Source organism: Galleria mellonella, unplaced genomic scaffold (genome assembly GCF_026898425.1).
Source record: "Galleria mellonella isolate WM207_F2 unplaced genomic scaffold, CSIRO_AGI_GalMel_v1 utg171, whole genome shotgun sequence".
NCBI classification, from domain to species: domain Eukaryota; kingdom Metazoa; phylum Arthropoda; class Insecta; order Lepidoptera; family Pyralidae; genus Galleria; species Galleria mellonella.
The window spans coordinates 6,937,138-7,081,316 of NW_026442014.1; the positions used below are offsets into that span (position 1 = coordinate 6,937,138).

Consider the following 144,179-nt stretch of genomic DNA (forward strand, 5'->3'; position numbering starts at 1 on the left):
AAAATTTCTTATATTATATTATTAAATTTATTGATTTTATTTTATTGTATTTTTTTTAAATATATTCCATATAATTGTATTATTGGCGTATTAAATAAGTAAATAATATTTAAATATATTGAATAAAATATCTATATCTACCTACTATTCAAATTTTGGTCGTCATAATATTCGTGAGAATGAAAAACATGTTCGTTTCACAAATTATAACGCACTTACTAATTGACTGTGAAGCTCATTTGTTCACTATGACGAAATAAAACTGATGAATTGAGTAGTACAAGTCTTATGTGTGTTTATATCTTAATTCAAGTCAGGGTTACCGAATTTAAATTTTATCCAAACGACAAATACTCTTTCTCCAAGTCGGTACGATTTCTAGGACTTACCTTATCACAAAGTTCTATTGTTTTTCATTACGTTTGCCATATGCCACAAAATAAACGACGGAAAAATATTAATTCTGTTCCTATTTTAAGCTTATATAACCCTCTCTTTCTCTTATGTTGTCTGTTTTGACACTTCTATATACTTTACAAATATCAAAACTGACCAAAAAAAAAATACTTACATTTCTCCAAAACCATTTTAATTAAGAATTATTCCAATAATTTATTTTTTCCAAAATTACGCGTTCAATAAAATTTTAGGAGCCAAAATTGTGAAAAAATAACCCAATCTGGCAATGCTGACAAATTCCGGACAAAAGAATTACATATTTAACAGTGATTAAGTTAAAATAAACCTCTTAAGTATAGGAAACTAAAATTTGGTAATAAAACACATATCATACATTCTCTTATATTAATTGTCACTTACAAATAAATAACTCTTAAAACTTTATTATATTCTCTTAAAACTTTTGTTATATACTCTTAAAATGTTACTGTTAGTTCCAAAGCCTAACCGCCTCCCAAGCTTGCCACCAAAGTGCAACCGCAATTAGTTTTTGATGATGTTTTAGGAAGAACACTGCTGGCTATCTCTAGACCACTAATTTCCCTATGTCGTCTTTTCGACATCCACGGAAAAGGAAGTGGGCAGTCGGCCTTTTTAAAATATGCATATTATGTGCTCTCAGATATGTCTTTGCGCATAGCTGAAAGGTCCTCTCGCGTTTTGAGGTGGGCACCAGACAATTGAGGGACAGGCACAGCCCACTTCTCTCCTATAATAAAATAAAAAAAAACCGAAAATAGGTCAATCGAAATGTTATCCAAATTATATACAACTTTAATATAATGCTAATAATATTATAAAATAGAATTGAATATGTATATACATAAATTTTGTAACTTATAAATTGAACAACTGTTTCGCATTTCATTTACATCTAATATAATGTGAAATCAGGAAAGGTAGTTCTGTCACATTTCTTATTACCGAAATTACAGTCAGCCGTTAAGTGTATAGTACCATTTAAAGAAGTAAGTAGCCTCTTTCATAGGTTCGTAGTTTTTTTTACGCAATCTTAATTATTTTTCTTAGAAAGGGAAAAATATTTTACGTATCGTTTAATAATTTTCAAGCGTGTAAGTTTTATTACACTGTTTATATTTCAGACCTAATAATAAAATATTTTCTTTATATCAACATAAGACTATAATTTTGTATTACAATAAATTAGTATTTACAATTTTAATATTAATAAGATAGCGCCACCTTACGAAGGGCTATGGAATCACATGATTTTAATAGAATTAGAGCACTTAACAAAATACAATGTTAACGTTGTTATGATTGTGAGTAGTAACATTAATAGTTGTGTAAATTGACACTAGAGGGAGTCTACAGATATTTTAGGATAATTAGCAATTATCTTAGTTTTTAAAGTTAATTGATAAGTAATATATTATTTATTATAAAAATAATAACAATAAGGTTCTGAATTTATAAGGAATTGAGGTTACGAAAATAAAAAAAATCACGTATTTGTTATTATTTTTATTTAAATTATATTAAGTTTTATTTAAATTACTTTATTTCTGGTAGCTCTACAATATAACATTTAAAGGAGTAAATGTTTAAAGCATACTTACCTAAAAGATATGTAATTAAAACAAAACACAAATTCTTTTTCTTTTAGAAAAAAGAACACGGATATATCCGTGTTTTGTTTTTAGTTATAATTCAAGTTAGAAAAATTGTATTATATTCGGACACAACACATTTATGTAACTCTAACCAACTAATTACTTTCACTTCAAAATGTTAAAATAACCAAAACTTATTTTGTTCATACTTCCATCTTGTTATATTTTTATCGAGCTTATATTTTGGACGTGAACAATCCTGTTTGTTTGTTTCGCTTATACTCGTACATTTGTTTTTTTGTTTGTTCTATTTTATATTAGTAATGTTTACAATTTTTAAACTAGGTATAAACATAAATGATTAATTGTCGTTTAAAAAACTTCACAATAATAATATTAGTTAGATTGAGGAATCTAACACAAATTGAAACTTTCCTGTAGTTGTTTTTCAGAGGAGAATTAAACAAATTGTGTCATTGTAAAAACATGGTGAACGTTGCGTGCAGATACTCTCAATATTGTGACACAATTGGTCTGATTTGGGATAATCAGTAGGTAAAAGAAAATACTTCTAGCTCAGAAGCGAAGACATGACAGCGTTACATCAGTCTACTCCCGATTATGGCCGGTGTAAATATCGATATAATTCAGGTAAATTATCATATTTTATATTAAGTTTCTTTAAAAATATGTTTTATTAATATAACATTATAAATGTGAAAGTGAGCGTGCCTGTTTGTTTATGGACTGTTATTTACTTACATTGTTACAACTTGTCTGGGGATGATGGCCTGGCTAGCACAGGTTTTCCTAATTTAGTCATCACAGTTCAGAATACATTCACTGAGTATTTTTAAGTAACTAAATTATATAAATTGTATAGCGCCTTAATAGCTTAACCAATAATTATAAAATTTCGTATACATTTTCTAAATGGGATGAAGAAAAATATAAGCTAATTTTTATATATATTTTGTATATTAAGTTCCTCTGGATTGAATATTCCAAATCTAATATATAGTATAATTATTCGATATCCGGTCAATATACTTATAGATATTCTAACTATAGGTGTACGATATATATTGCCCATCCCTACTTATAGGTCCTAAATAACTTTATTGAAGATGTATTTTATCTTTCTAAATATCATTATAAAAGTTATATATCTTCCTTCGCGTGATCTAGACAAGAACTGTCTTCAAGTACTAATGTTTTCAAAGTGCACCGACTTATTATTTCGTAAGAGTGTACATGAGAATTTCGATATGGCGAGTTTGGTAATGTAGTGTTTTAACACTCCGCCATACTTTCTGATGGTTGTGGATTCGATTGTGCCTAATTTTATATAAAATGAAAGCAAATGAAATCTATTTATCCAAGAATGCAATTTATTTACCCAAAAAGAGGTGGATTATGTTTTTCATATCTAAGTGGTGTTTATGTCTGTAGCCCAACGTATCTATACAATTTAAGATATATATGTATTTTTTATATAATGGAGTGTTACATCCCTGGTGTTGCAGGCGTCCATAGAATATATTAACCGTCACACACACACACACACTTCCTATGGCACTGTGGTTTTTTTAATGAATGATAATAGAATAGTAACCCCGTCTGCGCTACCGGGATATGCTGGAGAGGCACCGAGTGATGATAGATAAGAATAAAAAGGCAGGTCAGTTAGCACATTGTGATGAATAGTGAAATTCAGCGGGATGGTTTCCAGAAGGTCGACCAGACAGGATATATTGCGAACATATGGAATATGGACCTTATTGTGTATTCAGTGATATTTACTATTTTCTATCAGGTGGAAAGTTAGCTTGTTTACTTAACTAAGTTGTCTATAAAATAAAAATATCCTTCCGCGCCTATTTCATTCTCTGATCATCTGTAATGCTGTTTTTTGTCAATGTGTAAATTATCTGCTGAATATTTTCTAAAAAGGTGTCGTTGATTCCTTCTAGGTGAGCAATGACATTGTGTGAAAGGAAGCAAAAAAGGAACTGTATTTTTTATTCTTTTGGTTCATCGTTCATTTTTTAATATTATTCGTTTATATTTCCTATATAGTTTAAGTCTGTTTCGATTACATTTTACAATAGCTAAGTCAGTAACATGATAATGAGGTTTATAAAATCTCAATAATAAAGCATTTCCCAGCAGCCTCTATTAAATTGTCTGTTACATAAATTTTGTTTAATCAAATATATTAGTATCATTCGCTAGTTTCCTTGAAATGACTCGTAATTTTCTTTGCAAGTTGATATTATTCATTAAAGCCATTCGCTTTATTGAAGTTCATAAAAATATTATCATATTCCATTTATTCACAGAAAATTAAATTTTGTCAGTGTGGGTTTAAAATCTTTATAGCTTGATGACGCAATGTATAATACGTTAACTGACTTTGAAAAAGGAAGTTTTTAATTCGATTTTTCTTTTTTTTTATTTATACGTATTTATTGTATTTTATTTATAAGTATTATCTATGACCATGACTTGTAACTGGGATAAAAGTGGATTATGGTTTTTTTATCTGTGCCAAATTTCATGAAGATTAGTTAAGCCGTTAAATCGTCAAGAGACAACAGACAAACAATTTTATTTTTAAGTTTATAATATCAATAAGGATTACGCCAGTTTTCTCCAAGTTTGATGATTCTTATAATCGTATTAGGTTATAAATTAGAGAAATTTGTAAGATATATACATTTTAGTTTACTCATAAGGAACTAATGTGAGTAGCACAAGCAGGCACATATTATATTACATCCAGTTCATAAAAGAGTCTATCATAATGAGTCCAGAAGTTTGTATAAGTAAGTTTGCAACATTTTGATATTATAAGTATTGCTGCTTTGTAAGTATTAACAAAAAACAGATTCTAATTCTAAGAAACTGAAACTGCATAAATTTCGTTGTACAATAAATGTTCATAATAATGTTGTTAATTTTATGAACCCATCATTTGAGAGTCCTTGTTGTACGACATAATATCGTTTCATAGTCCTTTATTACTTGGGCATAGTTAGGGTCTATTCTGTTGGTTAAAGTCTGTTCTATCTAAAATGTCTATCCTTAAACGTTACATTTTTGGCAAAACGTTAGTAGTTGTTATTAAGCGAAATGTTGTCAGAGGCATTTATACGACTATTGTCTTTATGGTGTGTGTAATCAGCTTACCCCTTTTTTAGATAAGGTAGCCAAATAGCTAAAACGAAATTTTAAAATTAACAAATATTTTTTCATTTTATTATACTGTTACCGTGTGGTACTGGCATAGAGCGGTCCACCTCTTACTTTCCCATAGATGTCGTAAGAGGTAACTAAGAAAACTTAATGGTCTTTTAAAACATCACCAAGAGCCTAACTGCGGGTGTCAACCAGTCTGTCTGGCGTGGCAACTACTGGCAAAGTTGCCTTTGTGGAGGAAGTCTATGATCAGTAGTGGACAGTTAACTCTTAAAAGCCTGATTTTTTAAATCAAATTCAAAAATACATAAGTGTACATTTTAATGTGTTTACTGATGGGGAAAAATAGAAAAAAAAATCATAACGATATTTTTATATATTTATTAAAAAAAAAAAAACATTTGGTAACATGTAAACAGCCAAATATTAAAATAAAATCGATTGTAGGCGCCCAATGCGATTTATAACCCCGATGTCAAATTTGAAACTTCAGATATTTAAGAGTTAATGGCTGACATAATGATACGATGACTATACTATTTGGTGAAATAATACTGTATAATTAATATTTATTACAGGACGATAATGTATAGCGAACGAAAATGAATAAAAAAAGAGGAATTATTTTACTTTCTCATTGATGTTCTCACTAAGGTAATATTACATATATTTATGTTTGAATAATGTATAGCAATTTTGATACTAGCAATATTACTGCAGCATTCTAAAGTCTGGTATGTTTTAAATTCTACAGGCAAACAAGCGGAGACACTCGATAATCTGTCATCTTTGGACAAAAAAAGACTGCCGCGTTACCCCTAATGGTGTTGCTATTCCGGAAGATTAAGGTGAGACTTATATAAAAGATTACATTGGTTCTTATATTACTAATCAGAAGAAGAAAATATAATATATATTGCTGCTTTACAACAGAGTTATAGTTACAGAATTAAGTGAGTTTCAATTAATTAAGTTTTAAGTTTTTCAGGCATAAATCTCTTTATTTTATAGTTCTACTACTGAACATGGGTCTCCTTTTTTTATACAACTTAGAATGGCAAACAAGCTGACGGCTCACCTGATGGAAAGTGGTAACCGTCGCCTATAGACATGAGCAGTACCATGGACATAACAAAGTATACTGTTTCGCCCATGATACCCCCCATGCGTTGCCAATCCTGAGGACTCAGGTGTTATTCCTCTGTACCCAGTAAATTCACGCCTCCTCTAATAAGAGGAGGAGATAGTCTATAATAATTACGCTGGCCGTGCAGTTTAATATGGGGTACTTGAAGTTTTCTTTTCTGTTTCACGTGTTTCTTTTTTATTGGTGTAAGTATATAATATAAGTAAAAGTATAGTGATGTAGGGATGAAACATATATTGGCTTTTACTTTACTGACCACATGAATAGAAGACTTATTAAAGTCTTCTGTTCGTGTAGTCAGCTTAGATTATATACATACATATAGTGACACCATATAAATAATCCATCAAAAACAGGTCTACTTTTTTATACATGTGCGAATAAATAGGGTTACTATAATGTGTATGTATAAATGACTGATATACAAGTCGTCATAGTCATAGAATACTGACGGATTACATATAAAGATCCGTCAGTATTCTACGACTATGACGAAATATAGATGTAGAATATGTATTCATTTTAAAACCATTAAAAATGGCTACCATTTTAATTCATACACATTAATGTGTAAGCAATACGTATATGTATATTTTTATTATATCAGCAAAAATATTTTCCAAATGAAATTTAAGAAATCAAACTGATCTGGGAAATTTTTAATCCAATTACTTGCAACACTAAATGAAAATGGCGCTTTTTGTATTGGTTTAAAAATAATATGTGTCAGATTGAGTCACTCAAATGTCAATTTAACGTTGTTGACATGTTTTTTACATTCGAAACTTTAATCACCAATCAAAGAAAATATCGTGATACGTAGTGTTTCTGTGATAATTTCGTTTAAACATGGATGAACCTTTTTTTTAAATTCTATTAATAAAGACTATACAATATTTTAAAATTATCGTCCCCTCTCATTGGATTTGTCCTACATTGTGTTTGTTTGACAGATTTCTATTTTCCTACAGGTTATCGATATTAAGTTTACTACTTTAAACTTTTAATTATATTAAACATGCCTATTACTAATATAATAAAATTATAACTTGACGATGACGATATTTGTACTTACGTATAAGAAATTTAAGAAAAATTGATGTGAGGGGGTTTTAATAAGAGCAATAGAAGTCAAATTGGTCATGTGATCCCGGCATAGAATAGGTCACCCATTTCTGTACCGTGGGCGTCGTAAGAAGCGACTAAGAGAATGTAATGGTCGAGGGATAGGCAGCAAGGTCTCTATTAAAACATCACAAAAGCTTTACTTCGATTGCTAACTCACCTGACAAGTATGGCAACGACTGGCAACCCCCCCCCCCCCCCAAGGGAAAGCCTATGTTCAGCAGTAAATAGTTAACGGTTGTATTACGATCATCATCAATAGAAGCCAAAACAATGAATTTTTTCGAAACTTTGTCTTTTTGTCTATCTGTCTGTGTATTTGTTCTGGCATAATGCAAATCTACTCCACTAAATTAGATGTAGTTTTCAAAGTTGTATTCCTGAAGACGTGACTTAAAAACCGGTGTACGCTTTATCTTAATACGCCATCTAGAAGTCTCATTGATATTTCTACTTCTTCAAAACCACGCATACAATGTACCAGATAAAAAAGTATTATTTATTAAAACTGGAATAAGTAATTACGATGGCAAACCAAAACTGCTTTTAAAAATATTATTACGGCATACTATACAAAAGTTTTAGCAATTCAGTTCCAATTTAACTTTGTGATAGTATCGTGCAATCCATTCTTGTTCGAGAACGCGACGATTCGTAAAATGCTAGGAACGATTGCTTTTTGTTCTCATAATTAGGTAATTTTATATCATTACTTAGTTATAAGAACGAAAAGAAATTATTTATAACTAGAATCTCAGATCTTAATATGAATAAAAGGGGTAAATAATCTCTCTTCACAATGGGTCCTTTATGGGGCAGGTAGAGAGATATAAAGAGAGTTTCAAGTATCAAGGACTTCCATTTTTACTAATGTTTCATAGTTTATAAAATGTATTTATACCTTCAAGAATGTAACAAAGAAATTTATACTAATTTAAATTATATGTAAATTTAAGTTTTATGAGAACACTGGTAAGAAATTTGATTATGTAATTACCTATAAACTGATTATAAGTGGTAATTATAAGTTTCAATTATTTAACCAACAGGGCATTATTACCTATCAGCATGATAAACGTGGTGGGATAATATTTTTAACTTTATACATATGAGGTCTGAAGAATGTTTGCGACATCACAGCTCCATAAGAAATGAACTAATTTTAATGCTACCTTTTATTTGAAGGTTGGTTGAATTGAATTGGTTTTTAGCTGTATTTAATAGAAATAAGATTGCTCTTAGCTGCTAGATTGAAGACATCTGAATAAATAATAGGGCGGTCGTATCGTTGCCGAAAACCGTTATCAATAGTCAAAATATTTTTTCTTTATAGAACACTTTATAAGTACAACTATTTTAGATAAGTAAATTAGATATTAATACACAGACATAAACACATAAATTTTTATCATATTATTCTAGTTCAGCAAGCAATTTGCAGCAAGCTGAGAAGAACCGGCAAAAAATTCGACTGTTGCTGGTTTTTACTTTGCGCTCATTAATTATAATTTTTTTTAGTAATTTATGATAAAAACTGACCCTCATTTATGATTAAGCATAAAATCGTAAATAGTATTTTGTAAAAAATGTCTCGTTACAGGAACCCATCCAGAGGCAGTCCCTTTGTTTAGGAGGTAGCTTATTCGTCACAAAAACTATTCATTAGCGGGGCGCATGCCAAAAGGGGAAACTGGGGTGAACTAATCAAACAAAAAGGGCAAAAATACAATCTCAGTTATGTTTTTAGATTAATTTAATGTTATTTGTTATCTTATTAATATTACAAATTAATGTCACAAAATAATTTGAAACTGAAGATGTTTGAATATAACGGATTTTATTGGAATTTAGTCCATAGATAGACCTTATATATAATACATATACAAGGTCATAACACATAACGTATATGTATAATCTAAGTATATATGATACTTTCTACTGTACATTTTTGTGCTTTTCTATTATTTTCACATCTCATTAGTAGATTTTTTTTATTAAAACACGAGTGAGATTGTTACTTTTGTAGGGAGTAATATATTTTCTTACAAATATTCTTACGGGATTAGATTTATATGAACAAAACTGGGTTTAAGAGCAAAAGGTACTAGCTCTTGTGTTGTGTGTAAATTATTATTCGGCGTAGATGTTGAAATATTTATTGTAATCGTTACTTTAGTGTTTGCTAATCAAGAGCTATAAGAAAAATATTATATGAGCATCTTTATAAATTTTAGTAATTTTTTGTCCTGTAAAGGATTCGAAACTACAAGCTGTTTTGCAAATAAAATACTTTTTTATATATGTGGGTAAAATACTTTTTTATTATTTATGCTTGATTTTTTATTATTTAATTTTCGTCTAAATCAACGAAAAAGTGTTTTTTTTATTACTGTCCCAAATCAATGAATAGTAACAGGTTAGATTAGTAATTTTTATAGTGTCAATGCGTTTTTACCACAATGTGTGTGCCACAGGTACTATTCTATAAATTATAATATAATAAATGCGAAAGTTTGTAACGATGGGTGGTTGGCCGAATTGATAGATGTATGTTTGTTACTCTTTCATGTAAAAGCTACTGAACAGATGAATGAAATTTATTACTAGGTTAGGTTACATCCTAAATTAGCACATAGGATATTTTATATACGAAAAAAATCGTAGGATTAGTAATATCACGGAAAGTTCGTATAAAAAATCGTAGGATAGCGCAGGACCCCTTCCTTATGTCCCTAACAATGCTTAATACTGGCTTGTCACGCCATATACCTCTTGTGGAGCCCGCTTGTTGAAGAGCAGCGCGTGTAATCAAGTTTCTCTCGAAACTCGGCAAGAATGGCCGTGAAATTTTTGCCGATCTCAGAACAGTTTATGGGGATGATGCTGTGAAGGAACCAATGTCCACAAGTGGCTAAAAAGATTCAGAGAGGGCCGAGAAAGCGTTCAAGATGACCCACGTTCAGGACGTCCTTCCACTTCACATTCCGACGAAAACGTGGAAAGAATTCGAACTTGTGTTAATGGGGACCGTCGTTTAACGGTCAGACAGGTGGCTGAAGAGCTTAATTTGGGCAAAACCGTGGTCCACGAAATTCTAAGAAACGAACTTCAAATGAAAAAAATTTGCGCCAAGATCGTTCCGTGAGTTTTTGAGTAAAAATTCCATTATATATTCGCCGGATTTGGCCCCGTGTGACTTCTTCTTGTTCCCAAAAACCAAATTGGTACTTCGGGGGCGGCATTTGGGGGACATAAATGAGATTACGACGGGGCAGCTGAGAAATACAACCAGAGGACTTTCAAGGAGCCTTCTCACAGTGGAAACGGCGTTGGCACAAGTGCATTATGTCACAGGGGGAGTACTTTGAAGGGGATAAAATTGATTTACCTGAATAATTGTAAAATAAAATTTTTAAAAAACTTTTTATACGTACTTTCCGGACAAACCTCGTATGTATTGTGCCCTGTAATGTAATGTAACTATGAAAAATAACTATCTTTTTTTTTTTTTTTACAACACAGGGGGCAAACGAGCATGCGGCTCACCTGATGGTAAGTGACTACCGCCGCCCATGATCACCCACAACACCAGCGGCATTGCAGGTGTGCTGCCGGCCTTTTAAATCTAAAATGTAACTATCATATACTGCCTTTCAAAATAAAACACGGTTATGCAAGTACGTAAAAAAAAATGCCGGTACAATGCTATATGTAAGTCTGTCTCCTTATTAACAGAAATACGATGGGGGGAAAGGGACTGTTAACAATGGAGTTTACCAGTCCCATTGCTAGCAATATACCCTATCAGGTCGACCTCCACGTGGTTCCCCCTGGAAACCGTCATGAATAATTCTTGTTGAATTCATAACGAAGGGCTAACTGACCTGCTTCATCCTCACATATCATCTTTCACTGGTGCCCCGCCAGTGTATACCGGTAGCGCAGGTGTGGGGTAACCATTTCATTATCACTCATTAAAAAGAAACAGAGACAATTGGGACAGATTTTGGGAGAGAGTTCTGGTTAAAGTGCTATTTCACGTTACGATTCATATTTCTTACAGAAAATTGTTCAATTCCATAAATATTATCGCTTGATTTCTGATTGTTACATCTTATAATATTTGGTATAACGAAGTGACGACGCCAGCGTTCCAGGAAACCAATGAAGAGACTTATAACAAAACAGGGTTACTTGCTTTACTTCAAATAATGATTTCAAAGAAATATATCAATTATCACTAAGTACTTTAAAAATTACAAATGTTATGCTTTAATATAAATATACCTCTATTATAAAATATGTTTATCAACGAAATCTATTTCTTAAAACTAGTGTTAGTATGCATTAATATGGTATTTTTTAACTATAAAAGTTACAAAATACCCTTTTAATTACTTAATTTTCAAAAACTAAAAAAATAATTAAATTTTTTGAAAAAAAGAAACAACAACTTGTGTCCGTACTAATGGTACTATACAGTTTTTTTTATAGGTAAAAATGGAATGGCAACCCCGCCTGCGCTTACGGTATACGCAGGCGGGGCACCAGTGAAGGGTGATTGATGAGAATGAAAACAGGTCAGTTAGCCCATCATGATGAATTCATCAAGAATTACCATGATAGTTTCCAGAGAGAACCGCGTAGAGGTCGACCTGGTTAGGTATATTGCTAGCAATAGGATTCTTAGTCTCCATTACTAACAATCCTTTCCCCCCACTATACAGTATTAGGTACGAAAATATAGTGCGTTGTATTTTGAGACCTTGTTAATGAATTATAATTTAGTATTAGTATTCATTAATAGGGTGTCAAAAGGAAGGATTTTAAGGAATGAATTTCGTTTTTTTAACATTCTATATATATAGTACCTAGTGTAGTGTAAATCAAACATATTGCGAATAACATAGTTCGAGTTCTATTAATATGATCAATAAATTAAGAAAATCTTTACTATTACTAGTAACCCATTCTCTATTATATAATAATGAATGGGTTGCTGGTCTCTCCCTATTTACAGATATTTTGTAAATTTTTTGATACTTGTTAAAAATTTAAATGTTTCAAAAAAGGTAAAATCAATTAAAATTAAAGTGGTCCCATTCAAATATGATGTAGATATTTTAGCAATATAATTTTTAAAAAAATAGCTGTACATTTATATCTACACTTACATGTGTTATGAATTAATGCATCATTATATCAGTCGTAAATTGTTCACTGTTGTACACAGATCTCCCTCTATATGGAGGTTTTGGCAATAGTTGCCAAGCTTGGCAGATGGATTGACAATCATAGTTAGGTTTTGGGGATATTTTAAGAGGAACGATGCTGCTCATCTTTCGACCATTAAGTCCCCTTAGTCACATCCATGGGAATGGAAGGGGTGGCCTATGCCGGGACTACAGTGCAATGAATAAATGCATACATCCATCTTATTTTTAGATTAATAAATTTATGTTTCGACTCCTTTATATTTCAATTAAATTGGACTATACTATAACGTCCTTTTTAAAACATCACTAAAAACCTAATTGCGATTGTCAACCTGTATGCCAAGCGTGACAACTATTGACTAAACCCCCCTGGGAGAGGCCTATGTTCAGCAGTGGACAGTTAGGGGCTAATATGATGATAATACTATAGTGTATATTCGTATTTACAGGCGATGGTTGTAAAATTCAATCAAGTGGGCTGGCAATTCATTTGCCCTTCTAAGTATTATAGAAGGCTATAAAAATGTGAGAATTATTCATCGGTTTCGACCAGGGTCTAATAATAAAGCACGATGGTAGTGGCAGGAACTGAACTTTATTAAAAGTAGATTCACCTAGTTAGACTCGTCGAGTTAGTCGATAACCAAATTCACGAAGTTGAAATTTTCTATTAGTATTTATTCCATATAATTTTACTAATGAGTCATGAAATATTTTACTCAAAGGATTAAAATATTTCGTGTTGTGCTTTTCGTGTATTTTTGATTTTCGAAAACGATCTTTAATCAATTTCGTACAAATACTACAAGTTAATAAGTCAAGGTTACTAAACTGATAACTTTTATTATATTTTAAATTTTATTACCTATATACAAGCTGTTACCTGTGACTTCATTCACGTGATTGGGATTTGTTCTCTAAGCGGGATAAAAGTAATCAATAAGCTTCTCTATCCCATATAGTACGTATACATATATCAAATTTCATGATAATTGGTTAAGCCGTTGACAAGTAACATACAAACTCACTTTTTCATTTAGAATATTAGGTTATTTTTTTTATTTTATCGATAACCATTTTATATTAGATTACAAAAATATTCATAATTCAATTGTTAATTTTTTTATTGACCAATATTATGTTCACAAGATATTCAAATTCAAAGAACTCTGTACAACTTATATGATCTCGACTCTTGAACTTATTACTTTATAATGTAGACAATAACAATATAAATACGGTCTTTCATTGTATAGCATATATGGTACTTTTACGTTTATAGTATTAAAAAGTCTGATGATTTTGTGATTAGTTGATTAGAGTTTTATAATAAATAGATAAAACTAATTTAGATTAAATTGACATTTTAATAAAAAAAAAAAAACAAAACAAATGAATTTACGAATGTATGTGACTTGAAAATATTATATTCCAATAATTATTTGTGTGATTGGAAAAACTCGAAGCAGATGGAATTAATTATTAATATTATTATTCTTTAATTGAAATTAGTTATATAGTTGGATATGACAGTGAATTTACAGGGTACAGAGCAATAACACCTGAGTCCTCAGGAATGGTAATGCATGGGGGGGGGGGGTATCATGGGCTAAACAGTATATTCTGTTATGTCCATAGTACTGTGCTTATGTCTATAGGCGACGGTTATCACTTTCCATCAGGTGAGCCATCAGCTTGTTTGCCATTCTATGTCGCATAAGAAAAAATGTCATTCGTTTCGTGTAGCTGCGACTAAAGACTTCAGTCAAAACTATAATAACCTACTCCTTCTTATTTCATAAATGTCGATGCAATTAGATTGTATAATATTTTCATATGACATGTTTCTTATTACTTAAATATCTAACATAAGAAAAATGCGTAACTCAATTTTAATTTAAAAAAAGCCCATCTTTACGCGAATAATTCAATTACATCGGTTGCACCTACGTTTTCAGTGAAAACATCTTTTGACAGCGCGGCTTCGGAGCTTATGTGAAAATTTATAGAAAATTGCATGGTGTACGCGTTGCGCCCATAGGGTGCGCGGGAAGCGTCGGGGGGTGTATATTTAGCAATTGTTCAACCGGGCAGCAGTCAGTTGATGCTTGGCTCGCGTTTAGAGTGTGTGTCTCGTCTTCCTCTCTCCCACTCGTTACGCGCTCGATCCAAATAATTAACATAAATTGAAACTAATTAATTTAGGGACATTTGTGTATTGTGTGCTTAGAACTGGATTCTCACGTGTATGTGTTACTCTGTGGACTTTAAAAAAATAAGTGGTCATTGACATTAATTACTAAATGACATTTGCACCTCGAACGGACTATTATTAAAAATTCACGCTCTTCTATGTGGATATAAGGTATGTGTTTGCATAATTACTGTTTCTGTCAACCCTTCTAGCAACTAAGTTATTACCAGCCGTATAAATGTACGTAGATTTAATATATGGTTTGATATTGGGTTCCTATCATAATAATAGATCATAAAATGAAGCGGTCAATTCTGTTATTTCGTATAGCGTACATTATTTCTGACAATAATATACATAAATGATTTTAAATATCAAGTTTACTTGAATTATAGACATACTTTGTTAAAAGACCCGTTATATTTTGTTTGTCTTATCACTTCATTGGTAACCACAAATTATTTACTTACGACATTTGAGTAGACTTCCTGGTGTAATGCATTTATATACAATCGTTTATTAACAAATCATGACAATAAATTAGATGGGATGTGACAATGATACCAGATATGTTGTCAAACCAAAGTATACGTTTATATTTACATTGAGATAAAATTTAACGAAGTATTGTAAGTTATTGTGAATCGGAGAAATGTCTACCGCGAGAGACGATGATTTATTTGACAAGTTTCGATATATGTTTTGTGTTTTATCTATTAAATGAGTCGTTCGTAATAATGATAGTGACTTGTTATGTTGTTGGTTAACGTGTTAAATATGTCATAATAGGTATTTCATTACCGAAACCCATGGGTAAAGGGCGACGAACTTGTTTTAAAATATCATACATTGAATCTAAGTATAATGATACTTTATTGTTTTATTGATCGTATATATTTTATTTATATCCATTAATTGCTAAATTTATGTAATATACATACATGTAATGAATTAGGTAGGTAACGCGCGAAACCTACATATGTGTATAATGACAGAATAGGTTATAGATAGATAGACGATTATTAATTTATATCGCCTCTTTTGTTTTTAATTTTATTTTCAATATATTTGATATAAATTCAAAATATAAAGTATAATACTAATAAAACATAAAAAATATCTTAAAATTATATTAACAAATTATAATTTTCACAAATAAAACTTGGGGGTACACATATATTTATATGATCATTATATTATTAATTCTATGTATTTAATTATTTACATAGGATACGACGTTCTAATAATGTGTGATTTAATTGGGTTGTTAAGCGTGTTTTATTATAATTGAATATTTAAATATCGACCGCCCGCGGAATGCTGTTTTATTTATCTGTTTCATTATAATGATTGTATATAAAACAATTATTTGTAGGAATACCAGAGGTTATCGAAACGTTGTTGTTATAACATAACAATAACATTTCGAATTTATACATGCAGTACTTAAGAAAATTGTAATTTCTGAATAAGCACACTAAATGAGAAAATTAACCAGTGGATTTAGAAATAAACAATGTTGTTTTTATAGCTAAGTCCACGTCGAAATATAATTGTTGAAAACAACAGACGTATGAAGTTCAATAAAATGTTTATATCTGTTTTTATATCTGAACTAGCTTTTTATCATGCGTGGAGTAGGAAAATCAATGAAATAGATCATTTCTAGATGGCGTATCAAAATAAAACGTATATATATACATTTTAAGTTAGAACTTTGGGGACATAATTGTACAAGTCACATCCAATTTTCTACAGTGGTTCTTGGGTGATGTCGGAATAAATAGATACACAGATGAAATTTCTAAAAAAATATCGTTTTTAAAATTTTGTTTTATTTAACTTCTACTGGTCTTATTACGCCCGCTCATATTAATATTTCTTAAATACCTTCCATTTACAAACATCATCTAGTTACAATTGTATTATATTAGTAAAATAATTCCCGAACTGATGTCTGTTTATACATGAGAGGTTCAAATAGGTATTTTTTATATATTTTATAGCAAACCACGCGATCACATGATCAATATAATAATTGAGTTATTTAATATAACCTTTTATGTTAGAAATTATTTCCATGGTTCAAATTATGTAAATGTGAAAAAATATTTGAATTTTTAATTAATTTAATTTGAGCATTCATAGGCGCAATGCAGGTGATTTTATATTAAATTTCTTGAGGAAAGTTGTCCGGATTTATAAGTATTATCGCTAGTTTTTATTTTGCCCCGTCTTATAATCATTACAAAACCACTTCACACAGTTTCAGAAATAAATCTTGTCAAAGTTAATATAGGATCAACATTTTCAATTAGAAAAGAAAACCCATAAAAATAAATAAAATAAATAATAAATAATATATAAAATAAATAATAAATATGGCTTTTCCAACATCCATTTATTATCATTTATTCATTTATTTATTTTCTTTGAATTTATAAGTTAATTTAATAATGGCTGAAAATATAGATTTACTGATACAAATAATGCTTTTAATTTTTCCACTAACATTATATGTTCAATCGGCGAGTCCAGCGAAACACGATAGGAATTTCCACTTTACCGACGTTGCTCGACAGGAAAATATCTCAAATATTGTACCTACATGTTGCTGATGCCCAAAGAACGTGTATAGTGGATTTTTAACATCTCAGTTAGAAAGATTTTTACCAACTTTATAAAAAGAAGATGCAAAATATACGACACCCTCATTAACTTTTACCCGCGACTTTGCTAGCATAAACGTAATATGTTGACTGTCTCTAAATATTACGTTTATATCAAATTTCATAGCGATTGGTTAAGCCGTTAAGGCGCTATAAGGTAACAAATGAATAAACAAATTCACATTTTTAATATTAGTAAGGATTAGTTTATATACTTTATTGCAAACGCTAGTAATATATACAGACACATAACGGTACAGGAAAAAATTACACAAAAGGTGACCTTAAGTCACTAAAAGATTCTCCTCTTATAATGATAGTGAACTCTGTGTGTAGAGAAATATCTCTAACTAAATTATATTGATTGTGAAAATAAAGATTTTATATTACACCTTATATACCATTAGGCCAATTCCCTTAGAGACTCTCTTATCTTTATGAATATATATGTATATTTCATGCTTCATCCACTTTTATAAGTTATTACTTTTCCTATAGATTACAACGTTTGGTTAAATTTGTAATTTCACAATTCGATATATTCACAAGTTATTAAGAAAAAACCCAAACGAAAAATAAAAGCAATTTATCTTTATAATGCAGATAATATTAAAAGTTCGTTTATTTCCTCAATAATAATGAAATTAAACAATGACGCATACAGGCGGATTTCCGTTGCTGAGTTCCTGAGCCATATCCTGCAAGTTTAAATATACATAGAGATATAATTAGGTAATTTAGTACTCGTTACCTGAATATTAACTTTGTACTCATATAACTAAGGGGTTGGCGGAATGTACTTACTAATATCATTATACACTTTAGGAAAATAAAAAAAAATCATTTATTGTACCTTGGAATGATTGAATTTGACTATAAATATAGTGAATTGAAAAGGATATAAGATGGTGAAAAAGGACAACATTGGGATCTAAAGATATCTCGTTGGTGGTTTCTTCCTATAAGAGGAGGATATTATAGTTTACCATGTTTATTGGAAAACTGGATATAGAGTGTTCTTTTTCTTTTACTGATATGTTATCCTTTGTTAACTTAATCGCTCTAATAACATATGGAATTGAAAAGGAGTGATAACATAATATATATTATTTTTATTCATCACTATGTAGAGATAAAATAATACTTAAAAAAAAACTAGGTATTATGATATAATTACTTATTATTTATAGTTCTCAATTGTTACCAATGCGTGATAACTAGGTAGGTTTATAATAATAATAAATTCAAAAACATGAACGGGTAAATGAATGATACTGAACGTTAAAATACAGAAAAATAATGAAAATCCTATTGGTTTCTTATTAAACATCCCCACTCTACACATCAATGCTTTTGTAGACATTGGCCCTTACTTTGGCAACGTCTTGTTTCCCAAATTACTGTCGGCCTTTCACGGGAGTTTCTCGAGCAAAAAATCTTCAGATGTACACCAAGTACCTACCCCGTATTATGTTTGCTGCCGATGCGTGCTTAATTTAATATTTCCAAAGAATCTGAGATACGAAATTTAACAATTTTCTTATTTCATCATTATAACCTTGGCATTTGTCTCGATAAATTGTATTCACGATATTTCCTTTACTATTAAAAGTTATTGACTGTAAAAAAGCTCTTTTCAACTAGCTGCAAAATAGAAGATTTGATATTCAACTCTATTTTTTTTATGTACAATTAGGTATGCGACATCATCCCCAATTCTGAATAAATTTTGACAATTCTGTTTCAATCGAAATATTCCCGTTTCGATCCCATAAGTTGTATGTACTTTGTAGGAGGTTTTTTTAAGAAAGTTATATATTGCATTGTTATTAAGTTTCAACTTTCATCAGCTTGTTTGTCATTCTAAGTTACATAAAAAGTACGAAATAAACAAAGACGAAGGATAGCTTGAATTTTAAATGTATATATACAAAGCTAGATTATGTTATTAATTACTGATTGGGCATTTACATCGTATTAATGATAGGAACATTTATACGATTGAAATCACTCTTTAGATAAATAATAATGTAGAGGTTCCGTGTCGCCAATAGTATACAATAATTTAAGAACAAAACATTATAATATGTAATTTCATTTTGTTTCTTACAAAAAGAAAAAAAAACTTCGACCGACTTTCAGGTAAATAAAATATAAATGTTGCTAAACTTTAGGAAAACATTGCCTCGACAGTTGGTTCCTAGTTGTTGAAATTTTAATTGAAAAACTAGTTGTTGACTTGAGGTATAAACGGAAACTTGCACGACCTACTTACGAGTAGGTATATGCAAATAATTACAGTCATGTATCAAAATAGTTAATATTATACATAGAAAAGGTTCATGGAAATTCGCGTATAAGTTTTATTCTTAATACTACGATTCAAATATCGGACTGATTGTACAATATTCAATGATCATATCCTTTTTATGAAAATCAATATAGCAGTTACTATCACATATATAAATAAATATATAATTGTGGTAGGAACCCGTTAATTATATAGATAGATAGATACTCTTTATTGTTCCCTTCATAAGATTACAATAGCAAATTTATTACAAATACAAACAGTTACAAGTAAATATTATACTAAGAAAGCATCGGGCGGCCTTATCGCTAAGAGCGATCTCTTTCAGGCAACCTTTGGATGGAGAAGAATAATTATAATTATACTCGTATAGAAATATTAAATATAGAAAGTTTAAATAATCATCATTTAAGCCTTTAACTATTCACTGCTGGACATAGGCTTCCCCTATAAGGGGGGTTTTGCCAGTAGTTGCCATACTTAGCAGGAAGGTTGGCAACTGCAGTCGAGCTTTGGTGATGTTTTAAGAGCAGCGCTGCTGCCCGTCTCTCGATCATTAAATTCCCTTAGTCGCATCTTACGACAATCACGAAAAAGAAAGGGGTGGTCCATTCTATGCTGGGACCACATGGCAAAGAAAGTTTAATAATTTGTCAGTATTAAATTTTATAATTTTTGTATTTATCTTTTCTTTACTAACTATGAAGACGTTCTATTTTCAGTGCTTTTGTATTTTTAATTTACATAAGTAATCAATTAAATCTATAGAAAAAGAGATTACTGACTTACGCGTAACTGTATACGTTATTAACATATATGACTTTCGGCATTAACTTATGCGCAAGAGTCTTGGAGTATACTATTACCACCAATTAGTGAGCAAGTCGGTTGGCTTTGATGAGCGGCTGTCGTAAAAAGAAAATTGATCTGGACCGCCCGCTCGGTGCATCTCTGTCGCATCACTCGATCAGTTCATCGATATGTTGACGTGATAGGTAATATAGATGTAGGTTGATGATTAATATATTCATATCAGAAAGATATATAAATTTTTCATTAACGTAATTATAATAAAATGTTTGCTTGTTACATATTTATAATGAAATATATGAGAAAGATTCCGATAGATAGGTAGATAGAGATTTTGTGCCACAAAAACAGCGATTTCAATTGTGATAAAACACGCCTACAAATCGAGTAAGGTAAAGATGTATTTGAATTTATAATTCGGAGTCGTGTATAAAAGTGTTATGCTTCGCAAAGCACAACACCTTCAATTATTACAAAATAACAATAAGGATTATTAAAATAGGTTTTGAGTTTACATAATTAAAACAAATTTATATAATGAAGCTTCTACATTTTGTAAGTTATTTAATATTATGTTGTGCTCGTTATATGAAATATTTACTATTTTCTTCATTTATGTGCTATGACAAAGATATAAAGGTAGACAAATCAAATGATTTACAGTTTTATTACATAACAACTGCTGACTGTAGCTTTGTATGCATTGTGTTGATTCCCCTTCAGGTAAGTAGACATTTTCAAAAATTCTTTCTTAACCGATGTTTACGATAAAAAAAAAACCATGGAACAAGGGTTAATTGCATTCTTAATTTAGTAGTTTTGATTGTATATTAAAAATTAATCGGCTGAAATTATTTTAAAGTATTTATTTATTTATTTATTTTAAGGAACACCAACAGCATATTGCATTATAACAAATATTAAATACAATACAATATTAATGCACATGCCTTTTAAAGGTATTCACAGCATTTGCTTTAACATAATTATATAGTATATAAGTATAATAATTATATAATATTATATATAATAATTAGTATTTTCTAGTGAATTAAAATAAAGTATCCTATGTCTTAAACACTTTTGGAAACTTTCACATTCATATAAAATTAGTAGGGTAATAAAATTACATAACATTAACATAATCGATATTTGATAATATCATTAACATATAGATATGAAAATTATTAACATTAAGTAAGGTATTGAATCGAAGTATAAATAAACGCATCACACATTACAACCACATTAAACAATTCAAATAATATTCAGTAGGTATTTGAATTGTTTGCTAGTCGTTATTTTAATGTGTATACTAATAGCAACATAACGTCACACGTTTCACGCAAAGCGTTCCGTGTCACGCATCCATTGTACAACCGGCACGGAATGCATTTATTGTATGTCGTCAGTATTATATCATAAGAATTCAAATAGAATCGACACTCCTGTGAAGTAAATAACAATAATTGCGATGGCGCATTGACAGGTCGTCACTTATTAAGAGTTAAATCAGTCAGTCTTGCTAGCAAAAGACAAAGTGGCGTTTTTTTTTTATTAGTGATAATGAAATGGTAACCTCGTTTGCGCTAATTCTAATGAAAGATTATAGGTGAGGATGAACTCAAGTCAGTTGGTTCGTCGTGACTTATTCACCAGGAATTTACTGACGCAGCACTGTGTGATGCCCGAGTCATATTGTAAAATTATTTATTTGGAATAAATTTGTGACATTGTAGTATTGCCATATCTATAAAATGTAGAAGTGTCACTTCTACAAAGTTTATTTGTTAATCATAGTCCATAGACAAAATTCATGTCAAAGTAATTAAATCTCAACGATACGACATGGAAATTTAATAGTGTAATCACGCTACTAGACATAGACTATGTAATTAACTGAATTTAATGACAAAATTCAACTTAACAGCATGTTTGGGGTATCCAATTACCATATCATGGTAGAAACATGTTATTGGTTGACTAGGTTATCTTGGTAAAATCTAACATAATATATGTGTTTTTCTAATTTATCTACATAACTGAAGGGCATAAAATAGTATAAGGGCGATATTACAACATCACGTATAGTTAATATTAATGGATATATTGAGCCGAAATCATGGAAAAAAACAGTATTATGTAGTGTTCCTGAAACAAGAAACTTAATAATGCTTTTCTTATGAGGAGCCATTCTCAACATTGGCATGTTAAAGTCGTAAGAATAGTCTAATATTGAGGTTCCTGTAGGGCTTATATGGGTAAGTTATTTTTGTAAGTGGTTTATATATATATATATATATATATATATATATATATATATATATATATATATATATATATATATATATATATATATATATATATATATATATATATATATATATATATATATATATATAATCATATCATATTTTTCACAATCACTTTTTCTTACTTTACATTATATTTTTTATATTTCTTAGATACATATGACCCTATTATATTTGATAGTGTAATCAGCTTTTAAATAAATTCAAATGAGATTTTTATGGAACTATCATGGCAACAAAGTGAGTATTATCGAAACTACATTATACGTACTACAAAATAAAGTCTTATCAAGTGTAGTTTACACTCTATAGCGCTTTTAATAAGCGACTCATCTCACGTGGGCGTAATAGGGCAACATTTTTCTGATTTATCTCAAATTAATTCTGAAACGTGTTCTACAGAATGGTGCTTATAAAATTTGTATCCAGTCTAGACTATGTACAACAAATGTCATGAGGTACTCCTTGTATATGATGTGGATTAGATTTTATTATATGTAAAAATATTTATAATAAATTCTTTTTATACGGGACTTTATATGGGAGTAGGACGTATGTAAGTATTTAGTTGTTGGCGCCAATCCAAGCGAGTAGATTCTAATTGTTTTTGTTGGCTATCGGACAATACAGTAACTATGTTTTTTATACCGCGAAGGCGGTAAACAAGCATATTTTTATTATAAACTAGTAGTGTATATAAAATAATATTTTAATTTGACAAAAGTTTGTGTCTCCTTGTATTGCATGTACTATTAAATAGGATTTGTGTTTTAAATATTAATTTATCTTAAATTAATACATTTATGAGAATTTTTAAAGATAATTTGTAGTTCTAAATTATGTAAAGTTGATTTAAAATTTCGTGTAGAAATGTAACCACAATAGCTACAATCAAGTCAAAGGAACGAAGTACAAAAAGTTAAATAACTTTGAAGAAACATAGAATAGAAATAGAAATCTTTTATTTAATGAGTGTAAATATAAATAGTATAGGAGATTACAATAAAATGTTAGTTAATTTTATACTAACCTTTTGATTCTATTGAAGCCTTTATGTCATAATACTATTTTATTTATAACAAACATCTATCAACACGCGAACTCAATAAAAATACAAATGCAGTCACTGGACAAAAAATGTATTGAGACCGTTCGCCTAGAGGCTACAAGTGTGTTTGAAATAAACACCATTCATTTTTTTACATACACATAACCATCGCTTCCAATTATTACGATTAATTGGAGGTCTGTCAGTATACCTTTTTTGGTTCAGATTGTTATTGCTTATTACTACAAAGATTAATGAGCAGAGTCGGCTTCTGCACGCCTAATATTACCTATCCGACGATACTGCATAGACAAGTAACACGTACTCGTATAATGTGGCTAATCTTTTCAACAACTTTATTTTCAAACAATACATATTTTGTAAGTTTGTAATAATTTTTTACATAATTCAACTAATATAAATTAACAACGTATTGCTGCTTTGCTCGAATAAATTAGCGTAAAAAGTAGTTTTTTTTATGCAACTTAGAATGACAAACAAGCAGATGGTTTACCTGATGGAAAGTCATAGACATGAGCAGTGCCATGAGCATAACAGAGTATACCGTTTCGGCTATGATACCCTCCCCCCATTCGTTGCCATTGCTGAGGAATAAGGTATTATGCCTCTGTACCTTGTAAATTCACTGCCATATCCCACCCTTCGTACCGAAACACAGCCATGCGAACATAACTGTTTTACGGTAAAAACACGAAAGGGACAAAGGTACCCAAGTAAACGACTTTTGTACAAAGCCTTCCTCTGGTACACTATGTATCTAGAATATAATCCATTTGTATATTATATTTTGTTCAGATCAGATGAGTAACAGGTATTGAAACATTTATGTTGAGAAAAAGGTAAATATTATATTAGTTACCTTAAGAGTTTTCGTTTTTAATATACACAAACGACTATGTGTTTAGTCTATCGTATTGTTACTGTGCTAGTAGTTCGCGTAAATAGGTCGGGCCAATTTTGTAACAGGTCTCTTCTATTCTGGTTTAGATTTGACTGGTTAGGTAGTGACAAGATCTATTTCTATTTAAATCGTATATATGCATATTTTAAATTTATTAATAATGTTCTTCCCATGACACATACACTGACTTCATGTATTCACAATTACCTATATTTATTATACGAGTATCATTACATATTAGTACATTGTTATTTTCTTCACAATTCGAGATTTAATTCTGTATTTTTTGTTTATAAAAAATTCTTTAAATTTACTTTTATTTTTTAAATTTGCCAAGCGTGACAACTTCTCGCAAAACTCTCCTTATGTGGAAGGCTTATGTCTAGCAGTAGACAGTTAACGGCTAAATAATAATAAAAAAAATATACTTTAAGCAAATTAGATATGTAAAGTTCGGTGGCCTGATTTTCATAATATATGATTTTTCTAGCATAGAGGTCTGAGATACTTTATCATCATCATATCAGCCGTAAATTGTCTATTGCCGAACTTAGGCCTCCCCTATTAGGAGGGGGGGGGGGGTATTCCAGTAGTTGCCACGCTTGACAGGCAGGTTGGCCACTGCAGTTAGACTTTTATGATGTTTTAAAAGGGACGCTGCTGCTCGTCTCTTGACTATTAAGTTCTTTTAGTCGCCTCTTACGACACCCACGGGTAAGGAATTATTATTATTGTCTAATATTTATTACTGTTTGAGCATATTCTGAAATGTTAATTTTTTATTCTATCTAAAACTCATTAATGTTAGAGATAGAGAGTGATTGATTGATTAAAATTCATCTCGACAGTAAGTACAGATGATAATCGCCAAGCTTGTACTTTGTTCTACAGTTTATCAGTTGTACACGATTTCAAGGTGCTAGTATATATATATATATATATATATATATATATATATATATATATATATATATATATATATATATATATATATATATATATATATATATATATATATATATATATATATATATGATTTGATTATTTTAGATATTTTATAGATTTTCATTTTTCTCTATTGTTATAATTGTTGTTGGTCACAGATGATCTTTGCAAGATTGTCGAGCACTGCAGAAGAGAATATGCTAGCTATGTTTGCAACATTGTTCACGTAGAAAACTTAGATTCGTTTTCTTAAAAATGTATTTTCCTATGATAACGAATTCGGATAAAGTTTATGTTGAAGTAGGTACTAAATTATCATTATACTAAATTTTATTAAAGTTTGTTGATGAGTGACAGTACTTAACAAAACCATGACTTGTACAGACAATCGCGTGATTTTTACAAATAGGTTTTGTTATATTTTTAACATATGTATTAATAATCTAGTTTACATTTAAGTATGTCTTATAAAAACAGATACACAAATTAATAAAAAATACAGCTTTAAACGTCATATATTGTTAGTGCAACTTTTTATGCTGTTATTCTGTGGTTATTGCTGTCGAAACCTACGAATAAATAAACCGAAAACCGCCTGCGGCTTTGCCGCGCTCGTCTTGAGAAAATGTGGTACTTTCGTCAGCGAACGAATTTGTTGATCTTTATAACTTTGAATACTAATTCCGTTTAGACCGACCTGTGTAATTGAAACATGTTCGAAGTTTCTTCGGTAACAATCTGTTCATGTCGGAAATTTGTTTAACAAGTTTTTTGTGCTTTCCTGCATGAATGTAAACTTTTTTTACAATATTTTTTTTACAGATTTTTTCTTTCAGATTATTTTTAATGAATAATGTAACTTTTGTTTCAACTATGTACATAGATACACTTCTAATGAAAGTCATGTAGCAGTAATGTAGACATTTTTATTTATATATATATATATATATATAGTAGGTAACATATCTTCGTATAAATGTACATAAACAAATAATACCTAACCATCAAGTAGAAAAATAGGTAATTGGAATACTATGAATATTTCATTGTTGAAGTAAAGTAATTTTTAGAACAAACGTATTATAACGACAAAAGTAATAACTTGATGAAATGATTACCTGCTATTAATTTCAATGTACCAGAAAATCACTCACGAAAATTGTATTGGGATTCTCGTCAGTATTGACTTGGGAATTATTACGGTGTAAAGGCTTCACAATTTTATTCCATTATCGGCGACGCGGAGTGACCTAACGCAGTTCCCGTGTAATCCCGGCTCCGCGGGAAGGCGTTGAAAGTTCGCCAGCGAGTTCAGAACTTTCTTCTTACATTCATAAACATTTTACTTTTAGAATATCAAACTCTGCGGTTGATAACCTAATATTTTGCACTTCGAAGTTTTAAGACGACCGGCGGCAACACAGTGGAGTACCCAAACAAGTGGTTGCTCTGACTGTACATTCAATTCAATTGATGTATATTTTAATTAGTAACACCTGAATATAGGAGATTTGGTTATTGATACTTTTCGTTAGTAATTTGCTCCACAAAACTAAAGATTATAAGAAAATTTATATGAAAAAATTGGAAATATGGCGTAATATACACAGTAAAAAATAATAAATAATAATTTATATATATGTATATATATGAAATTAAAATTTTACTGTTTAATTTTAGGCTGATATAATAGATAGTACAGACTGAAGGCTTCAAAATAAAGCTATCATACTTAAACTTGAAATAAAATAAAGGAGATACATAAGAGCACTTAATATTCACAGATCGTTTCATTATTGACAAAGGTACGAGTATAACGTATTACGAGTGATTTATGTATTCTCAGCGCAAAATAATCAAAATGTAAAATCGTCTGTAAGTTTCTTGAGTCGAGGAAAAAATGATCACGTTTCTTGATTTAACGCTCTTATCATAATGCGGTAAGGTTCTTTCAAGTTTATGACAGACTCATTTTTACTAATCTTGTTAATATATCTGATCAGTCTCGTGAAGTGTTTGCTTTCACTGCTGGTTATAATTTTTCTATATATATTGAATAAAGAGATTTTTTTTTAACATTGTTATTAGATGAGAATTTGTCAACAATTAAAACTTAAAGAATTTATTTTAACTAATTCAGCCATGATAGAGAAACATCCTAATATTAAATATAAGCTATTAACATTTTGTAATTCTAGTACAATCGTGTTCAATAGTATCATTTTACTCATTTTATGATAGTACATTTAAAATTCAACGTTCAAGTTGATTATAGGTACTATTTTCGTTTACTTTAATGTCTGCTAAGAGCCACAATATAATTTAAATGTTGCGTTTTACAACCGTTGACATAAAACAATTTCTACTGTAAGCAAAGCGCTGGACTTTCCAATCGCTTTTGGGAATTCTTATAGAATATTTATTGATAAACATATTATATTACGAGGGCACAAAGGGTAGCAGCGCGAGCAGAAAAAACAAAAGCAGTTTCCCGAGTTATTTTGGATCAAAACTCAACTCACGTATATAGGAGTATATGAATATAACCGATATGAATAACTTATTCGCACACGGCTAAGCTCTAAAGCCAATGCTTTCTAGGTTATACGAACTAAATTTAAATTGTTTAAATGTTATTTCAATGTTATATATATATTCACAATAAGTCAATTTAAACGTAATTGGTAAATAAGTTTTTTTTTTGGCGAGAATAGAGATTCTCATAATTAAATAAATACATTGAGATTTAAAAATGGAATGCAAATTGAAAAATTGATATTTGATCTAATGATGTAGAATTACATCATACTCGTTCTGAGGATTCATTAAGATATATTATTTTGCAAACCTAATTTGGTTTTCATATTCTTGTTTTTAGTAGTTTCATTTACTAGGTAAATATTAATTTATAATGTAAGTATTTAAATTAGAAATTTTCTTCAATTTTATAAACAAATATTTGAAGTATATTTATTGATAAACTAATTAGAGGCTTCACTTGTTGTAATTAGGCGCATAAGAATGAAATATAAAAAGAAAAATTATAAACATTCAAAGAGAATTTAATACGATTGCCTGGATACCATCACATTTTGTAACTGTTGAAAGCTTGTCGTGTGAAGTTGTCCAAAATAATTACGAGTATATTGCCAATAATAATATTTATGTATTGATACGTCTCCATTATTTTTTTGTTATGTATTAGTACAATATAAAATTTCATTCTTTAGATAGTATCTATTCGCGTATTTGTATAAAATTATTATATTCTTCAATTTCACATAACGAGACTGTTCTGCAGAGAATACCCAAAAAGTTAGAAATAATAAATGTTATAAAACGCCGTAAATTGCTGTACCTAGTACATATAATATAGAATAGAAAATATAGTATTCTGCAAATTATAATATAGGGAAAGATCCAAAATTGCCGAAGATCGGGAACGTTGCCGAACTTCTTAGTTAAAAATCTAATTGGTTCGGAATGAACACCGGATTCCATTTACAGGATGGCAGTGAACAAGGTTAAGATCTCCATGATGATTGCCAACCTTTGGTAGGAGATGGCACCTGAAGAGTAGAATTCTTTAATTTACAAAATTAGATCATAAAGCTGATTAAAGAGTAATTGGTTTCAAAGAGCTATAGGAAATGTGGGTCAACGGTTGTAGATTGACATCGGATTGAATTCCAGGTCGATAATAAGCAATCAGTATTTCGTTACCGAGTGGAAATCTTTACCGATATTGTGTTTTTTACCGAACACAATTGAATAATCGGCAAATATCCCTTTATCGTCCCTGGAGGGCCGGTAACGACCGGCGATACATCAGGGTTAAGGGTGTGCGATCAATATTCAATATCCGGCCAGAATTCGCCTCTTCCGATCGCCGGATATTCCGGATATACCAACTACTTCCACGGATTTATGTGTTGTTGCGGTACAAATTTGTATAAATTAAACTGGCAATACACATTTAATTTGAATGTTGTCTACTGTGAGCGTTCATGTTCTATTCCCTACTCTACGTATCTATGGTTCATGCATATTTTCGTGACCGGAGGGGCTATTACAAATTTTTAAAAATCTGACAGGTTATAGACCTGTATATGTATGCAAGGCATAAAACTGATATGCTTTCTATTTATATTATTTTATGATGAACTGCTTGTGAAGTAAAGGGCTTAACGGTAATGTTTAATTTTTTAAATATACTAATTTATGCTTCCAGTAGTACTGTCCGGTTTTAAGATCTTGTAACAAGCCCTGTTAGTTTAAAAACAAAGAATTTATTACTTCTATCGACTCTTACGTTTTCTTACTTGTTTTCTTTACTTTTTTTATTTAGTATACTTTTTTGCAAAATTTAATAAAAACAGCGTTTATTGCCTTAAAATATTAAATATTAAAACGTGATAATAATGTCATTTGCAACCGATTTCAAAAATTTCATGGTTTTTAATTCGGTTGTATTTTTTAAGTTTATTACCTCATAATTCCGTCAATTTTAAATCGATGTGGGATACTTTTTTTATCTAAAAAGATATACTTACATATGGGTTCCATAGAAATTTTATCAAAATCGGTTCTGTAGTTTAGACTTAAGATCATAATAACTGGTTTCGTTACAGACAATAAAAAGACTTCAAGTCTTTTTATTTCTCAAATATTTTTTTAATACCATAGTTTAGGATTTCAGTTGGTTAATAAGTATATAATAGTTATCTTAGTATATATTATAAAAAGAATTCTAACTTCTTATGGAATATTATTATTAAATGAATTATCTGAAATAATTATATTATGTTTGTTTTTACAGGTAGTACACATGCTGCTGGCTTTGCGGTATACATTTTTAACACATTTTTTATAGTATATTTTATTATATATAGCATGATAAGCAAGCTAATGTCTTACCTTATGAAAAGAGGTAATCGCCAACTATAAACGTGAACAGAATCATGGATTTTTGAAGTACAAAATAGGTAACTAACTAACAAGGCGATAGCTCACCTGGTAAAAAGTAGTGATTATCCCCTAGATGTGAAAAGTGTTACAATATAAAATCTAATATTATAAAATGGAAATATTTTTTATATGTTTACATATTTATTTATTTTTTGTAATAAATAAACTCTTAAACTACTCAACTGATTTTGAAAAAATTTCACCTGTAGAAAGCTACATTATATATAACATAGGTATAATTTATTAAAAAAAATAGAAATTTTTAAATACTTCATGCATAGGTTTAAATCATATTCATATCATAAAATCCAATCTATTTTATATGAAAAATTTAAAACGTGATTAAATTTGATGAATTTGATAAAGCATGTTCAAAGTCTCTAAGCAGTCTTTTGAAAATACGATAATTAAAATTAGATCTAGGTTTACTATATACGAATTTTATTATTATTTATTTAAATAAGAGATATTAAATGAGAACAATTTTAGATACTCAATTATCTCTTTTATTTCTATTCGTCTTATAGCTTGGCAATCGCGTTACAGTGTATCTACCCTATTTTATCGACTTGGGACTATTACTCACAACCTACTTGCTGTCTTTCCCTCGATCTGATGGAATGGCAGATAAACTCCTACATGAAACTATTTGCATTATTTTGCAGTATTTCTAAACTTGCATAGTATATATTTTTTATTAATCCATGTTAATATCTGTGCTAATCCTACTAATATTATAAATGTGAAAGTTTGTAAAGTTCTTTGGATATTTATGTATGTGTATGTTTGTTATTCAAGGATTGTTAAACAGCTGAACGGATTTGAATAAATTTGGTATGTGGGTACGTTATATCCTAACATAACACATACGATATTTTATATACTTATGCAAGTGAGAAACATTACGAGAAGCAACTACTATTATAAATAATATAAAAGTGAATTTATTTATTTGCTTCATATTTTATTGTACACACTGATAATACATAAAAATGACAGAGATAAGTAAATCTACAAAGGCGAGCTTAACTCTAAAAGAGTTCTCTTCCAGCAAAGCTAAAGTGGAAAGGAGCATCTATGTAATTTTTATTTTTATTTCTTGTTTTGTTATTTGTTACCTCTTAGCGCTTTAATGACGCAGCTAATTACTATGAAATTTGGTATATATGCACTATAAGGGATGAAGAAAGATACAGGTTAATGCTATTATATATTGTCAACCGACATCCTAGTCACGTGGACAAAGTTGCGGTTAAAAGTTAATAATAAAATATATTATCTACATTTACAATTGGTTATTTTTTATTAAATAATACAAGTAATCATATGTAGATATAGATAAATAAGTAAACAAATCATTTACATGTACAATGGAGATGTATATTTGAATTTATTAATCAACGCGTTTATTACTAGGAATATTGGTAGCAGTTACGCCAGTCTAAGGTGGGTTTTTGCACCATTAAATATATATTTTAATGTAATAACGACCGGTTTAACTTATGTGTAATTAAATCGAATAATTTCATCGAAAAAGGTTGACCTGTTTCGGGACCCTTAATCGGTGAATTGGTCCCGAAACTAATCAATCTTTCTCGATTTAATTACATGTAAGTTAAATCGGTCATTATTTTATTAAAATATGTGTATTTACGAAACTTCTAACAAAATTATATATAAACATATAAACGCAAACACACACATGTGTGTGTATATATATATATATATATATATATATATATATATATATATATATATATATATATATATATATATATATATATATATATATATATATAATAAGTATATAAAATGTAAAAGTATGCCTCAAAGCTACATAGGATAAATCAAAATTAGGATTAATCTTAAATTTAACTTATTATCATAGAATAATATACAAGATATAATTTTTTATCGATATTAAAAGTATATCAATAGCTTGACGAATTGATTTGATCGTCTTATTAAATGATATTATTTATATTGCTTTTAATTAATTAATTAATTATTACATTTTGTAATAATACTACAACATATAATAAGAAACCCTTAATAAAATGTTACTATATACACTATATAGATATACAATGTTGACTAAACTTGCGACAAGTTCAACAATAGCGGACAATGGAAAATTGAGTCAATGTTTACATTAATTATAATATCCATTTAAAGTTTCTGCTACTTAATTCTACAGTACTTATTTGTAATAAACTTTGTATATAAGTAGTGATAAAATATATTTCTAGCAAAGAAAAAGCTGCTTCATACTTTGCCATCTATGTAGTCTAAAACCGGTTGAGTGCATTTATGAGATTTTAATAACTTGTAATAAAGGCAAGTAATTGTTAGGTCGTTATATCGTTAAAAGTCATCAGCCAAAGTATCGTGTAATAATAATAATTTATATCTTAAGCCAATAACGGATATATGAAAGTACATGCTCAACATGCCAATAGATTGATAATCCATTTCTGTTTTTGTAAATGCTGGCTTAGGCATAGTAAAATTTAGAAAATAATAAAAACGTGCAAATTTATTGTGATTTTATATTTTTTTTTAAAATGCCCAATTAATAAAAAACATTTACAATTATATTAATATATTATTTAAACTTATGCTTAAATCTATTAAAGCAAATCAATCTATTACCTAGTAGTTTTTGTTAAAGAGATTGCAATAGTAGGATTTTTATCTGTTTTAGTACATATAATATGTGTACATAAACAACTGAAATTTAGTTTTCTAAACAAAATAAAAATATTCTAACACTATATAAGTATAGTTTAATATTGTTTTTATTCAGTCACACACACACATATATATTCATAGATAGAGCACACCTATCTATGTTCATTTTGTAATAATATACTCCATAACTTTCGAACTGAATAGTTCCAATCACTTTAATCTTGTTTATGCAAATGTTTAACGCCCATTCGTAGTTAAGAGTCATTGTGCTGAGATTGGCTAATATTTAGATGGCTCCTTATATATTTACTATTAGTGTACTAGCAAGTACGATTGAGGTACATTAGCAAAATCAAAACATAAAATTAACTTTAGTAGCAGTTACTACAAACTCAGCATATTTTGATTATAATAGGAATTACTTTTATTACTTTATCTGTGAAAAATATGCCTGTGATTTGGGGAATTTAATTAAAATTCTAAGATATATTGTTAACATGATATATTTTTATTATATTGTATGCTTTGATATTTATTTTAAAATACTAATAAATAATATATATTTAAATATACTTAAACATGGACATGGTCGACTTGACAATATCGTCATCGTAGTTCTATATACATTCGCTTTTAAAAGCGAAGAATAAATGTACCAATTAATTATTTAGATTATCTATTTAGAGACGTAAGGCTACAGACCACATCCTTTAGCTTTTCCACATGCCTTATCATTGTTAATTTATGTAACATTGGACATAGAATTATATGGATGGCTTTATCTATCTGGATACACTCGACCGTAGAGTTCGATGTTCTCGCGATCGCATCTCGCTCGACCGCGCCGCAGGTGGACGCGATGCACCTGCCGTCTCGCCAACTTACCATAAAATGCGATTCCGACCAACCCCGGCTGAAACAATGCTCTCTCTCACTTATGCGTAGTGTGAGAAAAAGAGACAGATGTACAATCACGACCGGCATTAACTCAATATACAGCGGACGGAACGCGGTCGAATGGAATATCAGTTTTTACCGGCGCAAAAACTATCGGAATTTCGAGCCGTAATCACCCGCTCGGGACTTCTTACTTTTAAAACAATATCTTCTCTTTATATTTCATCGAGGCAGGTGTAATTTATGGGTTACTCTCATCCTTTTTCATTTGAGTTTGATTTTTGTTCAGCCCTGGTAGAGTTGATCGGGCGCGCTCAGTTTTGTTTTTCTTCTGTCTACCGTACGTCTCGGCGTTTTTCGCGGTGTTTGCTTAGAGTTTAAATTGAATTCTGCTGTCTCGCTCTGATGTTATTTCGTGCTTCGCTCACAGCTAATCTTACAAACGATAAATAAAAATCAATTATAAACAACAATAAAAAGTGCGAGATGGAAAACATGGCGCTGCTCCAGTCACAGCCATTGTCGTGAAGAATTAATACGTATTCAAACGGGTCGCAATATCTCAACATGGAATCAATAAAGAAGCGTGGCTGATTCTCTCATTCAAAGAATAACGGTGTACTATTTTTAATTTAGTTGTGTGAGAGTACTCTCAGGGTTTGGGTTATTTTTTATTTTTTAAAGATTGAAAACAGTTTATAAACCATTCAAAGTTTGAAAAATAAAACACCTAAGTGTGGGTCACATTGGTAAAAAATAATAATACAACATCTTTAACATCTATTTGTTTATTGTAATTATCTTCCAAAATGTTATTAAAATACACCTAGTTCTGTTTCTTAAATCTACGGACACGAATCATTAAATACATTTTTAGAAATATTATTCTTATAATATATACCTATTTCCTACTACATTATAAATGTGACAGTTTTTAAGGATAGATGGATGTTTGTTACTCTTTAACGCAAAAACTACTGAACAGATTTGAATGAAATTTAGAACTATCTAGGTTATTTCAAAACTTAAAACAGGATGTTATACATAAAGGTTCACGCGGGTGAAGCAGTGGGATAGAGCTAATAGTATCTATGTAAGGAAAAGGCACTGACAGTTTTGATAGTCTTAGTTGAAAGTTATTTATTTAGTCACACAAACAAAATAAGAGAATACTTACTATATGCTGTACTTTACTTCACGTACTTTCGAATTCACTGAGTTTTTAAAGGCGGAGTCACGCCCCGGCTCGGTGAACAATGCGTCTTAATTAAAATGTTCGTCGTAAGAATTTACCGGTGGGGATACTATATGGTTATTTAATTACATGCGGTATCATGGTACAGTCATTAACCCTAAATATATACATTGTGTATTTAAAATTAAGTTTTGTGTAAGTTGAAAGCTATACAGAAGAAACAAAAAAATCACAATATCCCTACTTGTAACTAGTTAATATATAGCAATATCTATATATTACTAATATCTATATATGCCCAATAATGGATATGATATACTAAATATTGTTATCTAGTATATAATATCGACATGAAGAACACTATTGAAATGAATGTACATACTTATTCGGCTGATATGGGTGATATCAAAATGCTACTTAAATCAATCCTACTTGTAACTTTTTTACGAGTAATTCTGATTTCTATATTACTACTATATTTATACACACAGCTTTAATTACTCCTCTCCATCCAAAGGTTGCCTGGAAGAGATCACTTTCAGCGATAAGGTCGCCCATTGTTTTCTCACTATGATGATTTCTCGTAATTGTTTGTATCTAGAATAAGTTTACTATTGTAATTATTTAGAGGTAAACACACACACACACACACACACACACACACACACACACACACACACACACACACACACACACACACACACACACACACACACACACACACACACACACACACACACACACACACAGAGAGAGAGAGAAAGAGTTTACCAGAGGGGGACTTTGTACAAAAGTCGTTTGCTTGGATACCTCTGTTCCATTCGTGTTTCAACTGTAAAACAATTGTGTTTGCATGGCTGTATTTCGGTTTGAAGGGTGGGATATGGCGTGAATTTACAGGGTACAGAGAAATAATACCCGAGTCCTCAGGAATGGCAACGCATAGGGGGGTATCATGGGCGAAACAGTATACTCTGTTATGTCGATAGTACTGCTCATGTCTATGGGCGATGGTTTCCACTTACCATCAGGTGGGCCGTCACCTTGTTGGCCATTTTAAGTTGTATAAAAAAAAAACAATAAAGAGCATTTATCTATCTATTTTTTTAAATTTAAAAAAGGTCTATTTTCATTAACGAATATTTTTTAATAATGTAAAAATTCTTATTGCGGTTCGAATTCATAGAAAAGTATACCGTTATTCTTTTGTTTAGTGTATACTAGTATAACGAATTTAATTTAATCCTTCTAATACAAACCTATAAATTAGTTAATAATCAGTAATATGAGAGATATATGACATACTTGTAAAACTGTTTATCATTTCTATACAAAAGTGTACTGTTGTTATTTTTGGCATATGAAACAAATGTTCCAAAGACAAACTTTCAGTACAATGACGCTATGCACCGAACGTGCGGTCAGCAGACTAGAAAAAAATAATTCTTCCATGTCACGAACAAACTAACGCGATAGCAGTATTTTGCTATCCAATAAACTGAATAGCTAATGATAAAGATTCAAATTAATTTGTTATCGCTTCGCACGTAACAGCGAAGCGAACTCACATAAATCAAGGAGGTTATTATCTAAAAGAACTAAATTGGGGACTAGTTCCAGTTGAAATTTTAATTAATGTTAGCGCACCAAACGATTATTTTATCAACTTTGTTGCATGATTTTTATATGGCATCTACAAATGTTTATCACAGGTCATTATTTCTACTTACTATAATAAATATATAGTTATCAATTTATAATGTTTTAATTCTCGTCAAATTGAGAACATACGTAAATGTAAGTAAATACAAAAATTTTTTTTTTAACTAAGTTAGTTATCTCTTTTTAATCTCGATAGATTAGAAAATATTAAACTGTTTATTGAAGGAAGGCGGTTATGTATTAGCATAGATATTTACAAGGTGAAAGCTCGAGATATTTATTGTATAATTATATGAGGTAATTATAGTGCTGAGATAAATACTAAAGCCGGTAGTTAGACTAGAATTTACAGCGGTGTATCACGCTAACAATAGGTCGGCCGTGTGTACTTCGCATAGCGTTTCGCCCACATAGCATCGCTTTCGTTTTACTCTTTTAACGTTCTTCTCAGTCTAGACGTAATATTTCGAATTCGAATAATTATAGTCACTGAATTCTTGAAGTATACTTTCAAACATTATTGTTTCATTACTTTAGCCTATTTCATGCTAAAAATTTAAAACAATATTGATATTTATCTAGAAACTGCGGTTTCTATGTGAAGTTGTAATGACATTGTTTTTGGATGTAATAAAATATATTTTAGTAACAATCTGCGTTTAGTAGAATGGTATGTTTTCAAATAAAAGGACCGATTCTATTCCAGCGAGTTTTCTAAACTCAAACCTAACTTTATGTTTCCGAACTTCCAACCCTAATCGTCGTGTAACTGGAACTCGTTTGTTCGGGAGAACAAATCAAATAAAAAGCTTTTACTTTGAAGGCAAATATGTGAGTTTATTAAAACAAAACATCGACCACACTCATTTCCAATTCTAGCCGGCGAGTGCGGCGCCGCCTCTTAGCATTCAACCGCCACCAGCGTGCGGTAGGTGTATTTAATCTGAATTATTCCAAGCTGACTGACAGAATGTCTAAGCACCACCCAAAAAACAATATGCACTGAAAGGAAAAAAAATTCTTTGTTTCCTGTAGAATATTAAAATGGCGGATGTCATTGGAGTCGTGCCGCGTCGCGAGCAAATCGCGAATATTAACTGCTTGAATCACTTCTGATTAAAAAGAACCTATTTGGACAGGATGAGTGATGCGAACGTGATTCTTAAGGGTAATGTTGTTTATTAAATATGAGCGGATATTGTAATTTCGTGATGGGAAGGGCCTTTTCTGTCTGCATACCAATTAGGCAGCGTTTAAAAAGACATAAAAGTAGTATTTACGTAGGTATTGTGAGAGTTTTATATTGGAAGACCTTTGATTTTGGAAATTTTAAATAATGTCGACATTTAGTTGCATTCATTAAAAGAACATCGAAATATAGTGGTGAGCATTTTCTGGGAGTGTAGTCTCAATAAATTTCGTTTGCCCACGTTTGCGTTAGCTGGAAGCGTAATTATCTCGAATTAAGCGAGTCATTATAGGAGAGACGGCTAACGAAGCCGCTCGTCCTGCGATACACTCTCATAACCTGAAGGTTCAGTTTCGCTTCCGAATACGGAGTTGACGTTCGTAATCATTAATGCGGTACTGTCGTTAACAGGAGACGATTTGGTGCCTCCGTTCAATTTCGTCCACTTTGGTAATGATCAACGTTGTGCGTTTGAGATTACGTAGGTACTAATTAAGTTTTGCGTGTACCACGAATGCCGGTTTCCTCGAATTCTATAGGTGCTTTACAACTTGTCGTGTTGCCAATTAAATATAATGTAATACTGGCGTGTATAGTAACGTCGACTTGTTTTGCACCTTGCAACTAATCCAGTCTTTGTCGCTTATCTAAATATAGACCAGTATAATCGAGATGATTGATCTCCAACGAGTATGCGGTATGTTCGGCTTTTCTGCGGTTAGCCGTTTTTGTTCACACCCGCGGTTAACTGCTGTTACGAGGTTAGATGTACTGATTTCTGTTGATATTGTTACTAATACTGTACGCTATTCTTTGTTTATTATATTGCTTCTACAATACGCCTATTCTTTTGTACCCTACTTGAAAATTCATCATATCGACTATTGTCATTTGAATAGATATAGATTATTTATTTTTCACAGTTTTACAATATAAACGTCAACACATTTATCTTTCTTAGCATTAACGCGTAAAATCGCGTTGTGCTTCTGTCGCCATAAATCATTACCATCAAGCTGTTCTCCGACCGGCGGAACGTCGGCTTTCATCGGACGCTTTCAATCTGGTCTCCTTTATTTCATTACAATAAGTAATTCACTCGCCCCCCATTCACTCACTTTTTGGTAAACATTCCCTGAAATTGGCAATAAATTCACGTCTAAAATATCGCCTCGGCGACAGGAACGTAACCTTTCGTAACAATAGAATAGACTGAGACGTCGTTTTATGAAGATGTTCACTTGGATGTTTTGTTAGGCGCAACAATAGTTTTATTTAGCTCTGAGCCCACTGCCCACACGCCTCGGTTAATGGGTAGGATTGTATGAAGATGTAAAAATGAATGGCCTACCTTATGAAGGGCCAATAATAAGTTCTCATGCGTCTGCGATCGAGCTTATTGTCCGGATTTTTTCGGTTGATCTTTAGAGCGTCGTATATAATAGGCTAGGTGTCAATCGCGGCCACGATGAGCCGGGTTGGCTGGGCTGGTCGGGCAGGTGTACGGAGCGGTCGGACTTACAAATAAAAACGCTTATAATATTATCCTGCAGCTGCCTGACCGTCAAGCGGCCATCGATTCGAGTCGAACGGCCCAACTCGTCCTTTTGTAATACTGAATTCCAAAAATATTACCCGACAGTCATTATTTTTAATTTGTATTCGGTTACGCTTCACATATACGAGTGGTCCGGCAATTAGAGGGCATTCTCTAAGGAACGATGAATTAGCTTTAGTTGGGTGCGTGACTTTTTTATAATATTTAAGATTTTTTATTCATTATTCATATTGTAATTATATAGATACTATGATAACATCTTATTTTTTAATACATACATTTCTAAAAACTGTATGTTTCGATTATTTATTGTGTTTTTGTTCATTCATTATTTTATTACAAAGTAACTTTCAATTGATAAACTTATTTCTAATTATAAATATTATTTTACGTTAATAGTTTTGAATAAATGCATTGTTAGTAATAATAAAAACGAATCCATTTAAAATGTGAATTGCCAATAAAAAAATAAAATCAACAACAAAATAATATTTAATTACAGTTTCCAATTGATATTATTTATTTTATGTTCAGATGGTATATTTTATTATTTATTCATTTTTATTGTTTGGTTTGTTATACAAGTTATTAATTATTATATATACAAATAATAAATTGAAACGATAAGAGGCAATGCTCCCGAAACCAATTCTATGATTAATTAATCGTCAGACACTTTAATAATTTTGTTCCAAGCGTACTGCTTGACGGAGCTTAGCAGCCCCGCTGTGTTTAATATGAAGCGATTTTCATATTGAAATACTAAGCTGAATATTAACATTAAGAAAAAGCCTAGTCTGCACGCGCTCGACGCACCCAGCACCATTAATCTCCTCTGAATAATACATAAGATTTTCGATTAGGGTTAAATAACGTTTAATACAGCTTATATACTGAAAAATATTGAGCGAGTTTGCTTTACGATCCGGTATAATCTCGAAGCGTGACTAACGTATGCTTATTTAATTAAATCTTAATAAAAATACCCTTCAAACACGTATTCTTTGTGTATTTAATTCTTATAACAAAAGGGTGAATTTCTAATGTTTAGATAAGTCAAGGGATACACTTCCTTCGTGTTTTATGATGTCTTGGTTATGCTAAGGGAAAACTTACAATACCGTCGATATCAGCGCATGCCAAAACCGACGAAATTACGTCAGCTAGTTAAACATGATTATATTGATTTTGAAGCATTAAGCTTGTGTTAATATGTTTAAGACAATATTAGATATTTGATGTTGCTCATAGGATATATGGGGAGTTATAACGGAAATTATCCGTTCATCGGAATGCGTCGACGCGCGTCGAGCCGGGCTTTGAGTATTTTCATTGTCCCAACTGCCTATATTATAGGCTTATCTGAATAATTATGCATTAGCCCTCTAAACAGGCACGTTAAATATTAATATATGAGCGGCGTCGTTCGCACAATCTCACCGTATCAATTAAACCCGCCCACGTATCTCGTAAACCTTCCAAAACTCTGGTCTCTATTCCCCGATCAATTTGCTTTATCTGTAGATGGCTCTTATCGTCGTATAAAATATTTACAGCACAATAAAGGCGTCCCCCGAAATAATAAAGCTAATAACTACGATAACGCGAGTTTGAAACGCCAACGCGATAAGTTGCATGACGCTTGAATAATTTTAGTAACGGAGATACACTAGCTGAAGAGCTTTATCGCACCTTTGTTATTAATAAAAAGACCATTAGAAAATATTGCTATGTCTTGAAACTATTTATTATCATTATCTATTTTTTTCTGTGTGTGGTGATGAAATAAAAATATAATGTTTCTTTATTCCATTTATTTTCAAGATGTTGTACTAGACGACCAAGGCAAATTATGCGAGTATAAATACACTAATGAAAGAAATGAAGACTCGAAATAAACCAAGTAGCTTGGTTAGTGCAGTTATAGTAGATTATATTCTCTTGAGGTTCAGTAGTGTGACATTAATAGGTTGTTGATGTAAGGTAATGGCAATAATTTTAATAGTTAACAGATATATGTAGTTAGATTTAGTCTATTTAACGTTTTGTCAACATTATGATATAAATCTGTGCTATGCATATATTCATATCATTAAAATCAAGTTATTGACACCAGAAATCTGGCATCATTATTGCACCGTTAAGTAATAATTTCTGTTAATAAATTTTGAATAATCAGGCTATATTATTCATAGTACAAAAGTCGGTTGCTTGGGTATCTCTGTCCCATTCGTGTTTCATCCGTAAAGCAGTTGTGTTTGCATGGTTGTGTTTCGGTTTGAAGGGTGGGATATGGCGTGAATGTACTGGGTACGGAGGAATAACAGTCCTCAGGAATGGTAACGCATGGGGGGTATCATGGGCGAAATATATATGATATAATAAAATTCTATTACTTTTATAGAACGTTTGGTGAAAGATGAGGTCCCAATTACATTACATAGATTATATATACCTAATTGACAAAGTGCTGACAATTGCTGTTCTATCAAACACAAACAATAACAATATCCAGCGAGTATTCTATTTCTAGTTTCTACCTCATTGATATTCTATGCGCGTCAGATCAAATGTTATAGAGTAAAACTTAGTGTGAGTAAAGTAAGTTATGATTGTAGTGCGCAATGGCTATATTTTCAACTGACTTCGAAAAGAAAGTTCTTAATTCGGTTGTATTTTTTTATGTTTTATTTTATTATCTGAAAGGAATAAGGATATACTTATATATTAGTGCCATAGAAATTTTATCAAAAACGATTCAATAGTTTAGTTTTTAAATCAAAATAACTGGTTTCGCTACAAATGAAGTAGGCTTTTTTCTGGAACACAATTTAATGGTTATGATACATAGGTAATTTTTGTAACAATTTTAATGTTATATCGATGAAAATAATGTTTATTCGTATATGAAATGTTTAAAGGTTCTTTTATTTAGGTCCGAGGTTTGAGTCTTGTATAAAATTGTCTTAGGTTTATCTGTTTTCGTTTGTATTCCAGATTTTCATTGTTAGATTTATATGAAATGTAATCAGACAACAAACATTTATTACTAAGACTAGGTGTATGTGTGTAGTACTTATTTTAAACAAAAAGAAACATATAAAATATCAATAATAAATACACCTTTGCTCTTGAATTTTCTATTAACTCGTTCGCTTACATTTATCCGCTACCTCCATTACTAGAACCCTACAATCGTCTTGTTGCAGTAGGCAGTGCTCGTCACGACTCGGTGGGCGGCGCAGCCCCATACGAAGCGAGGGTGGCCTACAATTCAATGTTGTTTGCCTAACGTTTCCTGTTTCGCAAAGTTCACTCCGACGATTCAAGTGTTGTTAATGCAAAATACACAGCTATGTGTATTTAAGGTCACTTTTCAATTGAATAATGTGGAGTATACCCAAATGCACTAAATTTGTTCTTTGTGTTGATTTCGTGAGTGGATAGGGTTGTACGACTATTGAAGTACGTATGAGTGGTTTATGTGGGAATGCACGAGTAAGTAATAATATTATTTTGTAATATCCTATACTGTATTTCCATAATGAAAAAAGAACATAGCATGATCATTTATAATACAAAAAGATTATAAATTATTTTTTTAATTATTAATTTAAGTTTTTTTATAAAACAAACCCCAGATTCAATGCCATTTATATTAATTATAATGGAATTAACATAAAAATCGGTTCACATTTATGTATATATAAAAAATAGTTATGTTATTGAATTATATTAAAAATTATCGATCCGATTTTTATAATAGGTATAAAATTTATTTTATCTTGCAGACAAAGACTCCAATTTGATTATGGCAACGTTACCTCCATCTTCATATCTACCTTTAACAAAAAATCCTTATAATTGTAATTCTTTATGGAGTAGTCAGAACCATTTATTGAGTGCTACCAATGTGGTGAACATACTCGTAAAGCTGAACATGCCCACATTTTATCGGTCGTATTGAAATCCAGAGTGACAGGCGGCGAGCCTATCCCTATCACTCTGAACATAACACTAGTATTTTATTAACAGCAAGTACATATAAACCCCCTTATTCATAAAAACTAAAACCTACTATAAACCTATTTTAGCATATATTGAACTGTTTTGTCACTTTCTTTCAAATTGGGAATGTAACATAAAAAATAGTTCAATAGCTAAAGCAGGTTTATGAGATCTTTGACGTTTTTATGAATTCTTGTTCAGTATTAATATTGCGTAAGTATATTAATCTAATAAGTATATATATATATATATATATATATATATATATATTATAATGCAATGTATATTTTTTAAATTTATTTGTGACCTATATTAAATTTAATAATGACCTGTATCTACGCCACGTAATTAGTTGAATATTAAAGTTGAACAAAAATGTTCCTAGTATTTTAATAATTACTGTTATTTATCTATTAAGTATCAACTATATGCCATTAAAAATCTACTATCATTCAAAAAGGTACATTTTTACGTCCATTAAAATGTTATTAATATTTATTTTACTTTTATTTGATATCTTTTAAAAAAATATTTTATGCTTATTAGGTATTCCGTTTATGATACCTGAAAACTATTTCAGTTTTATTTAAGGAAGTATTAATGTTTCAAATTGTCTGTAATACAATTACTTACATTACTTTCAGTACTACCTGTTCATCATTGCTAAAAGCTTTCATAAAATTGATTCCTCCTACGTAAAAAATATATTTACGATGTTTTGAGAAAATATCTTATTTCTATATATTTTTAAGTAATACAAAATAACGACATTTATAGAGCGGTTTTAAATGTCTTATAAAAATGTTATGACAACATATGAGCATTTCTAATACTTTCATCGTCATCATCATATCTGCCGTTAAATATTCAATGCTAAACTTAGAACTCCCCCATAAGGGGAATTATGCGAATAGTTGGCAAGCGGGTTGGTTATCCTTTGGTTTTAAGGTGGTACGCTGCTGCCCATTCTCGACCAATTCCTTAGTCGCCTCTTAAGACACCCACAGGAAAGGAGGGAGTGGCCCATTCTATGCTGGGACCGTGCGGCAAATTCTACTATACTATATTTCTTTGATATTATATATAACAAATACATTTTGCTCTACAAAATCTCTGTAACATATTCACAGATGAAAAAATCAAAAGGATTGAAAATCGTTTTTTTTTTTGGAAGTAGCTTAAATATTAGAAAGCATATCGTTAAATTGGCAATGTCTTTGCTGAAATGTATCTATTCTGGAATCGATAACAAGACCCAAGTTTAGTACCTATAGCGCAACAGACATTGTCTCACGGCTAGTGAAGGCATCATATAGAATGTATACTGCTGGACGATAATAAAAAACGTGAATGTTGCAACATGATATGAAATAAGAAACGTGTAACAAAATTCACCGGTGCTCCGTAAGGAATATTCTGTTCTTCTATCATTTCACTGCCGCCTCTCAGCGGGGAGTTGAACAGTGTTCGTTATCATAGCTGGTGTTGATTTGCGTTCAGAATTTCAACGTCAATGCTGTCAAGATGTTTTATATAAATTATATACATAGATGCTGTCCACACTTAAATTCTATCGCTAATTATAGGTTACGCTATAGTTGGAACGTTTTTTAACTTGTTAGAGCTTATTTTATTCTTGAAGCAATAATATTAACAGGAATGCATGTATTCTATGAAATACCTCAATTAACTCTTAGGTATATGGTGACACAATCATCAATTTAATCTCCTAGTGAAATTAAGTTAGAGTAATACGTACCTTAGTTGTATCATAGGTATCATAGAAATATAGAATATTTTAGGTGTTAATTAAGTCTATTGGCACTATTTACACCATTCTCTTAGGTATTTAGATTATTAATAAATAATTGCTATCATTTTTACTGTTTCCAGTGTCGTGAAAAATGATAGGTACAAATATTTCTCTTGAGCGAAATTGTGTATACAGAGCTGTCACCATTATGGTATAAAATATAATATAATAGATCAAACAAAAAAATATTTTATCAGACCGTGTCAAGTTTCATTACTTTATATTTGTGATTCGAAGAAATATAATATTAAAATTTTGTATTAAGAGAGCTACTTTTTTGGTCAACTGTACACTTCCAGCACATCAACCGAGGCACAATGGCGCCTTACAATTGCAAACCACACGCATTTATAAAACTGATCACACCGGATCTATCTAAAGAGGGTGTTATCTTATTTATGTCTTTGGAAATTGTATGTAAATATCTGGACACCTGCTGAATATATTTGTTGAGTGTTAGTCCACAAGGCGTGTTTGAGAATGTTCAATGGAGTGCACTTGACTATGTAAACCTATTAATATGGGCTACCCGCTATGATGCGCTTAGATGTTATGGAAATGAGTGCAAGCTGTCAAGTTATAGGGCCAACTTTGGATACACGTCCAACATAATCATAACCATACGCCCCATAAAGCCCGTTACACAAAAGAATTCCTTTGAAGGATAAAATAAATAAATTGGAGTTAGTTTCTTTTTTTATAAAGATGAATTATTTTGAAAATTGAACACTAATATGAGTGTAATGTAAATTTAGAAAATGAAAGAATATTGAGCCATTATAAGCAACATGCAACTTTTAAAAACGTTATAGAAAAAAAGATGAAAACTGAATATTTGAGTAAATTGCTAAGTAGGTATCATGTCTAAAGTACCTATAGAATAAAAGTAAAGAAAAAAATTATCTGAGTAAATGGCTAGGTGTCATCACTTAAGTATCTATCTAAAGAAAAATGAAAGAGATGATCTGGGATAGTGCCTATTAGAGAAAATTACATGATTCAGGTGCCCTTAGAAGGCTTTACTCTTTGCAGGAAATATTTATTTTACTTATTTATTTCTTTATATATATGCTTATTCATTACGCCTGTGACAAATATATTATTTCTTTATAATAATAATACATACGATTATAATAATAATGACAATTAGAAAATATATATGTATTTTAAAATAAATAGTATATAAATAATTGAATATCAAGTAATCTGTTCTTATTTTTTCTGTTTTCAGAACTTTGAAATGTATTATTAAACTATAGTCACTTTCACTACACTCTTGTTAATTCTGTGCTTTCGTCTACAATCGTATATTTTATTTAAAAGTAGAATTTAATTGCGATTCGATCATTTTAATATGAATGGTATACATACTTAATAAAGTAATAGTTGTAAACGACTCAAAAAAATATTGTAATAAAAAAATATATTACTGGCTAGCAGTATTCAACAGCTCTGCCCACATGAATCAATACATAAAGTATTCTATGCGCTAAGTTAGGACATAACCCACCCGTGTACTAAATTTCATCAAAATCCGTTTAGTGAAAGAAGCAATTAATATATTATATAACAGTTTTCTTTATTCACGCTACAAAGTATTTTTTATTGTACTCCAAATCATAGAAAAATATAATGAGACCGATTCTGTTAAGATAATTTTAAATTAATATCACAGCGAAATTTTTATTCTAAAGACAAATAATTTAAGTGAAAAATATTATAAATTAATTTATAATGGTCCAAATAGTAAAAGTGAATTGCGAAGCTATCGAAATAAAACATTAAGAGGCTAATTTAGAGAAATAGCTCTTTAGAATCGACTCCAATATAAATAAATATTAGTAAATTAAAACAATGAATATCTTTCACACGTCAATCGCGGAACTGATAATGTTCTTGCTTTACAGTAATGCATTGTACTGACTGCTGGTTGGTTGTATCTATACATTTCTTTTACGTAGAATATGAAAGGTGTAGTTACGATAGTTCATATTACATCGTAGGTATGTAAGTTATGTACTTCCGTACTAGAATGATTGCAATCATCAATGACAATGTAACATTCTCTAACGCCTCGCACTAGGCTGTAAATGTACTACAAATATAATTTATTGTTGCTACATTCAACTCTATAATATTTAATCTCATTAAAGAACAACGTTAACATATAGACCATGTAACTGTAATTATAATGACCAGTTTTCTGCTTTGCGCGTACAGTAACACGACCTTTTTGCTTATCAAGAAAAGATACATGATACGATCGTGTAAAACATATGGACGTAATGAAATAACAATCATTATCTTTGAGCAGCTCGCATTATGTATCATCGTCTACACTCATTACTACATTGACAAGCCTTTTTTTTATCATACTCTTCCATCTACGGAGACTGGACGATGCGATTATCGTAATACACGAAAAAAGTTTTTAACTTATCGTCGCTGTCAAAGTTACTAATCTTACATCTCACGGAATGTCCGTGTAGTGACGTTTCGAAATCGTCACCAGACGAATTATTAGCCGTTAATGTAGCGTCGTAACGTTTTAGTGGTTTACAACCGAGCCACTTAGGACCAAAGCTCAAATTACCTCGTCCTATAATGCCAGAGTTTTATCGTTTAGAAATCTCTTTATTATTTAACACAGTCTTAGAAGCTTGCGTGACTTTATTTAGATTTTATGTGGATATGTTCTTGAAATGGGGAAAATAGTATGGTTTTTCTGTATAACTAATTAATTAATAGTTTATTTTTGTTCTTAATAATGTAATTCGTCTCATAAATTGTCAATTATGTTGAAAACTGCAATTTATTTAATAATGTTGTAAATTAATTCTTAGGTATACTACACTAGGTATATTTCAATTTATATTTTACGAATCGATTCATCGATTAAAATACATATCTAATGTATCAAATTACTAATGTGCCGAATATCATTTCGAACCTTGATTTCAATCTCTACTATTAATACTCTCATTAGTATATAGTTCGTAACATAAAAAATAAGACAAAAAACGACGTAGGTCTTTTTGTTAGCCGCCAACATACATGTATCGATACAACAGTCGATGGATACCCATATAATTTGTTACTGATATCAGCGGGCCGACAAAATGACTCGGATTACCGTTACCAGATTCAGATGATGACCAGATAGAAATCTATTAATAACATTCGGCCAGTGCGGACGGACAGATCTATAAATGATGAGTTTCACTTCAGATAAGATCATATACGATATCTCGGATGATTGATGGAGCTTGCTTAATATTACTTAGGGATTCTATTACCGACCAACTAAGCTATTGTTTTGTGGCCCATTATAGTCGCATTAGCATAGTTTGTTACATACCTCTGGTGTAGAACTTTTGAAGTGGTTTCTTTGCGGATTCTTATTCGCGGGCGCATCATTTGAACCTAGGTCGATATGGATCGGCTCGTGTCAGTTTTTTTTTGTACCTGTTTAATAATAATAATAATAAATAAAAATTAGTTTATTCATCTCCACAAATTACAATGTATAATAATATTACATTTTACTTTATACAAAATAAAAGTATCATAATTTGTGGGAGATCTGGAGCCTAAACTAAGTCGTAACTTGTATCTTAGACACCAGGTCCCCCCCATATAAAGTATTGACAATTCAAAGTAAAAGGTAGTTGCATGGAGTAAAAATAAATATGATTTAATATTAGAACAAAGAGGTGCGAGCGCGCGCGCGCGCTCCTGTGTGTGTGTGTGTGTGTGTGTGTGTGTGTGTGTGTGTGTGTGTGTGTGTGTGTGTGTGTGTGTGTGTGTGTGTATGTGTGTGCAAGCGCGCGTGCGTGCGTGTGCGTGTGCGTGTGCGTGTACGTGCGCGTGTGTGCGCGCGCGCGCGCGTGTGTGTGTGTGTGTGTGTGTGCGTGTGTGTGTATGTGTTATATTAGGTATGTGTTGTATTCGAATTACAAATAAAAATATCATATATGTTATATTTTGTTTTATTATACCCTTCCTTTTCTATTGTTTTAATTAATTATGTACTTAAGCGTAGATAACGCTGTTATACACTATTATAATTTTATTACTTCTATTACTTTTTCCGTATCGTTATAGGTTTGTTTTAATAGCCAATTTGTTACAATATGTTTACATTCATTTTTACTATATTTAAAGATGTTTAATAATTTGTTTATCCTGTTATATACGATTCCACTGCGGAATTGGTAAAATCTCTGCGCAAATGAGGTCTTAACATTTACTGATTCACAGACTTGGAAGTGTCTTCTTGTGTTGCTGACGCTAATTATTTTTTCATATGATAGAGAGCAATGTTTGCGCAAGACTATTTGTAATATATACAGCTGTCGTACAGTAAGCCTCTCTGCGTCTTCATAAAGTTTTATAGTAGGAAAAAGACGAGGTTTATGCAGCATTACCTTTAATATTAATCTTTGAGCTCTTTCTAGTGTTATCAATTTAGTTTTTGCACAGCCACCCCATGTACTAATACAGTAGGTTAAGACAGATCTTGCTAATGCATCGTATACCAATTTTATAGTTTTCTCGTCTGCGACATTTCGAAGTTGTTTAAAGATATAGACAAGTTTACGCACCCTATGTGAAACAGAATCAATGTGCTTTTCAAATGTTAAATTTGCATCTATTATAACACCTAGATATTTTATGTGTTGTGTTGTGTTAATTTTGGGGCAATTGCAATCTGATATTGGAGGAAAGTTACATTTGTGTGCGCGAATAGAGTAATTATTATTGTACATTTTAGCGCATTTATACATTGAAAAAATAATATATTTAGTTTTATCTTCATTTAAAGTAAGAGAATTACTCATAAGCCAATGAGATACTTTATTAAATCCACTTTGTGCAAGTTCAAATAGTTCTTCCCATGAGTCTGCAAAAAATGTGAGAGTGGTATCATCTGCATATGACGCTATTCTACAATTTCTCAAATTAAGTTGACACAATTCATTTATATAGCAAAGGAATAACGTTGGGCCCATAATGCTACCCTGCGGCACACCAAATTCTATAGGAAAGTCACTACTCACAAAGTTTCCTATTTTAATGCACTGTGTTCTATTTCTAAGGTAGTCAGTTATTAGTTTAAGTGTCGTACCTCTAAAACCCAAATTGTTCAGTTTATTAATAACTTTTGTGACAGAGACCGTATCAAATGCCTTGGCAAGGTCAATAAATATTGTCAAACATTTCTTTTTAGTATCAATTTTATCAACAAGGTAATTTACATAATCTTTGATTGCATCATCTGTAGAAAGTCCTGGTCTAAAACCATATTGTGCTTTTGAGAGTAATTTATATTTTTCTAGAAATTTAACTAATCTTGAATTTACGATTCGCTCAAATACCTTAGATAATGTTGACAATATAGCAATCGGTCTATAGTTATTGACACAACCTCTGTCACCCGCTTTATATATAGGATGGACCACAGCTTTTTTTAAGGCATCCGGAAAAATTCCTGAATCGAAGCATCGATTTATTAGATCTGTATGTATCTGTTTGTCAAATTTTTTTTTTATCATGATGTGTGCATTTAAAAATTTTAATTATTCACTGATTAAAGTTGATGTTAGGTTAGAACTTTATTAATCTTCAACATCCATTACTTTAAGTAACATTGTCTGTATTTATTATCATCTATTAATATTACCTATTACTTTATCAGTACAGGCATACAATCCAGCTTCATAAACTTTTTACATTTTTCGATCCATGTACATTAGGTGAATATCTTTAGTTTTACTGGCAAAATACTTTCAACTATTTCGATTCTATCCTATAAATATACTATACATACAGGTTGAAACTAAGGATACTCCCTCGGTTCTAATGTTGTACATATAAAATAGTTATGTATTCATTTCTGTATTGTGATGTAAATATATATTTACATAGGATAGGCATTGTTAGTTGTTCATCGCCAGGTGTAAGTAATGAATGAACAATAGTAATTCTAATAATGCAACAGATACATTATGTATTGTCGAGTCATTGCGTCATGAGATACTGAGCATTATTGTTAAAATTTTTATATACTTACTCTTGGTTCCATTAGATAAAAGTGATTATAGTATTTTGTACTTTATTCCATTGGCTATAAGATGCAACAGTTTGAAATAATAAATAAAACTCTTCTTAAAAAAGGGTAAATTAAGGTTTCCTCAGGGTCGGCTATGCGCTCGTGAAACCTCTGGTGTTGTAGGCGTTCATAGGCTACAATAACTGTTTACCATCAGACAGGCTGTATGCTAGTTTGCCAGCTTCGTGGTATAAAAAAATAGTGACGGAAGTTATATATTGTATACATTCATTAGAATTATTAGGTAGTATTTTTTTACAAAGAATATATAACTTAAATGCTAAATATTTATTTTCATTTATTTACAATTTTTTTTTATTACAGGCTAAGGGCTCACCTAATGGAAACAATAACGAGTATTCACATAAAACAAAATTAAGATTAAATTTCCGAAATCGACCAGAAAGTCGGTACGGTACTGTATTCCTAACATCCGGCTTAATAACTATCATTTATTTAATAGCTGTTAATTAATTAAAGGTTCCTATTCCGAAAACGATGCCTTCGTCTAATGATCTAAATGACTTAAATGTCTTACATGCGTCTCGGCCTGTAACCCATTAATTGATACGAATAATTTACTTTATTATAAAAAAAATATTCTGTGGGTAGTGGGACCACACACTCGGTCGCACCGACATCTCTTGTTAGTGTAATGATATGCACATTTATTTCGAACCGAACGTACGGTCTCGCTTGAGACATATTTATGCTATGAATAATAAGGAAGATTACGTGTAAATAAAACTTTTACACCTTGCCCATAATTATTTTTAATTCCATTCAAAATAAAAGAGCTTTATTTTTGCGTACGAATCTTTGGTTAGATATATCTTTGCAGTTTGTGATCCGACTATGATTATTCTTTTTTATTGAAAAAAAAACTTAAATCATTTAAAAGCTTTGCATATTTCTTAGAAGTAACTATTAATTAAATACTATTTTTTTTACAAGGCATATAATACTTTTTATTTTTTTATACTAACTGCATTATCTCATTTATCTTGTACCTACTGCTATATTTTCAAACTACATATACGTATTTTTAAATTTCTTATTGTATAGAACCTGAGTTTATAACGTAAAGTACTAAGTTTATTTTATTGTTAAAATCTAAATAATTTATACATTTTGTTACCGCCCTTAATTTACACTGAATGTATTCACTTATATATGGAGTTTCACTTAGTAATGATAATTTCTACATGAACCCACGTGCGTGTGTTCTCTGGTTTGGATCGTGGGGCGGTGTCGACATGTATCCGTTCTCTAATCTGCATATACAATGTACCAACTTAACACGCATGTCTTCGAATAATATTACATTGTAATTTGGGCTTATTAACTCTTATAATAAGGTTCAATATTTTAATCGATTGTGGATTTTAACAGCAAAAGTGTACGTGCATCACGCCCTTGTCGCTTTGTTCTGATGTTCACTACAAACAAAAGCCTAGAGAGACTCGAGCTTCATACTAATGCATAATCCATTCAATATATTCGAAAGAAGTATTTAAAAATTCAATAAAATGTCTAACATGTCTATTTTTATCAAAGAAAAGTATACATTTCAATATAAATAATTTGTGTAACATAATAAAATGTTCGCAAATAAAGATTTGAACCTATATTTTATATCAAAATATTTGTTCCTGGAACAGCAATAAAAACGGACGATAATTTCTCGTTATGACGCGTGATGGATCATCTACCGTTCCAGGTAGACGGGTGTACAGTATATTATGAACTTTTTCCAAAAAAAAAAAAAATATAACCCAAACATAAACACTTCTATTATTCGATACACAATAGGCGAGTCGAGCTGCCGAACCGAATTCCAATCAGTTACGGTAGTTTAACAGAGTTAATCGTTATTTTTATTTTCTGTACCCATCGTTATTAACATCTCATTAATAAGCAGTGGAGCGAAAGAGAACGTATTTATATTACTGTATCAGTAGATGGAAATGTTCGCGTTGCTATCAATACGTTTAATATAGGGACATCGACGTTACAATAGTTAATAATTGTATACGTTACTTGATTTATTATTATGTTCAATGATTTATTTTATAGTTAGCGAGATACATGCGACTTCAATTACGTATTATTATTATTATATTGTTAACTAGCTTGGTCCTACGGCTTTGTCCATGTAAATGAATATCAAATATTCCTTATATAATAATCTAGGATATGGTCTATCTGTGTATTATATTTCAGTCAAATTCATTTATGTAAAAGTGATTGAGTAACAATCTTCCAAACATTTTTCCAAACCTTCAATTTTATAATAATAGTACGATTAACTTTTAGTTTATATCTTATCTACAAATACAAATTATTTTACTATTTATCATTTAATTTTTTTTTTATTATATATCTCTTTATTAACAATTTCTTTTGCAGGTAACCACAACACAAATTCGCAGACAGAGTTAGTAATTACACCCTCATTAATAACAATTAAAAGTATAACAACGGAAACCGACTGATTCTTGGTTTGTTAAAACAAGTAATAATTAATTTCCATAATTTCCGGCGCTATTGTTACATTTAGAGCTTTGACCAAATTCAAATATTTGCCGAAAATTATACCCTCCTCTGGCCACGAATTGAAAACCACTCAAGCCATTATATTCTATTGTAGCGCAATGAATGATGTTAATTTATTTTGGCAGCCAGCAACCGTAAGGGTCTTACAACGTGAAAAAATTAAGTAATTCATTCGGGTTGAAGGGGTACACACTGTGTTTGACGTTGAAAAAAGCTGTATAGAGCTATCAGTTGAAATGGCGCGCTTCGCTGCTTCCCCACAGGCGGCCTGCTTCGTTCACATTCTGATGCTTAGATAAACATTAATAAGTCTCTAGCTATTCCTAACACCGGTTAACAAGTTAAATTGTTTCCGGAAAACGAGTTATGTACTTACATTACACTTACTATATGCATTAAATTATGTGAAAGAATGTTAATTCATTACGTCTAGTCAAGATGTATATCAAATTATGTTGTGTCTAATGCTGTTTGTATTTTTGTAATTTTATGTTAATAAAGTCATATTCATGCACAGCACGAATGCTCGATTCTTATATTCCATCAAAATTCAATGCATGTTTAGAAACTGTGGACCGGCCAGAAACGTAGCCTCTGATATTGTTGAATGAATGTGTTTATGCATACTTATCACTGGATACTTATTTTGTATTATATTTTTCTTACTTAATTTGTATATGTACATTTATTTATAATATATTAATAATCGTCATGGCGGCATTGCCTTGCTTTTAACATTACAATATCATGTTGATAACAGACTTTTATAACCAAAATAGAATGATTTCTTTAATCTATATTAAGAGCAGCGTTAACACACCCTTAAAATTGGTTGATCTGTATTTTAAAAAGTTACATAACATAAACAGCAACAACGAATGTTGCTGTTTATTTGGCACACATATTCATAAACTAATTCATAAACTATATAAATACAGTGTGATACGTCAAAGTCAGATGATATAATTTTTCTCCTAATATTTCGAAGAATAATTAGAACAATTTTTTTTATTTTATTGTTATCTATAGTTTAAATTGTACTTGGGATTATGGTACTTGTGGTTAATTATTTTATCGATAAAAAAAACATGTTATTAAAACTTGCTCATTTGTCATTATAGTTACTTAAAGATTTAGTCCAGTGTCTAATTTTTCATTGTTATCAATAAACTTCTTTTATACCAAAAGAAATTAGAGTAGAATTTTTAAAATATTTTTTTAAGTGTTATTTATAACACACTCGGTTGGTCGTAGAATTTAAGATATATCAGTTCTGTGTGAAGTATATATTTTATACCAATTTCTTATAAAATTAGTTATAAATTAGTGAAAATTAGAGATCTACTTTTCGCCCCAGTAAATGAATCTATCAAATAATAGCCCTCTACGGAACGTTCCTCAATATAGGTTGTGTACGTTGTATTGATCTGCATGTAGGTATTAAACCGTAGTCTAAAATGATATATAAAATGATAATCTATTTAAACCTGTAGTTTCTGGGTTAAACCCGGAGGGAACGCAGCCCTAATTATGATTGCCATAGAAGGGTTGAGTACACGGTAGTACAGGTAAAGTACTACTTATCGTACGTTAATGAAGATATGCGAGTGCACTCGACCGTGCAAACAGTCCAGCACACGGGATCTGTTTCTGTTTGCTCTCGCGGGATTAGTAATTTAAAAGTCAATGCGGACACTCGGAAGGGTCAATCGCGCCCTCAGTATTGAAAACAGATACCCTTTTCTGTATTCCGGTGGTAGCCCATGAAAGTTATAAGGGCTGAGTTGTTGAACTATGTAATTGACTTGCTTCTGCGGTCACAGGCTTTGTTCTCTGCAAGGCAGATAATCGAAAACGCCTCTGGTTAGCCCCGAATGATGGGAGTGAAACAATGCGAAGTTGATATGTGGATTCGGCAGACGGTCCCTTGTTTGATTTGCAAAGAGCTATTTGCTCGAAGACTGCGTGCGGCCTGAACAGGAAATTGGAGCTAGCCGCCGGTCTCGCTAACACTTGTCCAATTACTTCCCTTTCAACTGTTAAATACGTTGAAACGCCGCCCATTTCATTAATGGACGTTGCGAATGTGACAGTACAATTTCCATGTGACATGTAGAGTTGTCTGAAAAACGAATATATTACTAGAAAATAAAAGGTGAACGGAGAGACGTGACGGTTATAAAATAGACAAAAGCATTTAGCTACAACACGAATAGTGTGCTATTTAAGTCTGGAGCTCCCTGTGCCATGAATTTTATTTTCTCGCACAAAACATGTCGGCTGTCGCTACGCATTATGCCGGGAGCGCCACACGCAACATTCGGATAGCGTTTTATTTTGGGCAAACGTGGACGTTTCCAATGATTGACTTATCCGGGAGTAATTTGAGAGGACCTAGCGACGTGCGGCTGGCGGCGGCAGCGGTGCCTCCCAGTAACTTTATACTAGTCACTCTCACGGGACAAACATTACTCAGTCTGTGACAGGTATCTTGAAAGTTCTTCAAACGCGATACACATTCGTGTTCATAACTAAAACAAATTAACAGAGTCGTCAACCCTTTAAGTGCTTCTTAAGAGTCTCATTTATTTATCTCTCACAATTAATATTGATGCATACTTTGACGTACTGTTTACTTTTTTACTACTTAAATATTGATCATTTCTGTGTGTTAACTTTACAGACATATCGAATTCAATAAAGAGCACTCTGTGATAATCAAATAGCATTAAACGTTCAATCAATTACTGTTAATGAAAATGTTGGAAACGAGTTTATTTATCTAAAGAGTTGCCGCAATTCGCAATGATTAAAAATAGAAAATTATTATTCATTTAAAATTATTTATCATTCTATAGTTTATATGTGTTATAATCTGTGATAAAGTTATATATATATATATATATATATATATATATATATATATATATATATAACATTTAATCTCAAACTTATATGAAAGTTCGTAAAGAGGAAAATATGTTTTTTAGATACGATGAAACTTCTAAAAAGGATTTTAATTAGTACAAGTGTGTTGTACAAATCTTTAATTATATAAATGAAATATAAATAATTATTATTTACATTGGTATACATAGGTAATAACTTTAATGTAGACAGGATGATATCCTGTATTCATTTTATTACACAATTTATAATAGACGTGAAAATGAAATGTTTACCTAGATACCGCAAATATAAAATATAGGATATCTACAAAGATATAGGTATATCTATATATATAGATAAAGTATGTATACTCGTATTTTATTGAGTCCATATAGGAAGTTACTCGTATTGTCAGGGGACAATGTTCAAGAGAAACTCAGCGACGGCGAACAAACAGAATCGTCCCTGGAACTGAACATAAGCCGCGTCGTGTTGTCCACTTCGGCACTAATCTATCTTAGTTTAAAACGACTCTAGACACCCGCCTTCGTTTTACTTGGAAACGGATATTGACGATCCCATGTGATTTAAATGTCTTCTGTTTTAAGAGAAAACCTATACAGACAATGTGTGTTCTTTCAAATGGAAGTACGAGAGTATGTAACTTAATACGCACTAACAGAGTAGCGAGTAACAGACAGAATGAACTTATTGTACATTAAAAAGTACGGAGATGTGACTTCGGAGAACATTATAATGATATAAAAACTTAAACTGAAATGAAAAGAAAATAAATATGTTGGATTCCAATGGCGTTTGCAGGCTTAGCGCATCACCATAATTCAATCCTGGCCGGCCCGTTTCTTGCTACCAAAAGAGCATCGAATTTATTACAAAGCACGCATGGTTTAGGAACCCCTACCTATTATTTATGGCACTCGGTTGGTCTGTCACAAAAAACGGACGGGTGCCTCGAATATCTCAGCAGGCGACTTCGAAATATAAGCTGCAATAACACGCACTTCCTCCGCCGTGAAAGCATAATACTTGCACATTTGAACTAATCTACGTTCCAATATAAACTTTGGAAGTTGGAAAATAAAACTTATTTTTAAGTTGTTCACCGTAAGCCTCCATTCATGTACTTAAATAAATGATAATCCGGATTTATTGAAAGTAGCTGTAGAAACATGTTTCAATGCGAGCCATGTGGTGGCAAATGTGGGAACCCCGCCAAGACTTTGTCCTACTAATGATTTTGTTACTTCATTGTTGTGTTGTTATAATATGCGTGTTCCAGATATACCTACTAGAAATATTAAATTTTATCTGTTCACAAAATTTGTTTATTAATTAAAAATAGCTATGCTATACTATTACTATCCTGGCCAGACGGCTTGGTATATTATTTTATTTCGGGTTTTATTTCTTTAGTATTAATGTATTTTATCGTTAGTCGCCTTTATAACATTATGTAAATTAAAAGGAGTGAATGAATAATTATTTGCCAAAAACACTTTTACATGGATGATTAATTCTACGAATTAAACACTAGGCATGCAAGTATATATGGTGTAATTCAGAAATGTGATTTAACCATGGTGGTATATTAAGTGCTCGGCTAATATGTAAAGATACATACCTACACGATAAAAAAAAATATTCCGGTACCACAGAGAGATATAGAGTATTAAGAGTACAATTATTAAAAAAAATCTTTTACCCAACTCTATACTTTTAAAATGATTGCAATCGATTTACTTCAAGTTCTTTATTAAGTTCTTTAAAAGATATAAAAGTAATAAAAAAAAAAGTATTCTATACATTTCCTACAGATTGCTGGTTTCACTTTTAAATAATAAATTTATTAGTAGATTCCTTTATTCCCCTTCATGTTTTTTGTTCATCGGTACTTTCTTATAATAGAACCGGATAGAGAATAAAAAACATAACCTTTATCAAAATGTAATATCGTTCAAGTTGTCATTGAAACATCTTTAGTATTAGTCGAAGGTTCCTTGTACAGAAACTGATGTAAGTCCGCTTTTGTCATTCAAGACCACTTCAAAAAAAGCATTATTATGAACAGGGACCCAATAATTATCCAAGTTATTCCTACATAAGTTCCCTAAACCTATTCTTTATTGTAAAGACAGATTCAACAAACGCGAAGAGGTTTCCGTTCCGCAACATCACATTTTAATCTCCAAAGTGAGACAAATATCACGAACCGGGTCAAACGACTATCTTCTCACGTTTGTTGACGACTTAGAGTGTGATAATATTTATTAAACGGTTCACTCAAAACGACCGACTATAATAAATAAACCCTTAAGACCATTACGCGTCACGCAAGATTTACTGTGCATGGTAACGATTCTTTTTTACTTGCCATCGAGTCATTGCCGCATTATAATGTTAAGAATTTTGGTCGCGATGTTATCTTGTTATTTTACCAGTAATTAGTATTTATTACTAACAGGTTCTCGTACGCTGGCGGCTTAACGAACTTGGAACGATCTTTGGTGTGAAAGCAGCTCTCAGGTGAATTATGTGGTTGCACGACGGATGAGTTAAGCAATTAAAGCTGTTTTTTATGTGAATAACACCGACATTTAAGATGTGGCACGCGATAATCATAGAATTTATGGTTTTATAATAGTGCTAAGGAAAATTTGTATCTCAAAATCGTTGGACATGGTCGCATTACTTTTAGACGACGGATATCACATTTTTTATATATTCGTGCTAATTTCCATATTATTATAAACTTGTTTTTCTTATCAGAATAATAGTTTTTTTAGGAACGTTAAATTGTATTTTTATTTAGATTTTTTTTATATACAACTTAGAATAGCAAACAAGCTGACGGTCCACCTGATGAAAATTGGTAACCGTCGCTTATAGACATGAACAGTACCATGGACATAACAGAGTATACTGTTTCGCCCATGATAAATGTATATATTATATATATTTATATATAAATATATACAAAAAACTAAGGTTATGTATGCGATATTGGCATAATTTGAATACAGGAGTAGGAGTAAATGTATCGGCCCACACAAATCGGTAGCGTGTTAACGGCACAGGCAAAAAATAGGCTACTGTTTTCATGAGAATTTGCTTGCCATCTGTCGAGAATTTGATCCACCGTTAAAATTAATGTGATGGATAACGCTTAAATAAACTCGCGAGACTGCACACCCCGCACCCACGCTTATCCCTTCGCTCCGAATAAATCATATGATAATTGAATCATATGCTGCGTGTCAAAAGTAATTAACAGACGCTGCGATACACATCTCGGGACACATGTGCTTTTTTAATAACGTAGCATCTCAGTTTCCTCTCGCACACGCGACTCACGCCTGAGATAACATCAATGTAGAGTTTCTTTAATACTCATATATGAAAATTATACTCCGTCCATGCGACGACTTTATATTAAGGTCATTGTGAGAGTAAATTGATCTGTGGGCCTTTTTGATGGGCGCGGGTGCAGTTATTACATTACGGAGGCACGACATTTCTCTTCCGATATGACGCCCTAATGATGACTTCGAATATTTTAGATAACCCGAGATTAGCGTAACGCACCGACAGTTATTAAAATTTATGATTACAAATTACACAGTCGCTCACGTATACGTGACAAAAGATCGTAAATCCCAAGCTCTTGATTTAAATACATACATTCGGCAGTTTGCTGTTCTATAAATCTTGAGAGCCAATTTATCCGTTGGATACTTAAATTCGTTCCATTAACATCGTATCCCGTATTAAATTTGGCCGGCGGCGAAGACTGACAATGATTGGCCTAGCGCAGCCCCAAACGGCCGCTGCTATGGGCTATAAAACTGTTTCGCAGCCGTACACCAATTACCTTAATGTAACTACCATCAAAACAACCTTTTCAGTGTATCGCTCTTCTACTCTTTCCCACGAAGAGTTTGCACCTAATGAAATTAAGAATAAATATCCGTAAAAAACACGCCAAATATAACCGAAAAAAAAAACGTTTCACAGAAATGAGTCTTGGAAAATTTTGTGTATCGTTTTAAGGTATGTTCGCTGACTAACACCTCTTTGCGGCCCTTGCCACGAATGAAATATTAGAGGTGTCGCATGCCCGCCCCACCCCGTAATGAGGCCCATAGGAATACGAAGCAATATCTTAATACCTTGGCCCGGGGTGACAAATACACGGTATTCGCGTGGAAACTGTAAATAATTTATAACCGCCTCGCTTTACGATATTTCCACGCGGTACGATGACAAGATGGTGGAATGGGCGAAAATATTGCTCACTTACTACACCCAAGTTAAGAAGAATTATTGCTGATGAGGTAGCGTGTTATAGTTATTTTGCTTCGCAGGTAAATCAGCATATTGTATTGCTAAATACGTAATATTACAGTAATGTAAACGTATCTTATCGTTAACAAAATGTAGATATTAAGTCATTGCTTAGTGCCTTCTTAATATCTGTACCATCAAAGAGAAGATCAAAGTACAATAACTGAGGATATCGTTAGACAGCGCATTCAGTGAACACGGTTATGAGTAGCCCGTATTAATTTTGTCCTGGAAACAATCGTTTACACCCTCAAGAGTGTTACGACTGAAAGTTGAATATGAAAGGGATCGTAAAACAGCCATAAAGAGTGGAAGGAGCGGCGAGCGTGCTCTTCAAGCGTTCGGGAGTAAGTCCTTTGATTTGTGTGGAGCAGCTGTTCCACGCGTTAATAACTTAATTCGTCAGAGTCGATGGCACGGGAAGAGGGTTTTTAAATGTTACATGTGCGCAGGCGCCGCCGTCGAGGAAATGTAGTTAATGCGCGGGAGCGTTGAGAGATGTCACGATACGCGTCAAACTTTGAAGTGCTATAAGCATTCGGTTAACGATTTGTAGCTATCAGCTCCTTTATGCCACTACTGTTAATTGACTGTTTATAGTCAACTATTTATCTATTATTCAGGAAAAAATTGAGATGTTTTTGTGATATAATAAACTAAGAACAAATACTGATCTCGGTTACCACAGTACTATAAGGAAAAAAATGTAAAAAAGTAGTAATTAAAAATATTTATGAATGTTAATTTTAATATAACTAAATGTCATTTTTATAAAAAAATCTTGTAGTGTAGAATAGTATTCGTGTAATAAGTAATGTAATTGTGTAGAATGGCATAAAATACATGTATACTGAATTACTTGCTGACTTAGGTGTATTGGAATTGGGATGAAATCATACTGAATATACGTTAAATATAGGAAAAGGAAATGTTTATTCAACATCCATTCAATGTGATTTCTATTCAACATCGGTCAAAGAATTATATCCGGAGTCCTATTAATATGCGTCAATAATTCTATCTCTGTTACAAAGATCGTCCAAAAAACAAGCATATCTTAGAATTTGCTAACGGTATTTTAAACAAACACGATTTATTTGTTATTGAGAGTAAGCAAAATGATATACCAAACCCTGCACTTTAATCAGCGGAATTGTTCGCCTGTCAGCAAGCGATAGGATTCCATGTAGATGTTAGTTTAGGGGAACCCTTAAATATTAATTATTCTCGCAGCCGCCTCCGCCTCTTGGCAGGTGCTTCAACGTCATCCGTATGTGAACTGTCATAATTATTTGTACAAGGCAGACTAGAGGATGTTCAAGTGAAAACACTAGATACACTAACAATAAATTATACGACGACGCGGTAGCTACTTCAGCTTGTCGAGTGTCATAAAGTTCACCTCTGTTATTTTTTTAAGTCTCTAGTTTTAGAGGAATGTTTGAGAATTTATTTATAATGCTAGTAAAATATTCTTTATTCATAATTCTGTTTAAAGTTTTGATTTTTATACAAATTTATTACGAGTACAATTATATCCCTTGTACTTTTTACACTTTTGTCCCTTAAAAAAAAGTAGTACCTAACTGTCGCATATAAATATGAATATCGCTATAAAATTTTAAGAACAACCGGATTGGCTTACATGTATTTTAGCCGGGAATGCTTGTTTAGTTTCTGTATTATCCGTTACCCTTCGTCAACGGTGGCCAAAACTATTCAAGCATTCGCGACTAAAATGTAATACAATACAATTGCTCATATATTAAAGTATAATAAGTACAGAGGTAGGTACACAAGCAGCATTTTTTTTTTTTTTTTTTTTTTTTTTTTATTCTACTTAGAATGGCAAACAAGCTGACGGCCCACCTGATGGAAAGTGGTAACCGTCGCCTATAGACATGAGCAGTACCATGGACATAACAGAGTATACTGTTTCGCCCATGATACCCCCCATGCGCTGCCATTCCTGAGGACTCAGGTGTTATTCCTCTGTACCCAGTAAATTCACGCCATTCCTCTGTAATATAAAGCATTCCTCTGTAATAAAAAGAGACCATCAAAGCTGTTAGTCTCTCTTGTTTGAATATATCTAGGTACTCGTACTATTAATTGGAGGCAAGTATATATGTAGTTTCAGTAGTGAAATCGACAAGTCGTGTTTGATTACATAATTCAAGAATTTCCAACGAGATGCTGTTTCGTAGACAAAGTTCATTTCATTGGAAAGCCACTAATTATTATATTTTCCATTCTAATATATAGTTGATTCATTGCATTTGTTTTTAAATTATTATAAAAAATATTATTGTAATTTAAATATAGCTCAAATTATATTCACTAAATTCTGGTAATAAAACTTCTTGAAAAAGCTGTTACTATTTTTCTGAACAGTTAACGTATTATTTCTATGTAATATAATTATATAAGGGCTATATATTGTTTCACCGGAAAAGTATTCTATTTTTTTCAATAGAAATTATCCCATGTATTTTCTGTGTTACTTTTATGAAATATATATAAATATAATTATACTTAATTAAAATTAAACAATAAAACGTAAATGAGATTTTGTTTGAGGACACTTTGTTTAACACTGCCAACAACGCTGTACACTTTTCAGAAATCTTTAAGTCTTTTAAGGGTCAACGAATTGTAATTCCATTAAAAGTTACCTTGTTTTCAAAGTAAACACGGCGCTTCTCAAAGGAAGTCCTTAAAAATTAATGGAGACATCCTGATTACTCTAAAGATCCGAGGTATGCGTTGTATATTTATACTTTGTCTATTTTTGTTGGCAAAACAACTTCACAGTTTAATATTCTTTTTAACATAAAAAAAAAATTCAAAAGTCAATTTGTATTTTGCTTTTGCAGTTAATACATTTCGCAGTTGCAAGAATGAAAATCTACAAAGAGAATAAGTACACACGTATAACAGATGGAATAAGTGATAGAAGAAATACAAATTTCACAAATAATGGAGAAAGATATTTTTACATTTCTGAAATTGTTGTTCTATTATAATATCAATTGGCACATCAAATAGATTGAAATATCTCAGTGATAGAAAATAATTACACAATATCTTTAGTTTTGAAGTATTTACTCCTTCATCACTTCATTCATGATCTATCACTGAACATTGGCTGTTCTCATAATTTACTATTTATAATAAAATAACCTTGAGCCACCTGCATTCGTCTATATTTACGTATTAGACTCATAATTATTAGGATAATCCAGTGAAATACAATAATGGACCACAAAGCAATGAATTGTGTAAATAAAACATATGGCAATATTGTGACTGTTGTTGTTATTGTATAGTTAATATTCGATTCCCATAAAGGTAAATAAACTTTCGATAGTGACAAATATACGAATATAGTGAGGCAGCGAGTGTCAGATTATAGGCATAAATTATTAAATGCTTTTGTTCAAGTTGGAACTCCGGCGACCCATTCAATTACTCGGCTCATCCATACAAGGAGTGCCGAGTCTTTTTCAGATGTTTGTGTAAGGGATTAGTTAGGGATATCTGTGTGCCGGTATCTCCGTGAGATAAGTGCGTATATACGTCAACGTCGGACGACTAAGCCGATTATTTTAAATGTATTCACTTCCTTAATGGACGTCGTTTTTCACTCGCGCCATCCTACAGCGTGGTCTTGCGCCGACTTACTGAGCGTTTCGGTTATGATCCGGTCACTGACTGCGTGGAATTATTACTCGTTTATCCGACGTTTATTATATCGTCCAATCACTACCGATATATGAGTAGACAAACATCTACGGATAAAGTCCTTCTGAATTTGTATAAACAAATACAAGTATGAAGTTAAACCAATCGTAAATGAATTGTACGCATTCTACCGATCACATATCTTCTTTTATTATTTGTTTGTAGGTGAATTTTTTATTCGGCACTGGTAAAGTCTGTGATTGTGTTTGCATGATATTTACTTATATACTACTAATTAAATAGATTATAAAGACAGTAATGTCAATAAAATTTTGCTTTGTTTTATACGTAAGTTATCAGTATAGATGTGGATTTATTCAACTAATATAAACCAGTTTTGAATTAAAAATGTAGAGTTATGAAGCATTCTGGATGAGTTAATTTATTGATTACTCCCACTACTGAATCACGATTTTAGTGGTCGTAATTTCGATTGAAGTTTGCCTAACTTTTCGGTTGTGATAAATGCCGTTATTAATTCTTATTTACCTTAGAAGAGAGCTTTTATTTTTTTGCTACAACGTACGGTTCTAAAATTTATTCTTTTTGGAATACCATGAGCTATATTTATTTGATTTTCTTATTTACAGGATTGTGTACATATTATACATGTAACACACTTTTGTATTACTGCCATAAATAAGCCGCAACGATTTACGGGACCACACGTGAGGCTAGGCCGAAAAAATAGCTGCCCATTCCCCATACATTTATAAGTAGCTGTTATTGAAATGAACCAAAAAATAGAGTAATAACAGGACCATAGACGGAGCCGCCCACCTGCCTGGGCTGACAAATGCGCCTCTTACCAGGTGCTCCCAGGGCGCTTCTCGGGGCCCAAATAATATACATATCATTATTTCGCCTCGAGCTCACATAAATATTACTTACAAATTCGCTCATCCAACGAAGCAGCGAACGGCGGCAATTTTTCAAGAAAAAGCTTCGAAATAGCTAGCCGTTGAGGATGACAAGTCGCGAATGGGCCTTGACATGCAATGACACGTAATTTATGTTATTTTTGTGTTTGTTTGTACTTGCTAATGTAAACATCAAACAGGTGATATATATGTGTTTGTGGATTTTAATATTGCACATATACAGTCAATTCCAAAAGTATGTATATATATTTAAAGTAGTTATAGAACGGGAAGTGGATTATTAATGATAAGAACTAGTGGTATCATTGCTAGCAATATACACTGTTAGGTATAGCATCATGCGTTTTCTTTTGGAAACCAACCTATTACTTTCAATTTCAATCTGCAATGGAGGCTGTTTTGGATATTAAATATTTTTTTAAATATCAGTAATTGATATGAAAATAAAAATATGTTCACTCTAAACGTAATATTATGAACTATTAATAGTTGCAATATCTCTGACTAACCCGCTTAGAATTTATATCCTTGAGCATTCCTTTTACATTTTTTTATTCATATTGTATAATAAACTATAACGTAATAATGTAAAGAAACTCGTTTAATATCATTACAACGTACATTAAAATAATTATGTAGCGCTTAATAAATGATAAAGGTATTATTTATGGTCAGTTCACACAACCGCGATTGGGGTGCCTTGCGTGGCAGGTGGTGTCTAATTAATTAGTAGGTACCCTATTCCCCTCACCCCTGAACACGGGGGTTCAAATTAAATGTATACTTAGCATTTTTTCTCCAGTGTAAACGCGGCATGCCTCTACTGGAGCGTATAATAATTAATAATAATCTAAAATGCTTTCAGCTCTGTAATGTCAACAAGAAAATTGTTACTATTTGTATTGTATTCGTTACGTTTTAACATTTAATAGTAATCATGAAGGGTTATCTACAAAGGTATCATGTAGTTATATTATTTCATCAGTAATTTGGCGGTGAATAACTAGAAACTGATAATTTATGTACTGAAAAAATACATTACAGTTGAGAATAAGATTGTTAGTATAGGAGATCTAACTCTCTCATTGTTAGTAAAAGCAAGGCTGACTCTCCCCCTGTAAACCATTGTGGTTAATAATCGTTGATCATCCAATCATCCTCACCTATCATCTCTCATTGATATCTTGCCAGCATATACCGGTAGTGAAGATGGGGTTACCATTCATTAATCTATTAAAAAGAATACATTACATCGATTACTCACTGGTTATTATAGCTTCGATTAGTGAATAGAATTGTTATCATCTTTTACGAATTATCATAAGATATAATCATAATAATAAAACTTTATATTGCATACTAAATAAATTAAAAAAAAGTAAATATTTTAAAATAGATATGAATATTTAAAATGTTTATCTATCCATAGGTATTTATGGAAATAAATTATATATATTTTTTACTTAGTCACTTGCTGTACTAAAGAAAATGTAGAAAAAATATTATCAATGCTTGCTATATCAAATATTTTACAATATTCTATGAATGGATAGGACGGCAAACGAGATAAACTGTTAGGACCGTAAGTTTATTCTTATGGTTTGCGTATTTCGGTATTTGCTGAGAGTTCTAAAAATAATAGTAAATCGTTATCTTTACTATACACTTGTAAAAACAAATTCAAATACAATTTATAACAAATTAATCTTTTCATTTATTTTTCACCATAATTCATAATAATGTAAATAAAATTTCACCCATGTCAAATAAGTTATTGTAAAGGAAAAGAAATTATGACTCATCATTACATATGTGAATAAAACGCTTCCCTTTTCATATTTCTTGTGTTTTCTTTCAATTATCGTGCTTGTTATTACAAATTGAATGATGTCTCAATAAAAGAACAACAATTGGTAACTTGTCCATATGACAGTACCTCACCCCGATCGCGTGTACGGCATATTGTTAGGAGGTGGAGTCGCCCTATATCATACTTGTCTATATTAAAGTACTGCGTATTACAAATTACAATACATCGGATGCGACACAACAGTCTACTGCAAGTTATTGTATAAAATAACGTAAAAACAGTGACAAAACTTCGTAAATTGAGATTATTATAGCGTAGGTGGATGATAAAATGCTTACCATTTACATATGAATAGAAAATTTTTTGAGATATAAAAATTAACAACAATTTTTTGTTGACGACCTTTGTAGCACAACGCCAACTGAAATGGTCAAAATGAACGTCAACCCTATTATATAGAGATCTTCCAATAAAGATTAAAGTATTTATGAGATAGATAATACAATCCACCAAAAAATATGTATGTAATAAATGTATAAATATATTGATAATATGTTCAACTATCTGAAATACGCAGCTTTTACCGCCCGCGAGCGATCTGATACTTTTGTCAGCGTGTTTAAAAAGTATTTGTTTGCTAATTTAGGTTTTATTCATATACCTAATTTAAATTAGTACTTGTACATAGATATTAGATGAACTGTGACATTAATGACGTGTTTTATATATTTTTTTAATCTTTTCAGTTATTTGTTCATTTAAATCCATTCAGTCAGCTCCACCACGAAAAAAATACTTCCTTATATACTCTGGAATATTTGAAATTATATCTGGTGGTTGCTATGTGCTTTATTAATTTATGTATTCTTTTTTTTTGTGGGGAACAATAGGCTAAAAGTTGTTAGTATGAACAGCGATAGATGAGGAAGGCAATAAAGTGTGTTTAGTGTTTGGTTCATAATTGCAATCGCTATGCAAATTAGAAATTAGACAAAGGCTTTCCTATCGTTCAAGGCACAGAGGAAACATCTAAACCGTGATAGCTAAGTACACATGCAAATACATATCTCATATCAAATTATAAAGAATTTGAAAATAATGCGCGGTCTAGCTTTGTTGGAGTTAATTTTCAAATATACTCGTACTAACAAATATATCATTATAATCGTTCTATTTGAAGATTCAACACACCTGTTTTAATGTTATAAACAAATTGCTACGTCTGTTTGTCTCCACCTGGAGTATGTACTTATGTACTGTATGTATGTACCTGTTGTATCTACACTTATTTAATTATACAGTTTAAAAAACATAATGTTTAATAGGTGCTTACTTAAATACAGACGTAATTACACAGCGTAATTCTGAAGATAGAAGAAGACGATCGTTCTTGGAACTCGAGACCGAACTTGTTTTGTATTCTGAGAATGAAGTCTTGTGTTTTGACGTGTGCTACAAAGTAATCCTTTTATTTGATTGTTTTTTTATGAAGTACATGACATCTCGAACTGTATACTTTTTTTTTTATTTAATAGAAGCATTTTGTTATGAGGTATCGATATATTTTATTGTATTTTATTTTTACCACTATAAACTATAGAATGATGTTAGCAATAAATGGCGTGTTTTGCCGATATAATCAGTGAAACAACCTGTTCAATGAAATACTGGACACAGGTCTAAGCATAAAAATGTCTTTAATCCATGTACATAAATAACAGTCCCACGCTAAGTTTAACGCTAGCCCACGTACGACAAAACACTTAATACCATGAGATAAATCTATAAAAATACAACACTATAAAGAGGTTGCTTGCTCTTAATACTTTAGCTGAACACTAAAGTTCTTGTAGACCATAAAATGGTTGAACATTTTGCTATTTTAATGCTTTTGCTATAGTGATAGTTAACTTATAATCGATATTGGTTGATACATACATTAAAATTAAGGAATGTAATTTTGTTATTACGAATCGCTATCAAATAAAATATCGTTAGATAATGTATTCACATAAAAATAATAAAAATAAAAAAAAACAAACTAGAAAAGAGTTTATAACAATTATTCTATTGTTTTATTAGAGCAATTTTTTAAATTTCTTTAATGGATTTTATTTAACTGACTTCAAAAAGAAGATTCTCAATTTGATTGTACATATATTGTTTTATTCTTGTTACCTCGCAACTTCATCAGTTATAAACTGATATGTAAAATTCTGTTTTTACCTGAAAGGATATACTTTCAAATTGATCCGATAGAAATTTATCTAATTAGTAATTTAGTTTTTAAATTAATGTAGGTTTGCCACAATTGAAGTCGGTTTTTTTGTGGAACACAATCTTAAATTATCATACTTTACGCAGTGTCAATAACCTCCGACTTAAATTTCCCACTTATTCTTCTTCCTTTTATTCTAAATCTTTATTTTGTTCAATAATAAAATAAACCTGTTAAATCTTTATTGAATTTTCCTGTGTTCTCTTGTCCCCATGTGTGCTGTTAAGTATGTGTATGTTATGTATATATTTAATTGTGTATATATTATATATGTATGTATGTATCTATATATGTTTGTATATCATTCTTTGTCTTTTTCTCAATGTCCTCTACCCATGGAAGAGATGGAGGCCGCCTTTTGTATCACTTCTCATTAATAAAATACTTGGTGCAATAAAGTGTAAATAAATAAATAAAATAAATAAATTATACAATTTAAAATTTTGTTCAAAAATAAAATAATGCTGTCTTATTGAATTGCCCTCATTGTCTCCATAATGAATATTTAGTTAATATCAATTAAGCATAATGGAATATTTTAAAAATACCATATAGTTAATATTTTAGAACATGCAGTGAGATCTACAACATTCCTCATAAGTTGTCTTTTAATTTAGGCCACTGTTTACAGAGTTTACATTTTTCTCTAGATGCAAATTTAATACTTGCAAAAACGTACATACTCGTAGAAGATACGCTTTCGTTACATATATTATACAACGATATTCGTTACAGTAGCATAGTTTCGCATGGCAAAGCGTTACAAACTTACGAATCTTAAAGACGATGGAAATTTCGAGAGATTTCAAAGGAAGATTAAAGGACCTGAGGACGGAGCTAGTTGAAAGTCTGTGTCATGAAACTTTGTTAGGCACGAGAGTTACCTCGTTAACAGGCGAAAATATTGCAAAAGTTAAATTCGAATTAATCTGTGATGATATTTTTTCTCTGCAAAAGCAATACCGGTACTAATGGGATAGATTGTTAACTCTGCTCGACGCGCGCCTTTGTGGTAGCTGTTTCTATTTACCCCTACTCTTTAGACTAGGTATGCGAATGCCAACTAACTTGTACGTATAATAAAAATAGCAATTCATTTTGTATAATAATATTGCATGTACACAACTAATTATTGGAGTATGTAGTAATGCACTGGTTTAGGCTATTTAATGGCATAGTGATACACGATAGAAAGTAACTATTTTTGGAGAAGAGGTAACTGAGAAGTTCGTTGAAATATTGACTATATTGGAAATATAATGAGAAGCTAAATTAGAAATATATCGATGAGCTTGTATACGAAGAGATATATGAAAGTAGAGAACCTAGGAAGGTAAGTCTGGACAGAAATAGCGTTTTGGGGTTTCTGCCAACAGCAGTAATTATTTCTATGTAATTTGTATTTATGTTATTGTGTATGTTATATATTTATGTAGATTACCTTAGTGGTGTAGTGATTTGATGTACTGCTTTACCTTCAGTTGGTCATAGGCTCGATTCCCGTACAAAACAAATACATATTGATATTCATCTTTGTCATAGTTTAGGAGTTTTTTATATATAGTACGTAGATATTAAAAAAAATAATATGCGTATCAAATATTCTCTGATTATGTAGTTTGGGACTAGATGGGGCTATGTGGTATATACAGTGGTATTATTGATTTATTATATTCTGGTATTGTTTCCTATACTACAAAGGTGGAAAATAACACCCGCTTGATGGTAGGCAATAACTATGGTATATGGACGGCTGCTACATAAGTGAATTTTTAGATTTGCATTGTCGACTGAAAAATACGAGTATGTTTCATACAACAAATATCTTATATAAAAAATGGCCATCCGTCATGGTTGCCCTCTTGCATTGTGATTTATATCATTGTTACAGTGTAATAAAGACATAAAACCCTGACTGGTCCCCTAACCAACCCGCTTATCTAACGATCGGTTGGGCAGCTGTATACGTCTATACTAATGCAATTAATCGCGTGCTATGAGGGTGGTCGGTATCTGGAATTGAAACGTTTAATGTGTGGAAACGTGTTTTAGTGTACAGGTGTCACTTATTAAATTACACACCAATATTTTAATTATTAGTAAAAATTGCGAAATAAGAATAAAAATGATTAGAAATATTGATATTTGGTATTACGAGTAGGTATACGTATAAGGTAGGTATAAGTTGTTTCTTATATTTATTAGGCAACTTTAGGAGTTGGCGTAATTGTTTATATTCTTAGGGGTAGTTTTATTTTAATAAAGCTGCAATGTAATCGTGAATATAGCAAAAATATTTGATGTGATCTTTAGAAAAACCATTGTATTTTACTATTTTGATAGTTTACCTAATTTTATAGCTTTTAATCAGCACGTACATTGTACATGGTTTATTTATCGAATTGTAGTAACCCCGAATAGATTAGCCATATTTAACCTGACTAAAATTATCATAGCTTTGTTTTTTGCCTCATTCTCTTATTGTTAATTTTCCTCGATTATATCTGATAAACAACCATCCTAACACTCGAATTAAAGTAGACACTGGCTACCCCACGATACATGGCCCAGATAAATTTCTATCATTTTTCTCTCGCTCACGAGCCGTCACCGTATAAATGTTTCGAGTGTCTTTTTTTGTACGCAACCGAAGGAATTACAACATTAATCAGACGAAATGAACCTTTTAGCGAAACGTCAAAAGGTTTACGAAGATCTCTGCGGTAACGAGCCACGGTTATACGTAATGAAAACAAAAGAATGTTCGCTCTGTTATCCATACATCAGTTGTTTTGCGCCTCCGTCCGTCCGAACGTCGACGGCGCAGCGCTTTCTCTCAGATAAGCTGAGTGGCTCCGGCTTTGTCTGCCTCACATTAATTCGAGCTCATGATGCAACCCTAGTGCGCATTGTTTCATTGATTGTAGGAATTTCTATTTACTTTTTTACCTGTCTTACAGTTGATATCGTACGATTAAAAGCATTTGTTTTAATATGAAAATCGTTTGTAGAGTGAATCAAGTGAATAAACAAAGATAGATCGCCACAAAAATCTAAATTTCCTGTTGGTATTGGAAGTGAATTCAAATACGTCGTGTTCAGGTGTAGCGGGCGTTAGGTCAGCCGGTCGCTCGATCCGGTCCGGCCGTCCAAGCACACATTTCCGCTTGATTAGAGAACGTGCGAGTTCCCGGGAACACCTGCGCCATCTGCGAGTCGACTTTTCTGCGCGCTTTGTTTTGGAATTCGAAACGTTTCCCGGCGAAGTTTTATCGTCGAGATCCTATGCGGGCGCCGTTTGACTTTCCCAACAGGACGCAATTTTATCACGATATTGTTTTGTATTTAATTCTTCTTTTTTTTCTATTAATTGTCTCTCTTTTTTTGCTTTTACACAAGCAATGATAAGTAAAAACAGCATAAGTGTTTAGTTTATTTAGATTTACTTTTTTATTTATATATAGTTCGTAATTATGTATAGAGAGGTGTCTTTTCATATTATAGCTAATTTGATTTAATATCTACCTACTAGTTTACATAATATCAAGATCTTCATACATATAATCCTTACTAATAATATTATATAAATGTGAAAGTGAGTTCGGTTAATTGTTACAGTTTAGCGTCTTAACCACTGAACTAATCACTATGAGATTTGGTATAGATGTACTTTTTATCCCGATCAGTGAATATGGGATATATGTATGTGTGTGTATGTATTTTACGCGGGTAAAAGCTAGTATGCAATAAATGCAGACATATCAATATAGTAACAATCTATTGTCTTATGTTAGTTTATATATCGGGTTTGTGATCTAAAAGCCTATTTTAATATTACAGTACTTCACGTTTATAGATTACTTATACATATTATATAATATTGCCATAATAAGCGTCTCCTACGCTTGCTTCATTTGCTTTTTATCTTGTTGATTCACTTATTTGTCTTTACTTTGTTTCAGGATATGCCTGTGGGAGTTTGAATAGAAACTTGTGTCCATGTCTGGGAATAACAAAAACTTATAACATCGAGTCTGCATAACATTAGGTAATTAACATATTTCTTTATTCATTATACTTATTACAATATTAATTTAAGTCAAAGTTATTTAACTTTTTAATGTATATTTTTATTTCGCACATTTCTATGTTCATTTGATTTTCTGGTCGCATAATTTATTTATATTATTATTATTTATAAGCGACGGTAAAATACTAAATAAGTGCATTTATTTTTTTATTTAGCTATAAAATCTGTGTTCAATTGTCGAACCGGTTTGAAAGCCTTTTATAGAATGAAGAGTGCTTTAATCAATATTTAACAACTGGCTACCTTCATACATTATTATGCTTATACAAAAACTTTCAAATTTGTTAGACACTTTATTTTTTAAGATTGTAAATTCAGAGTTACTGTCTCTTTGTGGTGAATCCAGTCGTTCTTTTTTATTCGTAAACTTATAAAAAGTATAATTTGTTCCTTTTTTTTAAAGCCGAATTAATCCGATAATAAAGCCCCCCTACCCATATTATCAAACACGACGTACTGCACATAACTGTAATCAATTCGCTATTCATATCGTGTGCACCCACCTTTGCAGGGCTTCAATCTCTTTGATCACGACGTCGCGGTATTAATAGCACGTTAAATCAGGACTCGAGTTTGGGCTTCTATTCTTGACCGATCGAAATCGGATTATTTACTTACCTTACTTTTATTATTTACTACTATTACTATAATTACTATTTATACTATTATTAGAGTATCTATATTATTAATTAGAGTATTCTTGTTTTTTGTCAGTATATAATGTAATATCAAATAAATAATATAATTAATACAATGCGAATAGACATTTTATGTAATATTTGAAATATGTATTTTTATTGTTCGTAATTTTTTTATGCAATTTAGACAAACAAGCTAATGGCCCACTCGAAACTGGTAACTGTCATTAATTGTTATAATTTTTAGTCTTGAATGCATAACTATAGCTATTTACTGTCATCATTCACAGGGAACATTGTAAGTTTAGCTATCGTACGCCATGTATATATAATTTAAGTGTTTAAATCTACTCGTATGTAAGCACATGATTATTAGCATAGGTTTGCGTCAAATAGTTACCGCATTACTTCTCCTCTACCCAAAGTTTATCGGGAAGAGATTGCTTTAGCGATAATATGGAATTTTGTACTTTATAAGCGATATATATATATATATATATATGATAAATATATGATGTATTTTCAGAACGTAAGATTGAGAACAGATTAAGTATATTATTTAGCCTCGTCATATTTTTAGTACAGCAAGTAGAAGAAGTATTAAAAGTAAAATTACTTGGGTGTTATATATTATCATGCCGTTCGGGCCAGTGAGGAAGGGACTGTTAGTAAATGGTTAGGTAACTGACAGCCCCATTACTAATGATATATCTTGTCATGTCGACCTCCTCACGGTATCTCCTGGAAATCATTGTGCTTAAGTACAAGTGAATTTGTCAGTCATCTATCATCCGTCACTAGTGTCCCGCTAGTGTATATTGTTAGCGCAGATTGGGATATTATTAAAAATATTTTGAAGAAAAATTCATTAGAAATTATTAAAAACAAAACCGTCTGCGCCACGAGAAATAGTTAATTAATATTTTTTTATAAAAGAACTAGCAACTCGTATTCACTTCTTACAATTTTTTTGAAAAGAAAATACAGTGTTATTCAGAAGTAAAACTTTTAGTGTGCTCCATGAAGATAACATAAGTAAATAATACATTTAAAAAACATCGAAAATAAAACTTAATAATGTTTACCCAAGACAATGAAAACTCATGAAATATGTTGGAGAATCTGCAGAGCGTTCCCTTGACGTGTTCCGCTAACAGCCATCAATCCGCCATCAAATCGCAGCGGAAAGGGTAATTTGTATCTTTTTTTCAATAAAACAGCACCTGTGCGCGACCGTTGTGTTACCCCTTTAAGCTCAACTCTTGTAAATGTTCCCCATTTGTACAGAGATTGAAAAACTGTTACGGATCTAAACTGCAACAGTTTGTTGTGTTTGCTGTACCCATTATTATATTATTGTTTGACTATTTGTATTGCATTAGGCAAATAGTACTATTTTTGAATGTAGGATACGTTTGTAATAATGTTTTATATTTGTAGATAAACGTGTGTTTTTTAAATGGATGGTAATGGAATAGTAACTCAGCCTGTGGTATCGGTGTACGCTGGCGAGGTACCAGTAGGGGATAATAAGTGTGAATGAAAGCAGTTGGTCTATCGCAACAAATTAATGAAGAATTAATCAATATGGTTTCCAGGTGAAACTGCGTAGAGATCGACTGGAAAAATATTCCCTTTATTACTAGTATCTAATATAGCCGCTAGTTCTAATCTCTTTCTTCTAAAAATTTACTATATTTTACGAGTAAAAACTAAATATCTATTTATATACTATATTTGCTATTTGGTCCTTATATTAACACTTTTTATTGGAAATTATAGAACTTAAGAAAAAATTCTGTTAAAAATATTACAAATACCTGTTATATTTTACATATAAAATTTTTAATTTCAGACATAAGAACATAATATGCATATGAAAGCTCATTTGTTACAACTAATGATGCGATAATTGTCGCCTAGTTGTTATTCCGAGAAAAATCTGTCATCGTTAACTTAGATCATTCTATTGCTCCGAGTCAAAAGTGAGTTATGATGACGCAGTCAGAGTCATATGTCAACGACTTGAATCTTGTCTCGTCGTTTATACTCTTAATATTTGACATTCCTTTTATTTTATGTATGCGATATTTAAAATATATACTTATCGTTTAGTTACTTTTCGTTACTTTTCGTTACTTTACGTTTTATCACTAATCACGGGCTTATTATAAAATTTTAAGTACTAATTAAAATAGCCTTTTTTATTTATTACTTTAATATCCTTCAATTTACAGGGCAGCTCAATTTAATTTGTAAAACTGTCAGATTTTAAGCGGTTATAATAAGCCCCCCCCGTTATAAAAGATAAGTTGTAAGATATAATAAATTTTTATATAAAAATGTTCCAAGGTAAATATAATGCGTTATAGTTATAGTTATTTATTAGTTTCATATTTATTTTGCTAAAAACGAAGTAATAGTTTTTTTTTAATAATAAATGTTTTTTAGTTGCGCGTTGTGGCCCGTAAAAGTACTTAATACGTTTTTTATTAATTATGCTTTAACTAATAAAAAATATTTAACGCCAAGTTTCAGTAAAAGTTGCTTATTCTTTTTTTATGCAGAGTTAAATTCTTTGAACTGTATTAAATATTGACATTTCGACATAAACGATCGATTTCGAGTCTGTTTAGAAGGGTCTTTTATATAAACTATATAAAACTAACATATCTACTCATAATGTCATAACTATTTTCTCTAAAATAAAAATTTCTGATTGATATTATAACGAAATCTTTATGCTTAGAACCAACATGAACAAATTTTTTATATATGAACAAAATTATTATAGTTTTTAATGGTTCATAAAACAGTAATTTCGTGAAACTCAAATTAAAATATCGGAATACCTTAAATAAACTTGATACATAAGTAACTGAAATGCTGACTTAGCACATAGGATATGTTTATGTACTGATTCACGCGGGTAAAACCACAGGACAGGACACTACAGCTAGTCTTAAATATATTAAAATATAACATATGTGTCTGATCTGTTTCAATATCTACATATGAAACTATTAAATAATATTTAAATAAAGTAAAAATCTGTGGTTTGGTTTCGATTTTTTGTAAAGATAGATTCAATAACAAATTTTTAATAAATCCTCTCATACAATAATTTTAATTTAATATTTGGTCATGCTGTGTAGATGGGCCATTATAATCAAACTAATCGATATTTTATAGAATATATATGTAGTGTAGGTAACTAAATTTATTATTAATTAGAATAAAACATATTTTATAACGAATTGCGTTCTAAAGAATTGTTCAAAATAATGTTCATAGCTACTTTTTATCATCGTACTGCTCACCATCGACAGAGAATCCATCTTCACATTTTAAAACCTAAACGGTTGCGTACAGTGCGATTTCAGAAGAGTTTTCTCCCGTAAATGCTCAGGCTGAAGAATGAGCTTCCTTTTCCCCAATGATTATGGTATGAAATTCTTCAAAAAGGGCATATTAAAATTCCTTCAGGGTTGGCAACGCGCACGTGACATCCAGTATTGCAGGTTTCCATAGGCTACAGTGACGTTTACTATCAGACGGGTTGTATGTTATTTATCACCTTCGTGGTACAAAAAAAATATTATTAAATATTATATAAAACAAATACCCATAAAACTGTATCTGTAATGTCTGTTACTTCTTTAAGTATAGATATATAAAGATAGGTGTCTCCTTATAGTATAATTTTCATAAAAAAAAAAACAAACAAGGTTACATTAAAAGTCATCGCGACCTAAAGGTCATTTTTTGTAACCTAGGTATTTGTATGTTTTTTACCTCTTATTTTAGATATTTTATTTAGTATGCTAACTTCATTCTGTATTCTTAGAAAATGATGTGTTCATATGGATTTTTAGATTAAATTGGACCTAAATTGTTTCAAAAAAGTGGCAAAAATCTAGCGACATTAGTGATAGACACGTTTTCGTCGGATAAGGTAGAACAAGACTGCAACATTAGGCATTTAGGTTTTTCTATGCCGAGAGGCTTGAATGTATATTATAACTACTCAAAGTACTTTAAAGTTACTACAGCCTTATCACTTAAATTGGCATTTCTGTAATACAGGATATCTAGAGTTTGCACTTATCCCACTTTCCTATCTTAGCCCTACAGTTACATTGTAATTGATGTAAACTACAACATTTTGCCATAGATTACGCCCACATATTACTATAGTTACTTGCAGTCGATGTATAATTTTCCTGAGTTAGTTTTAGTTTATCTACTATGCTGAAATATTTACCTCTGTTACTATATTCAAGTAGTGTACTATTATTATTTTTCTCTACACTACAATAAAATTGATTTATATTTTTTATTTCACTCTACTTATAAATGTCGGTGATAGATAGTTATATAGAACGTTTCGTATCCGCAATGAATATTTATGTGTTTGGCGAACTCAATAATTTGGATATGGCATGTTCATTATAATCAAATAGCTTTTCGAATGTGTATATGCCTTTGAGCGAGTACCCACGCCCGATATTTTATTGCCTATAATGTAATTAAACTATTAGTGGCAGTTTGAATTGCTAAATTATTATCCGTATATAATTATTCAATAACTAACGAAAAATATACCATGACTTATAAGGAATTTGTAGACATAATTTTTAATCGTTAGATATTTTGAGTGGTTGGAATGGTTACACCATTTGAATTTGCCGTTATTGTAAATTTTAAATATTTTTTTTTTAAGTAGGTATATATCTTTTGATGATATTATTATTAATGTATAATTCAAATATCATAAAAAGTAACACCATTCGAAGAATAGTCGATATGCGAATGTGAGTTTAAATGATGTCTAAATATTATATATGATGTCTGCAACCTTAGTTTGGGTTCAAAATTCGTTTAACAGTATTGTAGCTGATAAAATTTTATAGAGAATTGGGAATCGTTTATCGTAATTGGTTTAACGGTGGTGTAGGTTGTTCGGGTTGCTCCAGATATAATATAATGGGCGCTAGTACATAGCGCATAAAGTTGCTTCACCGTACCGCGGGAAATGTCGATAGGCACATACGGGCTCTAAATTGAGGCTTCGATGACCTCGGCTTTATGTTCTTGGGTAGACGAGCTTTTGTCAGAGCGATTCATTGGTGGTTACTCAAAGTGGGTCGCCCAGGATTCCTGAACGGATTATGCTCGACAGCTGTGTATCCTTTGTTCTTTAGCTCTGTTAGCTTTCCCTCAACAATTTCACATGCTATTGTAGTGTATCTTGAATTCATACAATAAAATTTTTGTGAATACTTGGAATGTAATTATTTTTAATGAAATTTAATAATACAAATTTATTTGAGATCTAAATAGAAGGTATTTTTATATTGTAATAAAAATATAAGAGTTCGTATTATGTTGGACACATTAAATATTATTCAATTGCTCAAAACTCGCAAAGGCTTTGTAAGTACTAAAGAGCTTGTCCGAAACAGAATTGAAATATATTTCACGTATTAAAATTAAAGCACCTAACAATAAAAGCATTTTATTAAAAGAAAAATCAAAAGTGCCAAAAGTATTTAACCGTCCCAAAGCATTTTTGGATGAGAACCTTTATGTTTTAGAGATGGCCCGTCAAAACAAATGGCCGGCGAAAAATCCAGTAGAACATAAACAAAGGCTTGTTTGGTTGTAGCTTGTAGAGGTTGGGGGATGGCAAACTCCTCATTTCGGCAGGCGGATAAGTGCGGGTGTAATCTGTGCTTGGGTTCGTGTAAATGCAAATTGTCCCATAACAGCATCGCCTCCCCGCGGTCCCTCGGCCCCCTCTTCTTAATGAAGAGTAGCATCTCGGACGTAGCCCACGTTCGTCATCTCAACAGCGGTTAACGTTGTAGGCAACGCACCGAAATTAGATCCCCTCTAAATTGGTTTACATACGACGCCACAGGGCTTCGTTTCTGTCCGTGAAGAACGGATGTTAGTATCAGCTAATAAATATACTTTGATGATGGTCTATAGGTTTATATAGGCGTTTTGATAAAATCATAAATTCAATTTAAAATTAATAATGTTGAATAGTATAGTAATAATAAAATAGTATAGTAATAATAAAATAATGTTGATAGCAAGCAAAGATATTCATTTAATTGGTATTCTAATCTGTATTGTTCTATTGTAAATATAATAATTCATAATAGAAACATACAACATATAACATACATAAAAAATAGAGTCTACTTACAAATATCAGATCAATAAGTATCTATAGTTCTTACTCTAGGCACAGGGTAGGTAAACTTATACTCGTACTTTTAATTTAAGATTAGATTATAAAAAGCAAAGAAGAAAATTACCACAATATTATGCTTATTAAATAAATATATTTTTGTTTTTCTCAAATTACTCTTTAAGACATAAACTTCACATTTATTTGAAAAAATAAAAGAATAATAGAGAGCCTACTTACAGATCTAAGCTTACAATACATTTTTGCGTTTATTCGCTACGTAAATCGTATGTTAGACTGATATATGTTAGAAGTTCAAAAACTTCTTCATAAGCACTGACTTGTTTTAATGACTATGAAATACGAAACACGTAATTATCAAAAAACTACTATTATGGTAGCTCTTAGATAATAATTATACCATTATTGCCAATTACGTATTCGTTTTTATAAATACGAATATTACGTTTGTTATAATTATAAAATGTGTAATATTAAATATATCATATATACATAGATACATATGTAGATTCTGCGTGATGTAGGAAAAAACATAGATACGAGTATGTTTGTTTCGGCATCATGCCCAAATTATTGCACCAAATTAGATACGGTTTTCACAGTTGTATTTCAGAATATCTAACTTAAAATCAGGTGCATGTTTTACCTTCATACGCCATCTAGAAAATGAATGGAGTAAACCATACATTTTACTACTTCTGAAATCCAACAGAGTCAACAATTTAACCATAAAATATAGGCCAACCTAATTTCATCATTTAAATAAAATATAACACTCAATAATATACATATATCAAGTTTTTATCAAATAAACTGAGAATTCATAGCATTAATTCAGCATTGAGTTATTCAATAATATATACTTTTTGTTATAGGTATATAACAGTATAAATTTATTTTTATATATATTTATTTATCATATTATTTTTGCACTACACATATTATGCTTTATATACAAATTCTAAAGATAATTTCTCTTTTCGTGTCCTCAATGTTGACTGAAAGAAATCCCTTGGAGGGATTTCCGCCTGTGTACATTTTTGTTATAATCTAATATCTATATTAAAAGTGAATGTACAAAAGCATACAAATAAATAATAAATAGAAAACGTTGTAACGTTTGTTACTCGTTTTTTACCAATCTGAATGTTATTTGCTAATCCAAAATAGAAAAAAGGAAAACTAAGATAAGCTTACTTTCTGATCAATGATGCTTGAAATAGAAATCTAGGATTTAGATTTACTTAATTCTAGTAAATGAGTTTATTTCCGTATATATTTTTGTATCTATATTAGTGCTTTACCTATTGAATTCAGTTCTTATAAGCCACAATAGAAAAAAAAAGAAATAGACTGTTTATAAGTTTATATCCAGACTGAATGTAGAGGTCTTATCTATACTTATAATAAATCGGTAGAGAGATCAATTCTGTACATGAAATATATTTCCAAATTAACTATCAGGGGGTGATTAGTGATCGATACTGATGCTAAAAATGTAATCAGTAAAATTTTTGTCTGTCTGTCTGTATGTTCGTTATAGAAACAAAACCTACTCGACGGATTTTAACGAACCTTGGTATAATTATTCTTCATACTCCTGGACAGGTTATAGTATACTTTTTATCACGCTTCGATCAATAGGAGTAGATCAGTGAAGGGAAATGTTAGGAAAATGGGAGAAGTTACACTATTTTTAAGCTTCCGTCGCGTGTACAGCTTTAATGGTTACTTTTCAAAATGTAAAAATGACCATCCGTGCGAAGTCGGGACGGGTCGCTAGTTATTAAATAATATCTTATTTATAAAATAAATATGAATGTTTACGAAAATGATTAGGTGTTTTGGCCAGTAACGAAATTGATGAAATTTTATACATAGATGGTTCTGGATTGCTATATTTTATCTATTTCAGGAAGGCTAAGGTATAAAACATGAAACTAAATAACCATATACAAGAATTTTTTACATTTTGTACGAAATCATTTAGCCATGATTTTATCTCTTGTTTTTTGAACGCAATAGAAAAAAATTTTCTTTAGCACCAAATAAAAACCTATATATTTGGCATTTAATCTCGATTTGTTAGCTATATTCGTATAATAGAAATGATAATTTGATGAAGATTTAAATATAATTATTATTGATTATTATAAATAATATTGGCGATTAAATAAGCCATTCAAAATAGGTATAGAATTATTTTAAGTAAGAATGCAACTACATAAGTGCTATAAAAAATACTTTATTTTGAAGATTTAGTTTTAATAACAAATGTTATATGTGGACATATACATACTATGTAAGGACAAAATTAAGAGTGATTGGAATAGACTTGTCGAGTATTATGTTCTCCTTTATGGTAAAATAATAAAGAAATGTTTTAGAGTACCACTTGGTGGATACACATTAATTATTATTGTGTCACAATCGAATTCGAATGTGCCAATTCTAACATAATAGGTATGACGAGTGAACAAAGAGCTTACGTTTAAGTTGTAGGTGAAACAATACGTGGGGACCCCGTCTTGAATTACAGATACGTCGACTTGACGTGAATTCGAATTGGGCGGGAACGTCGGCGGTCTTGTATGTCGTTCCTTTGTTGTATGTATACTTCGCTTTGTATTTACAAACTGGCAAAATAACGAGAAATACTGATCTAATCCATATAGGTATTCAGTTAACGAAAGTTATATATTCATACTAATATTTATTCTATTTCTTTAACTATAATGCAACATTGTAACACTTATAGTGTTATTTTAGTCGAATAATAACTATCGTGAGCCATACTGTATTGTAATTGTTTAAATACATCTGACTGTCCTATTAGATTATAACTGCGGTTTTGAGCGTATTTCTCTTTTATTTTTTATCAGTTAAATATAGAATTACAAGTTCTTACTAGAACTATATTATCATGGAGATTATATAACTCTACCAATAAAAAAATTGCATACATGCTATCTTTCATTGGGTATTTTACTAATAAGTGCTAATTATTATTTGAAAATGTGGTTCAATCACGCATAAATAGCTTAATAGAAATGAATGAAATTTGACACACATATATATTAAGATAGATTAATAAATATAGTAAACGTAGTATTATTAATGTATTATTAATTTTAGACAAGTTTTGTGAAAGTTGAGAAATGTTGCAATTTTGATATTCTCCCAGAAGAAATTACGAATATAGTACGTAACAAACGAATCAAAAGCAACGGTATAAATAGAATCAAATAATTGAATTTAGCTCTATTTTGACACAGTTTTAATAAAAAAATAAGTTATATTTTAAGTAACTTAGTCTATGAAAGGGTTTGTACAAAATAAAATAGCTATCACGCCCGTTGATCTAGTATAGACGGCTCAAACGAACATAATTTAAAATCGTGCGAATCGTTTACTAATGGAATAGGTACGTAGATCTAGTTTGGTAGTAAGTGATTTGCAATATTTTTTCTGATGATAGAAAAAAGTATTAATAGTCGTGTACTTATTTAAGGAAATAGATTAAGTTAAAATTATAAATAGCTACAACAATCAACATATTTTCTTTGTTTATCTATATAAATAAATAAAAATGTCATCACTTGAAAACGGCTGGCCCGATTTGATTGATGATTTATTTTTATTAGAAAGAAAAAATATGAGAATGTTTTTTTTCTTTTCTTGAGTTTCTTGAAAAAGAAAAAATATGAAAATGAAATAGGACATCTCTTAAACTAGTTAAATATAATTTAATAATAATTAATAAAAAAAAAAACGAGCTGAAGCTGGGAACAGCAACAGCACGTTTTTAATAAGTAAAGCAAACCATAACAAAATATTGGTCATCTTGAGTTTTTATAAAGATAGTACTCGTCCCTTTTCGTTTTATTTTTGTTTTTAGAACGCAAGCTGTGGGAATTTAGGACTGGAGGAGGAGGGTGTATTTTAAGGATAAACTGGTTGAACCATGCGGAAAATTCATGACCGCAAACTGTCCCTTGCAATAGTCGCAAACAAAACGCTGCAGTCAGGAAGTTTATTTATTGTTGGTATATAGACATGAACACTCTTTTTACAGGATCTTACAAAAGAAGAATATACTGAAATCGACTTTATTTTTTCTGTTGATATGTTAATGTTATGTTACTACTACGCCGTTTGTGAATGAAATGTAATTATTTATATTTTTTATTCATAATTAGTATACATTATGTAATTTAGTATTTTAGTACTCATATTGCATTATTATCATTCAACTCAGATAAATACCATCAAGCAGTTTTTAACTTCTTTACAAATCGAAATAGGTCAAGTTAACTAGAAGTTTTTATGTTTTTAATTATAATTCATTCTAGTGGTTGATATATACAGATAAAATGAGACCATATTTTATATTATCGGAAACGACAAATACAGTAAGTCCATAAAATTCTTGATATATATATATATATATATATATATATATATATATATATATATATATATATATATATATATATATATATATATATATATATATATAATCGAAACTACTACAAATTAAAGTATATTCTATAGTAACTTAACTAACAATATTTAATGACCCTCAAAACGTTCAAATTTGTTTTTGTGTTCCTACACGCCGCGAATCCGGGCTACTAATGATTTTTATCAATTACAAACCATCAACCGCCTTTTTTATAGCCTATTATATATAGGGCCAAAGTCAATCGCTGGACGTAACGAATTCCATTATTATAGTATTGGTTCACGAGAGAAATAATTACTTATGGAGGTTTACGAGTTATACCTATTCGTAAGCAGTGGACCGTAACGGTGAGAACGTTTTGAGTTTAGTGTAATCTACATTTGATACTGAACGGAACTTGCGGCTTTCAGACCACAAGTTGGTTATGTCTATTTTGTATTTATAAACAGTTTCGTGGATCAAGATTGTGTGTTTTGACTTTGGAGAAAGGTAAATAACTGTTTTGTTTGGATATTAAAATTTTATATGGAGTATAGAATAATTTCAATAAAACTTGAACACCAATAAATATGTAGTAGATTATTTTAATCAAAATTATCCATTCCATAAACAAATCTTTATAAACAATAGATTGAACCATTGTTTATGAAGATTTAATTATGGAATATAATCGTTAACAAGAGAAATCAGTCACACTCAATTAGAGCAGAATATAACGTGTATTTCATAATTTGATATACAAAAAATAATATGGAATGAAGTACTTTTTCAAATTGTTTCATAACAACAGATAATACTACTATTTGTTTAATATATATATATATATATATATATATATATATATATATATATATATATATATAATACATATATATACCAAACTGTGTTTCGATTTTAACTCTCTAGCGAGCCAATTATGTCCATGGAAATTATTAAATTTTCCATCAGGTGGGCCGTCAGCTTGTTTGCAATTCTAAGTTGTATAAAAAAAAAAGATATATATATTTGATGATTGAATAGATAATTTGAAACTAACGAATTTTGATATACACCTCCTCATTATAATAATTAAGATAATGTACCATAAAAACATCTACTTCAATTGTGGTAAAAACAGTTACTTAGATTTAAAAATTACCCTACTGAACAGATTTTAATAAAATTGCTATAGGACCAATCTGAATGTATATCGTTTAAGATAAAAAAAATCGGTTTATACTCGTAATTGATGGAGTTATGAGATGACAATCATAAAAAAAATGCAATCGAATTGAGAATTTCGTCTTTTAAAGTCGGTTGATAAAAAAAAGAACAAAGTATATTTTATATTAATAAAATATTTGCAGTTTAAAATACTAAACCGTAATCTATACCGAGATACAATGTCTGCATAAACTATAGTATACATTTTGTAACTAGATCATTCTATTCCAATGAAACTATTTCTAGATACAATGTTTGCAAACGAAGATGAGATAGTTGCAAGGTAATAACTTGTACAATGGTGGTTATGTAACCTTAGTATTAATTATCCGTTAATATTATAATAAATCTATTGTTGAGCATGATTTCTCCCCTTAACAGGCGAATATGTAACCGTATAAAGGTTACATGTTCGCCTGTTAAATAATAATTTCTGCTTCTTTAATGTAAAACGAAAGTGGTAATATATTTAAAATCATGTTCCTAGGCAGTACAATATACAATACTATAAATATTTAAAGTAAAATTATATCTCTATACCTTTTTAGGAATTTTTATAATTGAGTTAAGTATATCATGAATTAAAAATTAATCTCCTGAATGAAATTCAACTGAAAGATAAGGGTTTTTGAATTATATAAATGTCTTTCTAAATATCAAACTTCTAAATAGTCTATGAATAGCATCTTCGTAATATACCTATACATAAGTAAGATAAATGATAATTTAATTATTTACGAGCAGTTGGAAAAAGTTTGAATTCTTTTTAACGGTAACAGTTGACAAATGCCTCTGTCTACCCCGCAAAGGATTACATTTGTGAGCATATTTTATTTTTTATTTATTCAGATTAAATGAAAACGATAAATCAACTAGTAAACGGTTTCATGTACTAATCTATGACAGCCCCGTTTGTTACCCCTTCTTATCACGCGTACCAAGGTACTGCGGTTTCACGGCATCCGAAGTTGTTTTTTATAAAATCCAATACGCTACATTGACTACGGATATTTGATATTGGCCACAATACAAATATCGTCTCAAAAATCAGATAACGGATAGCCACTGAGGTAGGCGGCTAGTGGGAGAGCGTCGACCATCGTATGATTTGAATCGAGTAAAGCGACTGGATAAAATAAAAATAGACAAAATGAAAAGGTTCATAATGCCGTTGTTCGCTTTGATAATGGTTTGATGATGAAGCTTGATTACTCGTAACTTTATATGAGATTAGCCCGGATTCGTAAGGTTAAATAGAATTATTGAAAACAATATATAGCCTATATTAGTCGCTAATTAGCTTAGTATATAGGTTTAATGGTTTTGAGGATGAATTTTTAAAATCGGTTGAGTAGTTTTCGAGTTTATCCATTACAAACAAAGAAGTAAAAAAATAATTTTTCCTCTTTATAATGTTATTATAGAAGTATAGATAGAGGAATGCGCAAGAATTTTGATGTTTACTTATCTTAAAAATAATTAATAACATAATTGATTTTCAGTTTACGATTTGTCTTCAAAAACTGATATCTAGAGCAATAATTTAAAGAACTGTGATGTACTTAAACAGGTGTTTAAAATGCATTATCGAATATATTATATTTGAGCAAAGTGGATGGTTTTCTATTTTTCAACAAAAGCTTTGCCCCAATTAAATGCTCTTTCAAAGAAATCAATGTGTGTCTCACCAAATATAATTACTAATTAACCAGAATTATATTGACTTAAAACAATCACAAAAACAATCAAAATTGCAATAGATTTTGGTGATTCTTCCATGATATAATAGAAAAAAATCTATTAATATAATATATGCGAAAGTTTGTAACGATGGATAGATGAATAGATGTTTGTTACTTTTTACTCAAAAGCTACTGAACGGATTTTAATAAAATTTGGTACACGAGTATTGTATATAATGATTCACGCGAACGGAGCAATGAGATATAGTTAGTTAAAAATATAATCAGAAGTTAATCATTGGCCCGTTTTATAATAGATAAAGTCTATTACAGACACATAGGTATTTCTGTTTACAATCGTATCGTGGGAACGCAGTTTCGATTTCAACCGTGGTAATTCGTGTCGGATCGTTTAAAGAATACTACTGATAGTCACGGAAAATTCTTAACACAGTATAACGCCATAAATAATACTTGTTTTGCTGTATCTTTATTGATGTTATATGAATAGGCATTTATTTTTAATCTTTTTATTGGACATGGCAGAGAAATTGTAGAGTATGAAGGCATAACAGTCTTCAGGAATGACGACGCATGAGGGGCTGATAAAGCGGCTTGTAAATAGCCCCTACATGTGTCCTTCCTCAAAACTTATATAGTCTTTTGGACACTGGAACCAAACTGATGAAGGCACCTGGCTGCAAGATATGAAGACAGCTTCTTGTGGAAAATATTAATAAACACCACCCACGCGACAGTTCTCAATCTTAATTATTTATATGGCGGTATATTAATTAAATTTGCTTAAGGTACATAAAAAATATATGTTTTTATTAAAAGGCGTATAAGGTATATTCTTTCAGATAAAAGAAGAATTTTTCAAATCAGTTTAGAACTGACAGAGTTATGAGGTAACAAACATAAAAATATACAACCGATTAAGAACCTTCTTTTTTTCGAAGTCGGTTGATAAATATATAATTTTTGTGATTTCGAGAGTAACGACTGATTGTCCTCCGCTTTCATACACAGATTATTGAGATCCATAATTTCTCACATAAATAAAAGTATTGTAAAAATTAATATCATATGCTATAAGATCAGTGACCTCTGGAGGAAGCACCTGTCAAGTAGACAACATTCAAGTTCTAAACAAGTAGTATACGAGTGGTATTACGGTATTTACGCTTGCGCACCTCGTGTTTTTACAATCTGATACAGGACGTGATCCGTTGTGGAATTCTATTAAACAATTAGACATACATGAAAAGATATAAATTAAATTATTAGACTGTATATTAGAGAGGATATTATGTTTATGAAATGATCCTCACCTGTTTTTAACCGATTTCAAAAAGGAGTTATCAATTTGACTGTATTGTTATTATTGTTTTTGTTACGGGATATTTTTCTAACATAAAACGACTTAGATGATTTATAGTGTGAAACAATTTCCTTAATTGTTAATTATATTTTAATCATTATAACTTTTACTTGTATCTTCTTTCAGAAATACAATTTCAATATCTTTTTAATAGTCTGTCCGAATTGATTATACCGAAAAATTAATAATACCCAGGGATTTATTCTGGAATACATAATTATAAAATTGAAATCCCTTAAGATCTCAATTTTCTACGTATTTTTATTTAAATATCTGATCATAAAATAGATAAGTATTTTATTATAAAATATTAGTAAATTTAGAGAATATTCCATAAAAATAACTTTTGAAAATCTGAGTGATTATGACAGTTTGTAAAATATTTCAAGTTTATTTCTTGATTAAAGATTGATGTATTATTTATATTTTCAATTATCGACATCATTTGATTTTCTAAAATATATCAAAAGGAGTCAGGATTTTATAGGTAAAGATATTATTTAATAATTATTTAGTTTAAGATTTTAGTTACTTAATAAGATCTTTAATGATATAAGAGTGTAATGAATAACTGTCGGATTAACTAGCTATCTATAAAATCATAGTACATATCTATATTACATTGTTAGATATAGTTAAAATACAATATAGAAAGAATACAATTTTGGTCTTGCAATCACAATCACAGTGTCCAGAGAGCAAATCGAATTAATTGACCGGTCTGGCCTTTGAACGACGCCAATGGTTTGAGCCACATCGATTAATAAATGCCCGAAGGTTTTAATAAAATCGTTATTTAATTTCACTTAAGGACAATGGTTCTTTATCGTAAGATAAATCTTTTATTTTAATAGAAGTGAAGGTCCCCTTAGACTTAAAATCTGAGATTAAACTTAGTTTTAATACTTTATACAAAGCCGTCTATACTCGATCTAACTCACTCGTGTCTCAGCCGCTAGATTTCTGCTTTGTTTCGTACAATAGAATATAGCAGTAAAAATACTGGAGTGGAAGGTAGAACACCTTAGTCTAATACTAATTCTGCCATATCCATGGATCTATTCATGCCTACAGATGATGGTTAGCACTTTTGGTGGGTTCCTAACAATTAATTCTTTGCTTTTTTGATAACGTAGATAAGCACAGAACGACGTTATCGTCGACGACAGATTAATTGCGCCGTGATAGTATATCACTACGTAAAATGATAAAAGTGCCAATTTAAACTTTTTTTACTTTTGATAAATGTTTAAATATTTTGATATTGTTAGAAGGTCGTTTAAATTATTGCCGACTTAAGATTTCTAGTGGATCCCATGATTAAGTCTTATTTTTTGGCTTGAATTCTAAAAAATATTTTTATCAGTAGACATCATTTTGAGCTTTTAAAGAGATAATTTATTAAATAATTTTCTAAATGAGAATCAGAGTAAAACAAAAGTGTTCAATACAAAGGCTGTTTAATGTATTTATAAAAAAAAAAACCTATTATCTGAATTTGAACGTACATATTTAATCGCTGGAAATCGTAAAACCGTTTTGTTGAATACGGTGTTCGATGTCCGTTAGTAGTAGATAGTTTAAACTCATCTAAACAAAGTTACATATCAGGCAACATTACAGGATTACAAAGCTAATACAACAGAACTGTTTGAAATTCAAAAGTCTGTATAAAAAAATTAAGACAGTTATATAGCTACAAATAATTCTATAGAAGTATCTGTCAGGCGACTTTATTACGATGTCGTTTATTACTTTATTATCATTTATGTGATTTTCGTTCGCGGCGCTCTAGTCATTACATTATTTGATTGATTGTAATAGTATATAAAAACTAATTTGAAAAATATAATATTATTGTGTTTTGTTTATATTAATTTATAACATAGAGCTCTATCTCTTTATGTAGGTATTTAATAATTTTGTTTCGTTTAATATTTACTAATAGTTAATTGTTCGTTTAATTGTATTAATAATAGTAGTGAAAATTGTAATAGTTCTTGAAATGTATACGTTTTATTGCTAGTCATAGCAAATAGGTTAGTGAAAAAGCATAAACAGGAATTTAAAGTACGCTTTTGCTTAAATAAATGGTTAGTTGGAAGTGACCATCTCATTCAATCCTTCATTCATTCATATAAGGCTTTACTGACACTACGTACCTACTCCATTTGTACTCGTTTAGCATTTTTTAATAATCGATTATCCGTTAATCGTCAGTTTTCAATTTGTTTACCGAAAGTATTTTTAGTAGTAGAAAGTAATTTATATCAACAACTGGATAAAATACAATAGAATATAGAGACCATATTTCATATATATATATAATTAAATAATTCAATCGGTATAATTATATAACTGTGTAAAATACTATACTATTGATTAATGGATAGTTTAGATAATTGTTACAAATTATTAATTTATTATTAAACAATAAGATTATTTCATGCAGTTTCTGATAAGTGGAATATATTACAGGATATCCCTAATATGATGCAATATGGAATAAGAATAGTAACCTGGGATTTTGTTGCAACTTACACTGCTCTGTTGCCGGTGAGCTTCGTTTACCATGATGCTGCATCGGGCTTTATGCTTACCGGGTATCAAAGCATTTTGTATTCATCTTTAATAAATGTGAAGACAGAAATATTATATGACAGTTGTGTGTGAAAACGAGAAAGAAATTCCTTTTGAAAGAATTCTTTGTTAAGACTTTCATGTATATAGTCGTATATGCACACTAATAATCATTAGGTATATTATATTTTATAATGTACAATAATTTTACGACTAATGCTTAGAAATCATAATAAATAATATGTTTTGATCATTCGCCGTGTGGTCCCAGCTGGTTGGCGGGATGGTTAGCAGCATTTCTTTTAAAATATCACCAAACTCTAACTACGGGCGCTAACTCACCTGCCAAGTGTTGCGGCTACTAGTAAAAGTCCCCAAATAGGTCTCCCCCTATGTTTAGTAACGGACAGTTAACGGCTGATATGGATAGCTGGGTGAATACTATGATAATTTACTTAAACGATCGCATTCATTCCCGTCTTTTATAAACCGTAAACTATATTGTTATTGACATGGTGACGTATTAAGTATATAATGCCATAATTTCTTTTTTCTAAGAATTGTAAAAGATGACTAGAGGAACCCTTTACATTAATGCCAAATCATGATTATTTGTAATAAAATCTTATACTGAGCCATCGATAGCCTCTATCATGATACTGATTTCTACTTGTACTTTAAATATTTGTTATATTAATTAACAGTAATTGTAATATATGACACTTATTTCATATATAAATCGATCTAAATACACTCACTTTAATTTAAATAAGTAGATAGAAGCACACGCAACACTTATTTACTCTAGTGTTATTAGCAATTCGTTCCAATGGTATTCGATATATTAAACCAACGGTTCGGCAGCTATTAACTACTCCTCTACCATTTGCCTTATTGGCAATCTGCCCGTATGAGTGCGGATTTTTATCTGTTCGAATGAATATCCTGAATAACGATTTCACGCTCGTAGGGCTTCCAATGAAGACAATATATGACCCCATCTCACTTGTTTCACCGGCATTACTTATTTACCATATACAAAGATTTTTTCATCCTATCGTCAGTAGATTTATTTTACAACACATTTCCCTAAAACCCACTCCATTTAATAACCCTAAAAGAGCCGCTGGATATCTCACACGGAATCCGTGGGATTTTCGTTCGGGTTAAAGCGCGGTGCGATCGCATTCCAATGGCCCGTAGTGTCGATAGCGCCTATTCACAGTTTCAACGAGCAATTTCATTATTCAGCCTCACTGAGTCCGCTAGAGATGGTTACGATAGGATTGACTAATTTCGCAGTATTCCTTAGAGGAGCGCGCCGCGTCTTCATTTACGCCGAGACCATTTTGCGGGCTTAGCGGGCGATCCGCAAGATATCACCGACGTAAGCACGTCATTTGCAACTCAGTGCGATGATTCCCTCGAAATAGGGCGGCATCTTAACCTTATCCTCCCGAAGTTAACTTACCCACAATAATGCAAAACGGCACTAACTTTTAATTATCTACTTAATTTCTCAAAGATGAAATTTTAATTCGTAAGTTGAGATTTTTTCGAGTGAGCGCACAGAATAGCAAAAGTTTTGAAGCTCACTGCGAAAGCGCAACGTGTGGTCTAGACTACAGACGGGTTGAAGCCTAACTTCGATTTCTAAACATTCTTGTAAATAAAACTTTCGGTAAACCACTCTTTTGTTTTATACCTGATAGGTATTTTATTAAATTGCGCAGTTGATATTTTGGAGTCTAGGTATTTAATTTTGTAACTATTATGTTGTTGATAGGTAGTTCTTATGATCTTTTTAAAAGCGTACTAGTTGTCACTTTTAAGGGCATCTACGAGTAGATATGTGCATGGGCATGTCGCGATGCTAAGGTCTTCAATCCTTCTTGCCATTATTGTACGTTGGCATGCTGACGAGTTTCATAGACAGTTCATGGACGATTCATCGACGGTTCTCGTTAGGTGGGGCGCACGCTTGAATGCCGCTTTAGCACTTCTCATTATTGCGTTTATAAAGGCGCCCATACAGAACCCTGATTTACTAAGACTCGCTTCGTCGGTGAAAGAGAAAATGGAATTGTGTAGACGTTTTGTTCGCTAAAGTTCTTTTTTATTCTTCCCGCCGTAAGCCAGTGTTGTGGGGGAGTATCTGAACGGAGATATTTTGTGACGACGATGCTCTGTATTGTCAGTGTAACGACATGGCGTTTCTTCGGATTCTTTAGTTATCGTTAGCATTAAAGTAATTGGACGACTTAGTAGCGTTTTGGTTTTGATATATTCTTATCTTATGTATTTCAATTTGCATTAAAGTGTGTACAATATTATTATTAAATTATGTAAATCTATAATAATTATGTGTACGTAGCTATAAAAATTTATTTAGTTAAAAAAATTACAAAGTTTTTTACTGAATTTTCAACTGACTTAAAAAGTAAAAGGTTCTTGGTTAGACTGAGATTTTTTTAACATATATGGCCCGCTTTATTTCTGTTTATTTAGTATAAGATGAATATTTTGCAATTGGTAAATATTTAACAATTTAGGTTTTTTTTTATTAAAATGTTTGGAATCGAAATTGCTTTTGCCTAGTTACAAGTTTCAAAATGAATTAAAAGGAACTTCTCAATTTTCACCGATTATGATTTTTTTTTTACAATCGACGCAGTTTATTCCCGTGTTGGTTCTATAATAATTTTATACTGATTGAAGTCATTGAAATGTGAAACAGATGCGTGTATTATAAGGAAATAAACTGTAATAAACGTAGGGCTAGTATAATAGAACTAGATAATAATAAATCTAATTAAAGGAAAGTGGGCGACATCCGTAATCTGGGTCGAATTGTAAAATCAATAAATGCGAGTAACTATTGGCAGGTGAGGTGCGGTGGTGATATTAGAATTTGTTTGCTGGCGATTAGGGTGCGAACACGTAACTAATCATCGTTGGCCTTAATGTTCGCTTAATTAAACGCCCGGTAATTGCACCATTTTCCAGAACTACGTACCTATACGGTAGTTTCGTAATGAAAGTATTCGTGATAGCAGAACTCGTGCTTGCAATTTAAAATAGTTCTATTTGAAATATCCGAGTCTTGTTTACAATTTGATTTTGTAGTCTTCTTAGTAAATACAAAAAAAGACTGCTCTTTTAGTACGAGTAGTTGTTACTTAAATTTACCTCTGTATCAATTTCATGAATGTAAATAAAATAAATATGATAATCCTTATTGGCCTCATTTATTGTTTTAGAAAAGCAGACATAATAATGAAAAAATATGTAAATAGAACTATTTTTGTCATTGTAAGAAATTTTTAATGATCTAAACTAATATTATAATGAAGACAATTTCAGTTTAGTTTTGTAATGGGTAAACTTAGAAAACTGATTTAAAAAAAATCTTTCATCTGTATAAAGCTACTTTATTAGTAAGTAACATGGGCTGTATTTTATTAAAAAAAAAAAACCGCTTGGAACCGAAGCAGGTCGCTAGTATTTTGTATATGTTATTTTTTTAATTTATATTAAAAATAATTAAAGAGGATTGAACCCAGACGAAAAATTTGTAACAGTTGGGTTATACATGCATATAAAAATGGTTATTCCCATTTTGGCTGCATATTTTTCTAAGTTATCTAAAAAGTATTTACATTAATTTTCCTAGAAATGTATGCATATATTGAATCCGAAATGAGAAGAACGCCTGCTCTGCTCTTTTTGCCCCTGCCTGAGGCACACACCGGTGCAGCTGAAGTTTTCTCATTATGTTCCTTAGTGCCTGCTATGAACACTATTACTTATGTTCATCATTGTATTCATGCTATACAATGGACTGTTTCAGTTATAGGTGTAGATGTATAAATAAAATTATCTTTCTGGTTGAATAAGGTGATATCTGACGGTAGTCGGTTATACTTTGCACCCATTATATTATCCATTATACATTTAAGATCTAATTATGTAATTATTAGTATAATATATAATATAATGTAATATATAACATATAATATATAATAGTAGTTAGAAAGAAAAATACAGATTGGGAATAAACATTGATTTCACTATACATATTTCTTTTTATATTATAATCTAAATTAACCGGGGCACCTACGTAAGTATATATGTTTACGAAAAACACCAATGTATACAAATATTAGCTTTTACCCGCGATTTCGTTCGCGTTATGTTTACTGACTTGGACAAAAAGTAGCCTATATCCTCTATCATTTTATATCAAATTTCATAATGATCCGTTAAGCTGTTAAGGTGCTATAAGGTAACAAACAAACTCATTGTCACATTTAAAATATTAGTAAAGAGAGTACGAAAATAATTTTTATACATTGTTTATTTCTATAACATAATGAAATGTCACTTTTTTATTTTCCTTACTTTATATTAGATACACTACCATAGTACCAAATATATATGTATAACTATTACGGGAGTTAGATAAGTATGTCAGAACAAACGTATGTAAGATTGTTTCAATAGGGCAGTGAAGTTTCCGGATTAAACTGGGTAATGTTTAAAAATGGCAGCAACTCATAAAAGCAGCGTAGACTAAGATATTTTCTCATGGAAAGGGCGAGAGAAGCAGTTAGCCGACTTTTACACTGGTTTTATTGTCTCAGCTCCCCCTCGTAAACCGTCCTTTGTGTCAGTAACGTCTCAAGTTGTATTAACAGTGGTAACTTGAGTGGCGATCGGTCGATGTATCTAATTAACCTGGTTGTGGGGGGGGGGGATGAAAGGGATTGTTAATAATGGGGACCTAATAGCTTCATTGCTAGCAATATATTCTATCAAGTTGACTTCTATACGGTTTCTCCTGAAAACCGTCTTGGTTAATTCTTATGGAATTTATCACGATGAGCTAACTGGCCTGTTATCATCCTCATCTATCATCCCTCACTAGTGCCTCGCTAGCCTATACTGTTAACGCAGGTAGGGTTACCGTTCCATTATGATCCATAAAAAAATCTTCTTGCCTACAATTAAGCTTGACCAATTAATAATAATTTAAACGAAGTTAATGATTTTAATCACTATTAATATGAAAGGATTGAATTAGACGAAGGCATCTTTAATATCAAATACGGTAGACATAGAAACTGTAATAATAAATTATGACCAACCCGCCTGCTCTAAAGGGTATTTAGATGTTATGACATAATTAGAAAGGTCGCTCGTTATCCCGGATCCGGCATATTCTCTAAATGCTTTATCGAATTAATTGTATTGAACTGTATTTAAATGTGAAACCAATACCAAATCGTATTTCTTTGGATACATAAAAACACAAAGGCAAAATTGAGTATGAACTTAAATAAAACTCGGCAATGTTTTAAAATTACATTAGGCAGCCGCTCGCAAACAAAAGAAAGTCCGTTACAATTATTAAAATTCCGCATCTAAATGATGTAACACTCTAACTTTCCCGATAAAAAAATATTTAATTTCCATTCCAAAAGACTCCGCAGTACAAAAACAAAACATAAAGTTAAAAACATACTCATTTCTGTTAAGGAAAATAAGAGGATATCGGAAACTGTTCATTTGTTGGGCGCGTTGATTTCAGCGACAGGAATTTTCCAACGAATTTAGCGGTTTCAATCGATGACGTTGGTAATGGAAAAGTTCAATAGGCAACAACAAAGGTCGATATAAGTTAACGAAGCTCACGAAAGCGAAATTCACGATGGGAGCGCACTCTGTTGGACAGGAAATTAAAAGACAAAGAGTGCCGGCCAGGGCAGATTAAGCTCGGAAATGGAGGGCACGCTCACATTTACGCATCTACTAGAGCCATACGTTCATCATTTTTTTATATAACTAATATAATACTCTGTTCAACTGCTTTATAAAATTTACATTATGTTTACACAAAAATATAATGTATATTTATTATCTAAAATTTTATACATTAAGGAAATTCTATTACTGTTAATCGCATAATCTTGTGAAAATGTATAGATGTTTGTTACTATTTTAAGCAAAAATCAACAAATAAATTTGAATGAAATTTATTACATGGATATGTTATATGTATCTTAAAATATAGGATATTTTATATACTGATTCAGGCTGGCGAATGTGCGGGATATAGCTAGAAATAATATAATACTAAAGAGCAATCATAGTGAATCACCTCAGATCGCAGATTAATACCTTAAAATCCCTACAATAAGAAGATTATACTTGAAATCTTTTGGTTCACTTGATCTAGAATACATTTGGAATCTAACAGAATTAATCCGTTCTAATACGGGAATGTTTCATGTATCAAGTCTCTACGTATGGTTTCTGTAATTCTGGCGGGCTGGCGTAATCCATTTGCGCCGGGTGATATCAAATTACTGAGGGAGACTGATGTCTTCTCACATCTCACTATATAGTTATTTAAAATGCACATTAGGGTCTTCTAAAATAGTTTAATTTAGACGACAAAATTATATCAGCAATATTTAAAAGAAGTAAAACAATTATGTCCACCCTATACAGTTTTTATTAAGATTTTTTGTTGTTAAAATTATGTTGTTTGAAATTTTTGATAGAAGAAAATATTGGCTAATAAGTTTTTAACATTATGATACTTGTTTTTACCTTTTTCACATATAAAAAATATTAAAGATTAATTAGATAAATTCTATACTTAAAAATTAAAACATTTAACACTTTGTATAAAAAGTACCTTTACCTTTATACCTTTTTTTATTAATATATTTTAAAGATTTGTTGCATATTAATATTCTGAGTCATGGATTCTTGTAAAACTGCCCATCGTTGTAGTTATTTCACGCTGTTGGACGAAACTACTGTTGTTTGTTAATCACTTAGCATAATACAGCCGATAATAAATGATAAAGCGGCGGAACAAGCTCAACACTCACAACTTTGTTTTCTAATTTAATTTGCATTTCGAATCAAAAACTTTTCGTGACACTGTTTTGCATTATTAATACTTTAGCATGGCGTGATCTCCCGGGAGGCGCACTAGAAGCCATAAATTGAATTCCAACCTTCGCAATTAGTTATTCCCGCGCGTGAAAACTTTCGAGATCGTTCGCCTTCGTTAACAGATGTTACGGTGCTATTCATTATACATTCCGTCGAATTGTAAAGCCGAACATTTAATTTAAAGTACCAAACGCTCCTTTGTTAAATCGACGAACATTTTAGGAGGCATTGTTGAGGAGTCGTTCGGGCGAAGGAGGATTAGCGGCGGGTGCTAGCCGCTAGTTTCCCGTTACCGGGAACATTCGTCTCGAACGCGCCACAATTAATAACAAGTAATTCTCCCTGTAACAAAGAAGCGGGGCGTGGGTTAAAACAATTTATACGTAGGTTTTGAATAGAAAAACAACTGAGCTCCCTTGATATCATATGACGACATCGAGTAGCTTTAAGAGAATTACTATATAAAAAAATCTACAAATGTACCTATACGCCCCTTCGAACTTGCTCTTTCCAGCTTCATTTGCTATTAAATGAAATGAAACTTATGTCGTTCTATGTTACGAAGTAACAAAAGATAATAAAAAAGTTTTGTGGCTCAGCTACTATTCAGTCGACATGGCACGTCTCTTATCGGCCTAATTTGGATCAAACAATTCCATTCCCCCTCATACAAATTGCGGAGAGGCACATTTGTTATCTACACTTTTCGCCAGAAATTATATTAAGATTTCGTCCACTGATAGTGTTGTTTATTTTTATTTTTAGCGCCCGGTATAGGGAAGACTGTATCATAATTTAGATTTTAGGATACCAGTAAAATAAAATATGATTTAAATGTATTAGTACATATAATTAATGATATTTTACATAATTATATATTATATTCAAATTTATGTTGTATTATTTAAATTATATTGTAAATATTAATGTTATTTTTTAAAGTCTAGTTTCAGTTTAATGAACAATTATTAATATGAATTTTATTTTGTTTCAGAGTTCCAGTGACGTATACATGAGATGTTATGGGCTCACGCGGCGTAGCAAAATGGCGTTGGTGCGTGGTGGTGATGGCATGGGCGTGGGGCGCTGCGGCCCGCACGCTTTGTCCCCGCGATGCGCCTGCGACGACGCACTGCGGGCTGCCTCTTGCGCCAACGCTGGCCTCGAGATCGTTCCTATACAACTAAATCCGGAGGTTACCCACATCAATCTGACGCACAATGCCATAAACAGTCTTCTTTATACCTTCACCTTCTATACCCAGCTCACTATTCTCGATATTTCGTACAACAGAATTCAAGAATTAGGTAGTAAAAATTTTGAAAACAACATGGACATGACTAATCTTAATGTGAGTCACAACATGCTCAAGCGTCTAGACAAGGACACCTTCATGGGACTAAAGAGACTCATCGATTTAGATTTATCTGATAATGAAATATCAAATATACATGCACAAACATTCAAAGATTTGTCTATGTTAGAACGACTCGACTTATCAAATAACAGACTTGTGAGCATTGAACCGGACACATTTGAGCCCCTGTCGACGTTGAAGATATTGTCGATCAGAAATAATTCTATATTAGACATACCCTCTGCCAATCTTTTCTATGTTATTAATTTAGAATTTTTAGATCTATCAGAAAATTTAATACAACAAGTATCAAAACATGGTATACCATATATAAAGGAATTGAAACATTTAGATTTGAATAGCAATATAATTGAAAAAGTGGACCAATTAGGTTTCCACAATTTACCTTCACTGCGTCACTTAGATCTTAGCGACAACAACATTACCTCAATTCCAACAGCAGCACTATCTAAAATATCGAATTTGTCCCATTTGTATCTGAGCGGAAATTTCATTCAGAATATAACTTCGCTATCGTTTCAAAGTCTGTTCCATTTAAAACATTTGCATTTAAGCAGACTTTACGAACTTGACAAAATTGACTCTAGAGCTTTTGTCGACAATATAAATTTACAGAAGATATGGATGAATGATAATGTAAAAGTGAGAGAGGTCCCTCCAAGACTTTTTCACGGTAATCCTAAGCTGACTCACATATACATCAGAAACAATGCATTGGAAACATTAGAGGCATCTCACTTCCCAATAGATAGATTGCAAGAATTGGAGATTTCTGGAAATCCATTTATATGCAATTGTTCGTTGCTGTGGCTATGGAAACTGGGAAAAGATAGTAAAATAAACAACAAAATAGTTGATAATTCAAGCTTGATTCTAAAAATAGACTATGAGGATGTGAAGTGTGCAGGCCCGGTTCACTTGAAGGGCGCTCTATTTGTACAGATTCCGGAATCGGAATTTGGGTGCTCAAGTGGATGGGTGATAGTAGCAGTAGTGGTGCTAACTGTGAGTATTGTTATTAGTGTAGTCGGTGGAATTTTGTATTTCCTGGGACCTTTAAAGAAGTGTAAAGGCGACAAATCGAAGCAGGTGATGACAAGTGTTATGTTGAACGGTGATGTGTCCAAATTAGGAAATGGGTTAGGGTATTCAACAAGAGGAAGAGAGCAGGAGAACAAGAGAGAAGTAGATCGGTACTTAATGATTGGGTCTTCTGTAACCAATAATTTTCATTCTTTAAATCCCCCTTGGCACAGTGTGGATAAAAATCCTTATTATCAAGAGGATAGTGAAGAACACATTTATCAACAGTTCGCGTACGAAACTATCCCACACCACAGAACACCAGAGAAACCGCACATAGTATACGTCTAACAAAAGTTTTACCCTAAGGACAATGTGGTAAACGTTATTTCTTTACGACGTGCGTCTATGACGGCGAATTATCGTCTTATCGACTTTGAAAAATGAACTTGCAATAATGTAAATAGTGATATGAATGAAATTGTAATATGTGATAGCTTTGTATATAGTCGTGTAAATATAATAACCCGTGGAAACAAAGACATTACAATAATAATACTAAATCCCAATTTTGTACTTAACTTATTTAGTCATGTTATAAAAACCTCGAATAATCTTTCGCCTATTATAGAGTGATCTCTGGGTCGATGTAATGTTTTGTTTACTAGTTCCTGAAGATATGGGTACTCAAATATTATTAAGTGCTTTGTAAAAAGATGTTCAATAAATGAATATTTATATTCATGTATAATTGTATAGTATTGTATATTTTCGAATTAGAACACCAATACTCGATGAAAACTTTGTACAAATATGAGCAATATAGATACTAATTTCAAATATTATATGTCGTTAATTTTACTCTGAACATTGTTATAGCATACTTATTAGTTACATTTAGACGAAAATTTTCTTGAATATTATTATGTACTACGTACTTATAACATTTACCTGCATATTATACTTGACATGTAATCACAATTTGAACCAGTTGCTCTGATGGGAAGGAGTACAAATAATACATTTTGATTGGCTATTTTTGTATATTAATTTAAATGCTTATGTTCTTTATAGATACTCTGATATTAATATTTTTGTACTTAGTGAATATATATTGGTACCAATTGAATAGAAACTGGTCTGAGAAGAAAAAACATGGTGAAGCCAACTGATATTTACTAGACGTATTTTCTTTAAGTTTATAAATTCTTACTAAATCTGTTTAATTTGATCATAAATTATGAATTTATTTTTTCCTCAAAAGAAAATCGGGCTTAGTTATTGGGTGAAAACTACAGGGAAAATATATTAAAAGAAAATAATCAAAGGTTTTCTCCAAAATAAAAAAAATCACTTTGACTTAAAAAAAAGCCAGCCTTAGGCTAATACTTGGCTCATTAATGAGGTTTATAGTAAAAACAAGGGTTAAACCAACATTCATTATATAAAACAGCTTAGATTATGGTTGATCTTTTTTTATTTAATAGTAGGAATATTCTTCATTCCAGTTTCTATTAAGCTTGAAAATATATCTAATTGGAAATTAAATTTTCATAATAAAGCGTTTTTTTTTTTTTATATAAATATACAAGTTATCCATTAAATTAATTATCGCATAACCAAGCCACGATACCTTTTATCAATGATACCTACAGTCATAATGGTAGTGTAAGCCTATTTATACATACTTACTACTTTAAATTTTGTTATGACTCATTTAAATATATAATGCATTAAAACAAATGACAATTAAACCAACTATAAAACTTTATTTTGTAATTTTATTTAGCTCCTTAACGAAGAATTGTAAATTAAGAATATAAAATGAGAAATAAGCTGACCACCTATCAGATAGAAAGTGGTAACCGTCGCTTATAGATGTAAGTATCACCGTAAACAATACTGTGATACCCGTAGTAGCTTTCATGCGTTGCCAATTGCTAATATATGCGCAATGTTATTATACAATTCTCTGAGTATGAGTCTCCCCACAAAAGTGAAGAATATTATCGCATATATACCCTACATAATACTCTTTATTATCGCATTGACTGGATGGCCTTGTATAGGGTTTTAATTTGAGTTTGCTATAGCTTAAATGTGAGTATTGTACTTTGATATTCTAGTAGTTTTTTACGATATCCACAAGGTGAAGAAGTAGAAGAGAATATTATTATTGGAATTAAGCAATTAATATTGGATAATAAAATTTGGTAAGGCAAATATAAATTAGTCACGATAGTTTCCAGGAGGAAACGCGTGGAGGATAACCTGATAGGGTGTACTGATAGCGATGGGTACTTATCTCTCCATTACTACGAGAGGATGGATGGATGTTTGTTACTCTTTCGTGTAAAAATTATTGAACGGAGCGCATTCTATTTGATACACGGATATACACGGTTATATAGGCTAAGGATTACCACATAGAACACTTTATATAGTGATTCACGCAGTCGACGCTATGGGATACAAAAAGTTTATATGTGAATATTCTGGTCAGAAAATCCGAAAAAAAAAATCAAACAAGGAATAACAGAACTTAAGGAGCATAATGTCGAGATAATCTTGAGCGATATAGATGTGACCTTTACTCCGTGCTACCCACTAATAATTATCGCGTTGACGAAGGATATAATTATATAGTTTTGTTATATCACGCAATTTTAGACACAAAACTACCTGAAACTAAAACATCAAAATAAAATGCTTAATGGTCGAAATTTCATTATTAAACCCAATTGTAAATGAAATCAAATTTTAATAATAAAGCGATGTTTTCTTTGAGACAAAATAAGGTAAATTCATTAAAAATAAAAACCCATTCTTTAATTGAGACAAGTTCAAATTTGATGTTATCACTGAGCATAAAGTGTTATTGATGATAAAAATAAATGATTATAAAAACGAGAGGAAATGGCTTCTGTACAAGTAAAGCCACTGTTAGTAGCTGGTATATTACAATAATTAATTTTGTACATCAGTATCACTCGCTGACGCTAATTTGTCATTTGAAAAGTAACAGATTCAGATATCCTTTTTATTATTCACAATTTGCCGTCATTCGAATTCGAACTAATGGACATATTACAGGTTACTTAATGCAGTGCTTCACATAAAATTAGGCACGTACTCGTATTTATATCTTTATGGATTCCATTTATTAATATGATTCCTAGAGAGGTCAAATAGAAATGCTTTCTTGATATATGGAGATTCAAAATTCAATGCTAAAAATAAAAACATGTATCACCGTAAACACGTTAGGACGTGTATGATTTTTTTTTATTTTCAAGCAGGTCTTACTGGTACTAGACAATATAATAATATTTTTATTTTATTAAGAACGGTAAACAGGCCTATTGTTCATCTGTGGAAAATAGGTAACTCATTATGTCTCTTGTATTGAAATTTGCACTGAATATAAATCAAAATGTAATAATATTGCATCACTAATTCACAATGATACAAATTAATATAATATTGGTGTTGTTGTTTAGGTGATCGCTACATAATAGTAAGTAGTAAAAATAAATAAAAATACAATCAAAGGCACACCTGTAACAGAAAACAAGGAAGGTAGAACAACTAGAGAGCTATTTAGAGTAAATAGAAATCGCTGGCTCGATCGAAAATAACTGTATACATATATTCCGGAGTTATTATGTATGTATTATAAATTATGGTACATCAGGCAAACAAAGATTAAATGGTATCAGTGTAACAATTGCTGGAAGTCCAAGTAAAGATGAAATAAAATAAAACAAACTGAAGATCTACATGATTGAAATTAATAACTTTCATTTATTGATATAGTCAGTATTATAGATATTGCAGAGTATATTAAGATTCCCATAATATTCTTCACTCGTTGCTATTTCTGAAGATTAAGATGTTGTCTTCCGTATTAGTAATTTCACTGCCATGCAAGTTTGTGTGTAGTTGATTATACTGCAAATTCCAGATGATGTTGCAGCAAGTTAAGGTTACCATGTTATTATCATAATTATACATTTTATTATCATTATTATACTGGTATTTTAATTATTGTATTTTTACGATTTTTCTCTCAAAGTATGCTTAATTTATTTTACTTAATGTCTTTCATCAAATAAAAATGACTCTCAGATCTTCAAAAATTAAATAGTTTTATTGGAATCATATTTACGAATATTTTCTATTAATGTAACTGTCAATCACTCTTTGTGTACATAATAAAAACTAAATAAAAACCAGTTCATAAATTTGGAAGTTAATAAAAAACATATAGCCATTTGCATTTAAAAGTTACATTAACCTTCAAAGAATATTTTAATAAAAATGTAATAATCATATACTAATTATTATATTTTTGTTTGAAATGACAATGAAAACTGTATTTGTTGTGTAGTTTAGTAATAGGCAGATAAACAGATGCCGATCAAAGTAGCCGGCCTACTTTATTTTATACTATTTAAAAGTTAGTAAATGTTAAATATCTAATCATAAATAAATAAACATTGCGACAATAAAAAAAGATCTACATTTAAATTGTAAGGGGAAGACATTGACGAAATATACAATATAATATAAAGAATAACAGGGAAGCCATGTATCTATTTGTTTATAGTGAATTGAATAAATCATTACTTAGTAACCATTTCTGTACCCAATTTTAATGTATGTTTTTTTTTAAATAAGTTCAGTACACATATTTCTATCTAGCCAGGTACTTAATAACAATATCTAATATAAATATTATTATAAATATACCGTTGCGGGTAATCAAAATATTACAAACATTTACACCCAGCGCGTTAAATTGAAATGATAAAATACCCCAAAATACATGACCGCAACGTCTATAGATACCTACCCTCCAGCACTTCGTCATTATCTCCTCTACTAGTAGAGGGGAGGACACACTGGGGACTCGTTGGTGCGGCCAACGCCGCCGTAGATCTATAATAGAGATAAATGAATGTCAAAGCACCAAAATTGCCAACCGGCAGTGAGTAAAGTAAAATTGCACGGGTTACTTTCTGTAATGGAGTAAACGTGTAGGACATTCATTTAGCAATTAGCCCTTGTTTAAATGTTGCTTTTATACGCTCGCTATAAACATTAACACACGTATTGCTTGATATTTTGCTTGGAAAACTTTGAATTTAAACTGTCTAAACTGTGTGGTAATAATTTGTTAGCGTAATAACAGTAATCGTGACTACATAATAATAATAAGATCAATATTTAGCTCTTATGATATATATGTCTAAAACATTAAGTACATGACTTCTTTAATATTTAATACGTTAGTATTTGATGTGTACTTAATAACTAGTGGTCCGGTCCGGCTTCGTACGGGTATTTTTAAAATCGGTTATATACATAATTTTTGTGGTTATTCATTACAAACAAACAATTAAATAATTTCTCTCTATAATATGTATATAGGTACACAATTTCATGATGAGGTTTAGTAGTTAATATAATTCCTATGACTGCTGAGAATTCGAATCTGGACGACAGTAAAATATATATAAGTTTGAAATTTACAATTATTATAACGGCGAGGGTAAATACCATTAATGAAGCTAATGAATCCTAAACACGTATTTGTTAATAGTGTTTACATAGAGACGGAAATATATGTGCTTGCCTCCTTCCTTATTTGGGTTGAATAGAAAACGTGTTTTTTCAAAATGTGGTCATGTTTTATGTTTTACTGCATTCTATGACTAATACAAACATGTAGACATGCCTACCTTTTCATAACTTTTTATGTGCTTTAAAATAAAAAAAAAAATATTTAAAATTATTACTTGTCGCAGTTACACTCGTTATAATAAAATTAGTAGGCAAAGCCCATAAAATACTTCATTATTCATAAAAACGTCAACGGCTTATTCATTCTTGTTGATGTAATTCTCTAAAACCCATTCGTGACTTATTAATTCCATTATAAAATAGGAATCCAAAGAATGAGATTGATTAAAAGGTTATGAAAGTGTACCATTTCATTCGGTCACCTTTAATACTGTAGGTATAACGTGATTAGAATCACAGCGAGCCCATAAAATTTGCCCGCACCGCGTTTACTTAACAACGATCCATGAAAAATATTCCGAAAACACGCTCCTTGGTTGGGGGACGCACAGTGTTAACGAACGTGCAACTTTGTAGTCATTAAAGAAAATTATATAGCGTGAAACGTTTGTTATAAATTGTGGAGGCAGTGACAAATTGGGTATTACTTTTGTCAATATTTAACATTCTAAATTAAAATAAAATATTTTAAGTGCTATATATATGTAAAGATTTAAAAATTATTGATTTATACGATTAAATAAATACAAATAACAAATGCCTTTCGAAATATTTAGATAAAAAAAAATATTACAATTTATCAGTGAGATTTAATTTTCTTCAGTTTTTTGTACAGTACTCGTATAGTACAGTAACAGTGGAGCTTGTACTAAAAATAAACTTTAATCTAGGTAACGATTTCAATCCTTTTATCAATTTTATCTTAATTTTATAATAACGGTAGCACTGTGCGATGGATCTGTAGGCGGAAAATCGAGAGTGATAAATGTTTTTTAGATTCGTGACGGTCGACCGTTTGGTTTAAATCTGAAAACGGATGGACGGACAGTTTTAATGGTCTCTGTAAGGGAGCGAGACTGTAGCATAAATTTTGGGAACCTTGCTAAAGGCCGTTCCAATTTTACGAAACACATCTACCGGTCGACACATGCGTTCTATTGGCTTTTAATTTATTTGCCTGTATATTCGTGTTGGATGCTTGATTGAGCTTTCACTGTATCAATTGATTAATGAATAATCCATTAGTGTATTTTCAATAAGCAACTTTATTATTCCTTTTATAATTATTTATACAATGTTTTAAAGTTAATGTTGTTATTGATAAATAGAAAAGTATTGTAATAAATATTATATTTTGTCCGTTTGTTCATTTACATGACATTCATATCAATAAATTGACTTTTAAACATATTTGTTATTCGATAAAATAATTTTCTTAATTTTAATTAGTTTTAATTAATTAGTTGTAATTTAATTTAAATGAATATTTGTATTCTTTTGAAAAATAAACATCTTAAACCGTAAATTGCTAAAGAAATAATCACATATTGAATAAAATCAGTTCCAGGTAGAATAAAGTAAAATTTTTCAAATTATAAAAGTGAAACAAAATGAAATAGGGGAATTAGAACATGACACCTTCATACCATAACAAAACAACAATCAACTCGCCATAAAATCCGACCAATCAAAACACAACGCAATAAAGGGGCTACAATGAGAAAAAATAAAGACCTTTTATCCGTATCCTGAAAGGAGGCTGAAACAGGGATAGGGTGGCAAGATTTATATCATAATGGTACCCGCTATGGCAGCAAAGGGACTGTCGTAGGAATGCAACCTGCAGTGTTGAGGGTAGCGATGTGATGAGTTCACATTTTTTTTCGGTAATCTAATTGTAAATCTCTTTAGAAAAACAAGATTACATTTAAACAAGATAGGAAAAAAAATCTCGTAGCTTTTTCTGTCATAGTGGTATATATTGATTTTAAAACTCGAAATTGTCTATTTTTTTTAAGGTTTTTGTAGAATGTATATTATTGGATCAGTAAATTTTTTTTTAAAGATACTGATCAATATTATAATTTAGTTAATAATTTGTTATAATTATTCTTATCATATATAATACACAGCATAATTAATATTCACGATTCTCTTGTTACAAGTAAGGAACAAGTGTAAGTTGCAAAAAATTAGGTTACAATTCCTTCAGCGTTTATATTTATATTAAAAACTTAACCGTACGATTAGTGGATAGTTGAGGAAACTCAGATTTTTATACAAACTGATTGACGTAAACGTGAAAGCAATCACAACGTTAATCTTTGTACAACTCCTACTTGCCACTCTGAACTAAAGATAAAGTACTTATATGTCTCTGTCTAATATAAAACAATTATTTAAAAATATAAAACTATTAAATACATATCATCTAACCATGGTATAAGTTTTTTGAACAATTCTTACTAAAATTATAATTGAAAGTGTTACTTTATTTTGTTTGTTACCTCTCAGTGCTTTAATGATTTAACCAATCACTTTGAAACTTGGTATTTTGGTACTAGATAGACAAGGATATAGGATAATTTTTATTTTGGTTATTGAACATATCACAGTTACGCGATGTTAAAGCGATGGTAAGCTAGTGATAAAATATTCTACGTAACATTCGCCACTTTACGTAAAATTCTACAGGTATCATTTTACGATTTTAATACTTACGATGAAAGTCGAAATGATGTAAATTTTTAATATATACTAGGATAGACATACTCGTAATTAAAGTAATACGATTCAGTGTATTATTTAATTGTCGCGAAGTATTTAGTTCTTTTGTAATACTTGTTATGGGAAGAACTTAATGTAGGTAATCTATATAATGTATTTTACACATGAGTTCCTATTCTAGTCACGGAAATTTTAGGTACTTTTATTTCCAAAATGCAGCAGCTAAGTTTCTTGTCCATTCTTCTCAGCTAAAACTGCTTTTCAAATCAAGCAGTAGAACTATAAAAAGACAACTGATCAAAAGCACTAAAATTATATTTATTTAAATTTGTTTCATAAAATTTATAAATAAAATTAATATCAATGGATATGTAGCAGTATGTTGGTGTTCAAAATTAATTATTTGCAATGCACATAAGGAATGAAGTCTCGATGATATGGTGGAAGGGTAAAGCAATTTTATAGTCCAAGATAAAAGCCATTACCAGTGGTTTTACGAGTAGCACTCTCCCCTAATGATGTGACAGTATGCAGGGGAGTCTGTTTGTATGTGTATATTAACAGCTAGCTGCTTTTAGATACGTATGCCGTAGAAGAACTTAATGAGTATACATTACTTTTTTCCACTACATAAATTTATTGACGTTACAGTTTTCATTATTAACTAGCTGTATCTGGAACTTAGTTTGCATGATAGTCGAAATTAACTATAGTCATAAAATATATGTAATAATTTTATACTTACATTATCTAGACGGTTACCATTTCCATCATATGGGCTCTCAACTGTTTCACTATTTCAAGATGTATAAAAAATATAGGGAATTGTGTTCTATCAATAAAACCTATAAGTGATTTATCAAATTTACCGATATTTTCTGATAAAAGAATATATCAGTTTATTAAGCTGATATAGTATATGATGATATGACAAATAGACATATATTAGTTTCTATGTAATTTAACGAGTTATGTTTAATCGTTTATTCATAGTTTTCTCACTTCTGTAATTTCTCTCTTAGTAATCTTTCATAGCAGCCCGATAGGCTTTAAGGATTCATCATGCGTTATAGTCTCTACCTCTAGATACAGCTCGTAGTGTCACGGACGATATATTAAGTGGAAAGTCGCTCTACTCTACCAATTTCTTTCAAAATAATTAATTGAGGGTAAATTAAGCAATAATAATTCGATTATGAACCGAGCAAGGATGGAGCTACTTTTAAAATGATTATATTTCTTCTATTGGTAATTGTTTATCACGCAGTACATTTTCGGTAACAAAATAAGCATGGTTCTGAAAAAGGAAAACAAAGGCCGTTCTCCAGCTTCACATTGTTTAAAAAAGTATAAAGAAAAATGCGGACGTGTTTTAAGCTTTCAGCGTTGGATCAGTAAGGGGTTTCCGACTGAAACTTGGCTCCGAATGGTAAAGCCCCTAAAAGCTATGGGAACGATTCTATTTTTATTTTTGGGCACTCCACTGCGAAGTAATTGCTTTATAATTATAAAAAAAAAAAACTAGTTGTTTTCTGCGGCATTATCTACATAAATCAGAATATAAAAGCTATATGTATCCTATGTGTTAATTTAGGATATAACCTGTTTCGTTCGTATCCATTTAGCCGTTACGGCGTGATTCAGTAATATATATACAAATATGAAACGTTTTTACAAGTTATCACATTTATAATATGATAGCTTGTAAAAACAAGGACAAGTTAATACTTGTTCTAATAAGGACTTAAAAAGAGGGAGACTTTATACAAAAGTTTGTTTGGGTAACTCTGTCCCATTCATGTTTTAACCGCGAAGCAGTTGTGTTTGCATGGCTGTGTTTCGGTTTGAAGGGTGGGATATGGCAGTGTGTAGGGAACTGTATTATACAGGGTAAAAAGGTATAACACCTTAGTCTTCAAGTATGACAATGCATGCGGGGTATTAAGGGTGAAACAGTGTACTCTGTTACGTCCATGGCACTGCTCATGTTTATAGGCAATGGATATCAGATGGACCGTCAGCTTGTTTGCTATTCTAAGTTGCATTAAAAAACAATAGAAATATCACACAGCGCCATCTTGTCTTAAAATAAGTAGATATTAATTGATGCACTACTCTTATACTTCTACTTCTATACTACATAGAATACATACATACAGATATACATATATGTATTCTATATAGTATATACAAATATAATATAATATTATATAATATAGGCAAATACAATTAAACGTATAAAAACAAAATGTTTGTATTGTAATGAATCTATAAAAAGTTTTAATATTATATTGAGGAACAATACAAAAAAATAAACGTACTTTTATACGTGTATTTTTATGTATATACTATTGTATATTTAAAGAAAACATAATATTTTAATTAGAAGACGACTGTATTATGCAAATCCATTGCAAATTAGTAACTTTGAGATACGAATGAATTATTATCGAAATTTTCGTGATTAACCTTGACTGTTAGTCGAATTTATTCTTTGAAGCGCGGAAAGCTTAAGTTAGTACCACCCACAGACAGATTACGTATAACCCTTAACTTTTTTGACCTTTACTATAATTATTATTTTAACAAGTCAAACTAAGCTGCAAATGCGTCATCAATCTATACTTATAAAATCATTTGTTCTGACTGACTTATCAGTTAATTATCATCATCATATCAGTCGTTGTCTCTTCACGACTAAAGTCTTGAGTCTCAAACTACGCAAAACTTGTATATATTTTATATTTTTTTTTACATTTTGCGTGTTGTGTTTACATTTAATATACATACAAATAATTAACAGGTTCTTATCTTGACTATTTGTTTTAAGTGCGTTGACAATTCAATCTATCAATTGACCCCGTTACCGGAAGGTGAATTAAACCAAGAACTGCCAAGGTTGTAAGTCAATCCAGATTGCTAATCCTCATGACGTGGAACGGGGAAATTGCAATAAACATTTGATAATCTACAAATTCAGTGCTAAAGATAATACAAAGGCATCTTTTGTGTTTATTGTTATTTTTGATTATGTTTTTAAGAACAGAGTTGCATAGAAGGATAGAAGACATTGGAAGAGGCTTACGTAAAAAAAAACAAATGATACAATGGTCGTTGTAATAGAATGAAATAATTAGGAACAAGATAAAGTGTGATTATCAGATATAAAGGTTATTATATGTTTTTGAGAAACTGTAGCAGAGTTAATGTGGCTATGAAAAAATCGCATAAATTAAATGTTCCACCAACAAATTTATCTTTTTCCGCCATCAGCATACTAATGTCTGTGGCCCTCTCTGAGCCTATCCTCTAGGGTGGTAGGCGCATCAATAAAATTAACATTGTAATCCACTTACAGTCCCCGAGAAGTTACAAGTAAAAAATAGTATTTTATTTTTCATTTTTCACGGATTTATTATACTCGTTGTCTGCTAGGACAGAAGTATTAACTCTTCAGTTTCTGACTTTTTTAACCGCCTTCCAAAACACAGACGGTTTGCACTGGACTGACCTTTTTGTGTGTGTGTGGTGCGGTGGTGGTGGTTTGAACCGATATTGTTTATACTATGTACTTAATTAAAAATAAATCACCATTACGTTTACCATGATTCTAATTTTAATAAGGTTTTAGTTAGTTTTTGAAATACAATACAAATAAAAGAAAAAAATGTAATGGAATTAATATTTTTTTTTATTAAATAATTTTTATTTATATAAATATAATCAATAAATGTGATATCATGAAAATTTCAGAATAATTTATAATTATTAAATTTGACAAATTTATATAATTTCGCCATCGTTTAATTTGTTGATAGATATTATTGATAATTATTGAAATGTAATTGAAATAAATATTATTACATGCAATTATCATATAAAAAACAATACAACAATAAATTAAAGTTAATATAAAATTCCTTAAATACTAATACTAATTATAAGTAATCCCCCAACGCACTACACCGAGGCAGCGTACCCAAGATACTGGCAGCATTACCTCTTTGGATTGCCAAACTTATCTTTTGGGCAAAGTAGCTACCAGCTCTTGGGTCACCAGTAACCTCGATGAGGCGCGCTGCGATCGTTCGATAAAAATTCTTTGCATCTGGGCCCCACGGGCCCATCGTCTCTACAGCAAATGGCAGAAAACAATAAGACCCCTCCAGATGTATTTACGCCTCTTTATTAATTTGTAATTGAAATTACATTTCAATAATGTTATATAATTACAGGTAAAATAATCGTGCTTACGGTAAATATTTACATTACGTATAAGTTCAGTTGTTCTCATTATCATTATCATCACCCATATTCTAATTACACAATTTTTAATATTGCTAGAATTCGTTAATAAAAAAGCGCGAGTTTTGGATTTATTTATTTTAACAACGAATTTATGATTTTGAATTTTGAACAAAATACAAATAATAAATACTGTAATATGCCTTACATACTGCCACGACAGAACAAATAATAGCTATACGTGATCCATTACGTGGGTCCGTTGAATTCATCAATTATGCACTAGGATTTAAATTAACGAGGCACAAACAGAAGTTGTATTATTAGAAGTAGTACTAACATGTATAAATTGACCCTTATTTGTAGAGTCACAGAGTTCCATATACTAAACAAGTGGTCTACCATGAAATGAAATTTCGAATTTTCGGGCTCAATTTCGTGTTTTTGTTCGTACTGAAATCGACCCGGTAAATGGAGTTTAACATTTTGTTCATTATAAATCCTATCTTAATAGTCCAGAGGAACGATATTTTAACACTTTTAATAATTTTAAACGGTATGTAATGTAATTTAACATCAAATTTCCGTTTCGTTCGTCCCCGAAATTTCGGAAAATATTTCATGGTAGGCTCCCAGGTTAGTATTAAATGATAACGCAAGTATATATTTTTACACAAACTGTTTAAAATAAAACCTTAATCCTTTTGTAATAAAACACAGATTGTTTACATTATTGGAGTCCGTCAATATTATTTTCCTTCCATCTTAGATTAACGAATAAAAAGTACTGACTGAATGGAGGCGTGTGCGCGGACGCTTGCTCCTGTAAAACAAACGTAATTTGTGTGTTGTAAACTGTATGTGCTCTGAACAACCTGTAAGAATTTATGTGTGCATGCATATATGATTTAAGGAAGAATTGCCGATCACCTACAGTAGAAAAACTCACGAAGCCGATGCCAGGTTAGTCCTCCTCGACAGACATAATCTTTTATATATTATAAAACGCTTCCACTGCGGTGTTTTACCTTACACAAACAATATAATTACTATAGTGCTAACTATATTTGAATTTTAGGTAATATTAATTATTATATTGTGTATGAAAATATAAAAGTTATTTATTAATTTATTTTTAAATTATATAATACATACTTACATTGTATACAAATATTTACTTATATAAATATTCGCGACACGTATGCATCTGCGTTGGGATTAAAGATGTGAATAAGAAACAACATTCGATGTTCAATAAATTAACAAATAAAAACAGAACCCCTGAAAACTTGTTTTGTACTGCACCCGGGTGTAATATTCCTGGATATTTAGTTCAATATTAATTTTTCGCGACCTTATTCAATTTTCGTTTGACAGTAATGTGACTGTACGAAATCTTATTACGTACTTCCCGGAGAGAATTAAGGTCGCTCAACTGACGTTTGTGTGATATAAAATGCATTTAATGGATTTATTTAGATGTTCGCCATGTTTGAAATTTATACACACGGGCTATAAATTAAATATAAACGTTAATTATTTATATCACAGTGAAATCTTTATTGTTAGAACCAATATGAACAAATTTTCTATTCATATAATGGTATACATATTACATATTAATGTTACCGTTTTTAAATTTACAAAAATGAATTTTAATAATCAAATTATATCAAATGATACTTAAACAAAATAGAATTCTTTAATTATCTTAACAGAATGGGGTTTTTAAAAAAGTGGTAAAGAGGTCTTATTAGCGTCGGCAATGCTCGTGTAATGCTCCTGGTACTGAAGGCGTTCAAAAGCTGCAGAGACCGCTTATCATCAGGTAGGTCGTATGCTTGTTTGCCACCCCAGTAGTACGTTAGTTAGTAGTTACGTGTAGTGAATATTAATGTTGATTAATAATTTACTATTTTATTAAATATCTTGTTAATCCTATTTTTGATTAGAAAAACTCCATACTAGAGTATTGGTGTCGTGTGTATTTTATTAAAAAAATATATTTATTTTTTATTGTAAAACCAGACAAAATTATACAAAATACACATTTGAGTACATGTTATCAATTAATTTATAGGCACAAATGACAATTTGTCAACACAAACTCAACATTGTTCGTTTCTATCATACACTAAGCGATTAAAAGTAGCTAGTCTGCTATAGTCGCTAGACATTCGTCAGGTCTAATGTCAGATGCAATAATGCAGGAAGTTTGTTAATGAGTTTCACCTCGGTAGAACCACAAATTGGATTATAATGTTAATAACGTGCAGGGACCTCGCTCGGCGGGGAACAATTCTGGTGCTTCTTAGGGAGACTGTGGGCGCCTATTATCCTCATTTCAATAAGAAATAAATTACGATTTCTTATTACGTTTTCCATTATAGGGGAAAATTTATCAAGTTTCATTCAGCGGTGCGTGTTATCAAAGATTTTAATGAAAATTCTTGTTCTGGAGGTCAAGATTTTGGGTTATACAATATATTATGTATATTTTTAAAAGTGGGCGAGTTATTCGTAAAGAGGTTTTATCTCGTTGATGCGAAAATCTTTTGAGTGTCAATTTACAGTTACGGTTGATTTTTCGGTGATTGAGACACTAAAATAATATAAGAACTGATGCATGTTAGTAGACCAACTTCTACTGTGCTAGATGTAAATGCGTAGAGTGAGTAAAATATATAAACAATTGGGACTTAATGTGACGCGATTGCAGGTAAAAATAGGTATGTAAGTATAGGTACTACATCCCTGTTTTTTATTAATTTCCGATAGTAGGTATATTTAAAATAATTCTATATTATTATAAAATTTAAAATTGTTTAACACCATATAAAAAATGAATCCCATTCACTTGGTTAATTTAATGTGAATATAATATTAAAATACATTGCACACATAGGATATTCATGCTTGTTTATTTTAATATTTTAGTTCGTAACTCCAACAATGGAGTACAAAACAACACTGTAATGGTGATAATGGATATGAGCACGGCTTAACAGAGAATTGTTCGAATCCTAGGCCGTTTGTGCGATAGTCGGGCATCCATATGAGAGGCAGCTGCTATCTAGTACCTACTTATTGCAATACTTTTTTTATATTCAGAGCCATAGAATAATATGGAATTGCAAACTGAGGCAATTGTTTTAAGAGTGCGTGTGAGAGTTAAAAAAAAAGAAGTGTTCTATTTTATTACATATTTGAAAAAATAAACAAATATAGAATCGGCTTAGATAATTTCATTTACTAGATTTAGTGCATTTTACTCACTACTTCGTCTGTATGACCGAGATAAAAATAAAAGTACCATATGCCCTTTTTCCATCCCTACTACTGTATGTATTCAGTTTTCGGTATATATATAAAATTGTTTGGGCTGTTAATGTGCACCGAGGTAACAAATAATAAATAAATATGTAATCACATTAATATAATTAATAATATTAATAAGTGTAGTAGGATCATCATCATCTTCCTATCTAATCCCAATTATTATTTGGGGTCGGCGTAATATGGTTTTATGCATATTACTAATTAGTAGGATAATACTTATAATTAAATTTAATACGGGATTTAAAATGACGTGGTTGCAAGTAAATGTAATACAAAAGACTAGATACTTATAATTCTAGTTGTAACTTTGTAATTCAGCCGGGAATAGTCAAAAAGTAAATATCAAAATATATAATTTTTGAACTTTTCATAGTAATAGGTTGAAAAATTTTTATGTAATCATATTTTAACTAATATTTTCTTGGGAAAGCTGTTAACTTTAGAGAATACTGTCACCCAGTTTTAGTTTAGTGTATCCATTATAACTAACCCTGCAGTAACCAAATCTAAATTATATAAGATAGGCACATAACCTCATTTGTGAAATAATATATTTAAGGTATACAAGTTTAGATGAGGCCACAGGCATAAGCTAGTCTTGAATAATAGCACTGCAGTTCTTTAACACAGCAGTTTATCACTGGTAACAAACGTTAGCCAAACGCAAACTCGTCTGCGAAAATTTGTAAATGAGTTTGCGAATGCCGCATATTGCTTGTATCTGCGCGATGGTCGTCGAAACCGAGCGAGTGCAGGGCACCGAGAGAGATTTATAATCTGTAGTTAATGTCCACCAACAATGAGATACAATTTAACTTCAGCAAAACGATATTTACAAAGCGGCACTACCGACCCCGCCGTATATTCAGCTAATATTTTTTGGCCACTTTTGCATGCTTCCACGCTGCGCTATAAAATGTTTTTTTTTTTCTCTGTCGACACACACCGCCGTAATAACTTTATTGCTTGTACAGCATGCAGTCAGTATTTTAATTTACTGATGACGTTATGGTAAGTTTGACCCGATTCCCTGTGTGCATCAGTAATTGACGAGTTATTTAGTTCGTACACGTTTTCGAAATGGTGTAATGTCAGTTTAAGGGCAGTCAGATATTTTTAAGTATTGTATCAATAAAACAGACGACTACTTATGTAGTAGTGCGTTTTTTAGAATACTTTCTTCCGCGCATAAACACGCTTTCGAATCAACTTCCAAAAGCAGTATTTCCGAATCAATACGACATCGTAATCTTTAAGGAAAGACCATATATTCCTTTTTAAAAGGTCGACAGTACATCTGCAATTTGTCTAGTGTTACAAGTGCTCATGGGCAGTGGCAGTCACTTACTATCAAGTGGGCCGCAAGTGCGTTTGCCCTCTGTATTTATTAGAACGAAAATTAGTATAATTTAAATAAATATTTAATATATACACAATAATAATAACTTATATACATATATACACACAAATATAACCTCTGAGTAGATAGCCAGAGGTATTTGTTGACTTATAATATTATTATGACCATAACACATTATTAGTATCGCTGAGTATATTACAATCTATCGTAGCAAAGAGATCCTTTCTTTGATTAATTTGGTTTGTCAACGAGGTTTTCGGTCATCAGAGAGTTTATTTTTATATCATAGGAGGCAAATGGGCATGCAGCTCACCTGATAGTAACACCTTTGAAGTACATAAATTGGGGTTATAGTTATAATACTGTACTACGAATAACCTAACACATTATATATTGTTGGAATTCCGCGGTACACAGAGGCAAATCCTTCTATGTCTAGCAGGACCTCCATCTATATTAATATTATAAATGTGAAACTGAGATTTTTGTTAATAGAATAGGTAAACATTATAAAAATTTGCAAGATGTCATCTTAAATGAGATTTAAACAGTCTAATCACATATCGAGTATACAATACAATAAGGAACATAGGCTTCCTCTATAGACCGTTACAGATACAGGACAGATCCGAGTCACTTGTGTTCACTGACGTCCTGTAATACGTTTGAGATCATTACTCTATATAGTGGAGGGAAGGGTCGTCCCACACGGGTTGTCACATAAGACAATTTTTTTTCCTATAGAATGTCGATTCTTAGAGCTATGTGACCAGCCCGTTGCCACTTTAATTTGCTTATCCATTAAATAAAATACATTAAATAATAATAATAAATTTAATTTATCATTGTTTATTAAAGTTTTAATTGATTACTATTTTTATTCTATTGATACTATAAGTAATTGGTTTTTTGCTAAGCAAAATATACTTAATGGTTTCTTAAGAATTCATTAATATTTGTGTAATAATTATCATCCAAATCAAACATACATTCATATAAGTGATAAAATAATTTTCGATAAGAGTATTAGAATACAAACGTTTGTGTATTTATAGGAAATGTCTTTTAATGAATAAAATTTACCATCCATTGAAATATTGTTTTACAGTTGACAAATTTTATTAGAGAAAACCGATAATCAAATTAAATATAGCGCGTATTCAGCGTATTAATAGAATTTTCTGTTGGTACGCTGCACCAACATTTCAAAATAGATTGGTATCATAGATAAAAAATATAATGCCTACGATTGGCTTAACAACATATTATAGGTAAATAATTTCTTTATAAAATAGATTTATATTTAAGCGTTTGATACTGAAAATTTTTGCAGGTAAATAGTACAGTATAGTATAGTAGTCACGACAAAACTGAAGTGAGTGGCATCTTCTTCTGGCAACCCGCATAGTCTCTTCCAATACCCTCATGCTGTCACCACTATTGTCTATGTAGCCCCTCTACACATCGTAGTCACGTCGTGGTGCAATCAGCGTCGAAATGTCGGCAATAAAGAAGCAGGTATATAGATATTACTTACTTGCAAATTTTTTCATTGCTCCTAGTCCCGATAGTGTATTTAAACACTAGAGAGTAATCTGATTTTAAGACACTATTAATTCAATCAAAATCTAAAATAGAAAAACCGTAAGAGGCGACTAAGGGAACTTAAAGGTCAAGAGATGGGTAGCAGCGTACCTTTTAAACCAAAAGCCAAACACTTCTATGTATTAGCGCTTAAAATGTACATTACAGATTGTTTATATTAATAGCTATAACAGCCCCACTCTCGGAATATTATGCAAAGTCATTAATTTCATATGGAAATTAGCAAGTTCATACGAGTATTGGGTCGGTTGGCTTCTAGTAGTTGGTAAAAGCGGTCACGGCTTGTGACAACGAAATTCCATCAGCATTATGCTCTAATAAGCCGACGGTAAAATTTGTCATATCGCCCGGAGCGGCTAATACATTACATGAGAATAGCCTTTGCCGTCGTGCATATTTGAGTTGTGGTGGTCAGTTAACGCTTGAATCTGTTTACTGTATTTTAATATTTTAATATTGAGTATTTTAATACCGAACCACTTAAAATTTCAAATACAAAGACTTAGATTAAAATGTAGTGCAACAGTAATGTACACTACATAAATTTCGTAATTAACAATTTAATATACTATGCTTAAGAATTATAAAAATTCAAAAAATAATAAAATAATTTATTTGGAGGTGGTATCTTTATACATTATTGTAAAAACCCAAAACAATTCAGTCAACTAGACTATCATGATATCTGTAAGCTATAGTACTCCTCTTATAGGAAGAAAACTGTTTTTTTTAATGCGTGAGACTAGAATGGTAAGCCCGCTTGCGCTATCGGTATATGCTGGTCGGACACCAGTGAGAGACCAGGTTTCCAGGGGGAACCGTGTGGAGATCGATCTGATAAGGTGTATAGTTAGCAATGGGGCTGTTAGACCCAATTACTAACAATCTCTTTCTCGTAGCGAAGTACGGTACGATATAGTATGATTTTACCATTACGACATTGTGAACTTGTACGGATATATACGGCGAAATTGAAGTCGTCATATATTAGGATATAATTTTATGAAACAAAAATGCAAAAAAGATACAATATTTTAAACTTCCTATACACACTAAATAGTAAAAGTTTATCGACCTATGTTCTTTAGGGGAAAACGTTCAATTTTATTTGTAGAATGCTCATTTAAGATTATTATAATGATTTGAATCTCAGTCTCCGTACAAATGCATATGTTTTGTTTTCCTATTATGTCGTGACTGTACAATTCTTCATTATCATGCCGTGCTATAGTAAATTATAAAATCGCCCGTTAGGTTGTTGAAATTAAGATTAAGTAGTAAAGTAAGAAGGTGATCTACTTAGTTTTATCATTGGACTACTTTATCAATATGTAATGAAAGTGCTACCGTCCTGAAATTGGATAAAATTGAATTAATTTGTGGCAATTAACCTAATGGAGTTCTTTGCTGTCCAATTTGAGCAAATAACAAAGTTTTCGTACAACATGTTGTTTAGTGTTAAAAAAACTATATGAACAATATAGAAGCGCAGGCTGGCCTACCAACTTTTCTTTTATCAAGAAAACGCAATCTTCGTTAATTTTGTTTGAAGTAGGTGCCGTACTGGTGAGTTTGATAAGAAAATACTTTCCAAAGGTCACGGGTCTGAAGCTATTCGGAATCCAGTTTATTGGGTTTCTTTGTTACACTTTCATAAAAGTAGGTTGAGAGATCCACAAACGCTTCCAGGCTGCCATTAAAATTATTTCCATGCAATATTTCGCTTTAGAAATTTTACTATCGAACTTTCAACATCGTTACGTCAAGTTTCCTAGAGTGCAATTGCATGATGTGATGGTCCCCCCCCCTTTTGCACCCCTTATAAAATAACTACCCTCTTAACTAAACCTACACATGGAAAACCTACAAAGCCTAAGAAAAGCCTACGAAGGCTTTACCTAATGAAATCTATGAAAATATACCCTAAAGAATGGCCTAACACCCTCAATATAACCCATACCTATATTGTCTTATACACCCCAAACATCTTATGAATCATAAAAACCCTTACAATAAACACATAATATTGAACAGATCTTATTGTAGAACACTTGATCATTTGGCCAGATAAATAAATGTGTGATCGTCTAGTAATGTAGGACCCGTTGTGTGTGTAATAACCAAAAGGTTCTTTAATTGGTATATGATAGGAGTTAAATAATGAAGATGATTGATAAATATTTAAGGATTAAGAATAATTAATGAATTATACTCATAATTCATGTAACTAGGAAGTTAGAATATAATATATTAATTTAATAGTAAATTACAGAATAACTGTAATAATAAAAAAATGGGGGAGCGGTCGGGCCCCTCACACGCCCGGACCAGTGGAAGACTTTCCAACTATCTATAACTCTTCCTCCTAAAAGGTAGGGAAGGGTATTACTATTTATTAATGCACTCTGATGGTAATAAGGGAATGAGTATTCTCAGTTCCAAACCAAACATAAGTACATTTACTTCAACATTACAGTGGCTCCACCAGCCCCACGATGCTTCCAGTATAAATTGGAGTTTGCCAGAGGCAAAAGGATCGGAACTGAAATCCCAGGATCACTCCGACACGAGAGCTTACTCATGGGCGATGACCCTTTCAGTCCTATATGGCGACATAGAGATCACCCACTAACAGTACGAAACTGTTTCCCAGCGTCACCCTGTTACGAGCTTACTCAATGGGGGTTTCCCTTCGGCTCCACAAGAGATCAGACCAAGAAGCGAGATCACCCAGACACCAGAACTTACTTTGTTGGGACATAACCCTTCGGCCCTATAATGTGACATTAGAGATCACCTGTGAAGACAGTCCGATAGAGATGAAGATTTGTGTGATAGGGGATACCTTCCACACCCTGGAATTGGCCAAGCCATATAATGTTGATAATTGCTATATCATAACATAGCATTGTCAATTTAATATTATTTACTTAATACCAAGAATACTCAAGGTTCAAGTTAAATCTGTTGATTAGGCCGGAGCCTAAGAATGAGTAGTCCAACCCATAGGTCGAGAGCTACTAAAAGTAATGAGTGCTATTGAATGAACTATAAGTCCAGTCAATTATATATAATATTATTGTTGATTAACCACATTGTGAATTAACCAATTATTTATTCAGAGAGATATATCTAAAGGAACTATAAGTCCTTTAAAAGACACTGATTAATCACAAGTTAACAACGTCTCGTGAAATAACCAGTTGGGTTTTCTATAAGTTTGAGGACACTAAGTCCAACAAGCTATTATTGTGTTGAGAGTAATAGAGATCTTTTGTAATATTTGTAGAGGTTTGATTAATCACATTGTGAAATAATCAGATTAAATAATTATGTAGCTTTATAGAAAGGACTATAAGTCCTAATTGGTTGTTGTCATAAGTACTGATAAATTACACATAAAGTGCCAGGTCAATTATTATATATAGGTATATAGGAAGGACAATAAGTCCTATTTGTGTATGTTGTAGTAGTAGAGGCAATATATTGTATAATTATAATGTAAAAGACATAGATTAAATATATATTTGTATAGAAAGGACAGTAAGTCCCATACAATTATTGTAGCCGTACTATAGTTATACTATATCTACTTCCTTTTAGTGTCTTAGTAAACCTATTTACTAAGAGGATTTCTCAGATAAACAAGTGTTTTAGTGTTTAAATCATCATGATTAAATCCCTAAGAAATTAGGTCTTTAAATAATTATCATATCATTTAAGTGAAATTTCTCATATAAATAATTCCAATATTTCCCCTACAGTTATTATAAAATAACAGAAAATTATATAAAATTTTCTATAGACTTAGATATAGAATCATAACGTGTATAATCTCCTTTTGTTTGACATCTGTCACATTAATGACGTATTGAATGACGTATTGATGTATTGAATTGAATTTTGATTATCTATCACAACTGTCAACGTAACAAATACTAGCAAGTTTGTTTATTTGTATTTGTTTAATATAATTAAATATAAAATCATCATATATCAACCGTAATATATAACTAAATTATCAGTGACATAAATAATCATGGTTTACACCAGAAATAATTAATAGTATCCAGTAATGCTGCAGTTTTATATTCATATCAGTAGCCAAGCTTACTTTCAAATTCAAGAATGAACAGAAGATTAGAAGTTTAACATTCTTATTGCAATTGTACTTGCAATAATATATACATACAGTACTAATTATCAAGAACATTCCTCAAATACATGTGTGGTGAAGATTTTCCCAATATGCTATCTATTTGATTTCTAACCTCTAATGTAAATTTATTAAAGAAGTGAATAATCAGTGTTAGTGTTTGCTTTATTAATATTTAAAGTAATTGTCCTAACTTGATATTAATAGGTTCATATCTCCTTGGATACAGCCCAACATATACAACTAACTCGATAATGAAATGTATAAAATACTAATATTATATTTTACTACTTGTATATCTCCATTCTATTCCCATAAAATATTCAAAATATGTATATTAAATATAAATCCAATAAAGATTCACTAATATTAACCTGAACTTGTCTAGTCAATATAGCATGAACAAACAACACACATACAACTTTATCGCCATGACAACTTTCTTCCTAAATATGAGTAAAATACATAACTCATACTTGTCATTTAGTACTAATTTTATACTGTACATGAGGTACAGTTACCTAGTTAATAGTAATTATAGTCAGAGAATCCTTTGATAATTTTATTACCACTAGGAATTAAATCCACACCTATAATATCAGCATAATTAAATATTATTAGAAACCAGTAATACACACAGAATTGTTATTATCAGCTTGTTTACTACAATAAAATCAATATTAAAGTTTATAATAAATCAAGACGAAATATCTACTTAAACAATACAGGCTTATTTACCATAACCATCCCACCGTTACATGAATTTATCTACTAACACAATAATGTATTAAAAGTAATACATTCACATAAAATCACCTGCAACATCTAAGCTGTTTCTCTGTACATCTGGTGTAAAACAAATTCCCACATGTAATCATGGGTAATTAAAAGTATACAAAAGAATCATTAGTACAGTCGACCGAGCAATGGTATGAAAACACTTTACCATGAGACGTTAAGCATAAGCAGGTGTTCCAAATCAACACTGTAATAGTGTAATAAATACAACTATTCCATCATCATCATCGTCTCAACCATCACCAATCCACGACTGAACACAGGCAATTCCCCATAGACTGCCACTAGGAACGGCCCCAAACTCCTGCACCCACCGAGTCCCCATAATACACATAAAACAGTCACTCCAACCAATGAAGGCAGCCCTCACCACACTTGCATATACAGAGTCGCCACTCAATAACATCTCTGTCTCATCAATGGTTGTTTCCCCAGCAATGAGACCAGACCACAGCCACCTCAGTCTATTTATCCTCAATAAATAAATAATTTATAGTAACTAGATATGAATTTAGTTAGTATTATAATAGTTTAATAGTTGATTCAATAAGTATTTGCCAAAACTGGACAATTAGAATATTGAGTCAAATCGAGGAATTTCTATCAAATAGCCATATAATTGAATTTTGTATATGAGTAGAATAACGTAAGTATGTATTATTATTACGTAAATTATATTGATGTAGATCTTTGTTCAAATGTGATTGCATTTAACGATATACGCATTACCTAAAGGTATATGGACTCGATTAAATACGTATTTTAATAGTTGTTGGGAAAAATATTAAGTATAAACTTTGCCTGTGATCACAGTCAAAAATCTAACTACGTAGTAATAAATGGAACAAGCTCACCGGATTCTCCAGTCTTCCATTGACTCTTTTCATACTCTTAATCGATAGTGATACATTAAGATCTTAAACCCCTTCATAGATCCAGTCACTCCTAGCTCTATATCCCAGTTATCTTTTTTATTTTATTGCGCAGTTCCTAAAACACGACTCCCGCGCCATTTTTTTTTTTTCTTTCATTGCGCAATTCCTAAAAAGCGACTCCCGCGCGCCCGCCGATCTCCGGCTCTCCTCCTCTTTTTTTTTTTATTCTTTCTCTAATAACGTCATAGATTATGTCACCGAAGGGTAGATATTTCAATAATCAGATTTAGCCTATTATTCGAACTGAACTTTTCTTTAAATTCAATTTAATTATATGTTAACGTATTTTGGTATTTTATATTAAATCGATTATCGAATTTATAAAACTTTAAAGACTCTCATAAACCTTATTAAACTGTGTTGTATGTATCTTTTTTACACCTGATGATAAAAAGGTAAACTATAATTTGGTTATATATAAAATATAATATATTTTTGTTTAATTTATTTAATTTTCTTGTGACATCCACTACACTTTGGAAACACATCAAAGGAGTTTCCCTTCTGTGTCAATATTTCATATATGGTAACGTCTTCTCTGTATACTATTGTGAACCTTGACTTTAAAGTTTGTTTATATTAAATAACTCCGCTTTCGCAGCGGTCACCCATAGGAACCCCTGTTTCTTTTCTATGTACTTATGGTATTAAACCTATTGTACTATAGGCGAACCGTCACATCCGGCCCCCTAATTATCAAGGAGTTTACCGGATTGATAATTACAACAAGATAAGTTTATTGTTACATTTTTTTTTTCCAACCCTAAAAATGTACCTCACATATCTGTATATAATTTAACTTTACAGAGCTTTAAAATCATTTAAATTTTCATTGATTAATCGATACTAAGACCCTCTGATATTCTTAAGACTCAAAACAATAAAAGTATTAAAAAGATCTTTAAACCCGAAATTATGTGTTGTTGTATGTTATGTGTATGAATAGCCTTAAAATTTCTACTCAATATATTAATAATTAAGCATAATATTTATTTATGAATAGATTTGTAAATAATTATTTATAATTAATTTGCATACGCTGTAATGATAGAGTGAATCCATTAAATTTTATAATTAAAATTTTTATACTCGTTTATTTATATGTAATAAATTCAATGCATGTAATTACAATATCATAAACAGCATAAATGAATACAATCCTAAATGTGTGTAAAGGAGTCTATAAAACCTAAATGTTTGAAAAGCCTAAGTATGTGATGAGACTAAATGTATAAAATCTAAATATGTGAAGAGCTTCAAGTAAAGAACCTAATAGATACGTTATTTATATCAGTAAATTTAGATAAAGTGTCTATTTAAAAGATACGAGTTAAAACATCTAAATGAAGTTCATAATTAAAACCTTAAATGTATGAGTATAACGAGTCAACAAGCGGGAGCCTAAGTAGAAAACCTAAAGCGAAATGAAGTGAAAGAATCTAAGCATTAAAATGTAATAAATGCAAAAGACGAATCCTAAAATAATTGTCTAAGTGTAAATAAATGATTAGATAAAAATCCCTAATACATATATTCAATTGAAAGATAATTGCTATGTTACTAAAAGCATAACTAGAATATCCCAATAGTTGAAAATATTTTAATTATTTATTAACATACAATTAAATATTAAAATGAAGATGTTCAAATAAATTTGTTAAAATAAATTCAAACAATATGAATAAAACTTTATGAAACGTCTAAGTTAACCACAAATACATATTTTATCTAAGAAATAAACCTAGTATTCATTGAATAATAAAAAAAATATAACAGTCCCTAAGAAAATTCAAATAAATTTAATTTTTATTTATTAATTTTAATCATAGAAGTACAGCTTATATAAATAATAATTTGTCACCACCGGCCCCCCTGTTTGACAAATTTTGCACGGCCCCCCAATTTTAAGACTCTTATAAATATGTTGCATAAAATAATACAAACGGCCCCCATAGTTTAAAACTCTTTTAATAAATTCTCTTTAAATTCCTTTAATATACTTAAATTACCAGTGACTATTTCTTAATACTCTCAGAAATAACATGATCAATAAGTTTTATAATAAAATATTATGTAACCCCATTAGATAGATAGATAGATACCCCAAAAGATCACAACAGCAAACCTAACACAAATATAAACAACTACATTAGATACATCAATTAATTTATTTTGTACAATAAATTATCATTTAAAAAGATACAAATGTCTTGTGTTATGTGCAATTACAAAGAGCAAAATAAACTAAGTGTGCGCAACATCTAAGTATGTAAAATGCTTAGGCATGTAAAGAGTGTATATGTATAAATAACCTACAAAATCTCCCTCTGATATAAGTATAAAGTTTTTTTTTTTTTTTTTTTTAGAATAAGTGTCTAAGTCAAAATAAGCGAATAATCAAATAAAATCTGAAATATAATTGTAAAGTGGAATAAAGAAATTATGTATAAAACCATAAATAAAATATTATAATAGCATCCTAATAAATTGTTGGAATTAAATTTAACAACATGAGAACACCTAATTAAATTTTCAAATTTAAGTAATCAAATAAAGTAACTAAAGGCCCTAACTAACCATAATGATATTTTATGAAACGTCTAATTTTCAATTTGAAACCCCCTATAAAACATTGTATAAGCTATTTAAACATCCTAGATCAAAATCAAATCATATATATATATTTTTTTTATATATATATAATCAATGTCACTGCATCATAAAAGTTTATGAAATAAAAATCAATTGGATATTTCCTCAGAAATAAATAATGTCATTAATTCATCTTAATTTATTTCTTTAATAATAAAATGAGATTAATAAATTTTATGTATAAGTCATTATAGCATAATTATTGTTTATAAAATTAATATAATGTTAAATTAATAGTTCAGTAACAATTGAGAATTAATGAAGCAAAAGAATAATAAATGTGTCCTATAGCATAAAATTAGATCAGTGTGAACTGAGTATAACGTAGCAAGCTATCTTTGCTGCTATTGTTATGTACCTATTAGTGTAGTTCTTAATATAATTTATTCAACTGATATAGAGTAAATGAGAAAAAAAAACCAAATTATGTAATTTGTTGTACAATTGACTTCAATAGGTAACGATTGAATGAATTTGATAAATTAAATCCTAATAACATAAAATAACAGTAAAATAGGCTATTTACCTATAGACATAGAGATCATGAAATTAGGTCCAAATCCTAGATCTATGACGGTATAATTATTTAGTCATAATCATCAAAGTTGGTTTTGAGTTATACTATTAGCAGATATTACTGTTTAACTTTATACTCCTTCATTTTTTAATAACCAATCCCTGAAGTCACAAGCTCCAATTGTGACCAAGTGCTCTTATTGATCTGATATGTGTAAATAGCCATGAACCAATTAAATCCTGGTCACGGCACCAATTGTGATGGTCCCCCCCCCTTTTGCACCCCTTATAAAATAACTACCCTCTTAACTAAACCTACACATGGAAAACCTACAAAGCCTAAGAAAAGCCTACGAAGGCTTTACCTAATGAAATCTATGAAAATATACCCTAAAGAATGGCCTAACACCCTCAATATAACCCATACCTATATTGTCTTATACACCCCAAACATCTTATGAATCATAAAAACCCTTACAATAAACACATAATATTGAACAGATCTTATTGTAGAACACTTGATCATTTGGCCAGATAAATAAATGTGTGATCGTCTAGTAATGTAGGACCCGTTGTGTGTGTAATAACCAAAAGGTTCTTTAATTGGTATATGATAGGAGTTAAATAATGAAGATGATTGATAAATATTTAAGGATTAAGAATAATTAATGAATTATACTCATAATTCATGTAACTAGGAAGTTAGAATATAATATATTAATTTAATAGTAAATTACAGAATAACTGTAATAATAAAAAAATGGGGGAGCGGTCGGGCCCCTCACACGCCCGGACCAGTGGAAGACTTTCCAACTATCTATAACTCTTCCTCCAAAAAGGTAGGGAAGGGTATTACTATTTATTAATGCACTCTGATGGTAATAAGGGAATGAGTATTCTCAGTTCCAAACCAAACATAAGTACATTTACTTCAACATTACAGTGGCTCCACCAGCCCACGATGCTTCCAGTATAAATTGGAGTTTGCCAGAGGCAAAAGGATCGGAACTGAAATCCCAGGATCACTCCGACACGAGAGCTTACTCATGGGCGATGACCCTTTCAGTCCTATATGGCGACATAGAGATCACCCACTAACAGTACGAAACTGTTTCCCAGCGTCACCCTGTTACGAGCTTACTCAATGGGGGTTTCCCTTCGGCTCCACAAGAGATCAGACCAAGAAGCGAGATCACCCAGACACCAGAACTTACTTTGTTGGGACATAACCCTTCGGCCCTATAATGTGACATTAGAGATCACCTGTGAAGACAGTCCGATAGAGATGAAGATTTGTGTGATAGGGGATACCTTCCACACCCTGGAATTGGCCAAGCCATATAATGTTGATAATTGCTATATCATAACATAGCATTGTCAATTTAATATTATTTACTTAATACCAAGAATACTCAAGGTTCAAGTTAAATCTGTTGATTAGGCCGGAGCCTAAGAATGAGTAGTCCAACCCATAGGTCGAGAGCTACTAAAAGTAATGAGTGCTATTGAATGAACTATAAGTCCAGTCAATTATATATAATATTATTGTTGATTAACCACATTGTGAATTAACCAATTATTTATTCAGAGAGATATATCTAAAGGAACTATAAGTCCTTTAAAAGACACTGATTAATCACAAGTTAACAACGTCTCGTGAAATAACCAGTTGGGTTTTCTATAAGTTTGAGGACACTAAGTCCAACAAGCTATTATTGTGTTGAGAGTAATAGAGATCTTTTGTAATATTTGTAGAGGTTTGATTAATCACATTGTGAAATAATCAGATTAAATAATTATGTAGCTTTATAGAGAGGACTATAAGTCCTAATTGGTTGTTGTCATAAGTACTGATAAATTACACATTAAAGTGCCAGGTCAATTATTATATATAGGTATATAGGAAGGACAATAAGTCCTATTTGTGTATGTTGTAGTAGTAGAGGCAATATATTGCATAATTATAATGTGAAAGATATAGATTAAATATATATTTGTATAGAAAGGACAGTAAGTCCCATACAATTATTGTAGCTGTACTATAGTTATACTATATCTACTTCCTTTTAGTGTCTTAGTAAACCTATTTACTAAGAGGATTTCTCAGATAAACAAGTGTTTTAGTGTTTAAATCATCATGATTAAATCCCTAAGAAATTAGGTCTTTAAATAATTATCATATCATTTAAGTGAAATTTCTCATATAAATAATTCCAATATTTCCCCTACAGTTATTATAAAATAACAGAAAATTATATAAATTTTCTATAGACTTAGATATAGAATCATAACGTGTATAATCTCCTTTTGTTTGACATCTGTCACATTAATGACGTATTGAATGACGTATTGATGTATTGAATTGAATTTTGATTATCTATCACAACTGTCAACGTAACAAATACTAGCAAGTTTGTTTATTTGTATTTGTTTAATATAATTAAATATAAAATCATCATATATCAACCGTAATATATAACTAAATTATCAGTGACATAAATAATCATGGTTTACACCAGAAATAATTAATAGTATCCAGTAATGCTGCAGTTTTATATTCATATCAGTAGCCAAGCTTACTTTCAAATTCAAGAATGAACAGAAGATTAGAAGTTTAACATTCTTATTGCAATTGTACTTGCAATAATATATACATACAGTACTAATTATCAAGAACATTCCTCAAATACATGTGTGGTGAAGATTTTCCCAATATGCTATCTATTTGATTTCTAACCTCTAATGTAAATTTATTAAAGAAGTGAATAATCAGTGTTAGTGTTTGCTTTATTAATATTTAAAGTAATTGTCCTAACTTGATATTAATAGGATAATATCTCCTTGGATACAGTCCGACATAAACATATAACTCAATAATTAAATTTATAAAATACTAATATTATATTTTACTACTTGTATATCTCCATACTATTCCCATAAAATATTCAAAACATGTATATTAAATATAAATCCAGTAAATATTCACTAATATTAACCCTGTCTGAACTTGTCTAGTCTATATAACATGAACAAACAACACACATACAAACCTTATCGCCGGGACAACTTCCTTTCTAAATATGAGTAAAATACATAGCTTCACAAGTATCATACAGTACCAATTTTATACTGAACCTCATACCTAGTTAAGAGTAACTATAGTCAGAGAATCTTTTAGTACTTTTATTACCATTAGGAAATAAATCCACACCTATAATATCAGCATAATTAAATATTATTAGTAATCAGTAATACACACAGAATTGTTATTATCAGCTTGTTTACTACAACAAAATCAATATTAAAGTTTATAATAAATCAAGACAAAATATCTATTTAAACAATACAGGCTTGTTTACCATAAACATCCCACCGTTACATGAATTTATCTACTAACACATTAATGTATTAAAAGTAATACATTCACATAAAATCACCTGCAACAGCTAAGCTGTTTCTCTGTACATCTGGTGTAAAACAAATTCCCACATGTAATCATGGGTAATTAAAAGTATACAAAAGAATCATTAGTACAGTTGACCGAGCAATGGTATGAAAACACTTTACCATGAGACGTTAAGCATGAGCAGGTGTTCCAAATCAACACTGTAATAGTGTAATAAATACAACTATTCCATCATCATCATCGTCTCAACCATCACCAATCCACGACTGAACACAGGCAATTCCCCATAGACTGCCAATAGGAACGGCCCCAAACTCCTGCACCCACCGAGTCCCCATAATACACATAAAACAGTCACTCCAACCAATGGAGGCAGCCCTCACCACACTTGCATATACAGAGTCGCCACTCAATAACCCCTCTGTCTCATCAATGGTTGTTTCCCCAGCAATGAGACCAGACCACAGCCACCTCAGTCTATTTATCCTCAATAAATAAATAATTTATAGTAACTAGATATGAATTTAGTTAGTATTATAATAGTTTTATAGTTGATTCAATAAGTATTTGCCAAAACTGGACAATTAGAATATTGAGTCAAATCGATGAATTTCTATCAAACAGCCATATAATTGAATTTTGTATATGAGTAGAATAACGTAAGTATGTATTATTATTACGTAAATTATATTGATGTAGATCTTTGTTCAAATGTGATTGCATTTAACTATATACGCATTACCTAAAGGTATATGGACTCGATTAAATACGTATTTTAATAGTTGTTGGGAAAAATATTAAGTATAAACTTTGCCTGTGATCACAGTCAAAAATCTAACTACGTAGTAATAAATGGAACAAGCTCACCGGATTCTCCAGTCTTCCATTGACTCTTTTCACACACTTAATCGATAGTGATACACTAAGATCTTAAACCCCTTCATAGATCCAGTCACTCCTAGCTCTATATCCCAGTTATCTTTTTTATTTTATTGCGCAGTTCCTAAAACACGACTCCCCGCCATTTTTTTTTTTTTTTTTTTATTGCGCAATTCCTAAAAAGCGACTCCCGCGCGCCCGCCGATCTGCCGTCCCTTTTTTTTTTTTTTTTCTTTTCTTTCTCTTCATCTAGTAACGTCATAGATTATCTCACCGAAGGGTAGATATTTCAATAATCAGATTTAGCCCATTATTCGAACTGAACTTTTCTTCAAATTCAATTTAATTATATGTTAATGTATTTTGGTATTTTCTATTAAATTGATTATCGAATTTATAAAACTTTAAAGACTCTCATAAACCTTATTAAACTGTGATGTATGCATCCTTTTTACACCTGATGATAAAAGGTAAACTATAATTTGGTTATATATAAGATATAATATATTTTTGTTTAATTTATTTAATTTTCTTGGGACATCCACTACACTTTGAAAACACATCAAAGGAGTTTCCCTTCTGTGTCAATATTTCATATATGGTAACGTCTTCTCTGTACGCTATTGTGAACCTTGACTTTAAAGTTTGTTTATATTAAATAGCTCAGCTTTCGCAGCGGTCACCCATAGGAACCCCTGTTTCTTTTCTATGTACTTATGGTATTAAACCTATTGTACTATAGGCGAACCGTCACATCCGGCCCCCTAATTATCAAGGAGTTTACCGGATTGATAATTACAACAAGATAAGTTTATTGTTACAATTTTTTTTTTTCACCCCTAAAAATGTACTTCACATATGTGTATATAATTTAACTTTACAGAGCTTAAGATCATCATTTAAATTTTTCATTGATTCATCGATACTAGCATAACACTCTGACATTCTTAAGACTCAAAACAATAAAAGTATCAAAAGGATCTTTAAACCCGAAGTTATGTGTTGTTGAATGTTATGTGTATGAATAGCCTTAAAATTTCTACTCAATATATTAATAATTAAGCATAATATTTATTTATGAATAGATTTGTAAATAATTATTTATAATTAATTTGCATACGCTGTAATGATAGAGTGAATCCATTAAATTTTATAATTAAAATTTTTATACTCGTTTATTTATATGTAATAAATTCAATGCATGTAATTACAATATCATAAACAGCATAAATGAATACAATCCTAAATGTGTGTAAAGGAATCTATAAAACCTAAATATATGAAAAGCCTAAGTATGTGAGGAGTCTAAATGTATAAAACCTAAATATGTGAAGAGCTTCAAGTAAAGAACCTAATAGATACGTTATTTGTATCAGTAAATTTAGATAAAGTATCTATTTAAAAGATACGAGTTAAAACATCTAAATGGAAGTTCATAATTAAAAGCCTAAATGTATGAGTGTAATGTATCAACAAAGCGAAAGAGCCTAAATAGAAAACCTAAAGCGAAATGAAGTGAAAAAATCTAAGCATTAAAATGTAAAAAAATGCAAAAAGGAATCCTAAAATAATTGTCTAAGTGTAAACAAATGATTAGATAAAATCCCAAGTTAATTAAATATTAAAATGAAGATGTTCAAATAAATTTGTTAAAATAAATTTAAACAATACGAATAAAACTTTATGAAGCGTCTAAGTAACCACAAATACATATTTCATCTAAGAAATAACCTAGTGTTCATTGAATAAAAAAAATACTAGTCCGTAACAAAATTCAAATAAATTTAATTTTTATTTATTAATCATAGAAGTAAAGCTTATATAAATAATAAATTAATCACCACCGGCCCCCCTGTCTGACAAATTTTGCACGGCCCCCCAATTTTAAGACTCCTATAAATATGTTGCATAAAATAATACAAACGGCCCCCATAGTTTAAAACTCTTATTATAAGAAATTCCTTTAATATACTTAAATTACCAATGACTATTTCTTAATACTCTCAGAAATAACATGATCAATAAGTTTTATAATAAAATATTATGTAACCACATTAGATAGGTAGATAGACACCCCCCATCGCCTCCTCCAAAAGATCACAACAGCAAACCCAACATAAATACAACCAACTATATTAGATACATCAATTAATTTATTTTGTACAATAAATTATTATTTCAAAAGATACAGATGTCTTGTGTTATGTGCAACTACAAAGAACTAAATAACTAAGTGTGCGCAAAATCTAAGTATGTAAAATACTTAGGCATGTAAAGAGTGTACTTGAATAAATAACCTACAAAATCTCCCTCTGATATAAGTATAAGGTTTTTTTTTTTTTTTTTTATATAATAAAGTGTCTAAGTCAAAATAAGTAAATAATCAAATAAAATCTGAACTATAATTGTAAAGTGAAATAAAGAAATTATGTGAAGAAAACTAAATAAAATATTTATAATAGCATCCTAATAAATTGTTGGAATTAAATTTAACAATATGAAAATACCTAATTAAATTTTCAAATTTAGGTAATCAAATAAAGTAACTAAAGGCCCTAACTAACCTTAATGATCTTTTATGAAACGTCTAACTTTCAATTTGAAACCCCTATAAAACATTGTATAAGCTATTTAAACATCCTAAATTAAAATCAAATCATAATTATATAATATTTGATTTTTTTTTATATATATATAAAATCAATGTCACTGCATCATAAAAGTTTATGAAATAAAAATCAATTGGATATTTCCTCAGAAATAAATAATGTCATTAATTCATCTTAATTTATTTCTTTAATAATAAAATGAGATTAATAAATTTTATGTATAAGTCATTATAGCATAATTATTGTTTATAAAATTAATATAATGTTAAATTAATAGTTCAGTAACAATTGAGAATTAATGAAGCAAAAGAATAATAAATGTGTCCTATAGCATAAAATTAGATCAGTGTGAACTGAGTATAACGTAGCAAGCTATCTTTGCTGCTATTGTTATGTACCTATTAGTGTAGTTCTTAATATAATTTATTCAACTGATATAGAGTAAATGAGAAAAAAAAACCAAATTATGTAATTTGTTGTACAATTGACTTCAATAGGTAACGATTGAATGAATTTGATAAATTAAATCCTAATAACATAAAATAACAGTAAAATAGGCTATTTACCTATAGACATAGAGATCATGAAATTAGGTCCAAATCCTAGATCTATGACGGTATAATTATTTAGTCATAATCATCAAAGTTGGTTTTGAGTTATACTATTAGCAGATATTACTGTTTAACTTTATACTCCTTCATTTTTTAATAACCAATCCCTGAAGTCACAAGCTCCAATTGTGACCAAGTGCTCTTATTGATCTGATATGTGTAAATAGCCATGAACCAATTAAATCCTGGTCACTACGGCACCAATTGTGATGGTCCCCCCCTTCGTGCACCCCTTATAATAATAACCCTCTAAACTAACCTACACATGGAAACCTACAAAGCCTAAGAAAAGCCTACGAAGGCTTTACCTAATGAAATCCCATGAAAATCTAATGAAAACCTACCCTAAAGAATGACCTAACATCCTCAATATAATCCCATACCTATATTGCCTTATACACCCCAAACATCCTATGAATCATATAAACCCTTACAATAAACACTTAATATTGAACAGATCTTATAGTAGAACACTTGATCATCTGGCCAGATAAATAAATGTGTGATCGTCTAGTAATGTAGGACCCGTTGTGTGTGTAATAACCAAAAGGTTCTTTAATTGGTATATGATAGGAGTTAAATAATGAAGATGATTGATAAATCTTTAAGGATTAAGAATAATTAATGAATTATACTCATAATTCATGTAACAAGGAAGTTATGTTAATTTAATAGTAAATTACAGAATAACTGTAATAATAAAAAAATGGGGGAGCGGTCGGGCCCCTCACACGCCCGGACCAGTGGAAGACTTTCCAACTATCTATAACTCTTCCTCCAAAAAGGTAGGGAAGGGTATTACTATTTATTAATGCACTCTGATGGTAATAAGGGAATGAGTATTCTCAGTTCCAAACCAAACATAAGTACATTTACTTCAACATTACAGTGGCTCCACCAGCCCCACGATGCTTCCAGTATAAATTAGTGCTTGCCAGAGGCAAACGGATCGGAACTGAAATCCCAGGATCACTCCGACACGAGAGCTTACTCATGGGCGATGACCCTTTCAGTCCTATATGGCGACATAGAGATCACCCACTAACAGTACGAAACTGTTTCCCAGCGTCACCCTGTTACGAGCTTACTCAATGGGGGTTTCCCTTCGGCTCCACAAGAGATCAGACCAAGAAGCGAGATCACCCAGACACCAGAACTTACTTTGTTGGGACATAACCCTTCGGCCCTATAATGTGACATTAGAGATCACCTGTGAAGACAGTCCGATAGAGATGAAGATTTGTGTGATAGGGGATACCTTCCACACCCTGGAATTGGCCAAGCCATATAATGTTGATAATTGCTATATCATAACATAGCATTGTCAATTTAATATTATTTACTTAATACCAAGAATACTCAAGGTTCAAGTTAAATCTGTTGATTAGGCCGGAGCCTAAGAACGAGTAGTCCAACACATAGGTCGAGAGCTACTAAAAGTAATGAGTGCTATTGAATGAACTATAAGTCCAGTTAATTATATATAATATTATTGTTGATTAACCACATTGTGAATTAACCAATTATTTATTCAGAGAGATATATCTAAAGGAACTATAAGTCCTTTAAAAGACACTGATTAATCACAAGTTAACAACGTCTCGTGAAATAACCAGTTGGGTTTTCTATAAGTTTGAGGACACTAAGTCCAACAAGCTATTATTGTGTTGAGAGTAATAGAGATTTTTTTGTAATATTTGTAGAGGTTTGATTAATCACATTGTGAAATAATCAGATTAAATAATTATGTAGCTTTATAGAGAGGACTATAAGTCCTAATTGGTTGTTGTCATAAATACTGATAAATTACACATTAAAGTGCCAGGTCAATTATTATATATAGGTATATAGGAAGGACAATAAGTCCTATTTGTGTATGTTGTAGTAGTAGAGGCAATATATTGCATAATTATAATGTGAAAGATATAGATTAAATATATATTTGTATAGAAAGGACAGTAAGTCCCATACAATTATTGTAGCTGTACTATAGTTATACTATATCTACTTCCATTTAGTGTCTTAGTAAACCTATTTACTAAGAGGATTTCTCAGATAAACAAGTGTTTTAGTGTTTAAATCATCATGATTAAATCCCTAAGAAATTAGGTCTTTAAATAATTATCATATCATTTTAAGTGAAATTTCTCATATAAATAATTCCAATATTTCCCCTACAGGTATTATAAAATAACAGAAAATTATATAAATTTTCTATAGACTTAGATATAGAATCATAACGTGTATAATCTCCTTTTGTTTGACATCTGTCACATTAATGACGTATTGAATGACGTATTGATGTATTGAATTGAATTTTGATTATCTATCACAACTGTCAACGTAACAAATACTAGCAAGTTTGTTTATTTGTATTTGTTTAATATAACTAAATATAAAATCATCATATATCAACCGTAATATACAACTAAATTATCAGTGACATAAATAATCATGGTTTACACCAGAAATAATTAATAGTATCCAGTAATGCTACAGTTTTATATTCATATCAGTAGCCAAGCTTACTTTCAAATTCAAGAATGAACAGAAGATTAGAAGTTTAACATTCTTATTGCAATTGTACTTGCAATAATATATACATACAGTACTAATTATCAAGAACATTCCTCAAATACATGTGTGGTGAAGATTTTCCCAATATGCTATCTATTTGATTCCTAACCTCTAATGTAAATTTATTAAAGAAGTGAATAATCAGTGTTAGTGTTTGCTTTATTAATATTTAAAGTAATTGTCCTAACTTGATATCAATAGGATAATATCTCCTTGGATACAGTCCGACATAAACATATAACTCAATAATTAAATTTATAAAATACTAATATTATATTTTACTACTTGTATATCTCCATACTATTCCCATAAAATATTCCAAACATGTATATTAAATATAAATCCAGTAAATATTCACTAATATTAACCCTGTCTGAACTTGTCTAGTCTATATAACATGAACAAACAACACACATACAAACCTTATCGCCGGGACAACTTCCTTTCTAAATATGAGTAAAATACATAGCTTCACAAGTATCATACAGTACCAATTTTATACTGAACCTCATACCTAGTTAAGAGTAACTATAGTCAGAGAATCTTTTAGTACTTTTATTACCATTAGGAAATAAATCCACACCTATAATATCAGCATAATTAAATATTATTAGTAATCAGTAATACACACAGAATTGTTATTATCAGCTTGTTTACTACAACAAAATCAATATTAAAGTTTATAATAAATCAAGACAAAATATCTATTTAAACAATACAGGCTTGTTTACCATAAACATCCCACCGTTACATGAATTTATCTACTAACACATTAATGTATTAAAAGTAATACATTCACATAAAATCACCTGCAACAGCTAAGCTGTTTCTCTGTACATCTGGTGTAAAACAAATTCCCACATGTAATCATGGGTAATTAAAAGTATACAAAAGAATCATTAGTACAGTTGACCGAGCAATGGTATGAAAACACTTTACCATGAGACGTTAAGCATGAGCAGGTGTTCCAAATCAACACTGTAATAGTGTAATAAATACAACTATTCCATCATCATCATCGTCTCAACCATCACCAATCCACGACTGAACACAGGCAATTCCCCATAGACTGCCAATAGGAACGGCCCCAAACTCCTGCACCCACCGAGTCCCCATAATACACATAAAACAGTCACTCCAACCAATGGAGGCAGCCCTCACCACACTTGCATATACAGAGTCGCCACTCAATAACCCCTCTGTCTCATCAATGGTTGTTTCCCCAGCAATGAGACCAGACCACAGCCACCTCAGTCTATTTATCCTCAATAAATAAATAATTTATAGTAACTAGATATGAATTTAGTTAGTATTATAATAGTTTTATAGTTGATTCAATAAGTATTTGCCAAAACTGGACAATTAGAATATTGAGTCAAATCGATGAATTTCTATCAAACAGCCATATAATTGAATTTTGTATATGAGTAGAATAACGTAAGTATGTATTATTATTACGTAAATTATATTGATGTAGATCTTTGTTCAAATGTGATTGCATTTAACTATATACGCATTACCTAAAGGTATATGGACTCGATTAAATACGTATTTTAATAGTTGTTGGGAAAAATATTAAGTATAAACTTTGCCTGTGATCACAGTCAAAAATCTAACTACGTAGTAATAAATGGAACAAGCTCACCGGATTCTCCAGTCTTCCATTGACTCTTTTCACACACTTAATCGATAGTGATACACTAAGATCTTAAACCCCTTCATAGATCCAGTCACTCCTAGCTCTATATCCCAGTTATCTTTTTTATTTTATTGCGCAGTTCCTAAAACACGACTCCCCGCCATTTTTTTTTTTTTTTTTTTTTTTTTTTTTGCGCAATTCCTAAAAAGCGACTCCCGCGCGCCCGCCGATCTGCCGTCCCTTTCTTTTTTTTTTTTTCTTTTCTTTCTCTTCATCTAGTAACGTCATAGATTATCTCACCGAAGGGTAGATATTTCAATAATCAGATTTAGCCCATTATTCGAACTGAACTTTTCTTCAAATTCAATTTAATTATATGTTAATGTATTTTGGTATTTTCTATTAAATTGATTATCGAATTTATAAAACTTTAAAGACTCTCATAAACCTTATTAAACTGTGATGTATGCATCCTTTTTACACCTGATGATAAAAGGTAAACTATAATTTGGTTATATATAAGATATAATATATTTTTGTTTAATTTATTTAATTTTCTTGGGACATCCACTACACTTTGAAAACACATCAAAGGAGTTTCCCTTCTGTGTCAATATTTCATATATGGTAACGTCTTCTCTGTACGCTATTGTGAACCTTGACTTTAAAGTTTGTTTATATTAAATAGCTCAGCTTTCGCAGCGGTCACCCATAGGAACCCCTGTTTCTTTTCTATGTACTTATGGTATTAAACCTATTGTACTATAGGCGAACCGTCACACGGGGCACCAGTGAGGGATGACAGGTGGAATGAAAAATGCAGGTCAGTTAGCCCATCGTGATGAATACACCTGCGATCCTCAGCTACACGATGGTTTTCAGAGAGGACCACGTGGAGGTCGACCTGACAGGATATATTGCTAGCAATGGGACTGGTGGTTTGCATTGCTAACAATCCCTTTCCAGAGACGAATATTAGCGCCATCATTTGGGTAAACTAGATAAATAGATAAATAATTTATTTGTATTAATTCAACACACAAATAGAGATAAACACGGATATACATTCATAAAAATAGAAAAAAAATACGAAAAAAAAGAAAAATAACAGAAAAACACAAAATTTAAAAGTGACTTGGATTTTTTTTTGTGTGTGCGCTAAAGTAACACGAAATGGCCATAACTCAGTTTATTGCTTTGTCCTCAGAGGGGGAATAAAATTTTATATAATAATAATAATATACAGTTTCTAAAATTGTTAATTTTAGAAACTGTATACGTTTTTAACCTACTTCTAAAAGAAAGAGGTTTTTTTGACGGGTGAAAATGGTATGGTAACTTCGCCTGCGCTAACGGAATACGCTGGCGGAGCACCAGTGAAGGGTGATAGATGAGAATGAAAACAGGCCAGTTAGCACATCATGATGAATTCATCAGGATTTAACCATGATAGTTTCCAGGGAGAACCGCGAGGAGGTCGACCTGGTTGGGTATATCGCTAGCAATGGGATTCTCAGTCTCCATTACTAACAATCCCTTTCCCCCTTAAAAAAAAGAGGTTCAATTCGGTTGTATTTATGTCATGCTTGTTAACTTATAACTCCGTCAGTTGTAAACCGATTTGAAAAAAACATTTTTATTTTAAGGGACATACTTACAAATTAGTCCCTTAGAAATTTTATCAAAATTGGTTCATGAATTTAATTTTTAAATCATAACAGCTGTTTTTGCTACAACTGAAGTAAGCTTTTTTATAGAACTCGATCTTAAATAATTCACGGGTGAAAATTTAAGCTTTCGCTTGCGCTGTTAGTTTACGCTGGCGGGGAAAGGTGAGAATGAATTCAGGTCAGTTCAACTATCGTGACAAATTGACAAGGAATTAATCATGGCGCCCTCCTGACGGATCGCGTGGAGGTCGACCTAATAAGTTATATATGGGGTCGCCACACTCTGTTACTTACAATCCATTTGCCCCTTTGCCTTCTAAATGTATACATTACATAATTTGGAGACTATACAAAAGTCGTTTGCTTGGGTACCTCTATCCCATTAGTGTTTCAACCGTAAAGCAGTTGTGTTTGCATGGCTGTGTTTCGGTTTGAAGGGTGGGATATGGCGTGAATTTACTGGGTACAGAGGAATAACACCTGAGTCCTCAGGAATGGCAACGCATGGGGGGTATCATGGGCGAAACAGTATACTCTGTTATGTCCATGGTACTGCTCATGTCTATAGGCGACGGTTACCACTTTCCATCAGATGGGCCGTTAGCTTGATTGCCATTCTAACTTGTGTGGTAACCGTCACCTATAGACATGAGCAGTACCATGGACATAACAGAGTATACTGTTTCGT

The 144,179-nt window shown here is 31.0% G+C and overlaps 1 protein-coding gene across 1 annotated transcript; it reads left to right on the plus strand.

The window, feature by feature from the left end:
* The first annotated feature begins 14,803 nt into the window (after window positions 1-14,803).
* Window positions 14,804-103,952, plus strand: LOC113518189 (toll-like receptor Tollo). The gene is given in 4 exon segments (XM_026902991.3): window positions 14,804-15,087; window positions 74,509-74,594; window positions 100,775-100,887; window positions 100,890-103,952. Coding segments are annotated over 2 exon segments (1,728 nt in total). The 5' UTR covers window positions 14,804-15,087; window positions 74,509-74,594; window positions 100,775-100,802; the 3' UTR covers window positions 102,533-103,952.
* Window positions 103,953-144,179: the final 40,227 nt, after the last annotated feature.